General features: G+C 41.3%; 13 protein-coding genes across 28 annotated transcripts; 10 read left to right on the top strand and 3 right to left on the bottom strand.

The window, feature by feature from the left end:
- The first annotated feature begins 18626 nt into the window (after nucleotides 1–18626).
- On the top strand, nucleotides 18627–21072 carry LOC135680049 (protein TOO MANY MOUTHS-like). The gene is made up of 2 exons (XM_065194039.1): nucleotides 18627–20668; nucleotides 20699–21072. The coding sequence occupies exon 1, from the start codon at nucleotides 19185–19187 to the stop codon at nucleotides 20664–20666; it is 1482 nt and encodes a 493-aa protein (XP_065050111.1). The 5' UTR covers nucleotides 18627–19184; the 3' UTR covers nucleotides 20667–20668; nucleotides 20699–21072.
- Nucleotides 21073–21427: 355 nt separating this feature from the next.
- On the top strand, nucleotides 21428–24607 carry LOC135585418 (probable protein ABIL1). Of its 2 annotated transcripts, none has more exons than XM_065193336.1 (9): nucleotides 21428–21733; nucleotides 22208–22290; nucleotides 22959–23109; nucleotides 23183–23282; nucleotides 23376–23468; nucleotides 23566–23644; nucleotides 23715–23767; nucleotides 23839–23945; nucleotides 24241–24607. In XM_065193336.1, exons 1-9 carry the CDS (start codon nucleotides 21647–21649, stop codon nucleotides 24394–24396), a joined length of 909 nt encoding a protein of 302 aa, XP_065049408.1. In that variant the 5' UTR covers nucleotides 21428–21646; the 3' UTR covers nucleotides 24397–24607. The 2 variants fall into 2 exon arrangements, with proteins under 2 accessions (XP_065049408.1, XP_065049409.1); XM_065193337.1 differs by having other exon boundaries at nucleotides 21429–21733; nucleotides 23851–23945.
- A 1520-nt stretch (nucleotides 24608–26127) lies between these two features.
- LOC135679503 (plastidial pyruvate kinase 2-like) lies at nucleotides 26128–33365 on the top strand. The gene is made up of 12 exons (XM_065193335.1): nucleotides 26128–26570; nucleotides 26959–27246; nucleotides 27605–27770; nucleotides 28568–28702; nucleotides 28815–28925; nucleotides 29020–29108; nucleotides 30596–30658; nucleotides 31509–31684; nucleotides 32091–32193; nucleotides 32423–32571; nucleotides 32710–32818; nucleotides 32951–33365. Exons 1-12 carry the CDS (start codon nucleotides 26319–26321, stop codon nucleotides 33056–33058), a joined length of 1749 nt encoding a protein of 582 aa, XP_065049407.1. The 5' UTR covers nucleotides 26128–26318; the 3' UTR covers nucleotides 33059–33365.
- A 1940-nt stretch (nucleotides 33366–35305) lies between these two features.
- LOC135679502 (BTB/POZ domain-containing protein POB1-like) lies at nucleotides 35306–40106 on the top strand. 2 transcript variants are annotated; one of them, XM_065193334.1, is made up of 7 exons: nucleotides 35313–35467; nucleotides 35542–35672; nucleotides 37060–37176; nucleotides 37468–37589; nucleotides 37662–37725; nucleotides 38720–38999; nucleotides 39091–40106. In XM_065193334.1, the coding sequence occupies exons 3-7, from the start codon at nucleotides 37155–37157 to the stop codon at nucleotides 39920–39922; spliced, it is 1320 nt and encodes a 439-aa protein (XP_065049406.1). In that variant the 5' UTR covers nucleotides 35313–35467; nucleotides 35542–35672; nucleotides 37060–37154; the 3' UTR covers nucleotides 39923–40106. The 2 variants fall into 2 exon arrangements, with proteins under 2 accessions (XP_065049405.1, XP_065049406.1); XM_065193333.1 differs by having other exon boundaries at nucleotides 35306–35672.
- Nucleotides 40107–44434: 4328 nt separating this feature from the next.
- LOC135679501 (sphinganine C4-monooxygenase 2-like) lies at nucleotides 44435–46877 on the bottom strand. The gene is made up of 2 exons (XM_065193332.1): nucleotides 46556–46877; nucleotides 44435–45124 (listed from the first exon to the last, which is right to left on the bottom strand). Exons 1-2 carry the CDS (start codon nucleotides 46775–46777, stop codon nucleotides 44582–44584), a joined length of 765 nt encoding a protein of 254 aa, XP_065049404.1. The 5' UTR covers nucleotides 46778–46877; the 3' UTR covers nucleotides 44435–44581.
- Nucleotides 46878–49692: 2815 nt separating this feature from the next.
- Nucleotides 49693–52898, top strand: LOC135679500 (ubiquitin-conjugating enzyme E2 28-like). Its single transcript, XM_065193331.1, has 5 exons — nucleotides 49693–49816; nucleotides 49943–50047; nucleotides 51541–51668; nucleotides 51988–52092; nucleotides 52568–52898. Exons 2-5 carry the CDS (start codon nucleotides 49978–49980, stop codon nucleotides 52709–52711), a joined length of 447 nt encoding a protein of 148 aa, XP_065049403.1. The 5' UTR covers nucleotides 49693–49816; nucleotides 49943–49977; the 3' UTR covers nucleotides 52712–52898.
- A 3121-nt stretch (nucleotides 52899–56019) lies between these two features.
- LOC135680048 (cucumber peeling cupredoxin-like) lies at nucleotides 56020–56918 on the bottom strand. The gene is made up of 2 exons (XM_065194038.1): nucleotides 56655–56918; nucleotides 56020–56432 (listed from the first exon to the last, which is right to left on the bottom strand). Exons 1-2 carry the CDS (start codon nucleotides 56836–56838, stop codon nucleotides 56212–56214), a joined length of 405 nt encoding a protein of 134 aa, XP_065050110.1. The 5' UTR covers nucleotides 56839–56918; the 3' UTR covers nucleotides 56020–56211.
- A 4919-nt stretch (nucleotides 56919–61837) lies between these two features.
- Nucleotides 61838–64974, top strand: LOC135680047 (uncharacterized). The gene is made up of 3 exons (XM_065194037.1): nucleotides 61838–62069; nucleotides 62471–64420; nucleotides 64533–64974. The coding sequence occupies exons 2-3, from the start codon at nucleotides 62521–62523 to the stop codon at nucleotides 64682–64684; spliced, it is 2052 nt and encodes a 683-aa protein (XP_065050109.1). The 5' UTR covers nucleotides 61838–62069; nucleotides 62471–62520; the 3' UTR covers nucleotides 64685–64974.
- Nucleotides 64975–66521: 1547 nt separating this feature from the next.
- LOC135585409 (COP1-interactive protein 1-like) lies at nucleotides 66522–75024 on the top strand. Of its 2 annotated transcripts, none has more exons than XM_065193329.1 (4): nucleotides 66522–66661; nucleotides 66748–66840; nucleotides 71289–71418; nucleotides 71802–75024. In XM_065193329.1, exons 3-4 carry the CDS (start codon nucleotides 71328–71330, stop codon nucleotides 74852–74854), a joined length of 3144 nt encoding a protein of 1047 aa, XP_065049401.1. In that variant the 5' UTR covers nucleotides 66522–66661; nucleotides 66748–66840; nucleotides 71289–71327; the 3' UTR covers nucleotides 74855–75024. The 2 variants fall into 2 exon arrangements, with proteins under 2 accessions (XP_065049401.1, XP_009410855.2); XM_009412580.3 differs by having other exon boundaries at nucleotides 66528–66661; nucleotides 66758–66840.
- A 161-nt stretch (nucleotides 75025–75185) lies between these two features.
- On the bottom strand, nucleotides 75186–84334 carry LOC103992745 (mitochondrial adenine nucleotide transporter ADNT1). Of its 2 annotated transcripts, XM_065193330.1 has the most exons (9): nucleotides 83983–84072; nucleotides 82190–82238; nucleotides 79862–80025; nucleotides 78987–79024; nucleotides 76902–76995; nucleotides 76677–76789; nucleotides 76466–76579; nucleotides 75558–75902; nucleotides 75186–75456 (listed from the first exon to the last, which is right to left on the bottom strand). In XM_065193330.1, exons 3-9 carry the CDS (start codon nucleotides 79995–79997, stop codon nucleotides 75373–75375), a joined length of 924 nt encoding a protein of 307 aa, XP_065049402.1. In that variant the 5' UTR covers nucleotides 79998–80025; nucleotides 82190–82238; nucleotides 83983–84072; the 3' UTR covers nucleotides 75186–75372. The 2 variants fall into 2 exon arrangements, with proteins under 2 accessions (XP_065049402.1, XP_009410854.2); XM_009412579.3 differs by lacking the exon at nucleotides 76902–76995 and having other exon boundaries at nucleotides 83983–84334.
- A 4955-nt stretch (nucleotides 84335–89289) lies between these two features.
- On the top strand, nucleotides 89290–93474 carry LOC135585404 (jasmonoyl--L-amino acid synthetase GH3.5-like). Of its 5 annotated transcripts, none has more exons than XM_065193324.1 (5): nucleotides 89290–89447; nucleotides 90279–90620; nucleotides 90714–90815; nucleotides 90980–91800; nucleotides 92842–93474. In XM_065193324.1, the coding sequence occupies exons 2-5, from the start codon at nucleotides 90340–90342 to the stop codon at nucleotides 93384–93386; spliced, it is 1749 nt and encodes a 582-aa protein (XP_065049396.1). In that variant the 5' UTR covers nucleotides 89290–89447; nucleotides 90279–90339; the 3' UTR covers nucleotides 93387–93474. The 5 variants fall into 5 exon arrangements, with proteins under 5 accessions (XP_065049396.1, XP_065049397.1, XP_065049398.1 ...); XM_065193325.1 differs by having other exon boundaries at nucleotides 89293–89447; nucleotides 90282–90620; XM_065193326.1 differs by lacking the exon at nucleotides 89290–89447 and adding an exon at nucleotides 89562–89672.
- Nucleotides 93475–99526: 6052 nt separating this feature from the next.
- On the top strand, nucleotides 99527–103520 carry LOC135679499 (RNA polymerase sigma factor sigE, chloroplastic/mitochondrial-like). Its single transcript, XM_065193323.1, has 5 exons — nucleotides 99527–100469; nucleotides 100952–101098; nucleotides 101897–102133; nucleotides 102586–102846; nucleotides 103127–103520. The coding sequence occupies exons 1-5, from the start codon at nucleotides 99792–99794 to the stop codon at nucleotides 103319–103321; spliced, it is 1518 nt and encodes a 505-aa protein (XP_065049395.1). The 5' UTR covers nucleotides 99527–99791; the 3' UTR covers nucleotides 103322–103520.
- A 736-nt stretch (nucleotides 103521–104256) lies between these two features.
- Nucleotides 104257–112411, top strand: LOC135679498 (polypyrimidine tract-binding protein homolog 2-like). 8 transcript variants are annotated; one of them, XM_065193315.1, is made up of 12 exons: nucleotides 104257–104419; nucleotides 104813–105060; nucleotides 105148–105357; nucleotides 106838–106900; nucleotides 106985–107058; nucleotides 107143–107238; nucleotides 107573–107630; nucleotides 107790–107879; nucleotides 107959–108040; nucleotides 109175–109287; nucleotides 111514–111959; nucleotides 112060–112411. In XM_065193315.1, the coding sequence occupies exons 2-11, from the start codon at nucleotides 104875–104877 to the stop codon at nucleotides 111943–111945; spliced, it is 1404 nt and encodes a 467-aa protein (XP_065049387.1). In that variant the 5' UTR covers nucleotides 104257–104419; nucleotides 104813–104874; the 3' UTR covers nucleotides 111946–111959; nucleotides 112060–112411. The 8 variants fall into 8 exon arrangements, with proteins under 8 accessions (XP_065049387.1, XP_065049388.1, XP_065049390.1 ...); XM_065193316.1 differs by having other exon boundaries at nucleotides 104810–105060; XM_065193319.1 differs by lacking the exons at nucleotides 104257–104419; nucleotides 104813–105060 and adding exons at nucleotides 105504–105558; nucleotides 106138–106229 and having other exon boundaries at nucleotides 105281–105357.
- Nucleotides 112412–115239: the final 2828 nt, after the last annotated feature.

The raw sequence follows: 115239 nt of genomic DNA, 5'->3' as shown, positions 1-115239 counted from the left end.
ATCTCTGGGATATTAGATGGATGAGGGACTATAGGTACATGGTAACTGAGGACAGACAGGTCCAATGGATTGGATTCCCCTGTATCGTCTGGGGACTACGGCGTAGTGGCCTAGTACTTCCGTAGTCGATGAGTCGAGTGAATTATTACAGAGATAATAATTCACTGAGTTAGAAGGAGTTCTGACAGGTATGACTCACGGCCAGCTCGATATTGGGCCTAGAGGGTCACACACATATGGTAGGCATTGCGATGAGTAGAGGTTCGGATATGAGATATCCGACGGAGCCCTTGTCTTATTGGATGCAGATCCAATACCCACTAGGGAAAGGACCCATTAGGGTTATGACACGGGATCTCTATAAATAGGAGGGATTCACAGCCTCATAGGCTAGAGTCTTTGCTTGCCCTTCCTATTTTCCTCTCCCTCTCCCCCTCAGAGTAGGCCTGGAGTTTTGAGGAGCGTCGTCGCAACCCTGCTGTGTGGATCACCGCTAGAGAGGAGGACGCTTGACCTCCTTCACCCTCTCCTAAGGATCTGCAAGGAAACAGGGATATACGATCTCCCTAGGTAACACAATCAATATACGCAGTTTTATGTTTTGCGGATTTTTGCGCACCAATCTTCGCACGACGATGAACACCTTTTTGGGAATCGGGGATTTTTGTTTTCTTGTTCTTCCGCTGCGCATATGATGTCGCCCCCTATGATTTCCCAAAAGTGGTATCAGAGCCAGGTTGTTCGTGCGAATGATTGGTTTTGAACTGCGTGTATTGTGTTTAGGAAGAATTTTGACGTCAAAATCGTTGACGCAAAAGCAAGGAAGGGCAGCAACAGTTGCTGCCCTCGATCTGCATGCCTGCAGCCACCTGCGGCTGCCGCTGCAGCCGCAGCCAGGCAGCACAGCGCCGGCGCATGCGCAAGCGCTGTGTCTGCAGCAGCCGGCCGGCGGCCTGTTTGCAGCAGGCTTGCTGCCGGCGGGGCTGGCAGCCCGCGGGTAGAGGCGCCTGCGGCCGCTGAGCCCGCGGGTAGAGGCGCCGCGGGGCAGCAGCGCGGGCTGAGGCACCACAGGGCAGCGGCGCCTGTAGCCGCTGCTCCCACGGGCAAACACCCCGCAGGGGCGGCCGCCAGCGAGGCAGCACCGCCTGCGGGCGCTGCCTCGCCGGCAGAACTGCCCGCGGAGGCGGCGACGCCCGCGGGGGCGCCCACCTGCAGCGGCAGCGCTGCCAGCGGGCGTGCCACCCGCAGGCGAGGGCAGCGCCCCGCCCCTCGCCGCACAGGCCGCCGCCAGCAGGGTGGCGGCGGCAACGGCAGCAGTAAAGGGCAGTAGGAAATTAGGGTTTTCTGGGCAAAAGACAGTTTTACCCCTTGGAATTTGAGAAATTCCAGTTTCTGTCTTTTGTCCAAATTACGAAAATACCCTTAGGAATTGAGAAATTCCCTATATATCCCTGATTTCAGAAAATATTAATTAATTAAAAGGTTTAGTTGATTATTATTTTTATTATTATCTAGTAGTCCTACATGATGATGATTATTTATACATGTGATGTATGATGTGTGGACGGATGATCATGAACCGTGTGATGTGTGTACTTGTGATTATTATTATTGAGGTCTGCGAACCTCCATTATATTTCTCGTTTATTGTCGGGCCTGCGTGCCTATGATTAAGTTGTAATCACATGAGGAGGCGCAGCGGGAGCGTGGATGCCATAGCGGGACCCACGAGACGGACGATCGTGATGCATGGAGATGCATCAAGATGTCGACGGAATCGACGAGGACGAGATGGACGATCACAAGGCATGGAGATGCACCGTTGCACACATAGATCTTGATGTGAGTGATTAGGCCTACTGGCTCGGGCCTAATCATATTAGGTTGTGGTCCATGATCATCTGGTGTGATTGCTTATACACATACTAGATATGTATATATATTTGCATGCGATGTAGATATATATTAAATATGCATATGTGTGACATGTCATATTAGGAGACCAAATCATAGAAACATCTCTCGATAATATTAAGTCGGTAAACGTGAGGCAATTAGATTGACCCACGTGGCCTTCCATCGTTATGAGTAGGAACCGAATCCCGGTGTAGGTTGAGTTGGTCGAGTCCCTCGAGACTCACCTATATCGCGATTCGCTATCTTGCTTACGACATAGAGATGTCACCGGTGACCTGAGGACATGATATGCTTGGTCGAGTCCCTCGAGGGTATATCATCAAATCAGACTTATCTTGTAACGAAGGTGTTGACTTAACCGAGCATCATGGTTGGTCGAGTCCCTCGAGGCCATCATGGTGATTCGGAGGCCGAACAGGACGGGAATCACAAGGAGTTGTGATCGGCAAGAGTTGTCTACCTTTTAGGCTTAGTGTGATTGGTCGAGTCCCTCGAGGTTACACTAAGACGCTGATTGGATCCTGATCCCCACTAGAAGTCTGCCGGAGACTTCCGTTTCACGTGCTGAGGGTGTCGCGTGACTCGTTAGTAAAATAGTGGGAGCATATTAAGATAGAAGTCCATATCTTGATAGTTTATTTCTTGCAAAATCTGCATGTTATTCATTTTTGCTACATCTTTATTTTCAGAAAATGTCGCTTTCAAATCCCTTACGTGGCATACTTGATGTCAACCACCTCACTGGTCCAAATTATACGGATTGGCTCCGTAACTTGAGAATTGTTCTCACAGCGGAGAAAATCGTGTACGTCCTTGATACAGTGATGCCTACGCCCGAAGAAGGGGCAAGCGAGGATGAGATCGCTCGCTACGTGAAGTACATTGATGACTCCACTCTTGCTCAGTGCTATATGTTGGGCTCTATGACTCCAGAGTTACAGAGACAACATGAAAAGATGGATGCCATATCCATTCTCCTACATGTCCGTAAATTGTTTGAGGAACAGGGAAGGACTCAACGATATGAGATATCCAAGAGCCTTTTCCGCGCTAGGATGACTGAGGGGACACCGGTTCAGAACCATGTCCTAAAGATGATTGAGTGGATAGAGAAACTCACAGGTCTAGGAATGGTCCTAGAGGATAACTTGTGTGTGGACATTGTGCTTCAGTCCCTACCAGATTCCTTTTCACAGTTCATAATGAATTTTAATATGAACAAGCTTGAGGTGACTCTCCCAGAGCTCCTCAATATGTTGAGGGAGGCAGAGAGTACTATTAAGAAAGAGAAGCCAGTTCTCTACACTGGTGAGACCAGAAAGAAAAGGAAAGCAGAAAGGTCCCTTAAGAAGGGAAAGGGCAAGGGCAAACAAGGTAAAGCAAAGGTTGCTAAGAAAGACCCAACAAAGGACAAAGGCCAGTGCTTCCACTGTGGTAAAGATGGGCACTGGAAGAGAAACTGCAAAGAGTACCTTGCAGAAAGGGCGAAACAAAAGCTTGATGAAGCTTCAGGTACATTCATGATCAGTCTCCATTTGTCAGACTCTTATGATAACACATGGGTATTAGATACCGGTAGTGCTTATCATATATGCAATTCGTTGCAGGTTCTGGCAAGGCCTAGGAGACTAGAGAGAGGCGAGATGGACCTCAAGATGGGTAATGGAGCAAAAGTTGCTGTATTAGCTGTTGGCGAGGTCGCCCTACATCTGCCTAGTGGAGTTTTTATTGCATTAGATGCATGTTATTTTGTTCCTTCTATTATCAAAAACATTATCTTCATTTCATGTTTAACAGTTAGTGGATATAAATTTGTTTTTGAGAACAATGGTTGTTCGATATTATTAGATGATAAGATCATCACGAAAGGAACATTGCATAATGATTTATTTATGTTAGACACCACTCCACATATCATGAATATAAATGTGTCCAAAAGGAAACGAGATGAGTTGAACAGTGCATACCTGTGGCATTGTAGGCTAGGTCACATCCATGAAAGAAGGATTCAAAAGTTGCTAAATGATGGATATCTAGATCCATTCGACTATGTGTCATATGCAACTTGTGAGCCTTGCATTCGTGGAAAACTGACCAACTCTCCATTTAGTGGAACTGGAGAGAGAGCCACTGAGTTGTTGGAACTCATACATAGTGATGTATGTGGACCCATGTCAACTCATGCCATTGGAGGTTACTCCTACTTCATTACATTTACTGATAATTTCTCAAGGTATGGATATGTGTACTTAATGAAGTACAAGTCCGAGGCCTTTGAGAAATTCAGAGAGTATAAGAATGAGGTGGAGAACCAGACTGGAAAGAGTATCAAAACTCTTCGATCAGATCGAGGAGGTGAGTACTTAAGTACAGAGTTTACTCACTTCCTCAAGGACCATGGGATATTATCCCAATGGACACCTCCTTATACACCTCAGCTCAATGGTGTCTCTGAAAGGAGAAATCGTACATTATTAGATATGGTACGGTCCATGATGAGTTTCGCTGACCTATCCATCTCATTCTGGGGATATGCCCTAGAAACCGCAGCTTACCTTCTGAACAGAGTTCCAACTAAGTCGGTGGTGTCTACACCATATGAGATATGGAAAGGGAAGAAGCCTGATCTTAAAGTAGTTAAGATTTGGGGCTGCTCTGCCCATGTTAAAAGACACAACCCCGATAAGTTAGAATCAAGGACAGGGCGATGTAAATTTGTGGGATACCCCAAGGAAACTTGTGGGTATTACTTCTATCATCTCGAGGACCAAAAGGTCTTTGTAGCTAAGAGAGTAGTGTTCCTTGAGAAGGAACACATTCTTGACGGAGACAGTGGGAGAATGATAGAATTGAGCGAGGTTGGAGAACCAAGCTCAAGCACCACTCTACAGCCCGAGTCTGTTCAGGTAACTAATACACAAGTTTCAACTTTACGCAGGTCTGATAGAGTATCCCATCCTCCTGAGAGATATGTGGGACATATTAGAGCAGAGGATGTAGAGGATATTGATCCTCAGACCTACGAGGAGGCTATTATGAGTATAGACTCCGGGAAGTGGAAAGAAGCCATGAATTCTGAGATGGATTCTATGTACTCCAATAAGGTTTGGAACCTAGTTGATGCACCCGAAGGTATTGTACCCATCGGTTGCAAGTGGATCTTTAAGAAAAAGATCGGAGTAGATGGAAAGGTAGAGACCTATAAAGCAAGGCTAGTGGCTAAGGGGTATCGTCAAAGGCAAGGTGTTGACTACGACGAAACTTTCTCACCCGTAGCAATGCTAAAATCCATCAGAATTCTATTGGCTATTGCAGCACACTATGATTATGAGATCTGGCAGATGGATGTGAAAACCGCATTCCTCAACGGGAACCTGGAGGAGGAGGTGTATATGATGAAAACTGAGGGATTCGTGTCCAAGAACTGCCCAGATAAGGTGTGTAGGTTGCTTAGATCCATTTATGGACTAAAGCAAGCTTCCCGAAGTTGGAACATAAGATTTGATGAGGCAATCAGATCTTATGACTTCGTTAAGAACGAAGATGAGCCTTGTGTATACAGAAAGGTAAGTGGGAGCGCTATTACCTTTTTGGTGATATATGTGGATGATATCCTCATCATTGGGAATGACGTAGGAATGCTATCCACTGTAAAGACTTGGTTATCTAGACACTTCTCCATTAAGGACTTAGGGGAAGCATCCTATATCTTGGGGATTAGAATCTATAGAGATAGATCCAAAAGGATGCTTGGCTTGTCCCAGTCCAGGTACATAGAAACTATTGTCAAAAGGTTTGGCATGGAAAATTCCAAAGGGCAAACATGAATATGATACCTTATGCCTCAGCAATAGGGTCTATCATGTATGTCATGCTATGTACTAGGCCTGATATAGCGCATGCTCTGAGTGTCACGAGCAGGTATCAGGCGAATCCAGGCTTGGAGCACTGGAAAGCAGTAAAGTGTATCCTTAAGTACTTGAGAAGGACTAAGGATCTTTTACTAGTATATGGAGGTAATAGCCTTAAGGTTGAAGGCTACACTGACTCAAGTTTTCAGTCTGATGTCGATGATAGCAAGTCGAATTCAGGGTATGTGTACACCTTGAATGGAGGAGCAGTGTGCTGGAAGAGTTCCAAGCAAGATACCACTGCTGACTCGACCACAGAGGCGGAGTACATTGCTGCATCAGATGCAGCAAAGGAGGGAGTCTGGGTGAAGAAGTTCATCACAGATTTGGGAGTCGATACAGATAGCGACAAGTCGACTTCCTTATATTGCGACAACTATGGGGTGATTACTCAAATAAGGGAACCCAGGTCTTATCAGAAGTGTTCTGAGGAGGTTCCAGCTTATAAGAGAGATCGTAACCCGAGGAGATGTAGCAGTGGAAAGAGTTCCATCCGAAGATAACATTGCAGATCCACTGACAAAGCCGTTGTCTCATTTTGTCTTTGAGCGTCACAGGGGTCTGATGGGGATCAGACACATAGGTGATTGGCTTTAGGTCAAGTGGGAGATTGCTAGTCATAAGTGCCCAGCAAGCCAATCACGTGAGTGATGGCACGTGTGACTTGATATAGAATCTTTTTGCTTATTATATTTTGGCGTATATCACTTTATAACTATTGCATAAATGCATATATATTGTGATGTCCTTGGATTTGTGCAATGGGAATCGGATCGTGATGAGATCACGATAATGAGATCGATTCACCTTTAAACACATATCCTAAATAATCCCGGTCATAGGTTACTCGAGAGGGACATCGTGATAACCGGATAGACTGGTGTGCTGTATACTCGTCCATATGATGGATGCAGCTGGTCTCATAGCTGCTCGTGTAGGGACACTAGGGATACAGTACAGGTGCTCATTGGAGAATGAGTTCACTGATTGATCCGATTACGGAATGCTGGATGGTTGATGATGCCTTATTGTCAGACAACGATTCCGTAGTCCTAGTGGTGTATCTGGTTCTTAGACTTGAGACACCAAGGATGTCCTGTATGAGTGCTCCACTCTTTGATACCAGACTTATAGGTTTGGCTGTTCCCAGATCTAGTACAGTTGGTCATTGGGAGTGGTAGTCGACCTTACGAGGGCTATTGAGTGTCGATAGAGGATCATCCACTCTCGGTATCATGAGAGGAATATCCCATGTGTTCTTGCTCAGACAAATCCCTGGCCAGGGTCATTCGGGTTGAGAGAGAAAGAGTTCTCCGGGAGAATCCGATTAGAGCGAGACTCGAGTAGAAACCGTATGGGTCTGACAGCACCATGCTCGATATACGGTCTCTGGGATATTAGATGGATGAGGGACTATAGGTACATGGTAACTGAGGACAGACAGGTCCAATGGATTGGATTCCCCTGTATCGTCTGGGGACTACGGCGTAGTGGCCTAGTACTTCCGTAGTCGATGAGTCGAGTGAATTATTACAGAGATAATAATTCACTGAGTTAGAAGGAGTTCTGACAGGTATGACTCACGGCCAGCTCGATATTGGGCCTAGAGGGTCACACACATATGGTAGGCATTGCGATGAGTAGAGGTTCGGATATGAGATATCCGACGGAGCCCTTGTCTTATTGGATGCAGATCCAATACCCACTAGGGAAAGGACCCATTAGGGTTATGACACGGGATCTCTATAAATAGGAGGGATTCACAGCCTCATAGGCTAGAGTCTTTGCTTGCCCTTCCTATTTTCCTCTCCCTCTCCCCCTCAGAGTAGGCCTGGAGTTTTGAGGAGCGTCGTCGCAACCCTGCTGTGTGGATCACCGCTAGAGAGGAGGACGCTTGACCTCCTTCACCCTCTCCTAAGGATCTGCAAGGAAACAGGGATATACGATCTCCCTAGGTAACACAATCAATATACGCAGTTTTATGTTTTGCGGATTTTTGCGCACCAATCTTCGCACGATGATGAACACCTTTTTGGGAATCGGGGATTTTTGTTTTCTTGTTCTTCCGCTGCGCATATGATGTCGCCCCCTATGATTTCCCAACATTAACGCCCGGACTGGATCCCGTCCGTCACCACAACACCCTCACCCCTCGTCCAACGAGCCCAGCCCTGCGCCTTCCAGGGCTCGGTCAAAGGTAAGGAACACGCCAATCAAGACGCGCCATACCCTGCAGCAGCCCGGCCCCCAACACAGCCCCAATGGGCGTGTCAGACGCAGCGCGAGGTACTTACCCAGGCCCATCTATAAATACTAGAGGGTTCCAGACGAGGTAAAGGGGGAGACACTCGGACACCACACTTGTACGGAGGCATTCCGTCCTCCAAAACCTCCTCCACATCTCTCCCTAACTTGATCGTCGGAGGGGTCGGGCCGAGCTTCCGACCCGACCTGTGTGCAGGAGCGAAGACGAGGTGACCTCTTCCCGGCGCCGCTGCGGGGTTGCCGACCCGATCTACTGCCCGCAGCCACCATCCCGACCGGGAGACTCCGAGGGAGCTGCGCCCGAGATCCTCGACATTCCGAGCCCCAGAACCGAGCCGCGTCGGCCCCGAGGCCACGGCTTAAAAAGTTACTTACCGTAACAAGTTCGATGATAAAATGACTAATTTTTCCTATGGAGGAATAAGGTGGTCTCGGCCATGACGCTTGGCTTGGTGGGGGCGATGGCCGAGCTCATTAACTACTATCTACTCACCTTATTATGTCGCTACCTCATCATATTCCTTTAATCCAACGCAACCACCTCGATCAACATGTGATCTTCGTTCTATGATTTATGTGGTGCTTTCTTTTGTAGGTCCCCATCGCATGTTCCATGGTAAATGATAAGGAATATTTTAACACCAGTCACAGGTTGCTAGTTGGCAGTCGTCATGGAGTCAGTTTGAAAGATAGTTCGACTCCCGTTTGATGTATAAAAAGGCTGAGATGGCGGGTGATTGGCACACAGGACTGCGCAGATTGGCATTGCACTACAGGAGCCTGGATAAACCGACTTATGGTATAGGGAGTGTATGGGTCAGTCGCTCGCCATATCGATTACCCTCCTAAACCGAACAAAGGCCTTGTAGTCAATGATCGCCACCTCTCGATACCTCAGTATCATACTTTGCTCAACCTCCAACATCTCCTTCAAACCTAGAACCTACTCAATCATACTTATGGCCTGCTCATTGGCCATGATAATTTGCTCAATAAGCTTCGAATTGTACATCCTTATTGATTCCAGCTCTTGGGTTAAGTCACAACAGCTTATCCTCCATGTTCTAATTGTTGCTCTGAACCACTTTCAACTATTCAACGTGGTTAATAAGATGTCACTATATCTGTCTCACTACCCCAACCCCCTAAGCCTTTGCCTCGATAATAAGCATTGGGTCTCCCCTCTCCATCTTTAGCCCTTCAATCTCCTCATGAAGATTGTTAATCGTAAGGGACTACTGGTGAATGACAAAGCCGACATTTCATATGCAATCAATAAGAGTCATGACGTGATCCTACAAATCAAAGATAAAGGGGTAAGCAACAAGGAACTGAAGGGGTCATCCATGACTTAACTTATTAGTATTTTATTATGACAGTCTATGTTGATCGAGGAATGATAAATCTACTTTGTCATCCCCGAGCATAAGGACCTCCAGTAGTATTGTTTCATAACTCTGCCATCGCCCCATAATCTTTGCCCCTCTTGTAGACCTTCCCATCTTGGCTGCAACGTTACATCTGGAATTGGATTTGACAGGTTGGATCTCTCCAATGTTGCGAAGGGTAATGACTTGCCCTTATATAGGTCAAGTATTGACATATGCCTCTCTCCTCTTTTTCCTAAGGAGGACCTTTGAGCTTTGGGGGCCTTTTGAAAACATCGAGACCTTGGAGGCAAGAGGCACTTCGTTTGATTCATTTTTTAGAATCTCCTTTGCTCAAGTTCCTTGTCCCGCCAAGGGTGGGGCACCTTCCTCATGATCTTCTTCTTTAACTTATGGTACTAAAAGGATAACTGAATCAAGTTGGGCCTAACGCCTTGATTAATGGCTCTCGAATAGTAGCCAAAGGAGCCAAAGAGGCCACCATCGTGCCCATAGAGGAACTATTTCTTTTTTTCTTCAATGCTCAAAGATCCATACCTCTAAGAGATCAAAGTTACAAGACTACATAGGTTAATTTTTTTAAGTTAAAAAAGAAGTGAGAAGACGTGGTGTTTAAGTTATATCTTAAGGAGCCAAGTTGAGACTGATAAGCAGATAAGATTTCCTCAAGGCAGTTGAGGAAATCTCTCAGCAGTTGAGAAAAATCCTCCATGCTGAATGTGTATAACCTCCCTACTGAGTGTGTATAAATGGCTGTCAAGAACTCACTATCAAAATGTATTAGGCAATTATATCTTATACATTTCATAGTTTCTTCTACAATTTCTATCTTTCTATCTTCTTCGCTTAATTTCTATCATGGTATCAGAGCAGTTTGCCTAGAGCAAGCCCTCTTCTCCGGAGTCCAACCATCCCTCTCGTGGCGACGCCTCCGCCCCTCAGCCGTAGCCATTCGCTGCAGCCTACTGCAGCACTTGCGGCTACTAATATCAGATCCTAAAGGAAGCACAGTCACGACCTTTGTTTCTACCGCCGGCTGCTACTCCCTTGCCAACCGAAGTCTTCCGCTGAAAACTCCGCTGCTCTTCCGGCCACCAAACTCCAATACTGCATTACTGCAACTATCTCCAACCTTGCAGATTTCTCCAGCATCGCTGCAGAAATCGCTGCAAGCTGCAGAGATTTCTTCCACATCGCTGCCTTTCTTGCTGCAGATTGCTCGCCCATCACTGCAGTTCATCACGCTGCAGCCTTCTCTGCAGTTCATCGCGCTGCAGCCTACCCTGCAGCGCATCGATCTGCTTTTCTCCTCCTCCCTTCCTCCTATATCTTTACATCTTCTATAAAGATCACTTGACCCGCCACAAAATATCTAAGATGTCTTCATTTACCTCTTCCGATATTCCTGTCCCTATTTCTGCAGGGACTCTGAGCACTTCTCAAAGTCTTATCACCATCAATGCTGCAGCACTCATTCCCTTCAAATTATCCAAAGGCGGCAATTACGCATCTTGGCGGGCACAACTTTCTAATCTTTTATTTGGCTATGATCTCTTAGGTTACGTTGATGGCTCTCTCCAGTGTCCACCTGAAATGATCAACATCCCAAGCGAACCCAATCCAGTGCCAAATCCAGCCCACCAACTATGGTTACGTCAAGATCGCCTCATCCTCCAAGCTATTCAAGCTTCCGTTGCTGGATCCATTGCCCCGCTGATATCCTCATGTACGACTGCTGCAGAAGCATGGTGCAAATTACAAACAACTTTGGCAAATCGCTCGCGTACTCGCATGCTCGGACTTCTCTCCAATCTGATGAAAATGAAACAAGAGGGAAGTACTATTGCTGATTATCTACAAAATATCAAAGTTATTATCGATGATTTAGCTTTGATAGGTCATTCTCTCAGCGATGAAGAAGTCCTAATCCATACCCTCAATGGCTTAGGAGGCGAGTACAAAGAACTGACAGCAGCACTTCGGGCACGTGACTCACCAATATCATTCGAAGAACTTTATGATAAGTTGATCGACTATGAGACGTACTTGAAGCGTGATGATAAGTTGCCCGGACCACCTATTACAGCTCAGGTCAATCAAAAATCCAAGAGGAAGAGCAACCAGTACAATAAGCACGTCAACAACGATTTGGCTAAGCTGCCTCCTAGCCTTATGGGGCCCAGACCAAACCCTCCTTACCCATATCAAGGTGGTAACTTTCATAATACTCAGTCGTCGCGTCCTGACTTCACAGGCCGCCAACGAGTTGTTTGCCAACTATGTGATAAAGTTGGACACTCCGCGAAAGTCTGTCGGTCTCGTCCCAGACTCCCTACTCCATCACAGTGGCCTCAGGCGAATTTCATGGCTACTCCAACTCCTACTCAACCTAATTGGATTGTGGATTCGGGCGCCTCTCATCACATCACCTCTGATATTCAAAACTTGTCCATCCACAACAACTATGACGGAAATGAAGATATCATCATCGGTGACGGTAAAAGAATTCCTATTACTCATTCTGGTTCCTCAACGCTTGGTTCACTTACCACAACCTTTACACTCGATGATGTTTTGTGTGCACCTAACATTAAAAGAAACCTCATTTCCGTTTCTCAATTCTGTAAACAAAATAATACATCAATTGAATTCTTTCCTAACTTTTTTATTGTCAAGGATTTGAGCACGGGGGCATCCTTGGTCCAGGGCCAGAACAAAGACAACATTTATGAGTGGCCATCCACTTCACAAATTACCCTTCCTACTGCTCACTCCTCAATCGCAGCTCCGGTTGATGTATGGCATCGTCGTCTTGGTCATCCCTCCCCTTTTATTCAGCAAAAATTACTTTCTCGTTATTCTCTTCCTACCTTGAAAATCAATAGCACTATTAATCATTGTGATGCTTGTCTTTGCAATAAAAGGCATAAACTGCCTTTTGGGACAACCTCCATTTCTTGCTCTAAACCGTTTGAAATCATTTATACCGACATGTGGGGCCCTGCCCCAATTCCTTCTTTTGACAAGTTTCGTTTTTATGTCATTTTTGTAGATTATTTTACTAAGTACACATGGTTATATCCTCTCCATCATAAGTCTGATGTTTCTACTGTATTTACCAACTTTCCAACTTTCGAAAGTTGGTCGAGAATTTTTTTCAATCTTCCATTAAAACAGTTTACTCTGATGGTGGAGGCGAATATCAAGCCCTCACATCCTGTCTCTCTGCTTGTGGTATACAACACCTCAAGTCACCCCCACATACTCCCCAATTGGTTGGTTCTGTCGAACGCAAACATCGGCATATCGTTGAAACTGGTCTCTCCCTTCTACATCAAGCATCCATGCCACCATCTTTTTAGTCAGTAGCTTTTCAAACTGCAGTTTATCTCATTAATCGTATGCTCACTCCAGTCTTACAATACCAGTCACCATTTGAAAAATTATTCCACAAACTTCCAAACCTTCATAAACTTAGAGTTTTTGGCTGTTTATGTTATCCATGGCTCCGTCCCTATGCGTCACATAAGCTAACACCACGATCTAAGCCTTGCACTTTTATAGGCTACTCTCTTGAACATAATGCTTTTCGATGCTATGAACCCCAAACTAAAAAGGTCTTTATATCACATCATGTTATCTTTGAGGAGTCTGTCTTTCCTTTTCAAAATAATCCTACCATGCAAACTACTCCGATAAACATACATCACTGGAATATCCCTCCGATCTCATCACACGAACCTCCAATGACACCGTCCAGTCCTTACTCTCAAGATTCACATACTACTATTACTCCAGTTCAACAGCTTCTCACTCCCTCTATTCCTCCACTCCCTTCCTCACAAGTTTCTCCTATTAATGAAGTCATACCCTCGGCAACATTGCCACTGGCTTTACCTTCTCCTAGATCTAGTGACATTATTGTGCCGACGGTTGACCCGGTCCATGACAGTGACTCGCCCTTGGCTATACCACCAACACAATCTACCACTTCCACCCCCCCTAGACATCCAATGACAACACGCTCCAAAAGTGGTATTTTCAAACCACGTCAAGTCCTTGACTTACATGCTATAACAAATTCCTCCACTGAGGCCAGTGAACCCACTACAATCACTCAAGCTCAAAAATCTTCTCACTGGCGTAAAGCCATGTGTGACGAATATGATGCTCTCCTCCATAACTCTACATGGACCTTAGTACTCTTTCATCACACACAAAATATCATCGGGTGTAAATGGGTCTTTCGAATTAAGCGGAACCCAGACGGATCCATTGCCAGATACAAAGCACGTCTAGTCGCCAAAGGGTTTCATCAACGACCTGGTGTCGACTTCACAGAGACATTTAGTCCCGTTGTTAAACCCACAACAATCCGTCTTATCCTGAGTTTGGCTATCTCAAAGGGCTGGCACATACGACAATTGGATGTTAACAATGCCTTTTTACAGGGGTCACTTACTGAAGATGTCTTTATGCAACAACCTCCTGGTTTTGTTCATCCTCAATATCCGAGGCATGTCTGCAAACTTCAAAAAGCTATTTATGGACTTCGTCAAGCTCCAAGGGCTTGGTATAATGAGCTTGGCTCGTTTTTGACTTCAATTGGCTTCATCAATTCAAAGTCTGATACCTCGTTATTCATTTGCCAGCACAATGGAAGCATAATATATCTTTTAGTATATGTGGATGATATTATTGTCACAGGAAATGATCCTTTGAAGACTCAGGCATTTCTAAAGCACTTGGCCGATCGATTCTCCCTCAAAGATCTAGGAACTTTAAGCTACTTTCTGGGAGTGGAAGCAACATTTACATCTTCAGGTCTCTTCCTATCACAAAGAAAGTATATTCAAGATTTATTATCAAAGACAAACATGCAGGATGCGAAAGAGGTTACAACTCCTCTCTCTACCAGTGAATCACTTAAATTATGTGATGGAAGTCCTGCTACAGATTCGACTCAGTATCGACAAGTCCTTGGCTCCTTACAGTACTTGGCTCTCACCCGTCCAGATATTTCATTTGCCGTCAATAAGTTATCGCAATTCATGCATCGACCATCTACTACGCATTGGTCTGCGGTCAAACGAATTTTGCGGTATCTTAAAGGGACTCTTAATTATGGCATTTTTTTTCGCAAAAATACTTCACTCCATCTCCATGCCTTTGCTGATGCTGATTGGGCAGGGAACTTTGATGATAGAACATCTACGTCCGGATACATTGTCTTCCTTGGAGCTACTCCAATCAGTTGGAGTTCTAAAAAACAAAAGACGGTTGCACGATCTACAACTGAAGCTGAATACCGTGCCGTCGCCACCGCCGCTGCTGAACTCAATTGGGTCACAAATTTGCTCAAGGAACTCAACGTCAACTCCACGGTTATTCCTACAATATATTGTGATAATATTGGAGCTACTTATTTATGTGCCAATCCAGTGTTCCATTCCCGCATGAAACACATAGCCATCGACTTCCATTTTGTGCGAGATCAAGTTGCCAGACATCAACTCCGAGTTTCTCATGTACATACAGTAGATCAACTAGCCGACTCACTCACAAAGCCTCTCGCCCGTAAACTATTTTCATCTCATCGGTCCAAGATCGGCATCCTTGATGGAAGCTCAATCTTACGGGGGCATGATAAGCAGATAAGATTTCCTCAAGGCAGTTGAGGAAATCTCTCAGCAGTTGAGAAAAATCCTCCATGCTGAATGTGTATAACCTCCCTACTGAGTGTGTATAAATGGCTGTCAAGAACTCACTATCATAATGTATTAGGCAATTATATCTTATACATTTCATAGTTTCTTCTACAATTTCTATCTTTCTATCTTCTTCGCTTAATTTCTATCAGAGACCCACGTTAATAAGCTAGTCCTCATCTATCCCCAAGTTAAGAAGGGAGTATATCTTTTAATTGAAGTACTTGATCCACCTCTCAAACCGATAATAAGGGAAGTATGTTATCTCTAAAGTGTGTTGACCAAGCAAAACTAATCAAGTAGTAGCTGCTTTTCCCTTGCATAGCCAAAAGCATGCAACAAAGGATTTGCAGATCAGGATAATACTAATGCGCTAGCATTCCTTAATAAACACTACTAAGTAGCACCACAAGTTGGGCACTATCTATGAGAGTGATATTCTCCAACATTAGAGGTAAGACACAATCATCATATGGAGGGAAAAATGAAGTCCCACCTCTAAAGAATCAAAAGACAAGGAAAAAAACCTGAACATGGTGTCAAATGGGCAATGATTGGGTCGAGAGGTTTGTAGATCAAACTCGACCGGGATAGTGTACGTGGTTCGCAAGTGGTTCAGGATTGTGTATTTACTACTAAGCCTTTATTGTACATATTTTTCATGGACTCTTAAGTCTAAAAAATTCTTAGGGTTCATAGGAACTAACTCCCCTAACGAGGAAGAGCTTGGAACTTTCTCCACTCTTAGGCTATCCAAGGATGGAGCATCAACCTCCTTGATCAGTCACTGACCATGAGATTGGGAGGAGCTTGTGTGAAAAAGAAAAGACGTCTTGACCTATGGAGATAGAAGCATGGGATACCGAAAGGTCGAGGTGTCACAGAGCTGAAGTGCCAAGAAGATGAAGCACCCAAGAACTAACCTACATAGTAGAAAAGAATCAAGGCTTTGTGAAGAGGGCTCCTAAGGAGGGCTATGGAGGTTCAAATGGGGGAATGAGTCTCACCGCCATGGTTAAAGGAGATTTTTAAGAAGGGGGTTGATCTCTCTTCTCTCACATCGAAAACAAATGTCTTTTTTTGGGTCAAATCTAAAAAGGACATTAATTGATGAAGGGGCATCTCATAAGAGTGTAAAAATGACTGATGTGCGAATAACACCTTGAAGAGTGCAAAAATGATCGATGTGCGAAGATCACACCGGAGAATGCAAAAGTAACCAATCAATATATGAAGATTACCTCAAAGAGTGCAAAAATGATTGATATGTGAAAAACCCAACCTACGTTAAAAGAATCTCATAATAATAGGATACACAAGATAAAATATGCTCGAGACAAATGAGTTAAGAAAACTCAACCTGCATCAGAAGAAATCTATCATGGTGGGAGACACAAGATAAAATATGCATAAGATATATGAGTTGGAAAAACTGACCCACGTTAGAAGAAATTTGTCATAGCATAAGGTATAAGACAAAATGTGTCTGAGGCGTGTGAGGTAGGAAAACTCGACCCATATCACTCGAAATCCACTATGGCGGGAAGCACAAAACAAAATATGCCTAAGGCACATGAATCAAGAAAACCTAATCTGCATCAGAAGAAACCTGCCATGGCAGGAGACACAAGACAAAATGTGCCTATAGCTTGTGAAGCAAAGAGGTTGGGAAACCTGACCCTCACCTTAGCATGAGACTCAATCTTGTCCGACCAAGGTACATCCCTCGATGATATAAGGGACAAGTTAATGATAGTTCACCACCAATAGTGCTCATGCATAATGAAGTAGAAGTGTCGAATGAATTAGACATGCCACCATATTGGCAATGGATTGAAAAGCCATAAGCTTGACATGTCAAATGAACTAGACGTTGTACTTCAGATCCCTCTTATGAGAGCCCTAGAGCATGCTGGGGGGGGGGCGCAAATAATAAGGAGTACATCGTGAGCAAATCGTCATTCGATACAAGTTCATCATGTGGTGTCCAGAGTAGAAGGAGAAGACGCAGGCCACTATCTGGTCATCTGCCCACATTACCAACGGTTCAAGGCAAATGTTTATAGGTTGTCATTCTTATAGGTTGTCATTCTCTTATTGCCCGCATGGATAAAAGGCAAATTTTGTATAGGTTGTTAGAGGATGCATTCTCGTAGAATATTTCATAAAATATTTTATTATTTTTATAACCAAATATAAAAATTCATCTTTAACACAATGAAAAGATAATCACATTTTTATCATTCACGTTCATACTCATATATCTTGGGTTATTAACCTAAGTGACGAAGGAACCAGATCGGAAAGCCTCTATCGACCTTAGTGTTTGTATAAGTTGTATCTTTAGAGCTTGACATTTTCACCTCAAAGACACATTAGATAACTCTACGAATGCGGGTCTGAACCACGTTGAACTAATAAGGATATCAACAACTCATTTCGATAACATGTTTCATATGAATTTTCTAAAGACACTATAATTATCTAGTTTATCTATGACGTAAGATTACTTAACCTGGGACAATGATCACCGTGATCCTACATCGATTTCATTACAAATTGTTTTGGCAGTTAATGCAATTTTTCTCTTGTATATTGAGATGCCGATATATTTTGTTTTTTTCGTACAGTCAACATAATGTATCATTGACAACAATTTCAAGTGTCACATAGATCTTGTAGTTTTTTATATACATGTTATGAGACAATAACATATATTACTAGATTTCTCTCTGCTATATATGTATCAAATATTAATACTTGCTAGCATCATCCGATGCTTTTGACAGTGACCGTATGAAATCCATATCCATAGGTGATTCTTCATCATTGTAATTGATGAGGGAAATAATGGCAACAAGACTGGGACTGACGTCACCTGTCCCAGATGTCACATCACGCCTCAGTCTTGATCAAACGAATTGGAATGCCGATCGAGGCACATTAATATTCTGCAAAAAAACCAAATCCAACACGCTGAGCAAGACACATTAATATCCTGCAAAGACCGAGTCCAACACGTTGACCGAGGCACATTAATACCAGCCTGCTCCCTGCAAGCGGGCAGCTCAGGAAGCAGAATGCTTCCCTATAAATACCCTCTCGTTCATTAGAAGAAGAGGGGACTGACACAGAAACACTCCCTCTTCCACCACCCTCTCGTTCGTTAGAAGTGAAGGGGGGACACAAAGCACAACATACTTGGAGACATCTTTTCCTCCAAAACCCTCTCCACATCGCTAACTTGGCCGTCAGAGGCGTCGGGCCGAGCGCCTCGGCCCGACCTTTGTGCAGGTGCCAAACGGGGTCGACTCTTCCAGGTGCTGCGACGGAGCTTCCTGCCGACCCGACCTGTCGACCCGACATCCGGACCCCTGAACTGAGCCGCGTCAGCCCCGAGGCCACAGCTTAAACAGATGCCCCCCGCATCCAGTAACGATGGTGATTATGCATGAAACTGGAAAGCTGAAACAACAGCAACAACAGATGCAAGACCCTCCCTGATAATTGATAGCACTCACCAAGCAACATAAAGCAGAGAGGTGATTGTGATCGCGCTGTTCAAGCAGCAAAAGCATCGATACCAATGTTTCAGGTCTAAAGGCCGTGTGTTTTGGCAATTTCTTCTTCTTTGCAGTCACCACAACTTTCAGATGCTCTGCTGCATCAACACTTGCATTGGGCTCTCACTAACAGCTGCAAGTTGCACTGTTCACAATGCGATGAATTGTCCAGAAAGGAACAGTGATGAGTAGGCCCCACAACGCCACATCATATATCATCAATTGCTGCTGACGAGTCGTAGTAATGCTTTGTCGACATTCCCGTGAAACCTATTCAATGCTCCCGAATCCGCACTTCATTAACTCGTCACCCTTCCCCTCCTCGTGACCGCACTAAATTCCCAGGCTTACGTGGCCCAACTCCCCTGCCAGCCCAAATCGTATATATCCACGACGTTCGCATGTCCCTTCCCTGCCATACACCGATCAACCATGGCTCCCATCGTGCTTCTTCTTCTTCTTCTTCTTCTGATGGCGCCTCTCCCGCCCTCCTCGTCCGAATTCACCGTCGTGATGCCGGACTCGTCGGCCCTCGTCGACGCGCCGCAGACGGGATTCTCCGACAGCGCCAGGACCGACCCGGCCGAGCAGCGGGCGGTGTACGAGATCATGGAGGCGACGGGCAACGGCTGGGCCACGTCCATCCCCGACGTGTGCCGCGGCCGCTGGCACGGCATCGAGTGCATGCCCGACACCAACGACGTCTATCACGTCGTCTCCCTCTCCTTCGGCGCCCTCTCCGACGACACCGCCTTCCCCACCTGCGACCCCGCCCGGTCCTCCCTCTCCCCCGCCGTCCTCGCCCTCCCGCACCTCCGCTCCCTCTTCTTCTACCGCTGCTTCACCGGCAGCCCTCAGCCCGTCCCCGCCTTCCTCGGCCGCCTCGGCCCCACCCTCCGCTCCCTCGTCCTCCGCGAGAACGCCCACACGGGCCCCATCCCGGCCGAGCTCGGCAACCTCACTTCCCTTCGGGTGCTCGATCTCCACGGGAACCATCTCAGCTCTTCTGTTCCCCCGTCGCTTCAACTCCTGAGGAATCTCCAGTTACTGGATTTGAGTCACAACCAGCTCTACGGCCCAGTTCCTGAACTCAACCTTCCCTCCTTGACCGTCATGGACCTCAGCCGTAACCTCCTCCATGGCCGGATTCCAACTTCTTTCGGGCGGTGGGATTCCCTCGTCAAGATGGACCTGAGTCGAAATCGCTTCTCTGGTTCGATTCCAGACTCTCTCTGCGACCTACAGAACCTGGTTTTACTCGATCTGAGTCACAATCGCCTCGCCGGCCCTCTCCCACGCTCTCTCGGTGGGTTGAGGTCGCTAACAGCGTTGATTCTCACCGGCAATCCGATGAGCTCAGCGATGATTCCCAAGGACGCATTTGCAGGGCTCGCAGCGTTGAACACACTCATTCTATCCAACATGGGGCTACAAGGATCCATACCCGAGTCCATCGGAGAACTGGGAAGCCTTCGGGTACTTCATCTCGACGGGAACAAGCTGAACGGTTCCATACCTAAAAGCTTTCAGAAGCTACAGAAGCTGACCGAGTTGAGGGTGAACGACAACCAGCTCATGGGGCCCATCCCCATCGGCAGGGAGATGCTGTGGAAGATGGGGAAGAAGCTGAGGCTCTACAACAACTCGGGACTGTGTTACGACATGAGCTATGGAAGATACGAGGGGATCGAGTCGATGTCGGGCATCAGTTACTGCGAGACGGAGAGCAAAGATGCTGCGAGTGCGAGGAGTCATACGACGAAGCATTACTTGTCGTCCACGTCGAGGGACGGCGGTCATGGCCGGCCCTCCAGTTTAAGCTCTTCCGGCGCGGCCCGTAAACTCCACCTCGCCCAAGAAGAGCTTGTCGATCTGATCGCACCGCTTCTCGTCTCTCTTCTTGTGTTCTTGTAGCCGTCGCTGTGGCAAAAGTCCTGCACGCAAAGACTGCTTCTTCGCTTGCGGAGAGGAATCAACCAACCGCTGTAAATTTCCCAGTCAAAGGAACGCGGTGGGGGCTGCACGCAGTTGGATTCTCTTTCAAGCCAAGATTCTGAAGCCAACGAGAAGGGTTATAGCTCGGTGGGGGGACTGCGACAGCACAGCGGCTTGTTCTACCCCTGCGTCGACAAGCTGGCCAGAGCCCTCTCTTCTGCTCACCCATCGATTAACCCTCCTCTGCAGGAACACACGGCCGGTCTCTGTTTCCTCCAGAGGAAGAAGAAAACTGTACTTTCTCCATAGGAGCATATGATTCTTCGATTGCGAACGAAGAACTATGTGGTTCTGTGGCTTCCGTCACTCATAATGCATGTCATGTGTTGCGTGCTTATTACCTCAGTTAGGTCTTCGATTCGTACAATGCTGTCGATTCAGGAGCCAAATCTGGTGGCTTAGCACCACTATCAATGTGCTTGCCGTCGTCTTGCCTCCACCACACGCCCAACGATTGATTTGGTACTTTGCCACCACGGAGAGCACTCAAGTCAAACAAAGTAAATGGAGTGCCAAATACTCCAACCAATAATAAATCTAACCCGACTTATCGAGACGCGGAAGTGAGACATTTGGTCCGCATCATCATCAATCCATCATCCTATTATTAACGACATCAGCACCGTCTATTATTGCCATCATCATTTTATTTTTCGAAATAAAGCAAAAATACAGCACGCCGTTTCCCGGTATTGCTTCGGCCTCACACCCTCTCTTCTTCATCGCTATTAGTGGAAGAAGAGGAAGAAGAAAGAGACGACGCGGAAAAGCGAAGGAAACTAAATCTAATCTTAACTCCTCTTCCTCCTCCACTTCTTTCTCTTTGTCCTCGCAACGCGGCGGCGGTGGTGGAGGCGTGTGATTCGGTGGCAGAGTGCGTGTAAGATATAGGAAGAAGAATGCAGCAAGGGAGGCCGGAGTTCGGTGCCATGACCTTCGACGAGGTCTCCCTCGAGAGGAGCAAGGGCTTCGTCCAGGCCTTGCAGGTGAGCCCGGCTCCTCCTCTTAACCCGGATCCTTCCTTTCCTTTGTTGCTTCCGCGCCTCCGGATCTGATGGACTGCCTTTCTGTGCGATCGCTTCTTTCTTGCTCTTTGTTTTTTATTCGTACTTAGGGTTTCTTATTCTGGTAGCTTCAAATATCGAGATTGGGTCCGTTGATTCGTACTTACAGCCGGTTCTTGATTTCAGATACTTACGTTTGTTGGCGGACCCGATTTTTCTGGTACTTCTCTGAGTCTGATCCGCATCGATCTCCGAGTTAATGGTCTCTGTTTTCTTCTACTTCCACTTCTTAAACGATTTGTGTTCTTTGAATCGAACGATAAGCTTTTCTATTCTGGATTCCGTATTATTTCAGAAGCATCGCTTTTGTTCATGGAAATATTTGTACGAATCTGTCGTCTGTAATGCTTGTCGCCAAATTTTGAACTGATAGTTATGTGTGCTAATGATGTTTAGGAGCTCAAGAATCTGAGACCTCAGCTTTACTCTGCTGCCGAGTACTGCGAAAAATCTTACCTTCGCAGTGAGCAGAAACAGATGTAAGATCTATCCTCCTATGTGTTCTTAGGAATCGCTGGTTCTGGTCCTTCCTCTACTTTCTTCTTGAAAAGTCCATTTTTTTATATCCGAATAACATGTGTATGCAAACCCCGAAAGGCATGCTGAAATTTTCTTGTGCATATGGTTCTTTTGGTTATGAAAAAGCTGCAGAATATATGTGAATAATCAGATCATGGACTGAAATGCATCCTACAATTTGATCACTGATGGTCACATTAATTTGAGAAACCGTGATTTTATTTAGCCTCATAGTATGATTTTGTTGGCATTTACGAGATCTTGTTGACAACAACAAAACATTTACGAGATCTTGTTGACAATAAGGTCCTTTTTTTTGTAGGCTTCGGTGAAAATAAAGATGTAGTCGATCCCAAATAATTGAGACTTACGATTTTATTATTGTTGTTGTTGGTTGAGTGTGCTTCTCAGTGCAATGATAGCTAGTTTATTATTGTTGTTGGTTGAGCTGCTTTATTTCTAGTCTAATGATAGTTACAATCATTCACTCGTTGAGATTTGTGAAGCCGCAAGTTCATATGTATGGATCATCTTGTTTTGTGAAATCCCAAACTCAAAACTTTGAAGCAATCAAATCCAGAATGGCTATTTGCTTCAGTTGGAAAATGTAACCACATCTTCCTTTCAGGGTGGTGGATAATCTGAAAGAGTACGGTGTCCAAGCCCTTGTCAATGTTGTTGATCATCTTGGTACTGTTGCTTACAAATTAACAGACCTTTTTGAGCAGCAATCATCAGACATGGCAACCGTAGAGCAAAAGATTTCATGTCTCTGTCAGGTTAATGTTTTGTGAAATAGAGCACCATTTTGGAATTCTTAGAATTGACCTCATGTTCCTTTCTCATTTTCAGCAAATTCTCGCTTGTCAAGCTTTCACTGGTGAGGAGTGTCTTAGGCAGCACCAACTGTTTGCAGCAACCCCAAGGCATCTCAAACATTACACTCTACCAAGTAAGAACAATTAGAAAGTGATTCTCTCTTCTTTTGCAGGACAAGGAATGAGGTGGCGTGTTAATTGTTTTGGTTTGATAACATTCTATCTAGAATTTGTCGGCACAAGTGTGGAGAGCAGTTCGATGCTACAAAACCATATCAATCCGAGTCATGTTGAAGCAAAACCTCTTCCTCATACTTGGGGTGTGTTCTTTTTGCATTATGTTCATATTTCCAATGCAGCTTGGTCTTAAACTATGTCGATTCTGAATTCCATGCTTCTTTTTCCGATGATCTGCAGCTCCAAAAACTTTATCTTGGCACCTAGCCTCCGGGAGCAACTCTTCACCAAACAGAGATCCTCCTCACACAGCATTCCGGCAAGCTTCTATTCATACTGATTTGGTCTTTCACTGCGACTCAAAAGTTTATGTTTTTCTCTTCTTTCAGGGTTGATGATTCTAAAGCTTTCGGAATGACTGCTGATTCTTGCCGTGTTCTTGGTATTTTGCATCTCAATGCCCTTAGTGTTCTTTCTTTGAATATTAGCGCTCAGTTGTTGATTCATGTTAAGTTTCGGGTGCAGAGGAGACTACAGCCCCACTGCCCCTATCAAGTTACCTTCAGGCTGCCAAGAGACGTCCAACTATTAATGTTGCTTCTCGTACATTTGCTGTCAAGGTAAATAAGAGTAACATCTATTCGCTAGTTTCATGGAGCCATACAATTCTGCATGCACAAAGAAACTTGTTGCTACTGCATTTACTAAAAAAATACGACTAACATGCAGAAGCTGTACATATCTATAGGTATTTCTTCATTAACAAAAAGAAAAATTCTATTTTAGAAAGTGCATTATGCATCTAAAAGATAATATAATCATCACTACATGCTATGTGCATTTGTACCATTCCTCTGGCGAAACTTTTACTTGATCTTATGTGATTACATTGTCATTTGAGTTGTTCATTGGCAGGATCCATTGGAAGGCACAAAAACTGTAGCAGGATTCGAGTCCTCTAGAGATTCTGGACAGCGTGAAATCTGCCAGCCTCCTCGCAACAAGAGCATTCTTTCGGCACTCTTTCCCAGGAACAAGACCTTGAAACCCAAGAGACTTGTGGTATCCTGATGCTTTCGCTGACACCCGCTTGTCTCGTCCCATTGGGCTCTCTCGGTGGAATGTTATGGAGCTGGGCATCATCAGTCCCCATGTCTCTCGACCCAGTAAGCATCTATCTACATTGCTCCGTGTTTGTCATTGACGTACGGTATCTATCTGCTATTGGTATCTTTTCGTGACTGCTTCCTCAGCAGTGTTTGAGAGGATTCGTGTTACTTCTTCGGCTGTTGCCTGTGTTTGGTTCATCAAAAAGTTGAGCTCTTGCTCAGATCGTTGTTAACCAAATCAGCCAAATCCATCTCAATCGTGGCTTGTGATGAAAACACGAGGAGTTAAACTGGTCATGTTGAGTAAAATGTTGATGCAGGACGTGTCGACATTGACGTTTTCCATGTTTGAAATGTGTCCGTAAAACCAACGTTGGCTCACCCTATACAAACATCTCGCTTTTACCGGGTCGAGTCAAGTGGGGTTCGTCTTCGATGGCAATGTCGCGCGTGTCGGCTTCAAAGTAGGCTCCACTTGGACTATAATGGTGTGTTTTAATGGTCTTATGAGTGAGGTAGACAGCTGACTTCCTCGTCTCTTACTTCTACTTTTACCTTTATCGATCACTTTCGTGGCTTTCGTGTTAATGGATTGTATCTTTACTCGTTTTTACTTGCTTGTTATTACTCGCGTCCCTTACTCTTTATTATTTCCTTTTACTTTTGCTAATCATACAGAGATAATAACAGTAGCTTATGCGAAGCATGAGGGAAGGCGACGAACAACAAGGTATTAGTCGAAGATAATATTATTTTTTAGATAAATAAGAGATATTATATGAAAATAAAATTAAAAGGGGTGCTACGTAGAAGAAAATTAAATTTTTTTTTTGAGAATTCATCCTTGAATCAAAATATTTATTAATCGGATTTGACAGGTCACAGGTGGTAGCGGTGGATTTGAATACTGAAGTAGTTATTTGGATTCCGAAACGGAACGGAAGAGATAGTTTTGGAAGTTACGAGTCAATATATAGTTTTGCAAGCTATTTAAATCCGGAGAGTATCCAGGAATATTCCGTGAACGTGATGAAACGACACTCGGTACGCAGGCCGTTCATCCGTCTCACACGGCACACGATCCAGCCGTCCATGTAGCGTCATTTTATCGACCGAACGGCGCGTCCAACGGCTCGTGCGGAAGGCCCCCCGCTAGCTGGGAATCCTCCGATGTTTATCCCACCCGAGATCAACGTACCCGTTCCATCTACCTGGATTTTGCTCTTCCTGTTGGGTCCCACGATGCGGCATCTCCTGTGGGAACCATCTTTCAGGCCACTCACAGGGGAGTACCGCAAACGAGTAAGTCGTATTTCTGTGGTATTAGTACTTTTACTTATTAACCCTGCTCTTCCGTTGCTAGATTTACCCGGCCTTGTGACGTGGGTCCCATCTACGATAACAAAGCAGTTGGCAATCGCGTACGAATTTAACAGGTGGAAGTGTTTTGTGCTCTTTTTAAGCACCTACGGATGCCACGATATCCACGTAGAGCCATCTTTTTCTCCTCCGGCGCATCGAACACTCCGCCGGGGGGCATTTCCGTAAAAACAATCACAACGTTACGTCTTGTTAATGCGAACGCATGCGATCGCGTGTGACAAGGGAAGTGGCAGGTAGGCCGCGATCTAATAAACGCCGTCCGTCCAGCCTCGCATCGATGCGACCAAGACACAGCATTTTGTTTGATGAGGTAAAAGAGGGAGAAGGGCAGTTCAACGCTCCGATACAACCTAAGTGTGCTCTCTCCACATCCAGCTTTTAAAACCCCTCCTGGGCTTTGGCGGCGATCTCGCCAACCAAGAAGAGCTCGGCACTTGCCGTAGAAGTTCGATCTCTCTCTCTCTCGGTGCTAGCGCGGTGATAGTCTTGGAGGTGGAAGACATGGCGCAGGTGGTGGCGACGCGAACCATCCAAAGCTCATGCCTTTCTCACCCGGGCTCCAGATCCTGGGCCCGGGGAAGCCACCTGCAGGAGCTGAAGCCCTCGCTGCTCCCGGCAAGGTTCCACCACCAGGAGAAGGAGAGGAGGAGGGGGATGGGCAGCTGTTGCCGCTCCCCGGTGGTTGCCGTGGCGAGCCCGCTTTCTCGCCCCGACTCCGGTGTTCGTGCTGCGTCTCCGGATGACTTATCAAAGGTCTTCAGTTTCCAGATCCCGGCCTCTTAGTGCCTCTCTCTGGATTTGAAGTGTCTCAGTTAAAAAGTCCAAAATTTGGGGCTTGTCTCGTATTTTTCTTGTCGAATTAACTCGAAAAGTGCAAAATATGCTTGCATTTTCTGTCGTTATAATGGATCGAATGGCGGGCGTAGTAGCTGAAGTTTTCTTTAATTTGGTCATCATTTACCTGCGAAATTTTTAGAAACTCGTGTTACATAGCTTAGTTTTAATTAGGTAATGAACATATTCGGTAGATCTGCGTGCACAATGGTTGAAAGTAATCGACTTGTTTTGTAAGCTCTTCCTGCTTTACACGTTTTCATAATTTTTCAAAAGATTTTCAGGAATTGGAGATTTTTGGCTGTAGGAAGAAGAGCAATTTCAGCATCTGAAGAGCATTCAGCAAGTGGGAGAAGTTCCAAATGGATTGTGGCCTAAGCCAAACGTGATGAGGAAGACGAAGATAGTCTGCACCATCGGCCCATCAACTAACACTAGGGAGATGATATGGAAGTTAGCTGAGGCTGGCATGAATGTCGCTCGGATGAACATGTCTCATGGAGACCATGCATCTCATCAGAAAGTTATCGATCTCGTGAAAGAGTACAATGAGCAAAACAAGGACAACGTACTTGCAATTATGCTTGACACCAAGGCAGGTTTCTTCTGACTGCTATTTCATTCATCTAGCTTTTTGGATTTTGAGGATGGCATTTTAAAGCTTCAAGAAGCGAGCAATTTCAAAGTCACTAAAGTGCTGCAGTGCATACGTGTTTTTTTTTTTACCTTTCTGTTGTATAATACAAGCACAGACAACTTTGTGTCTTTTAAGTTTATATAATCCGTGATCAATATACTGGACAATTGCTTGATCTTAACTCGGATGTATATGGTTACCAATCTTTCTCCTGTACGTATTAATGGAAATATTCGTTAATTCCTTCATCATACATATATCTTACTCACCCTGGTAAATTAGTATCATTTTCTTACCTCTGCATATTCTGTCTCAGGGCCCTGAGGTTAGGAGTGGTGACTTACCACAGCCAATTACCTTATCAAGTGGTCAAGAGTTCACTTTTACAATAAAAAGAGGAGTTGGCTCAGAGACATGTGTTAGCGTAAACTATGATGACTTTGTCAATGATGTAGAAGTTGGCGACATGCTTCTTGTGGATGGTATGTAAAAAGTGCCCAATCCTTATGCAAATTCTCTTTGGAGATGTAGATACATGACATTTATTTTCACAGCCTCTGATAGTTGACACTGTCCAATAGATGATTTTTTTGATAAATTTTATTCCACATCTCTCTACTTTTTGCAACTTATATCATATCTCCTTTACATCACTAATGAAGTATTTCAAAATATAAATAGGAGTGAACTTTTAGCCAGTTCTGTACTGTTGGCAAGCATATAAGAAAAGCTGACATGAATTAAGCATAAGCAACAGAGCTTGAGATCAACGTTTAAGACTTTGAAGAGATGAAAGATTTAGAAGATATTTAGAAAAGCTGGCATGAATGTAGAATAAGTAACGGAGTAAAGATTTTTTATAGAAAAATATGTAGAGCTTTAACATGAGCTGTGAATGAAAGATCTGTCACTATTTCAGGTACTCTGATGTTCCTCCTATTTTGTAGCATTGCATAATCAACACGAGTTGTGATAAAAGATTTGTGACTATGACTGCTGCATTTGGTAATAGCTGATTTGTTTTGTGCCATCATATTTTTTATGCCATCATATTCTGCAGCTATAATTATTTGGAAGCAAATTCCTCTCCATCTTTTCCATCTTTTGGCTGATTTCCTTTCTCCAAACCTGTGTCTAATTCCATGGAGAAACAAAGAAAACAAAAAGATAATGTTTCGAATAATGACTGGTGAAAACACAGGAAAAACCTTAATACTTTCCAACTTTACGTCTGTCTTACATTGGACAACCAATGAGATGATCTATGTTTAATTTTCAGGTGGAATGATGTCCCTAGTGGTTAAGTCGAAAACTGAGGATTCTGTCAAATGTGAAGTCGTTGATGGAGGTGAACTCAAGTCCAGGAGGCATCTGAATGTCAGAGGAAAGAGTGCAACCTTGCCATCCATCACAGGTGAGTTAGGAATTTTATGTTTGGTCTTATGCTTGTAAGTTGGCCTTTTTGTCTCATAAATATTTGATTTTTGCATTTTTGGTGTAATAAACATTCTTGTATCCCTTTACAGAGAAAGATTGGGATGATATCAAATTTGGAGTTGAGAACAAAGTGGACTTTTATGCAGTTTCCTTCGTTAAAGATGCAGAAGTTGTCCATGAATTGAAGGATTACCTGAAAAGTAGATGTTCAATCCTGGTTTTGGTTAAATATTTTTTTGAAGTGCCTCATAAAATAAAAAATGTTGACACTAATATTCAAATTAATTTTGTCAGGTTGCAATGCAGATATACATGTAACTGTCAAAATTGAAAGTGCAGATTCAATTCCGAATCTGCATTCCATAATCGCTGCATCTGATGGGGTAAGCATCTTAATGTCATACATTCAACATAATACTGGTAAGCTCAGAAGTGTATAGTAAATTCTAATGATAAGAACTCTTGTACCGTATGACATGTAATATAGTGCATCATCATTCATGAAGCTTAACTTATATATTCAGTGCTATGGGTATGTCACATAGTGAAAGGTAGTTTGGGAAGCACGAACACGGTGATTTGGGTGACACACCTGTGTCCGACATGTGTTGGACATGGATTCTTCTCTGACACATGTCAGATACGGATTCGTCTTTGACATGTCTTTTTTTATTTTTTTAATTTGTTGGATGCATCGCTCCCGTGTTGGACTCGATGGATGGTCGTGTATGGAGGTATTGGTGAGCCTTTGGAATCCGACTTAGTCGTTGCGTGCGGAAGCATTGGGAACCTTCGAAATCCTTCTTCCTCACGGATTCAGGGAGGATTTTGGAATTAAATACCAATTGTCCCAATCGAACCCTAGCACATCACGGGCTTCCCTTCTTCCTCAATGGCTTGGCTTCCCTTCATTGTCGTCGTGCACTGTCGGACCGTTCGCCCTGAGCGCCCCTCTGTAGAGTCGTGCATCATCGTTGCGCGCTATGGGACCATTCGCCCCAAGCGACCCTACGCAGAGGTGGAGTTGCGCGTTGCTATTAGACCATCCACCTCGAGCACCCCTCTATAGAGTGGAGTCATGTGCTACCATCAGACCATTCGCCTCGAGCGCCCATCTGTAGAGAGGTGGAGCCGTGCATTGCCGTCATGCCTCTACAAAGATTCTTCCTCATTCATGTGGCCTCCCAAGCCAAAGGTATTATTAACATATTATAGGCATGTTTAGCTTTTTTTTTACTGCTAAAAACATTATTAACATATTATTATTATTTATTATTTTTGTTTTATTAATCTGGGTTTTTTATTGCATCTGATTAAACTGTTAACATATTATTAACCTATTTCATTTTTTAGTTTTTTAATTTGAGTTTTTTTTACTGCTTCTGAATCCCTGATTAAATTGCTATAATAATTTGAATAATTGTACAATTTAATAATTTGAGTAATATGTAAAACTCATGTGTATATATATATATATATATATATATATATATATATATATATATATATATATAATGTGCCCTTGCTGTGTCCATATACTATGTTTTTTAAAAATGCCATGTCCTTTGTCTGTGTCTGCGCTTCTTAGAAAGTAGTTGATGTTTATGTTACTTTGATCAGACTTCATAAATACAATGCTTTATATCAGCATGCCTGCATAGAAAAATGTTTGTGTGTTTGATGGGCCAAACTTGTTTTATTTCAAAGATGCTTACGAGTTTCGTTTAGCTGACCTCACATTTGCTCGATGCTGATTTGACTCAATCCCCTTTAGATATTGCTTTTCTTTTGACACAGTATATTCGGTTGGCTTTTCCTATTTGCTAGTGACCTTGATCTTATTCTCTAATTTCTTCTGTGTTCTTTGTAGGCTATGGTAGCTAGAGGTGACCTTGGAGCTGAACTCCCTATTGAGGAGGTTCCACTGCTGCAGGTATCTGCCATTCATTGACAATCAACATCCACAATGAAAATGCTTGTTTAAGTTTTATATTGTCTGAAGCTCTGATGCCTAAGGGTATTTTTTCTCATCAAGCACAGTAACTTGTCAATCACACGGGGACAGGCTGTGGCACTTAATTACTATTGAGTGCCATGGGTTGATCCAGTGTGAGCCCTGTGGATATGGGGGTAAGGCTGCATTGATCTTGCCTTTACATACCCCAGTGCAGGAACTTTGTTTACTGGCATGTATGTTGCTATTCATTGACATTATTGTGTTCCTGATTGCAGCTTTCTCAGTCATTTGGGTCAAAGAGTTCTGTTCCTTTGTCATTTTTTTATATATTTTGGTCATTTGCCTTGATAAGTTAAGTCAAATTTAGATCATACCCTTTTTCCTTTTGAATGAACACTTTTTTACATATACTTTTGAGCCATCTCATAGACAATGGATAATTATGTGTTTAACTACTTGATGTTATACATTTCATGTTCCACCGACATTATTTTGGAAGGGCTTTCCATACCCCAGTACTGAGGAGCTTTGTTTACTGGGCTACCCTTTGTATGTTGCTATTCATCAATGTTAGTGTTCCTGGTTGGAGCTTTGACATTCATTGTGTTGAACTGCTAGTTCCTTTGTCATTCTTTATATATGTCCTTTCTACTTGCTATAATAGCTGTTTAATTTATATCTTACTCTTGTTTTCCGTTGAATGGATATTTCTTATAATATAAAGCCATCTCATATACAATAGATAATTATTTTGTGCTTTAATACTTGATATTATATATCTCGTGTTTGATAATTGTTGTGTGTTATTGATTTCTTAATTGTGCAGGAGGAAATTATTAGAATATGCAGGAGCATGGGAAAAGCTGTTATTGTAGCAACGAACATGCTGGAAAGCATGATTGTTCATCCGACACCAACCCGTGCAGAGGTCTCAGACATTGCCATTGCAGTTCGTGAGGGTTCTGATGCAATAATGCTCTCTGGGGAAACTGCTCATGGGAAGTATGAACTCCCTTTTCCTTTCTCTCTCCCCTTCTCTGTTTTTCTTTGCACTATATTCTTCAACTTTAGGCATGTGATTCAGTTCATGAGGGTTCTGATGCATTATTGGAAGCTTGCAGTGTCAGTTTCTTTTTTTTTGTTCTACTGTTTGTTGCCTTTTGTTTTCTTTGAGTTAGTTACCTATCTGAATTAAATTACCCTGGAAAAAATCTGTCAGGGTTCTTTTCCTTTATATTGGTTAAATGTACAATGTCTGCCAAGATACAAAACTGGATTATTTGTGTTCACATGTAATAATGCCACATCTAACTGATGAACCTTTCAAGGGTTTAGATATTAGATTATACACAATTTAGTTTGTGCCTAAATTGGCTAATTAATAGCAACCTCGTTGGTTTTCATGCAGATACCCACTTAAAGCTGTTAAAGTCATGCACTCTGTAGCTCTGAGGACTGAAGCAACTATGAATGGAGGAGAAAGGCCAGCTAATCTTGGTCAGGCATTCAAGGTAAAAAGTGTAATATAGTCATTACATATCGTAATAATGTCATTCCAATTTTGCTCAAATAAGGTAACTACAAGAAGCCATTGGCTCATAATGTTGGTGTTGGGACTTCATGGATTCTTTCCTGCCATTTAGAAATTTTGCTGGCATATATACTAGATTTCTACATATTCTCTTATGCTTGTAGAATCCCCTTTTCTCACTAAACAACTTTGTGTTTTCATTTTTGTAGACTCATATGAGTGAAATGTTTGCGTATCATGCAACAATGATGTCGAATACCCTTGGCACGTCGATTGTAGTCTTCACCAGAAGTGGATTTATGGCTATCCTACTTAGCCATTATAGGCCTGCTGGCACGATATTTGCATTCACTGATGAGTACGTCACCTGTTCCTCTTATCTTTCGAGTCGTTTTTTGTTGATTCTACTGTAATTGTATAATGCAGCATGGTGCATCATGTTGTCTTGAATCTGTTGATAAGGATTCAAATCTAAAGATGATGGGTGGTTGTGCAGGGAAAGAGTGAAGCAAAGGTTGGCTTTATACCAGGGTGTGTGTCCAATATATATGAAATTTTCAGATGATGCTGAGAGGACATTTGCCGATGCCTTGTCTTACCTGCAGGTAACTCCACCTGGCTTTTTCTCATCTGTTTTCTTCTATTTGTCCATGAACTGTTGTATCGAAAAAATCCTTGATTTATTTGTGCAAAATTAACTTCATTCTTGGATTAACATATGGCCTTTCATGATTCAGGAACTAGGCATGGTCAAGGAAGGAGAGCAGATAGCTCTGGTTCAGAGTGGGCGGCAACCCATTTGGCGGTCGCAGTCCACACACAACATCCAGGTTAGAAAGGTTTAAGCATCGGGACATCTGTTGTTGAAGTCACCAATTCTATGCTGCATTGTCTGACGAAACAACACCAAGCTCTAGCTGGATGTTACTTTTGTGGTAGAACTAGTATCAAGCTTTCGGTTGTAATTCCCGTTTCTTGGTTTCTTTTGATTGCGGTGTTGAATTGTTCTCTTAAGCTTGCTTCAGTTCGATATATTCTTTCATGTCCAAGCAGAATAATTTATAGTTTTGATGCTTAGAAAAAGGAGTTTGATGCTTGTGCTCTTATTACTCTATTAATAATTAAATAGTGTGGCATGCTTCGACTCTGCAAGTGTGACAGCAAGAAAATACAGAGCATTATATGTTTCTTCTAAGAAGTTGTCATTGGTTCTTATGGTGTATACGAAGAGCAATGGATGTTCTAAGACACCATATGGTCATCAGAACATCATTTTTCATGTAATCTGGCGATAGATCACTGTGATGTTTTTATCTTGTAACACAAACATTGACATCAGTACTCTCCCAAAATCATGTATTTTTGGGATTAATCCTCTCTTAATATATACCATTTTAGCATGAAGTTTAGGTAGTTTGAATTGAATTGATAATGTAAAAAAATAAAGATTATATATTATTGGATGTCGGCTAAAGTCTTTGAGGTGATGGAAGCAATCGAGAATGGCTACATGAAGAACACGGCAAGAAATAGTTTCTCTTCGACTGCTCGAGTGGTGTGGCCTAAATGTAAACTAATGATTGTGTTTTCTAATCCTTCCTTTGTATTTTTTATTTATCAAATACAAATAAATTTATTTGTCTTTGAGAATGTATATTCGTTCCAAAAATCTGCTGGTGACTAATATGATCGTGCAAACTGCCCTTAAACTTGAATCTTCTTTTCATTTGGGTAAAGAATTCTAACTGTTTCTTTAAACAGCTGAGTTCAGAGGAAACAATATAGGGTAAAGATTTTTATTTTATTAAAAAAACAAACCCTTATTTTCATGAATTCTCAATTAGCAATCAATTTTTATTTATTCCCACAGTGGCCTTCGCTTTTTTTCTATCCATTGTTGCTTTCATCTCTTGTCATTGTTTTCGTCTCATTACTCCCGCATCATATCCCTTTTTTCTTTGATCATTTTCTTTTTGTAACCATTCTCGCCTCCTCTATCGCTCTCACTTCACATCCTTTGTTTCTTCGATTATTTTTTTACGGAGGCACAAGAGCAATGAAAGACATATGGGTGACATCATAACAAGAACATATGTTAGGGACAACTGATGGAGATTTTATAAAAATAAAAAAAATATTGAATAATTATGTACACGACATTGATATTCTCAACGGATATATACTAAATATTAAATTTTGGAATGGTGTAAAGCCCCTTAAATAAATAGGGGATAGGCCAACTCCTACAATAACATATATTCCAAATTAATCAGAATTATCATTTAAAATTTTAATTTTTAGAATTATAACTATAAAAACCTAAATATCTTTAATAGGGTAGTTATCTATGATATTTCACTTGATAATTATTAGTGAGTATTAACATGAATTGGATCATCAAATACTATCAACTAATATAAATTAATGGTAAGATCATATATATATATATATATATATATATATATATATATATAATCTTATAATTAATTTATATGATAAACTTAAGAGGGGATAAGTACGAAACTATTCACGGCTCCATGGTGAGAAAGACAAGACTCCATCAATATCTAAGCCACACAAACATCAATCCAAAATAATAATTTGTAGAATATTTTACTTATTCCATGGAAACGATAAGATTGAGAAACATTTCATCCATACCACAAGCTACTTGGAAAATAATAATCGAGGTCAATTATTATATATTAAAATTAGTTCACTTCTATCGATTATTGACTTAAGCATTGACGAGATCAGAAACATCTATCCAACCTTGATCTTCGTATCGATCGCAAAGCAAGCGACTAATCCATCCCTCTTCGACTACTAAGTGAGTGTCTAAGTCCTTTTGTGATCATATAATGAATCGAGTCGGATTAATCCAAATATCACATGTATCATCGCTATCAATACTAAAATCCCGTTATCAATCCAAATAATTAACATAATATGATAAAATTAACCGCTATTTGCAGATAAGCAACCTTATTAATTATATATCGTAAGGTTAATTAACAGAGAATCGTGTCGCCACCGTGTATCGTTTTGACAACCTTTGCAGGTAATTATAGCGTTGCGCTCTTTGCTGTCACCGCCGAGATAGTTTGCTATTTACCATTCATTTATTCTGCTTCGGTCTCGCCTTCTCCTCTCACCATCCGAGAAGAAGGGAGGGAGTGTTAGGGCTTCGCCGGGAATCTGCGTCCCGGCCCGGCCTCAAGGGACGCCTGCGGCCGCGGTGTGCTATCTGGCAGGTGATCGCAATGGAACCCGTCTTCTCCTTCTCCGGGAGCGCCGACCAGAACTTTGAGTTTGCCTTCAATTCCAGCAATTTCTCCGACCGGGTGCTCCGGATCGAGATCGTCCCCGACTCGCCGGAGGACACGACGGGTGGCGTTGGCACCTCCGGGTTGGCCAGGCACCGGAAGCGCCGGAGGGGCGATGTCAAGAAGGAGAGAGGTTAGCGCAGCTAAAGCCCTACCTACTCTTTTTACACCCCCTTTCCCTACTTTTTTTTTTTTTTTTATGTATAATCTGTGACTCTTTAATTGTCCTTCTTATGGCCTGTTGGTTGTTTGTTAGGTGGTGCTTTTCTCCTTGGTCGATGAACTCTGCTTTTTTGTGGAGGTCTTGATATTCTTGGAAGTTGAGGCTCTTGCATTTGCAGTTATGGCTATTGATTTTGATTTGGTTGGGCCTCAGCAGCTAAAATTTTAGGAGGAACTTGAAATGACCATAAACAAAAGGACCACACTTGTGCAATTTGTATATAAACAACAAAAAGTAGAATTCAAATTCATATTTTGTTATATCTTGAAAAAGCATCGGCGGACGTTCTGTGATTTTTACCACTGAGAAGCAAAGCTTGATAAGTTTGTTGTTCTGAGTAAAGACATGAAATGAACCGAGCCCCAAAACCACAGGGGCCAAGCCGCAAAAAGGGGGTAATCAGAAGTTTCTGTTTGAGATGATGGGTTGTAGGTAATAATACCTCAGAATAGTCACATATTGGCTGTGGAGGAGGACGCCGGTATTTAACTGGGGAATTCCAATACTAGTTATTTTGAAGATCATATTTTTTTGTCCAATGAGAGTTTGGTTTAGGAAGGAATTTTTTTGTCGAAAGAGAGGCATCTCATGCCACTGATTCAGATCCAACTCTGATCTCATGCACCTAGATGTTACTGATACTAGTTCTTGGCACTGTGAAACAGTTGGAGACTTTATGTTACGATGTCTGCTGCTTAGGTTTCAAATGTCTTCCCTTTTCTGGGTACCATTTGGTCTTCTAGTTTATATTTCTAGCTAGCATAAAAATATTGCCATGATGTTATTATAAAGTATCATGGCATAAACTAATTTGTCTTACTTTGCCACCATTCCTCTCTTTGTTCCAGTGGCTAACATGCTGAACTCATGAGACGATTCCATCCCATAGAAATAGCAAAAGCTATCAATTAAACTCACCCAAGCAGGAGTTACTATGTAAAAATGTTGCCATTGCCTGCCAGTGTTGGTGTTACCTGAAGCATTTCATTAGTTCCTGCACTATAACGTTGCAACTCAGATATGGCATCTATTTTAAGCGTTGTTGCTATTATTTTGATTCAGTACTATCAACTATGAGGTGGATTTTTATCTATCCTCTCTCTTATTTTGGTTCAGTACTAGCTGCTTTTGTATTTAAAACTTATGCTGAATATGCTTTTTGTCTCTTTTATTTTTCTTGGTTGTCCTTGTTTAATCCTGAAATCTTGTCATGGAACCTATAGAAAGGCATAACTTTTCATGCCAACTGATGATTCTTTGTTTACCCAAAATAAGTAACAATCTTTTGCTTTCCCAGCTGTGGAGTTCAATTTGGTGAGTTTTCCCCACAGCAACCAGATTGATGATGACGATGGTTTGACAGGTGCAAACAACGAGGGTGAAGCTGTAGCAATGATCGAAGAGTTTTCATCAGGTCTTGGTCTAGTCTGTATGATTAACTGATTTTTTATCTTTAATTCTTTTCTGCAGTCTTAAGCTGTAGATGAAATCTTTTCACACATCAGAAAGCAAAACATGGCACTGTTTCCAGCCTTTTGGTTGATTACCCTGTGAAGTTATATATCTGAACTCATATATGGATTATAGTGGAATATTTGATAAATTTGTGCCAATTATTATGGTGTCTCTTACTAATTCTTAATACCAAGTGATTAGCATTTTCTCTTTTATGTATATGAACAGAATGCTATCTGTGTTTTTGTAGGTGATGAGCTTTCACAATGCAGTGATGCTTCTTGGAGTATGGAGTGTTCTCCATCCATTAGAATAAAATCTTTATTCATTAGTTCTGCGATACTGGCTGCAAAAAGCCGTTTTTTCTACAAGGTTAGCATAAAAATGCACATATATGGCTCGGCTTACCGTGTTTTCCTGACTAATAAATCATTCCCTTTTTAGCTTTTCTCAAATGGAATGCGTGAATCTGACCAGGGGCATGCTACGCTGCGAATAAGTGCCTCAGGTAATCTAGAAACTGTTTTATTATATCTTGTAATATATATTGAGGTTGAAAATGTGATAATTGAGCTTATTCGTTTTTTTAAGCAAAAATATGTTTGCTTAGTTGCCAACATAGCAGCAGAATGGAATATTTGATTGGGTATGCTTATGTTGGACTATATGTTCTTAAATATTGAAAAAGACATGGGATGAGAAATAGAGTCCGGATTGAGGTGATGATCAGGTTTTATCAGAGTCAAGTGTCAGCTTCTTTTTCTATTGTCTTTTCCTATCATTCAAAAAGATAAGTAAAAAAGAAAAGGGTTGCGAAAGGAATTGCACCAAATAGACTAGCCTGCTCAGGCTGAGACTATTTTTTCTAGGTTCTGGGACCTACAAGATTTGGAACAGTAGTGCTGCCACATGCAATTCAGCTGAAATACCTGGTACGTAGTATCTTAAGGAGGACATGTCCGAGAAGACATGTTCAACTTGCATGGAGACAAATGTTCCTGTTGCAACCTTGTGGTGTGGGTGTCCTTGGGCAAGATATGTAGTTCTGCAAGGAACTGAACAAGTTTGGTTGCCTCCTGTGTGGAATAGAATAAAAATGAGAAGGAAAATAATGGAGGAGGTACAGAGGATACACCCTATGACTCTCGATTTGTTTAACTTTTAGGATGTTGTTTTACATTTCTTGACCTGCCCATCCTCCAAGAGATTTTAATGCCCCAGTGCGTCAAGCCCGTAATCATTTTGAAAAAGAGCTTCTACAAACTTGTTATCCCTTATTATTTTGATCTAGTTCAGCAGGCCTACAAACTTGGTTTAGTCTTCATATCTTGGTCCAGTTAAAGGTTCCTCTCTGTGTGGTATTAGTAAATTGGACATTGCTTTAATACACATTTGCAATTTTCTTAAATCAAATTAAATCAAGAAAGTCGTTCATGGTAATGCTTCTTACTAATTTGCTGGATATATGGATGATCTGAAATTATACCTCTTTTTTGGAACAGAAGAAGCTGCCCTAATGGAACTCCTCAGCTTTATGTACAGTGGGAAGTTGTCAACCAATTCACCAATGCTCCTGCTGGATATTCTTATGGCTGCTGACAAGTTTGAGGTGGCTTCTTGCGTGAAGCATTGTAGTCAGTTGCTAAGGAGCTTGCCCATGTCTACTGACACTGCCCTACTCTACTTGGAGCTCACTTCCAGCATTGCAATGAGTTCAGCAATCCAGCCGCTAACTAATGCAGCTAAGGAGTTCCTTGCTAAGAGTTTCAAGGACTTAACCAAGTAAGTAATTATGTTTGATTAATCCAAGCTGCAATTGCATTTGGGACAAAAAAGTGAGAAGAAGGAATCTAAATTATTGTTCTTCCTTCAGGCACCAAGATGGCCTAATCGAGCTGCCTCTTGTTGGCGTCGAGGCAGTCCTCTCCAGTGATGAACTTCAAGTTGCATCAGAGGATGCGGTTTATGACTTTGTGCTCAAGTGGGCGCGTCATCATTACCCGGACTTAGAAGAACGGCGGGAGATACTAAGCTCCCACTTGAGCCATCTCATAAGGTTCCCCTACATGTCCTGCAGGAAGCTTAGAAAGGTCGTCACACAGAATGATCTGGACCAGGAAATCTTCTCGAAAGTAGTCCTCGAGGCACTCTTCTTCAAGGCTGAGACGCCACATCGACAGCGTGCCCTCGCATCAGAACAGTCATCAAACCGGCGCTATGCAGAGCGAGCTTACAAGTACCGGCCAGTGAAGGCGATCGAGTTTGAACTGCCACACCCACAGTGCATCGTGTATTTGGACCTAAAGCAGGAGGAGTGTGCACATCTGTTCCCATCTGGCCGAGTCTACTCCCAAGCATTCCACCTTGGTGGGCAGGGTTTCTTCCTCTCAGCTCACTGCAACATGGACCAGCAGAGCTCCTTCCACTGCTTCGGCCTCTTCTTGGGAATGCAAGAAAAGGGTTCGGTAAGTTTCACGGTGGACTACGAATTCGCTGCGAGGGCAAAGCCATCAGGGGAGTTCATCAGCAAATACAAGGGATACTACACCTTTACCGGTGGCAAGGCAGTTGGATACAGGAACCTATTTGCCATCCCATGGACTTCATTCATGGCTGATGACAGTCTCTACTTCATAAATGGTGTTCTTCATTTGAGAGCCGAATTGACCATCAAACAACCGCAGCAGCAGCAGCAGCTGCCGTAATTTTTTTTTTTTTTTCTCGGATGTAACCAAGTTCTATTTTCACGTAGCTCGAATAAAACTTGCCTCGCTCTTTCTATGGATTCTCTGTATTTACATATTACTAGTTTGAGCATGAGGAACTTATTTCGAGTGAAATGATAAATTGCTTACAACATGGAAATCAGCATAGTTCTTTTTGTGTGTTTCAACCTCTTCTAGCAATCATAGAAGCAAAATCCAGATAGCGTGATGTGTTGTTTCAGAAATTTCCAACTACAACAATCTATTTGAAGCCAATTTCGCTAGAAATTAGACAATAATGTGCCGAAGTAATCATTAGAACGAGAATGTGCGTACAACATTTGCCTTCCAATGCATCACGACAGTCTACTGTTTGCTGGATTCACCTCATCTGAAAACCCTTCCAATGCGCCTTCAGTTCATGGCTTCATCAAATCCCCAATCCGATACTCGCGTGTGGCGGCCTTCCATTCGGTATCAATCTTTAGAACTCGACCGATGTCGTTGTAGCATTGCCATTCGTTCATCGATCCAAACATGCAGTAGTTTCTAACTGCAGGTTGTGCACATAAATTTGACGTACTGCGCCAGTAGCTGATTAAGAAGCAATGTGATTTATAATATACTACGAAGACATATTCTAAGAAGATGATGAAAAGAATACTAGATTTTGAAACAAATACTAATTAGAAGTTTCGTGATGTTCGAATCCAACAATCACCGCACACACTCATCCGTACTGTACGTCTGAGGTTGTTTTACTTTTAAGTGACTATAGAATACAGGAAGATAGAGATCAATGGATTCGACGAATTCTAGAAATAGTGCACAGATGAATGGAGCGTGAACAGAAAGAGAGTATCAAGATTTTCTAGATCAAGAAGCTTAGTCCAGAAATGTCACGGACGACTATCACATGCCTATAATACTTTCTTTAACCGATCGTTGATCGCTTATACTTATTTATACAATTTATTTAATACTATTTTTTATCTTATTATATATTTTTTCTTGATTTTTAACCTTAGACGGTTCATAAGATTGCACAATAATGGTTTACTAAATCAGGCAAAACTAAGTCAAAATCATCTCATTTTATGTGTCACGGTCTGATTTCTCAAGCTTGTGATGTAACGCAAAACGTTAATCATCTTAGACCCTGAAACGTTGGGTGGCGTGGAATCAGATAATGCTTTGGGGCTAGTATTAGATCTCATTTGGATTCATAAGTTTCTATGTAAAATATGTGTGGACTTGTCTAATACTATGACACCCAATTGAGCAGTTGTTTATGGACTTGTTATCAAAGATTTAGTCGATTTTACTAAAATTGTATAGCACCTTTGTGTATCTATTCGTAAGAGTCAATCTTCCCGAAACCTCTTATGATCCCGTAAAAACCTAAAAGAAAAGACGAGTTAGAGGAAACATTTAAATTATAAATTATAAACAGAGACTCTACAGGCTATAATCGGTCACATGATAAAGGGTCCCAGATGACCCGCGATAAAAAATTCCCATAAGAACCAACATGACATTACTACAAAACAAGAAAGTGAACCAGCCCTAGATATACTACCCCAAAGGTCCATCCAGCCACATGCCACCCGGGTAGCTCTTGGGTGTTGTACTGGCTAACACTTTGCACTACTTTAAGAAACTAGAAAACCCCCTAGAATAACCGCTTAGATGGCCTATTTCTGGACAATTTTATCTTTGCGCGATAGCTACACACAACCTACATTTAGAAGCTTAAAATGACTATAAGAGTTAACTAAAATGGGACTACAAAGCCTATTATATGCCATTTACAAACTATGCAAAGCATTACATCTCCGAAAGATATGAATATACATAAGCATTACATCAAATACCATATTTATAGTTTTGTATATGACATTCTCCCTCACTTATTACTTTTATATTCTCGTTTAAGCCTTTGCGGATGCTGCATCTTCTTACCTTTATTAAATCTTCAATCTTTTGCTCCAGTTACAAGACACCTTTTGGCTCCAAATGACTATCCACTACTATTGTTAAGCAGTCGAACTTTAATCCACCATACTGCTTTAACTAGCCAATGACTTTGTGTGGGGTTGGTCAAGTTATACTGATTTTTATTGGTTCCTACATATTCTTCAAATAAAAGAAAAGACTATTATTATATGCAAGTCTTTTAAATGTCTCATGTCACTTGAACTGGATGGATACCTATTGGAGTTTTAACGAGTATCGCCTCATATATTTTAAATTTTTTGAAGTTTTTCCTTTGTAAAATTTATCCATTGATTCATCTTTTATTTAGTTGTCACCTCCAAATAGGTTCACATCACTTTCAATTTCAATTGGTATTCTATTGGAAAATAAAGCGAATAGTCTACTCTCGATAGAATTAATCACTATTAATGAGGACTTGACCCTGTTATTTTTCATTCAGTTTCTTCAAAAGGTCTTTGAAAATATACTAAGCTATTCTATTTTGCTCATTCTCTTAAAAGTTAAGAAGATAAAAGTTATTCGACTTCGCTCGCCTCCTCAAGATTTGTACTCCATATATTGAACTAGTTATTAACCTTCACTTACCCTTTGCTCACACTTCTAAAATACTCAAAGTGTTTGCACTCGTATTGAGTTAAATACTTTAATTCACATTCTCATGACTATTGAACTTCTAGAATGTAAGAAGTTTTACCCAAAAAGAGAAAAATTTTACCCCGACTTAGAGCAAGTCTTTAATAGTTTTGTTCACCTCTGGGATTGTACTATCTTCTTCATCATTTATGTTGTATATTCCTCTGAGTAGAAAAGATATAACATCGCATATGACTTATTTCGTCCCTTAGTCGAGCGCTTCTATATATATTTGAAGCCTCCCACTTTTAATTATTTTGATGAGAGGCCCAATAACATCAGTCTTACAAAGTTCTCTAGCCTTTGCCCTTCAGCCATAACTCGATACATGGAGTTTACCTTTGCATGCTTTATCTCCTTGGCCCTTTTCATAACCAGGCGCTCTCCTTCTAATGAGAATAAGAGATCAATAACTCCATAAAAGTTCTCTCTACAGTACCATGGTGCTGTTATACCCATGGCCCTACTATCTGTTGCTTTGCATCTATGTCTCTTTTCGTGATTGGTAGATCTGCGTCTATTGCACTGTGGCACTCCTCCAAGTCCATTTCTAGCTAATGCTTCATGTCATTCTATTCTCCTTTGTTTTCTTAGTAGTAACATTTATTTACTTGATATTATTCTCTGACTTACCTAACCCTCTTAAGCGAATATAAGCTCTGGAGTATTCTAACTCTATAATTGCTCTGAGTATACCTTAATATTATCAAGTCCTCTTCATAAGACTCATTGATATTTGTTGTTGAATTTTTTCCTCGGTGTTACATAACCCTCATATGCTAATAAATAAGGCTTTCATCCGATGCATGCACAGAAGACCTGTCTTTGTGGTACCATGGCATTCACTCCTTGAATGTATAACCCTTCTTTTTATCATATTGTTCACTAAAATGAAGCTCTTAGTAACTCCTTATCATACCTCCAGTTGATTATGTCCCTCGCGTGACTCCTTTTGTATGCACCGTATTGTATGAAATTATTTATTAATACCCTTCGCTCACAAAGAGGTATTATTTGATTTTGATTTACGATGTTTAAACTTATTAATGTACTTTTCTATATAGTCTATCTTATCGCTTGCTTATAGGTGATGCGAGATTCCTCGTATTTGATCAACGAACTATCATCGATAACTTATTATCGATGAAAGCATTGTTGAGGTTGATGCCCTCTAGTGGTCACTGGCCCAATCGTAGGCAACGATTGTGTATAGGTGCTACTATTTACAGCCAAAGCGCGATAGGGTATGATAGCTAACGGTGGTTGCATGCACACCTACGATGACTATAACACTGCCTTTGACTAGTTGCTGCAATAACGTCACTATGACATTTGTTGGTCGCAACCAGTGTCTATTGAACATTTAAGGTCATGGTTCCCAATGACTGTACAACAAACTTGTGAGCATAGCTACATGCCGTGGCGATCCTGGTGGTCACCAATCGATGCACAACCGTGCGTGGGTGTGGTAGCACAGCACAATGATGATGAGGTCACCAGTCGATCGCATCAGAACAACTTTGCCATTACAAATGGCACACAAGCGGTAGACGAGCGATGAGGATCCACGCACATGAGTGCAGTGTAACACAACGACAACTACAAGATTGCAAGGGAATCTTAAGGTTTTACTATTAAATATATAGTTTTACCCCTTTAAATCCTTTAATTCTTGTTTATTTCCTTTTGAAAATTTTATCTTTCATAAATTATATATTTTTATTATATGTCCGAAAGAGAAGACAAGTTTTGTTTTCTTTGCATCTCAGCATTGGCGAGTCTAGTTCTCCTTTTAAATTGATATCGACTGTAGCTATCAAATTCAACGACAGTGCACCTAGATATTAGATAAAGACTTCTTGAATGATATCAAAAGGTACGTATTGATGTATCGTTATTTGATTGAAGTCTTTAATAATAAAAATTTTCGTATAATAATAACATAATTATGAGTTTTTCTTTCTTACATACTCAATTTATTCGGTCTGACTAATTTAATTCTAAAACACATAGAAGAAAAGGACAGCATCAGTGTTTTGCTACGCGGGCTTCGAATCCACCATTCTCCCTCTTCACCACAGCGTAAGGCACGTAAGTCCCCATTATCTTATCCCATGTCACGAAGAAGGGTTGCGCGAAGTTGCGCTTGTTGCCGGCGAGCTGGTGATGGATGTCATGGTACGCCGTGTTGTTCCCGAACAGGATGTGGAAAGGGTTCCACGGAAGCATCAGCCCGCAGTGGTCGTCGATCCCCTTGACGGTGGCGAAGGAGAAGAAGAGAGCGGCCGTCGTCTTCGACATCCCTGACACGAAGTAAGCCAGCGCGCCGGCGACGGTCTCGGTGATGATGCCGTCCACCGGGTGGTTGTACTGCGCAGCAAACGCGTAGGGGGCGACGATCCGGTGATGCCACGAGTGGAACTTGCGGTAGAGGAACTTGTTGTGGTGCATGTATCTGTGCACGAAGTATTGCCATGTGTCGAAGACGATCATGGCCACCATGAACTGGCTTGCCGCCGCAAACCACGACGTGTTTGTGCTGGTCTCCGGCTTGGCGTCCTCGTGTGTCAGCTGCAGAGGTATGGCAGTCGTCAGCATTCAGATTCACTGTTATACGATCCAACATTGACGACATGTTAGAGCTCTCGATCGAATGATGTGTGCGCCTTTATTAGCTCGAGGGAGCAACAGGTCATTCTCAATAGCTGGGAATTCTGTGGCCCACAACGAGAGGACTTTTAATGAGTCCAACATTGCATGTCACCTTTTTCAACGGTACGCAAAGCGATCATAAATGTCAAGTATATCTCTCGTAAATGCTCTCGGAAAGTGTCACATCCGTTGCCGTCAATGCAGACAAGAATGGCGCCATAAGTCACCTTGAGAAGACATCTGCGAACGGATCTGATTCCACTGGTCAAAAGTCAAAAAAAATTACTAGGAATTTTTCTCGTGTGTTTTGTTCTATCGTCATAAACATCAACTAATTGAAGGGGTTGACTAGCGTTATCTCTTGCATATTTTGTTTCAATCACAATAAATATCAACTAATTGAAGTTGTTGAGTAGCGTATGCGTTTTGGTCTTCTAATCACAATAAATATCAACTAATATCTCTGGTGTGTTTTGTTCTGATTATAATAAATATCAACTTTTATTTCGATCATAATAAATATTAACTATCTTAGTTGATAAAGATCTCGATAGTTTGTCGTAAGATTTAAAGTTTGAATCATGTCTTCGCTTTGTAAAAAAAAAATAATTAACATGGACCCAATCAATAAATTGACTAGTATTTGACCCCAATCAATCGAACAAGATTCTCATGATCCCATTGTATCTTGGACTATATGCTTTTAAGTGTGGAAGAACATGGAAGTCGGCACAACCTGAGTAGAGAAGGAAGTGTCAAACTAGGGATGGTTGGTATGTTTGCCTGTTCAGAAGAACAATGATGAGTGAAGAAGGATTACATGGGCGATGAGAATCCGGGGGGGATGCCTCGACTCCAATGTGTTTAACGTTTAAGTGAAGAAGAGGTCGTCTAATCAATGAATGCTCTAAGAGAGAGAGAGAGAGAGAGAGAGAGGTGGTGATGGCAACTGCTGAGTTGGGCATTTACGTCTACACGGACTCAACTGCTACGAAGAAGACATGTCAAGACAAGAATCCACAAATTTATAGCCATCAGTGCAAAATTTGACGTGTGGTCCAGAAGAGATGGACGACTAAATTGGCTCTTATGATGCTAACGAGCTTCTCTTCGTCAAAAATAATCAACTGATGTAGTTTATTAAACTAGAATTCTTATTATAGAATCAAAATGCTTGCACTCGATCATGCTATGTAACGTGCGGAAGCTGTAATGCTTTGTTTTTGAAGGAGATAAACATCGCCATGAAGAAAGCTTCGGAGTGAAGTAAATGTTAGAATCATGATGCAAACTAGGAGAAGATGATCACTTGGCCAGAAAGAAGAGGAATGAGAAGAGAAGAGAAGGGACCTTTGTGACAACCACAGTGATGGTTGCCTGAAGCGCCTGCTGGAAGAGGACCCCTTTCACCACATCTCTCTTGGAAGCCAAGTTCTTGGTCTCCTCATCTCTCCTGGAGTGCAACCTGTACTTCTCCGAGGAACCCAGCACCTCGTAGATCCCTGAGTAAACCCAATACACCACTATGGGTATGATCATCAGCAAGAAATCATCATATGCTATGAACTCCATCTATAAGTTCTGTGGAAAATGAGAGAGAGAGGGAGAGAGAGAGAGAGAGAGAGAGAGCTGTGGCAGGATTTGGGGAGTTTGATATGGTTGGGACTTGGATGCTGTTGCATGTTATATAGAGCAGGCTTCGACAGGGAAGCTTTGATGAAGCTAACCACATCTTTGTTTTGGTCTAAGAAACCTACGCAGATGAATCGACAACCATAGAAGGAAAATAAATGAGAAAAGAAATATAAAAAATGCGGATATGTCGTCAACTCGTGGACGGCAATGCTAATATGCCTTCCTTAGCTACAAACTACACGTAAAAAATACACCGAATTGTTGACTTGAAATATAGCTACTGTTGTAGATAAAACCTGCATGCTAATCAATGCATGTGATCGTTTTTCCACCATTTTCGTCTTATTTTATTCTTGCCACAAAATATTTCTTCACGTTGCTCGTCACTAGGTCAATACCTAGTTGCCCATACACGTAATGTGAGGAGGCCAAACCTAGTTAAAGCTGCAAGTTAAGTGTTGTTTCAACTATTGATGACGTAACGTGAATTAAATGGATCGAATTCACTAGTTACTTGCCACCTACCCACCCAAGATGTTGATGATCGTCTTCTTTGGACCTGGCAACTCGCAAGCATAGTTGGACCGGTTCGCCATAGACGTGGCGTGGCTGTTAATGTGAAAGCCGTGGCTTTCACATGAGACGATCGGAGGAGAGGGAAGTATTAATTGGTCAAGCAAATGACGAGGAGATGGCATCGAAGATTGGACGGCTACTGGCTCGGTGGTTGGTTTTGGAATGCTGTTGTTTTAGGGGTTCGGGAGGGAAGTATCGACCGATGGAGCAACTCCGACCGTGAGTGGATTAATGAACATGGCATGAAGGATTGCCGGGGTCGGCCACCGCTCACCGGTTTACTTGGACTTTTTGTTCTGGAAGGTTGACTCGGAGGAAGTGGTCAACCAATCTCTTCTCTCTTCCTGGTTTTGTTTGTATGTACTCCCGAGTTAATACTTCATAACAATTCGACTCGAATGCAACAGCGTTCTGCTGCATCGAGACTTGATCATGTTGAGGGTCGTTGAATGGATCAATCCGGAACGCCCAAAGACTGCGGCTGCTATCGTTTAGAGACCAAAGAACATTGGACTCGGTCATCGTATGTTCTTTACAGTTCGATTGTTGCATGCGGGTGGTTGTTCGTTAACTTTCACGAAATCCATGCCAAAGTCAACGACGCAATCAAATCGGAAATATCAAAGGATTTTCGTAGACACACCCATAAACAAAATAAAACAGATATCGTTTTTCTTCCCGGTCAACGGTCGTCATCAACTAGAATGTTTGCAGTCCTTTGGGTTTATGTCGATCGAAAGGGAGAAGCCATTCATGGTTCTTTGTTTCAAGAATGAGAAGAAGAACCTGTCATGAACATGAGCTACTCAACTTGCAAGATGAACACAAATGGACTTCAAAGTATGTCGAGCCAGACTTTGAATAGATGCCTGTGACGTGGTAAACCTTTGGAGTTGACAAGATGGACCGAAACGACTAGAAGAACAAGGAGAAAGACATTATATCAAGCAGGAAAGATGGTAACTAAAAGCTCTACACAGCAATGTCAATGCTTCTGCTGCTGCTGCTGCTGATCCTCCCAGTGGATGAACAGGTGAGGGATCTACAGTCAATCTGAAGGCTTCAAGGCATTAAATGTGATAGTTGGCTGGGAGCAGTACTTGACTAAACCAACCAACGTACTTGACAACCCTCGATCTTATAGTAGATAAATCTACTTCATTTGACTGCCTCGCTTGAGTCGAAAAGCTTCGGAATCCACATGGAGAGTTATCTCATGGAGATCAACGAGCAACGCGTGCACGGTTTCTGACAAAATGACCGCTGACTTGGCCTTCTCTTCTCATGGCACCACATAGGAATTCATCAAAGCATTCCTCCTCGTTACAGTAGCTAGAACTGATACCTCCCAGCATAAATGTCATCGCACGACACAGTAGAAAGAAACCCAAAGGAAGGCAGCTGACACGAGAAATATAGATCAATGGCCACTGCAAATACTGAGTTCCAGGGACAGTTGGTCTGGCAAGTGCTCATCAAGGCGAAGTAAATGCTGCACTGTCGGTGCAGAAAAATTTAGATCAGCGTAATGACATATCGAGCGCTCAATTAATGGAGACGATGTTCTTGGCAAACAGTAGATCCAAGTCGAAAAGGAAGAATATACGGTAAACCACACTGACGAAACTAGAAAGAACACAAAGACAAACTAATGATGTAGAAACTGGTGGTGGATCTTCCCACACGCAGACGTGGAAACATCTGCTTCAAGAATTCCAACCACATTACCTTCCAACCCAACTGTGGTTTCATGCTAACACCTTCTTCAACAAGATTTTAAGCACAAACAATAATTGAATCCATGAACGGCAATAAGTTATACATGTTTACGTAAGCAGATTGAGATCGAGGAAGCTGGAAAGAAGATACCGACAACACACAAAAGTTTAGGACCATAGTCAAGCAATCTTTCAAGCTTGTCCTTCGTAAATGTCATCCATATGCGTTAAATATAAACAAAAGAAGGGCTCGAAAGAAACCAAACAACAACCACCTCATTCGATCGTGAGGTCATGCACTCATCCGAGTCACCGTGTTCCACAATGGAAATAGGATTCATACTTGCCATAACAATTCAAGTGGAACAAAGTCAACATGGCCAGTTTGTAGTCAACCGCTCGATGGCGCTTGAACCGGGAAAACTAAGCGGGCCGGCCCAAAGTCCATTCACGTATCGACTACCGACACCGGCCCGAAAGCAATCATTAGGGTCACGCGCGTAGCACGTGACCAACACGTCACAATCACAACCGTCCTTATCGCGTACCGTCTCGCGAATAAACCAATCGGTAAATAGAAGTCGGCCGGTCGATCGCCTCCCTCCTTTCGATTTCCTTTGGTCCAACGGCGCGACGACGGAAAGAGAGAAAGGAAGAGGAATCCGAGCGACCCTCGTCAAAGGTAGCGATCCTCCCTTTCTCGCTCTAGCATTTTGCGGGCTCCGATTTTTCCCTCGTTTCTTTTGGATCAAAGTCTTCTGCCAACCTGATAGCTTTGTTCTTCCGATGGATCTCTGATCCTTTCTAGATTTTGGACGGATTAGGATCGGGTAACCGTCGGCCATGGCTTCCAAGCGGATCCTCAAGGAGCTCAAGGATCTCCAGAAGGATCCCCCCACGTCTTGCAGCGCAGGTATCTCGGATTCCTATGTCTCCCGTCTCTTATCCCTTGAGAGTTTTTCTTTTCCCTATATTACGAGGTTGATTTTGGCTGTAGATCTCCATCTGCTTGCTAAGCATTGTTTTTAGGCCCTGCTGTTGTTGATGCTTCTCTTATTGATGAGAATAGTTATCGTCTTACTGGTTTTTGGTGTTCGGATTTTAGCTGATATTAATCTCGTGACTCGAATTCCTTGGATCCTCCTTTCTTCTACCTTCTGTCTTGGTTTAGGAGATTGGACGTCTGGTTGTACCTTTAAATTTTCGACGTTTATAGACGCATTGCGATCATGGTATAGGATGAGATGATTTGAAAAGATTGTTCTTTTAATGGACAATTGCATCTCGAAGAGTTGTTTAGGTATTCTAGTTGCTTAGCAAATACCATACGGGAAGTATAGAAGCTATTAAATGTAGACTAGCTGGAAAATTGTTACATCAGAACTTTTATGAGCGAGGGTGAACCTGGCGTCATGATTTTCTCAGATATAAGATATTCGATGTGTGTTTCTCTCTCTTGAGTTTTTTTCCCCCCTGAATTTTCTTATGATGTGGGAAGATGGATTATCTGCGGCGTCCTTTCTTGAGAGAAGAACGCTGAGTGAGTTTGCTTTTCAAGGTCAGAGGGTGCACACCGGTTCCCCAAGGCTTCAAATCGATAATAAGTGATGGACTGATGTGAAGAGGGAAATAAGAAGAAAAGAGAAATAGGATTTAGAAAGTAGCCATGTTAAGCTAAAGGTTAAGGTTCTACTTGTGGCATATATGTATGCAGAAGCATATGTGGTTCAATTAAAATATATAAATAATATAATTAAGTATAAATGGAGAAACAAACAATCAAATCCAAGATTTTGATAGGTGGACATAGTCAAAGGCCAACTAGATGAAAATTACAGGATGCTGTTTGTACTCATTTGAGAATGTAATTAATAGGTAAGTAAAAAAAATTGGGTGAACATGTCAGGAATATTATATTATCATAGAACAGAACATAATTATAGTATTAAGACAATAATAGTTGAAACAACATACTAAGTTAATAGTAGTAATTAATACAATACTAATATTAATACGAATGAAACATAAACAAGCTGGCAGAACTATTCTGCAAGAATGCCATTTTCTCGTCACATCTGTCACATATGTACAAGTTAGAACATTGCTTGATGAATTTATAATTATATTTTCGTTTGTCTCTTTTAATGTGTGTGTACTATCTTCAACTTCCATCATCTTCATCCTTTAATTTATAAATACCAGTAATTTCTAGATTTTAAGTGCATAAAGCATGTGATACATGGAACACATTATGGCACACTACTGTACTCTGTAAATCTGGTTGGTTGTTGAGCTTATTTATTTTTCAAGTTGTGCCATTGTGGTAAGCCTAACTTGTATTTTGAATTTTAGATGATGATCTCTTATGTCATAGCAAAATTTTTTGCATGTATTGGCATTTGACAGGTCCAGTGGCTGAAGATATGTTTCATTGGCAAGCAACCATAATGGGTCCACCTGACAGTCCATATACAGGAGGAGTCTTTCTGGTTACCATACACTTTCCTCCAGATTATCCATTCAAACCACCTAAGGTATTGCTAACACTAAATTTCTAGGATTCGAGCAGCTTTTTTTCATTTGTCAAGTCTGCTATCAGTTTTTCTTTTGGCATATGTTCTGTCATTTCACTGTGTCAAGCACTTCCCTATTACTAACCTAATAAATGTGAGCATATTCATAGAAACTGGCCACCTATCTACTTTATATATTGATCATCACCACCAATATTTTAGTCCAGAAGCATCGGTTTTGAACAACCTGACTTTCAAAAAATTGATTGTATTGGTTATTTGACAAACATGGGTGATTCATTATACCATTTTTCCAGCTTATCATGTTTGTGTTCTGCAGGTTGCTTTCAGGACTAAGGTTTTCCATCCAAACATCAATAGCAATGGAAGCATTTGCCTTGACATCTTGAAAGAGCAATGGAGTCCGGCTTTAACCATTTCCAAGGTTATTTTTGTCTCTTTCTTTGCATTGATTGTCATTTATTAAGTTGGATTCCCAGAATGTGTTATTCATTGAAGATTTACTGCAAGTAGTCGGATTAAGGAAAAGATAGCATATGGACAATTTAGGAAAAGCCTATATTCCTATTTTGCAACTTTGCTATTATCATAGGAGAGCCCGGATTGGTGAACGAAGGGTGGGCTTGACCTGAAACAAGGAACCTTCGGGTGTAACCCAATTGTTGATACCTGGCTGCGTCTAAGCAAAGTGCGAATGTTGCTGCAAACCCATTTAGTTGATCTGTAGCCATTTGCCTGCTTGAATGCCCAACATGATGAGTGATCTTCTTGTTGCAATTGCCAAGTTGTCAAGTTGTCTCATCAATACATTTGAGCCAGCAAAGAACCATCTTTCTTCCTTTCCTAGCCTTTCTTTTGTTTAAGCAAGTCTAAGGGCATTCGGTGATGACATTTGGCAGGTGCTGCTATCAATCTGCTCCCTGTTGACGGATCCAAACCCAGATGATCCATTGGTACCGGAGATTGCCCATATGTACAAAACAGACAGAACCAAGTATGAGGCCACTGCAAGGAGCTGGACCCAGAAGTATGCAATGGGCTAACGCTCAAGAGAGAGAGAGAGAGAGAGAGAGAGGGTGGTTCTAGTGGACCTATCAATCCTTAACTGTGTATGGACGTCGTGTCGTCCTCTCGTCTCGTGTTTGTAAGAATGAAGTAGCCCTACTGTTGTGTCATTGACCTAATGCTTCATGAAACTTTTCAGAAGAATGATCCAAGTTTGTTATATTAGATTGTTTGCATGGGCATTTATATTTGAACCACAATACTCACCCTTTCCTTGGTTCTGAATGATTTTTTTTATGGGTTTTGAGATAAAAAGATTGTTGCAGCCACGTACATGAATCTGGTGCAACTTGCAGGTACTACTGCTACATCAGCCTTGCAGCATTCAAGTTATCTCAGGTTTATAGGCCTAGAAGATTACATGCGTCTGTTCCTCATTTGGAGAATTCTTCTAGGTTTGGCATCTCAATCTATTGGTTCCTAGATATGTCCCCTCCTACAATACTTTCTTTTTCTGCTTTAAACGATTTCTTTTGTAGGATGGTGCTTATTTTCTAAGATTCATCTTCTTGTCGATGTTGTTGTTATTGACATAAGTTCCCAGAGAATTTTTCTTAACTAATTTGCGTTCATTGTAGTAAATGCCGTATTAAAGTGTTTTAAGAGAAAATTATCAAAGTTTCTTATTAAGGAAATTTCTCATTTATTTATGTTTTCCTAACGGTGCTCTTTTATCGAGAATTTACACGGAGAGATCGAACGTTCGCACAATGCTTCCACTTAAAACTCCAAACCAAAGAAATAATAGGAACCAACGATCGATCCGATGGAAGTCGAGAAACCCACACGTCGCTACCGAGTGGGAAGGTGACTTTGGCCCTCACCTTCTCAGGCTTTCCCAATTCGGGTATCTCATATATATTAGGTTAGTGCCTTCTATCATAGCGGATTTGTCTCGGCGTGTATTGGATTTTTTGACTTACACGCATCGGGCATGTTTTACCGATGTCCTCGTCATAACGGATGTCTCGGCATGGGTCGGATTTTTTAACTCACACACCTTGGGCACATTTGTCTGATGTCTCCATTGTAATGAATATCTTAGCGTGGGTCGGATTTCCCGACTCATATGCTTTGAGCATATTTGGCCCGATGTCTCCGTTGTGGCGGATGTCTTAGCGCAGATCGGATTTCTTGACTCACATGCCTTGGGCACATTTGCCCGATCTCTATCATAGTGAATATCTTGGCACAAGTCGGATTTCCTGATTTATGCCTCGGGAACATTTGCCCAATGTCTCTGTCGTAACGAATACCTTGGCATGAGTCAGATTTTTCAATTCACACACCTCGGGCACATTTTGGCATGATGTCTCCGCCATGGCGAATGTCTTGGCGTGAGTCAAATTTCTCGACTCACGCCTCAGGCACATTTACTTGATGTCTTCATCGTAGCGGATACCTTACTGTAGGTCAGATTTCCTAACTCGTATACCTCGGGCACATTTGGCTTGATATCTCTATCGTGGCAGATGTCTTAGCGCAAGTCTGAGTTCTCGAGTCACATACCTCAGGCACATTTGTCTGATATCTCTACTATAGCGGATGTCTTGGCACAGGTCAGATTTATCGACTCACATGCATCGGGCACATTTTCCTTATGTCTCCATCGTAGCAGATATCTTGGATGGGTTGAATTTTCTAACTCACACACCTCAAGCACATTTGGCCCGATATCTTTGTCATGACGAATGTCTTGGTGTGGGTCAGATTTCTCGGCTCACATGCCTTAGACACATTTGCCTAATGTCTCCGCCATAGTGGATATATTGGTGCGGGTTAGATTTTTTTACTCACAATTCCCAAGCATATTTTGTCTGATGTCTTCGCCATGGCGAATGTCTTGGCATAGGTTGGATTTTTTGACTCATACATCTCGAGCACATTTGTTCTGATAACAGAGTTTAATAGATTTCTTTCCTTTCCGCCCTAGCGGATCTCGGGCTTTTGACGTGGCAAGCTATTGTCCCTTCTCTATCGTAGTGGGTTTGGAGTTTCGATCATAGTGGACCTTTGTCCCTTCTCTTTTATAGTGGATCTCGAGCTTCCACTATAGCAGGCCTTCGTCCCTTCTCTACTGTAGCGAATCTTGAGCTTTCGTCATTATGGACCTTCGTACCTTCTCCACTGTAGCGGATCTTAGGTTTCCGCTGTAACAGGCCTTCTCAGGGTTTGTGTCTATTCCCCTTTGGTGGATGATGAAATTGAGAAATTTCCTCAAAGTAACTCCGAAGGCACACTTGGATGGGTTACGATGCATGTTAAACCTTTTCAGATCTGGAATGCCTCGGTTAAGTCCACCAAGTGTATATCGGATGTTCTACTTTTGACCATCATATCGTCCACATATACTTTCATGTTCTTCTTGATCTGGTGGTGTTTGAATATTTTGTTCATCATTCTTTAGTATGACACTCCTATATGCTTTAACCCGAAGGGCATGGCCTCGAAGCGGTATACACGACGATCAGTAATAAAGGAGGTGTGCTTTCGATCATAGGGTGTCATTGTTGGTATCGTCGTTATCAAAGTAAGTTGTCGAATATGGTTGTCCTTATTGTTAGTGAACTCAAAGTTTTGGATAATGTTGGAACTCCAAAGCGAAGACATGGTCGGTGGTGTTAGCGATGTCGGACTAGTTCACGAGGCATGATGGTGAAGGCAAGGTCGTGGTTGCCGAGCTTGGAGCACTCAATGACGATGGCGAAGGTAGTAGAGAAAGAGAAGGTAGAGCCCATCGGTGGCGTTTTGGAATCGGAGGGCCTCCGTATAAGAGGCATGGAGTCAGTTTGGAATGGTGATCAAGTCCCCATACACTCAACGAGATCCTTCCAAATCTAAAATAGAGGGACAAGGCCTCTTCTCTTACCCATCCCCTCAACGATGATCCTCCCAAATCATCCATGTCACCGATAACTCCATCCCTTCGTATGTCTTCATTCATAATTTACTAAACGATCGAACTCCTTTTGTATTCTTTACGCCCCATAATGAATGGATACCAAATCATCTCAGGATCTTGCCGAATGTAATATATATATATATATATATATATATATATATATATATATATATATATATATATATATATATATATATATATATTATGGCCTTAAAACGAACTTAATTTCCCTCTCGTTGATATTACAATTCAATGTTGCTTCTGTTACTATACCACTCTCAGTCCTCCTGATGTTCAAAGTTATTTGTTTATTTTCCTTGTAAATACAAGAAGAAGAAGAAGAAGAAGAAGAAGAAGAAGAAGGAGGTTCATCTATGAAGAACATGAACAAACAAATCTGACGAGAGATTCAACTATGAAGACCTCAACACGCACACACGCACACACACAAGAAGACGACTCCCCCTTCTCATCTCCTGGGAAGAAGAAGAAGAGGGAACGAAAAGAAACAACGTGGATGCAGGAAGCAGCAACACAAATCTTCGTGCTGCACTCAGCACGAGTTACGATCGCAGATCACGTGGTGGCTTCATCGGTGACGTTGATGCGGAGCTTCTGGCCGCCCTCGCAGTGCAGGCCAACGCTGCAGTAGAAGTAGTGGACACCGGCCTTCGTCAGCTCCAGGATGGTGGGTCCCACGAACTGCACGTCCTCCACGTTGGTCTGCTTGCAGTAGACGAACTCCTCCTCCTCGGACGCCTCTATCACGTTCTGCAACCCCGTCGTGTACAAGAACACTGCCGCCCCCAACGCCAATCCATGTAGTCCCATAGAACGGAGAGAGAAAACAAAAGAAAATAGTGATTGATCATTCATTTCTTTTCTTTTTTGTTTTTATTGGATATTAAACTAAATAAGATGAGCATTTTAAGCTAATTAAGATAGTGAAATGGATGTCTTCGTATTATGTTCGATGTAATGAGAATATCTTCTAATTAAAAGAGTATATTGATACGAACCGAGCTTATCCCCCACGAAGAAGCTCTGTTTATTAGCCCATTCCTCGTAGAACGTCTTGTTGGGTGGGATCTTCCACCCGTAGCTGCCTCCGACGATGTGGATCTTTTGGTGGGCTTGTGACACGATCACAAGGCAACTCATGGCGACCACCAAGAGCAAGAGGGTGCGGTGCGCTTCTGCCATCCCCCTTGTTCTTTCCCTTCCCCTTATTCTGGCTCTCGATCGTTTCTCACCTCAATGGCGGATTGGGAGCAAGGAACAAGTACGAAGCAAAGGAAGACTTATATAGATCCATTCCTTAATCTCTATCTAAATTTAGCTCACACCCCACAGATGGAGCAAACACATCCACAACTTTTTTAGGTTGAGGCAGCAAATTTAGCTCTCTCTCTCTCTCTCTCTCATGCTCATCCTAACAATCAATCCACACACATTCTTCTGCCATCGCCCTAATTGACATTTGTGTAGTCATCCTAGTCTCAATGCATTATTTACTTGGTCAAAAAGATCGAGGTTTCGGTGAATCATCATATCGATGATACACAGAATTATCATAGCATTATATATATATATATATATATATATATATATATATATATATATATATATATATATATATATATATATATATATATATATATATATATATATAATCTTCCAATATGCATCTTCCAATATACATGTTATGATTATTGAGGGCATCACGTAAATGAAAATAATATGGTAGCTTACTTTGATAAGGAATCAGGCTATATTGTGAATCCTGGAATCATAATGTCTGATGAGGAGTTTCTTGGGGTGCATCATTCATAGTTCATCTTAAGTGTCATGTCTTGAGTTCAGACGCTTTGTTGTCACAGCCAGAGTCATTTAAAAAACAAGGGAAGACAATGTCCATCATGATATCATACTATTTGGTCAAGGAAAACTCCAATGAAAAAGATGAAACAACTTGACACAGAAGAAAGAGGAAGATAAGGATTCATCAGAACTTTCCTTTCTCTTCATCTGCACAGCACATGGTGTAGAGCACAAGGTTTTTTCCTGTACAGATGCCTCTCTTGACCCCCCCCTACAAACCCGTGTGCAGCATGAGGAGGCTAAACAATTGCAGAGAGAGAAAGATGTAGACAAAGTTGAAGGTGATAGGACATCTTACAGCCACAGGCTTGCCATTTACTAGCATGAAGAAGACATGCACACACAGGTTAATAATGCATCCCTGAAGAGACGATGGTGATGATTGTACAATGGCCATGTGAGACACTCATCTTTGTGGGATTCCATATGCCTTGAGCTCATCTTTGTACAGCATCCCAACAGCTGTATTTATTCATGCCATAAAGTTCTAATCTTCAAACTTTTTCTTCCAATCACACACACACACTCTGATTTGGCACCATTTGGTTCAGATATAGTGATTATAAGGCTTGCAATGAGGTTATGATGGCTTGAAGATAGGAAACAAATGTAGTCAGGTCTCTTCATATATCTATCAAAAGAATTATGAGTAGAAAATGCAGTATAAGTAATGAGAAGAAAGTTCATTCACCAGACTTATGCCTACTAAGTTCTAAGCATTTACTTTTCTCATCCTTTTCACTATATAACTAGTCAACCATTTACCATGTAACTCAAAAATTTAGATATGCCATTACAAATTCGATTGGCGACAACATAATATGTATACTCATAAAATGTCTTAAACTTATCCTTTGTTGTTATTGAATGCGATCAAAATGTATTGCACTGATGTTTAGGAAACTCAGTCAATGTGAATGCCAAATAATCATAAATAATGATCAAATCAAAGCTCAATAATCAGAAATTTGTCTTACAATTGCATTTCATGTCATCCACTGAGCAAACCAGAAGCAAGGAAGGACAAAGGAAAGACCATTAATTTCTGTAGCAGCTGTTGTGAACTGCAGTACTAAGTGCAGAATGATTCGTTTTTGTTGACATTACAGGAAACAATCACCATCACTCATTTGTGTTTGCAGGTCCCCTCAGGACCCATCAAAGTTAACAGACCCTAATTGCGCCTCATAATTCAAAGGAGACATGACACTACAGATTTCTGAAGCACAAGGACACCAACATTTGCAGAGAAAGAACCAGGCCAACAGATGAAGATGATACCTGTAGAGACATAGAGGTGGGCTTGCCATTTATTAGCATGAAAACATACACTCAGTGGTGCATCCTGTGTGCACTGTACCTAAATGCATTCATGTCCATGTGAGGCTCATCTTCTGAGGTTCCATAAACCATGTACTGTCAGCCACTCATCTTGAAGTCTTCCTTCCTTAGTTTTTGTCTAAATTTTTCCCTCCTCCAACTTTTCTTTCAGTGAATGGCAATGATAGATGATTCATGTTCATCGACATACAAAAAGAATCAGACAAAATAGACATTATACTAAACCATCATCATCATCATCATCATCATCATGCAGTAATGCACGCTTGTAGATCCCCCCTCGGCACCTCTAATTTAACAAGATCTTGATTACTCAAATATAATCCAAAAATGATGTGGCACTACAGACTTCAAATGGTAGCCAAGACTTGAGACCTCAAGATCAAATCTGCCTTGCCTCCTCAAAATGGTTCGGCACACAATCTCGGTTGCGGTAACTGTGCTATCTAAAAATTACGCCTCCTAATGTCATAATTTTTGAACCATGCAGAATGCAACACATAAACAAAAGCATTAACAGAACATTTGGGATAAACAAACATAATGATTCTATTTAAGGAGTGCAAATCTCACAAGACTACACATCAACATGCACCCAAATAACAATAATTCCCTCACAAACATAAACGCACTCCCGACAGGCTTAGAACAGCTTGTAAAGGGAGGAGGCATCCAAGGGGTGGATAAGGTAGGTCAGGACCAGGGCCACCAGCATCAGGAGATAGGCAATGCCCTGGTCGATTGACGTCCCTGCCCAAAAGAATAACCAAGAGAACATATATCAATCCTCCAATCCTTAACACTTGAACATAAAGATCTAACATTACTTGATACTCTCATCGAGATCATGCTGGCTCAGCTAAACTACTGTTGAGATCGCAGTTTGTAGTAGATCAGATAATTCAGTTCCTACAAATAATAATGAACTAGAAGAAGGAAGAAACCAGAGAGTATTATTAGTCATGCACCAGGCAACCAATCAGCAGCATTTAAACATCTTTTAAGGAGAAGGAAAGTATTTTGGCAATGTTATGACCATTACAAAAAGTAAAACCTATTAATGCTCCCTGAAAGATTTTGAACATCATCCCCAAACTAAAACCGCGTTATGATTCATACAAACAACACCGATCCGACACGCAGCATTCAACCAAAATTTGGGACAAAAGATACCTTCTGAGACGATTATGACCGGTAAAAGATTCAGAGGCTTCAAAAAAATTGACCCATCAAAAACTGAGCTATGATCCAACAAAAGAACAATACCAACTCTTCTACTCTAACGATGGCAAAATTTTAGATCTAAAGCCGGTTGACTGCACGAAGAATTAGCAGAAACCTGTGCGGAAGACCATCACATTGTGCCTAAACCAGGCCGTAGCCATTAAAAACCAAAAAAAAAAAAAAAGAGAACCGAGGAAGAGCCGAAAATCCAAAAGAAGAAGGAAAAAAAAAAAGGAGCAGGAGAAAGATCAGATCTTTAGCATCTAAAACAAGCAGACACAAAATAGAAGGAAGGGAAAGATCAAATGCACCGTCGCTTGTAGGCGCGGGAGCGGGGGCCTGGGCCTGCACGGCCGGCATGAGGATCGCCAAGGCGAGCACCAAGATGGTCACCAAGCCAAGCGAAGCCCTAGGAATCCCCGCCATCTCCTCCGATCTCTCACTCTCTCTCTTCCTTCCGCAGGAGTAGCAGGGAGGAGGAGCAGCAGAGGGCAATGTGAGGAGACTTGATTCGCTTTTGATTGCTTTCTGGCTTCAGTGAGACTTTTTGAGTTTTATGGCGGTTTCGAATGGCTCAAAATATAAAAACAAAAGTCGCATCAATATATTCCTTCTTTAGTTATTTATCTCTTTAAATTTACCTCATATTTATTTATTTTAACAATTAAATATATATTTTGATACCGTCATATATATATATATATACACGAGAAAACGGTAAGGGATGCGACGAATCTAGCGTGCCGTTGTTTGTGGTCCCCGTGATGGGCGCTCCTTGGGCAGGGCCCCACGCATGTGAGAACAGGATCAAGCCCAGCCTGGCTTGGGTCGAGCCCGCAGTGCGCCACGTCACGGTAGGGCCGCGGTTTTGGTCGTCTTCCTGCTCGGCGGAACCTGCAACACATTGAGATTCGCGCGTGATTTATGATATGTAATGATGAGGAGTAAATGATGTGTTTGATTGCTGAATGGACTGCGGAGCCGAACGCTTAATCGTGAGCACTCGTATCCCTTTAAGAACCATACCAGCGAACCTTCTCGGCTGTCGCACATTAAAATGTCCATAGAAGCAGGCCGTCGACAGTTGGAAGAATACAATTATATAATAGATATATGAGTCCTTTGGACCGATTAATTAAACCACCACTATGGCATCGATGAACTTAATATCCTTTGACCTGTTTTATCTCTCCTTTCACTGTGATTCTACTACAGTACATTTTTTTCGTTTATTACGAAATACCATATCATATTATATATTTGTAGGGAAAAAGAAAGTGGTTCGGTGGACGTGCGACAGGCCGTCACGCGCATGGGAGTGCGACCGATTCAACGCCGGCCACGTGTCCCTCGCACGCGCTTTTTCCACTCTTGGCGGTTACTCTGGCCTCCGCGCTGTAACTGAAGGGCGAATCATAACAGCCTGCCTCCGCGCCATAACGGCCAGCCGAGAATTCATAGATCCCGTTTGATTGACGGCCTTCGATGAATCGCTAGAGTAGAAATTAATTAACGAATTAATGCTCGATTTATTTCCTTGATAGCATTCTGCTTATTATATGCGTAATTAACCATAGAAGGATTGCTAGAATTGGAGGTGTCAGTCCACTACATGGAACTCTCATTGCTTAGATTTTTTTGTTGATGAAACACCGTCAGTTATAAACAGTCATGTTCTCAATATTTACATATAAAAATAGAATTTATGATGTAGTGAGGGTTGCGACGTCTCCTAAACATAGCAGCCAGGTGTTTAGACACGACCGTATCTTAATAACACGATTATTCGTCTCCCCCATCGATCCCCTTAGCCTTCTTTCTTTGCCCTTTTGATGCCTGCCTTTCTTCCTCCTCCCTCGGAAACACCATCCCCTCTTTTGGTTGTGTCTCCAGGTTTCGCCTACTCCGCCACCCGTAGCACATTCTTCTCGGGTTCGTCGGAGGATTCGACATCGTCTGTCGGAATTTGCACGGCATCATCCATTCCGGTAAGGCAATAGTAACATAATCCGTGTCCGTCGCTCCTTACGTCGATCGATATGTTTTCGCCGATGGGAGAGGATTTGCTGGAATTTTCTTTTGCATGTTCGATTTAGATGCAGGTGTTCGAAGCTGATCATGCATACCTAACCATCTACGATCATTTGTTGTGGTTCCTGTTTCATTCATTTAGGACGATCGGTAACATCAAATGGTAGAAGGCCTACCGATCAAATTGGGAGTGCTCTGCTTTGATGTCTTTCTTGATTATTCCCTGGTTTGTGAGAGAATCTTTCGTTTAGCTTCCCTTCAGGACTTTGATGCTTGTTTTCGGTAGTGTTTGGAGGCATTTCATCGAATAGAATTTTCGATAAACAAGAAAAACCTTCAATCGTTTTCTTTTGATCAGCCGAGGAGAGTCCCCGGCGGAGTTGCGGTCGGGAAGAGATTGCAAGGGTGATGGAGCAATTCCGGCAGATCGGTGAAGCTCTAGGAAGCATCAAGGCTCTGATGGTGTTCCGCGACGAGTTGCGCGTCAACCAGCGCCAGTGTTGCTTGCTCGTGGATGCCTTCGACCTCGCCTATCACGGCATAGCGGAGGAGATGAGAAGCCACCTAAGGTTCGACGAGAAGCTCATCAAGTGGAAAGCCCTCGAGCCGCCTCTCAAGGAGCTCCACCGGATATTCCGAGAGGGGGAGCAATACATCAAACAGTGCTTGGAGGCCAGGGACTGGTGGGGGAAAGCCGTAGCCCTCGGCCAGAACGCCGACTGCGTCGAGTTCCACATCCACGACCTGCTATGGTGCATCCCCGTCGTGGTAGAGGCGATCGAGAACGTCGGGGAGATCACGGGAACCGACCAAGAAGAGATATACAGGAAAAAGTTTGTCTTCTCCAAGAAGTATGAGAAGGACTGGTTGGAGCCCAAGCTGTTTCAGCTCAAGCTGGGAAAGCCGTACTTGGTCTCGCAAGAACTGTGCAGCAGGATGGACACGGCATGGAAGGAAGATCGATGGATCCTATCGGAGAGGATAGCCGAGAAGCGAAGCCCTGGATCGAAGCCCCTGACGAAGCAAGAGAACCGGCTCGCTGAGCTCCTGGTGTCTCCCAACGGGAAACTCTTCCCCTGCTCGCTTCTCACCGGATCCAGCGACTACCAGGTCAGAAGAAGATTTGGGTCTGGAAACAACTACAAGGAAGTGCAGTGGTTGGGCGAGAGCTTCTCCGTGAAGCATGTCATCGGTGAGATTGAGCCACTGATGAGTGAGATATCTCTCCTCTCGTCCATCACGCACCCGAACGTCGTGCGCTACATGTACTCGTTTGTCGACGAAGAGAAGAAAGAGAGCTTCATGGTGATGGAGTTGATGAGCAAGGATCTCTGCAGCTACATCAACGAGATCTCTTCCACGAGGAGAAAGGTCCCCTTCCCTCTGCTGGTGGCGGTGGACACGATGCACCAAATCGCGAGGGGAATGGAGTATCTTCACGGTAAGAACATATACCACGGCGACTTGAATCCTTCGAACATATTGGTCAAGACAAGACACTCTTCGCCGGATGGGTATCTGCACGTAAAAGTGACCGGCTTTGGTCTGTCGCCGGTGAAGAACTCCAAACCTTCGGCAAACCAAGCACCTGCCACCAACCCATGCATCTGGTATGCCCCGGAAGTGCTCCTGGAGCAGGAGACGTCGGGGGAGAGCGGTAGCGCATCGAAGTGCACGGAGAAGGCAGACGTCTACAGCTTTTCGATGTTATGCTTCGAGCTGTTGACGGGGAAAATCCCCTTCGAGGACGATCATCTCCAAGGGGATAAGATGAGCAAGAACATAAGAGCCGGTGCAAGGCCGCTGTTCCCGTTTCACTCTCCCAAGTTCCTCACCAACCTCACAAAGAGATGTTGGCACGCCGATCCCTCTCAGCGACCCAGCTTCTCTTCCATCTGCAGAGTGCTTCGGTACATCAAAAGGTTCCTAGTCATGAACCCAGATCACAGCCAGCCTGATGCACCGATGCCACCAGTGGATTACTTCGACCTCGAAACCAGTCTGTCCAAGAAATTCGCAAGCTGGGCAAGGAAGGACACTCCCCGCGTCTCAGAAATCCCCTTTCAAATGTATGCCTACAGGGTCGTGGAAAGGGAGAAGACGAGTGCCAACGTCAAGGACAAGTGCTCGGATTCGGGGAGCGAAGTAGCGTCGCTTTGCGGCGATGAGAACGTGTTTAGCATAACTCCCCCAGATGACGCGGTGTCTACCTCTGTGAACACCGCAAAGTCGTCGTCTCAGAATTCTGCTGATGCCAAGAACAAGTCCTCCGCCAAGAAAGCAAATGGCAAGTCCAACAAGCAAACAGGTACATGTCGCTACTTCCTACCTACCTCGCTTTGGCTTCCCATATTTGAGCGCACAGACTTCTTCTCGTCGTTAATGCCATGACACAATCCCTCGTCTTCGATTCTCTCCAGGGCAACATCAAAAACTAGGAAGCACGAGACCACCGCACCTTTCAATGTTTGGGCGCAACCTCAGGACGAACCCTGGGAGCCGAATTCAACCAATCATGATGAGTCCAAGGAGGAGGGCAACAGGGCATGCCTCGGATTCCGAGCTGACATAGATCTGAAACCCTCGTATTACGATCAACAACTACATTTCCAAGGAAGACCAACTCGAGGTGGTAGTTCGCAAGAACAGATCCACAGAGCTCATGCACAAAATGTCGGACAGTAACATTAGTGTCCTGCTTAATCTTGACCTTGTGATGGTCCTTCCGGAAGCAATGGAGTCAAAATCACCTGCATGCTCTAGTGACACGGTCAATGCACTTTGCAGCTCCTTGTAAAGAACACCACTATGTACTGCGTCTTTCTTGTTAGTTCGATTAAATGTGAATCTATTTCTTTTTTAGAGCTGTGCTAGTTGTCTCCTGCATGTATCTGATGATGCCTTCTGCCGGTGGTCTTGCTGATCCCATAAACCACCACCACCACCACCCTGCTTCACCCAGTATCTTCATGGTCAAGTCAAAAGACGAATGCTGAAAAGGAAGAATGCGGCAACATAAAGGAGATGATTGCCTTGTACCCCTGAGCAGGTTCAAGTTACCTTTTTCATCCGTTCTCTATTTCCCAGCCGTTGAATTCTCTGATGCTTCCAACTCCCACCAAATTATATGTAATTTAGAGAAGAGAGTAATAACATTTCTCTGAGCAGCGGATTTCTCCACTTGTCTCCATGTCTTTTCTCTTTCGAGTGATCAAGCAAACTTGCTACCCCATGCAGGTTAAGCTGCATTGTCTGATGGTTGTTGGCAACACACAGAGGAAGTCACCAAGTGTCATGGCATCCCAAAGATACACAACACTTGGCAGTGTTGATAAGTACTCCTTTTTTCGTTTGATGCTTTGGCCTTGTTCCTTTTTGCATCTCGTTTTCAAAGATGCTGCACGATGCACGAGTCACCCAATCGACTTAAGTCACGAGGCCGCGCACGTCCGACCTCGCTTTAGACGTGTGGCTCAAGTGGCGACTTAACTGATCATCATGAGGCACTGATGCAAGCACCTGCGAGAGAAAGGGAAGCGTGAAGCAGGGAGACCAGCACTTCCCTCAACCTAGTATTCTGCCATGCGAGGATGGCCCGACCTCCGAAGGTTAGGTGCAATATTGATTCCCAAGAAGGCCAATCTCGACGCCAAACGTGAGCATCCCATCCCCTCACATGCAACCTCCATGCACTGCGATCCTGCTCGACTTGGACACTGCTCTAAACAAAGCCACGTTCGTATGTTGGACGCTGTACTGCTTTTGTCTTAACTCACCACCCTCCTCATCAATCACCGAACGAGATTCCTACACCGTATAAAGGGCCCACCAACCACATGCTCCGATGGCAGTCAACGTGTAGCCCACTCGATTAGATCTGAGTCTTAACACTTTCTATATCGGATTCCCTGCCCTCTTTCTACATATCCTTGCTTGCCGGTCTCATGGTTTAGTCTTATCGTCGTCATCTGTGGATGGTTGGAACGACAGCAATCCCTCGACCGCTCTACGCGCGTCCCATATCTATGGCGGGAGGCAACGCTGGCGTCGCACGTGGCCCTCGTGGCCCCCGGCATTGGCGGGAAACACAGAGCGAGGGAGGACAGCCTGGAGGGGGCAAGCGGTGCGATAACCCTCGTCCGTGTAAGACAATGGAGCGCCGCCCCCTCTCTATTGGTCCACGTGGGTCAAACGCACCCATTATGCGAAGGTAACCTCACTCGCCGTTCGCATTACCTTCCTTCCCCGGAGAAAAAAAAGAATCAACGAATCAGACGGCAGTGGAAGGATCTGCCACGTTTCGACGGTCACGGACAAATCTGCCGGCCCCCCGCAAACTGGACCCACTTGTGGTACCCGCCGTAAATAGAAATAAATAGCCAGGGTATAATGAAATGGGTAGGTTCCAAAATTACTATCCCTTCTCCGCCCCACTCCTCCCATTTCATTCCACACACACCACCGCCACCACCATCACCGCAGTAGTCGTCTTCCATCCTCCCTCTCTCCCTCCCTCTGTCTCCGATTCTTGCAGTTATTAACGCTTCAGGTTGTCTCCAAACCATCCTCTTCTTCTTTTATATTTCTTGTTCTTCGATTTCTCCTTCACTAGAATCTTGAAACGAACTCGTTTAGTTTGATGTAGGTTGAGAGGGGCTATGTCGGATTCGCTTCGTTCCCTTTACCACTTCTTTGGAGAATTCTGTTGAGGGTAGCTTCCGGTTCCAGGTGCGTTACCTTTTCTTGTTTCCGCTTCCTATTCGGTTTCCGTGGAGTTTTCTGTGGCATGTATTTGTTCCCTTGGAATTTTCTTCCTCGGTTGATCTCGTAACGACCTTGCTCCGCCGATTCTTGAAGTATTTGGGAACCGGACAACAGATTCCAGGTGTGTTCCCATTCCTTGATTTTGGTTTCTTGATTGGTGTTGGAGATTTAAGAAACGGAGTAAGATTGTTAGAATGCTTGTCGTGAGATCGGATGGGGTTTTGGTTCAACCGATGATAGTGTCGTATCCGGAAGTCTATGTATGATCTTTAGAGGAAGAAATTAGATTGGCAACTGATTTAGAAACAGCAGTGTTCGTGGATCCATGATTTGGTTTAGTGCTTGATCTCTTCTTGTGGACACGAATTTTGCTTTTATCGCGCGGTTTTACTTGATTATATGTCGGTGGTAGACATAAGCATGTTTCGGTGAGCGGTCAATGGGAAGAACAATACTTGCAATGCATATGTGATGCCGATACATTCAGGAAAACTCCATATAAAGCCAGTGGTCAATCAAGATTCTGGAAAACGTTTCAACATAAACAAGCTACTCGGGCACTCTTCATTGATACAAAATTGATTGCCAAGGCTCGAGTGTACATGGCACGAACATTCAGTCTCAACCAAATTTGATCAGAATTCATCTCCAACCTCTCTCATTCTTCTCATGCGCCACTAACTTATGCTTTCTTCCCCATGTAAACACTTCTTTTGGCTGTATCTATAACATAAATAGAGCTTCTCGCCCTCCTTTTTGCATATTTCCTGCTCCTCCCTTTCAAAGGACCATGCGCCTGACTCGGTACCAAGTGGCTCGATCCGTTCCATCGTGCACAGGAGGTGTTATTCAGTCACGATCTGTTGTTGGGTATAGTTGGCTGCAGGCCCATGAGCTTATCGCAGTCACACAATCCCTCTTCTGCCAGTGACACTATCGGAGCTGTTGCCGCCGAGGGGAATGGGATGCCACAATGCTCGACGTTTCACATCTGGAACAGCCACCTGCTGGTGGCATAGTTTCCCCAGCCATCGCTGGTATCTGCTACAATGGATGTGACCCATGGCAGCAGATACATGTCTATGGCTGTGATATGCGTGGGTCTGAAGTAGGTGTAAATCTACTCATCAGCGATCTGTTATGGTGCTCCTTCCTAAGAGCTTCGGCCAAACTCTGCTACCGGTATATATTGGTGTTCTCCCATGTCAGACAAACCTCTTTATCTTCTCATGATTATGTGCTTCGAATCATCTCCTTTACCAAACAATTTATGCATAAACAAACTTCTAAATGGGGAGTTTACTTTTGAAAGGTCTACAAAGTTGCAAACTTCATAGTTTTTGCAATTATTGAAAGACAGTTTGTTTTGCTAAGATCATTACCTCTGTTCTTTCTCTCAAGGATGGATGCATCTGACTATTCAGATAAATATTCTTGACAACCTCTTGACTCATGCAGTTCAAATTTATACAGGATATTAATTTTTTATTTTTCAAGATTATGAATGTGACCCTTGGGATGAAATAAATAGAAACATTGCTTCCAAGCCTAGTGAAGATACCAATGCTTGCATCATCATTCATGTTAGAGTCAGACATAGAACTCTGTTTCGATCTGCTGCTTCAGAATACTCCCTGGCTTTATTAATTTCATAATCATAAAGATCTAGTAGCCATTATAGGTGCCTGATTTAATGATGCAGATCATCATGCTAAAATCCAAAGTAGCAATGAGAAAGGAAGAGAGGTTTTCATTTTAGGAGATTGCTACCTCGATCTGTTTCCTACAAAGTCTTCCATTTGTGTCTCCTCCCCTTCTCTTCCATTCTGGGCATCTACATCCTCCTGTGATGTTGCTCTTGCCTTGGAGGAGAGAAGGGAGACGGCGAAGATCCCCAGATTATCAAAATAAACTCAATTACCAAAATGCCTGGCGTCATGAGATAATCGACCTATTAAATTGATAGATTTGAAACCATGTGAGTAGAGATGACTAAGCCCTAGTTAAGCCATCTAATCCTTTAAACCCACTTTTTTTTTTTCACTACCTATCTGGGACCATTCGGCTGTGTCACATGAACTTCTTTTGCTAATATTCCTCAAGCAAATTTCTTGCATGTTTGTTTTCTTTCTAACTAGAAATATGAACGCATTTCATGCCACATCTTATTGTGAGCTTCATTTTACCGACATATATTTGATTCTAGGATAGCAATAGTTATATATGAGAAATTATTGGTTGACTAGATGCCTCTGTTAATTTTAATAAAAACACATTGTAATTAATGACATTTTTCACCTAATCATGACCTAATTAGTTGGTTTCCAAATTTTGTTGTCAGAGTTTAGGAAATGAATATTTCAGATTCCATGTTTGTTTAAGACATTTTAGTAAGGATATTAAAAATAATAAAAATAAATCAATTATGAAAAATTATATTTCTTACCTATTGGGGAGGACTCACCTCCTCCAATTTAAAGCGGGATTCCTCTCCCTCATTTTGCACCGAACCTAACAGTGGGAGGAACGAGACGTGGAATCTTGCTGAGAGGTTGGTTACACTGTTTATTTTGAAAATATAATTTTTTGATTCTTTTTAATTTTCTAATTTTTTATGTATTTAGATTGGATCTAAATAAACTTATGATGTGTTTAATTCAAAATTATTTTCGGTTTTCAATGCTATGATCTTTATTAATTCAAAAGCTCTAATATATATATATATATATATATATATATATATATATAATTGAAATGCTAATTTTTAATGTAATTTTATCATGTTACAATTGAATTCATATATTAACATTTAATCATCTTGCAATTTTGTTATGATTTAACCATTTGATGAAAGTTTTTATGTTTCATGTTAATTTAATAATGACGTAGTAAAAAAATTTGAAATCGAATTGCAAAAGAGGGTTGGTTGGGTCTGACCTAAGTCAAGCTTCTGATTCGACTCGATTAACCAAGTCGCATGTGCGTGGGTCTTGTCCAATCGAGGCTAGGTGTGGTCCAACCTGTAGGCCAAGCACAACCTAGCCCGTAGGATGGTTTTCGGCCTAGCCCACGTAGCCTACCCCTCAGACCAACCCATCGCCTCTCTCTCTAGCTGTTGGGACGAGCACTTGTGGCCTAGCCTAATTCTCTTTCCTTTGCTTGATTCGAGCCATATAATTGAATGAACCAGATCGGTTGATTGTTTCATGCCAATTTAGGGTGATGTTGAACCGATTTGATCGGTTCGAGTTCGTTTGATCCAAATTGAACCCAATTAAGCCTAAATTAAATTTGTCTAGGGTGGTTTCAAACTGATTAAATGAGGATTAGTGATCGGTTTTGTTAGGTTCTAGCTAAATTAAGTCTTGTTCAATTCAATTGGATAAATTTAAGTAGGTTTCATGCCAATTAAGGGCTAATTAATGTATGTTTTTTGACATTATTGATGTTTGGAGGGGAACTAACTTGAGATGCTTTGATGAGATTATTTCATCCTGAAATAAATATGACCTATCATGTTATGAGATGATTTTGTTTTCCTACCGAGGGTCGGTAAGGTGATTCCCTTCGGAATCGGGGATTAGTGGGTAGTCGGACCGATTTTCCTTCGGGGATTAGTGAGTCGTTAGATGTGATAGCTATATAGTTGCTTCATCCATTATTAGGAGGAACGTATTTCTACTTTGACAAGTGAGGGCATCACTCCATCTGTTGTTTGAAGTACGATATGGTTTTCTTCATCCACCATTAGAAGAACGTTAAACACATCCCATAGGATAAAATCTTTTTATCCACTATTGGGTGAGTGCATTATTGGGTGATTGACATACACAGGTGAGATGGCTATTGACTTGATTGTTGATTTCATTTGTGGATATTTTCTTTTTCTTATATATTTCAGAGTTGTTTTATAGGGTGACCTATTCAACCTGTTGTTCAATTGTTTTGTTTTGTCTTTCATTTTCAAAGCAGCTCTAGACTAGATTTCTATGGAGAACAGACTTTATTATACTATTAGGTAGAACAACTGGACTATAACGTCACTCATGTATAATAATACTAATAGATGGCTATTTGTTTGATTTCTATTTTGAATAATATGATGTTGACTATTGCTCTTGATATGGTTTGTGGAAAGAAGTTGCAATTCTGTGTAGGAAAAAATTATATATTACAAGATGTGACTCAGATATTTACTTTTTTGACTATCTGTGACAATTGATTACTTCTCTTTGCAAGTTTCATGTCTTCATATGTGTATGTATAATATTTTGGTGAGATTACACCTCTAATGTAAAAACAAAAGATCCTCTTTTATCATACTAATAAATTCTTCATTGATAATCTAAATAATAATTTACTTTGGCATCTTCATGGATGATTACTAATTAATGGGAATAAATTTTGCTCAGGAGATATCCAAGTTCTGAAGTAACTGCAAGGATTTGGAGATGACGCGGCACAACAAACTAAGCAAATTTATTTCTTCTATTAGGACCCATGTCCATCGAGGGAACACTGAGAAACTGGAGAACAAGAATGGTATGGCTATTGCAAGGGATCTTTCATTTGTGATCCTATGAAATTTAGTTTTTCTTATGAAGAATCATTGACACATGAGCTCTAGCAAAAAAAAAATTCAAAGTTCAATTCAAAGTGTCATTGGCCTCATAATTTTGTTCATGTAAACCGAATTGATGCATTCTTTATCTTTTCTTCCTTTGCACTAACTAGTGCTGGAAGTAAATAAAGGACTTCTGATCTTTGTGTCGTAGGAAACTAAATTATCCAACTCTAGTTGCTGCTACTAGTATCTGGTCTCTCAATTTTTTTTTTTTCAAATACTTGTCACATTGTTATCAGTGATATATTGGTTCTTCTCATTTATGTAATCTGGTAAATAAGTTACACATTTCTTCTTGTAGACACTGAGAAGAATGTGGAGAGGATCCTCCAGCTCATAACTGCAGAAGAAAGTGATACAGCATCTTTTAATTCAGTAAACAAGTCTGAACTAACTTCTCTTATTAAGGATATTCATAAAGGTTATCAAGCTTTATATGGCCGCTACGATGAGTTGACAGAGAAACTAAAGAGGAAATTTCGCCAAAAGGAAGACAATGGCAACTTTTCAGTTAATTCTACGTCATACAGTTCGGACTCCTCAGACTCATCAGATTCAGAGTCAGAACTTTCCACGAAGAACTCAGGCAAGAATCATGAAGGGGAAGCCAAAGCAGACATCTCTTTGGAACATTACACTAACTTGCAGGAGCAGCTTGAAAGTGCAATTAGGAGAAACCATGAGCTTGAGGCTGAAGCTGCCTCAATGGTTGCAAAGATCACAAATCTTAAGGGTGTTGACGTGTTGGGAGAAACTGAAGACATGAACAGAATATTGGAAAATCAAATCCACATTATGGAAGAGAATATTAAGACATTACAATCTGAGAACAGAGATCTCGAGCAAAAGTTAGAGGCTTCTGTTAAGCAACACCATGAGTTGAATCAAAGCATATGTACCATGCATGAACAAATTGAAATTCTAATATCAGAAAAAATGGAAGCATTGAGCAAGCTACAAGAGTCGGAAAAATACTTCGAAGAACACATATCTGAAATCAGTCACTTGAAAGACAAGATAATGACAATGGAATCCGATAACATGAGTTTAAAGCAAGAGTCAGAAAAACAAGCTCAAGAATTGGCTTATCTAAACCAGAAGATTGATGATATAGATAAAGAAAAGGAAGCAATCATATCAGAGAATTTTGAACTTCTGAGCAAGATAAAGGGGACAGAGAAAGCTTTGGCTGACCAGAGAGATGAAGCTAACCTAAATCTGAAATCAGCAACTGATGAGTTATCATCCAAGATAACACAATTGTTGTCTGGAAACGAAATGTTGAAGCTTGAGCTGGAAGCTGCTGATAGAAATGGACATGAACTGACCAGCAGATTGAGAGATGCACAAGAAGAGAATGGAGCTTTGAATTCTGAGATTGATGATCTAAAAATGAAATCAGAACTGTTGAACAATGAAAATACCAGATTGCTGAATGCAATCCATGTTTTGAACAAACAACTAAAAGATAAAGAAGCCGAAAATAGTGATTTGGCATCACGACTTAAAGAGGCCATGCAATTGGCCGAAGAAGGACAGCAAAAAGTGGAGTTGCTTTCTCTGGAAATTGAGGAGGTGAAGAGGAAGAGCTCCCAGGCATATGAAGTCCTCAAGATGGAACTTCAAGCAAAAGAGCAGGAAGAGACTAAGTTGAAACAGATTTTGGAAGCAACAAGCGATGAGAAGCATGTGCTCATCTCAGAAAATGAAGAACTATCTGCCAAAGCTAAGTTATTTGAGGGGGAGGTCACTGATCTCAAATCTCAGGGAGATCAGCTAGAGATTGAGAAATCAGAGTTACGAGTGCGAGTAGAAAATCTGGATGCTGAATTGGAAGCAACCAAAGTCCAACTGACTAATGCAGAAAACAAACTTGAAGCTGCTGGTCAACAAATAGAAAAGTTGACAATGGAGAATTCAGAGCTATTTAGTAAGTCAGAGATAGAAGGGATTCAGATAAAAGATCTACAACATTTGTTGGAGCATTTGAAAGAGGAGAACTCAACCTTGAATGAAAACAAAAGGCTGCTACAGGAGTCTGAGAAGATTATTGATGATTTGACAGTTCAAATAGAGCAGTTAAAAACTGATAATGGTCAATTACAAAATCAGGTTAATGATTCAAGTCATGAAGTAGAACTGGCCAACCACAAACTGAGTGAACTTACCAAACAAATTGGAGTTCTTGAGGAAGAAATATGTACATTGATCTCAAAATTGGAGGAGGCAGAGGCTTCCATCAGGAAGCAAGCAGATAAGCTGGAAGCGCTCACCGAAGAGAACTCTACTCTACTGCAAAAAAATATGGACATGCATGAGAGGAACTCTGATCTGGATTCAAAACTGGAAGATCAGATGAAAGCAGTAAGAGACGGATGCTTGGAAATTTTGAATTTGGCGAACAACTTTGACGATGAGGTGACACAAAAAGTTACCGTACAGGAAAGGTTGCTGCTATTTCTGAAAAGTAGCTTGAATGATTTGCATGAGGAGTGTAAGCAACTTAAGTATCGGTTTCATGAGTCGTGTCAGAAGCTAGAGGTTGCCGAGGCTGTCGGCGAAGAGCGGATGAAAGAAATAAATAAGTTGGTGGAGAGTGTCAAAGAACTTCAGGTAAACCTTAACGTTTCGGAAGCAGAAAGAGCAGTAATTATCAAAGAGGTTGCCGGCCTTAAGGGCCAATTGGAAACCCAGTCTTGCTTATTTAAGCAGAATCTTAAAATTACAGAAACAGAATACAGAGAGAAAGAAGTGAAGCACATGAATATGATTGCAGAGCTGCAATGCAATGTTAAAAAGTTGGAAAATGAGACCCGGATAATGTCTGCAGAGCTCACGGGAACAATCGAAGCTGTTGGGTCCGGGGTTTCAGATTTCTGCCAGGGACTTGATGAGCTAGAATCGGAATTTAAACAGAAACATTGTGGGATAGAAAGGCAGCTAGCCTGGATCACAGTGGATGCGGAGATTATGAAGACAAGGTTACGCCAGAAGCTGAATGAAAAGCAAGAAATGAATGAGAAGTTACGAGACATGGCAGTGAGATTGAAGGAAAGCGAGGAGGGAATGGCAGCTCTGAAGCACAAGGCAGAGGGTCTGAGGGATCGGTTAGGTGAGAAGGAAAAGGAGATGGAGAAAGTGTCATGGAGGAGCATCGAAACCGACAGGAGGCTGGAAGAACTGGAGACGGCGGTGAGGGAAAAGGAAGAGGAGATAATGGCCAGGAACAAGGAGAAACTGGAGGCAATAAAGCAGCTGAGCCAGATGATTGATTACCAGCACGAGAAGTACAATCTACTTGGTGAGTACTTGGTGAGGCTTAAACCCAACAACAACAATAGGCGTCGCTTGTAGAGTTCCCTCCCCCCCCCCCCCCCCCTCCCCTCCGGCTCGGCTATTATGTTTTGGATAGATGGATTGTTCGATTTCTTACTCTTATCACTATGTACAGAGTGAAAGAGTACTACTGCTACTGGGGCGATTAACCCTAAAAAAAAAAAGAAAAGGAAACTAGTAGTAGTACACGGTTTATTTGTTAACTGTGACAGAGTGGCATTCATTCAATCTGCTGCCATTACACGTGTATTGATTGTAATGCTTTAGAACAGGCAGGCCATGTGCACCCCCTCATCTCCACGAATGAATGATCCATTTATTTGCCGAGGGTGTCACACACGGTCAAGCATTCAAAAGAAAATGCTTTATTTGGTTATTAGGGAGGAATGCTACATGTCCAGCAGTGTTATCAAAAGTATTAGCTGGATAACATCAACACGGGGTGAAGGTTGAATGTGGAATATATGTAGTATATATCCTACCTTTGAAGGAACCCTACAAAACCTACAAAAGAAAAACTGCATTTCAACCTTATTTCAGTCAGATATTCTCATTTCTACTCCGAGAATATCCTTCACAGCCTCATATGTCACAAAGGCAATCGCAATGGATGGTACCACCTGTAACCCAAAAAGACAGAACAATGTAATAATGATAATGAGAGAATTTTATGTTTTGATTCCTAATTCGTTATTTGACGAAACAATCAAAATTTACTAACCTTTACTGAATTGGGGACAAGACCCTTGTACAAGGCCCCAAAGCCCTCATGATGCACTGTTTTCCTGAATGCATCAATCATTCCGCCATATTCCAAAGGAGCTTTGCTCCTGCCTTCACCTGTCACGACTGAGGCAGCATCCTTCCAACCCACCATCTGCATTCTTCTGCGTATGACATCAAGAGGGTAGGCAACAGTCTGCCCAACGGTTCCAGCTACAGCGCCACATGCAAGCCTTGTGACAACACTCAACTCTGAGTCTTCAACAAGACCATATGGTTTAGATTTAACTAACCAATCCTTCAGTGATTCATAAACAGAAAAATTGAGGCCTACATAAGGAATCTGAAAACATAAACAGAATATTCGTGAGACAGCAATCGATTTCATGTTGACATATGATTCATCAAGGTCTCAGTTAGTTATTCTGAAATTTAACAGGCTGAAAAAGGATAGATAGGTGTTAACATTATCTTAGTTATTCTGACGCCAACAACAACAAGGAACTATGTCACAGAACATTAATACTCATCATGAGCTTTTATGTTTTGGAATTAAAATAGCATGCCTGTCCCACCAAAATTCCTAGTAAACTTAGATGTTTATGGTAGTTTGGCTCTTTTTATGCTAAAGTTGTACACGAGGTTTTTCCCAAAATTTGCACAAGGATGTCATAGCACCAGCAAAAATAACAATAATAAATGGGAGGGTAAAAACCATGAAAAATAAGCAAAAGGTAAATAAAAAAAAAAAAAAAAAAAAGTTGGCCTCTTTCTTAAACATTGTTAGATATGAATAGATACTTTTTCACTGGAAATTCAGTTTCTCCAATGCCCCAAAATCAAAGATCAAACTACACAACACCTGATTATACACAGTTATAATGATAGATGCTTCGAAATACTTACTACTCCTATGACAGATGGAAGCCACCCTTTGTACAAAGCACGAAAACCTTCTTCACGGTAAACAGTGCCCAATGCATTAAACATCCCTCTGTACTGGTAAGGTGACTTTTCAGTCTGCATAGAGAAAAGATGTTAAAGGAGCATGGGGAGGAGTTAGATAACCGAACCATAAAGGGACACATCTGGTGTCAGCAAAAATTAGAAAGGGTACCTGAACTGTAATTCTTCCACGGACCATGTCCATTGGATAAGTAGCAGACATAGCAATAATTCCAGCACATGCTCCAGCACCAAGACGTAGTACAGGAGTGATTTGAGCATCTTCTGCTTAAGTTAACACAAAGTTATATGTTACCAATTTAGAAATATAAAATGAAAGACATTTGACATATTACGAGAGACTTAAGATATTTCAAATGCATGGCCGATACATAACTAGTTCCAATGACCATCTGCTGTCCATCTGAAAATACCAAGTCAAATGATTTTGTCCACATGGAAAGCAGTTGTCCAATTACACAAAAAGCACACTGCATAAATTGAGATACCAAAAAAGAAAAACTAAGAGATGTTTTGTCATCAATTTTGCCATTTCAAGTTCACAAATTAAAGCCAATGAATTAGCTTATAATCTTTGGAAGATGTCCAACTTCTCATTATTACCTAAATGGTTCTAAATCAAACACATCAGATGCTGTTCCCAACAAATAAATCCTCTTCCTCCACACAACTATAAAACTTAATTTATTTAAACAGAAACAGCACTCCAGTTTTTCACTTTAAAACAACACGATAGATTAAAACAAAGGCGGACCCAAGGACCAAACTAGCTTGGTTTCAGAACATAAACAACTTTTTTCTTGCTTACTGAAAAAGAAGAGAACAAAGATGATATCAAACAAGTCTCTAAACATTCACCACATGATACACTATGCAATTTGATGATGAAACTGTTCAACATATTCCAAGTAACTAAGAAATATACAACAAAATTCAGGTTGTTCAAAGACCAGGTGTTCAAAACTGTTTGTCCTAGGTTCTAGTGAACCATTTGGTTTGATTATTGATGAATGATCATAGCAAGTATCCAAGAAAAAAAAAAAACATTTTGTGTTTGCACCTCTATCTGAAGAATATGCCCCCACTAGTAGTATTAATTCATTACCATAAAAAAATTTCAAATGTCAATATAACTATGCAAACAAAAATTAACTTTTACTAGTTTAATAGTTTCAGAAATAATCGAGCAGAAAGATGCTGCATGAATTATTTACAGCATGAATTTCACAGTTATTTGTACCAACAATTAAAGTTTTAGGCAGCATGTACATTTCCCCCAATACATCTCATGCTGGCGAGCAAACATAATGCTAGCCAAAAAGTGGTGGAGACCCATTCTATGTAATGCTCTTGTTTGGTTTGTTGGTCAGGCTTGGCAAGGATAGTGTCAACACAAGAACCAGAGGCCAGAGGAAAGACAACACAGCCAGTGGATAGGCCTTCCATGTCAAAACCAGTACAGCTGTTTTTTTCCTTCTTTTCCGGAATGAGAATGATTTTCCCCTTTTTTTCTCACTCCAAAAGCACAGAGACCAAGCTGCCTGACATGGCATCAAACAAATTGTTGTTGTTGCCATGAGAACCACTCATTTTTCCAAAACTCAAAGCCCTGAACCATGAAGCATGCTAAAAATTATGCTATCCGTAAAGAATATCGAAACAGATTCTCTGAAAGCTGTGTCCCTATAAACAAACATCTATATTAAAAAAAAGGGTAAGAATACCTAAGAGAAGTTATTTGCAAGACAAATTTGGTTGTACTTCTTAATGAACAGCTCCAATTTGGTGCAGAAGAAGACCAGAACAGTAAGGTTTCTCTTCAAGCAGGAAATGAGGACAGCAATTGCAAAAAAGAAACTGTAGACTCACCCATAAACAGAGGTCAAAGAACTAAATGGGAAGAAATAGTTGTTTTCAGCTGCTTTAATGTCTAATTGCCAGAAAAACCAAAATGTATGCAAGATGCTATTGCCAGAAAAACCAAAATGTATGCAAGATGCTATTGAGAATTGTTACCGTGCCAATATGTGATGGATAAGGTAGTGAATTCAGAACGTAGTAATCACATGTCACCTGGAATGTCTGATTGGCAGAGTGTTCCAATAAAATAGCAATACAGAAACCAATAAACAAAAGTATTGCATCAAATTCACTTTTTTTTGTGCCACCAATATACAGAAGTGCAAAAAAAGGAGTTTAAAAGAAGTGACTCTAGATAATTCTTGGGTGTTAGTATTTCTATTTCTTGAAGCTTCAACCACCTCATACATACATGTGTCATATGCAAGAATATTTATGGTACAGGAACTCAAGATTATTACATAGAGGCATTCGTCTGTAGCAAATTTCTTTCAAATGATATAACTGAAACTTAAGGGAAGACCTATGACTGCATCAGTTCGTAGCATCAAATAAAATACCTAAATCAAAGAAAAAAACAGAATATAAGGATAGGTCATACCATTGCCAGACTGCCGACGGTAAAGCCATAAAATTCCACTGCGACAAGGTTCATATCCAATCATCAGAAAGAATAGGGAAATGTCCAACATTAAATTGCAACAGTAAGAACAATGGAAGCAAACCTCAGATAATAGGATCTAAGTAGATGGATAGTTAGCAGTGATTTAGCACAATACCAAACCCGCATTTGAGAAATTCCATGGTTAGCTATATCATAATTTTGTAATTGTTTGATGCAGACTTGTCTATGGTATATAACACCATTTGGTGAAAAATGTTTTTCAATTGAGACTGCTAAAATAAAGGCACGGTTGACTGGTTTGTTAAAAAAGGATGGATAATTACATACGTCAAGGAAAGGTACACAATCTTGGAGAGACTCACAAAGATGATAAAATATGGAATTCCATCACTTAATTTCTATCGAGCATGCTTTCTGAGCCCCTATTGAAACAGAAATCTTTTTCATTAATCAGTTAGTTGAAAATTTAAAGTAGGAACACAAATAGGTAGTGAGACAATAAAATGAGTGGACCAGCAGGCTGCAGCAGACCCATTGGCTGATGCAGTGTACTGGTCCACAGGCTGCAGGCACACCAGCCAGCAGATGCAGCAGGACTGAAGCCTGCAATTATTAGCCTAGCTGGGATGCAGGCACCAGCCTGCAGGCCTGCAACCAACAGCTGCAGGAACAGTTTAAAAAGGGTCTTTACATCTGCATATTCTAAATGATAAAACTGCATTAGACAACTAACATAATGATACCAAAAGAAACGAAAATTGACATAGCAGAACATAAATTTCTTTTTTCCTTCTCTTTCATCAATATTCATCTAAGTGATAAAGAATCAACATGACAATCCAAGAGTTTACCTTGATGCTTGTTCATAGCTAAAGAACTTGACTGCTGAGTTGGGGACAATCCGTGCACAGTTGGTACCATTTCCTCTAAATAGTCCTCGAAAACCCTCAGACTTCCATATATACTTAAGGCCTTGGATAGTTCCATTATACTGAATGCTATGAGGATTTTGAACCTATATTTACAATCAAATCCAAATTATTAAAAGCTATAAAATCAAGAAAGTCATGTTGTTAAAACTTAAAAGACTTCATTATTCAAAGGTTCTACAAGGTATAAGTTGCGTAAACAAAGAAAGACATTAGTTGCATAGCAATGACACAAGTACCTCTATTTAGAGTTAATTTAGCTGTGTCCATATATGATAACAACCATCATACAAAATTTAAAATGGAGAAACACATTCAAAGAAATCTTTGAAATCTGATCAAATAGTGATGTATTAATTTGTAATCAATTATCCCTAAAGGACACGGAAACCATAAAAATTCAATATTAATTTTCAGATGATTCATCTTGTTTACCAAAAATGATGTTCAGTCCGTTGACTTCATTGACGTTTGTTAAAGAATGATATAACAAAGTAGATATACCAAATTCAAACATAAGCCACAACGTCAACTATCCATATGCCATAGCATGTCATTAATATCAAATCAGAAGATATGCCATGCCAGCCAAACCACCTGGTCAGGTCCATTCATAACGTTTTAAATTGAACCATGCTTTTACTATATGCATCAGATCCTCCACTTAATGCACTCATCTAGAATTAGCATGATGACTCATCCAAGAATATCCCATCATTAGCATGATGACAATCAGCATACGAGATAGGATAGACTAGCCACTGCAATGAAGTAGAATAATGATATGCAGGTTGTAAAATCTAGGTGGCGCTTGATGTTCATGCCAATGAGTATACAAATTTTGGCCTTTTTAAGCCATCAAAGTCAAGCTAATACAAAAAAGGCCAAATTGATAGGTCAGCACACCCATTCCATGCTATTTAACTACACTTTCGACATTATATACAAGATAGCCTCATTTTTAATACTTTGAGACACCCATCTGAAACAGCACAATGATTCCTCTTAGAGTACCACAAGTCACGACCAGAATTGGTACAGAAGAAGGTAGAGTAGGCACCTTGCAAAGAGGTACTATTGATCTTATTCTCCTTAAACTCTACCAGCCAACTAACTAGTAAGGGGAAAGAACATATTAGTTCTGGCATTAAAGTTATTGATCCATAATTAACAACGCTACATAATTGACGTAGATTGATAAAGACCTATTTGATAAAAATCGAATAGGCTAAACTCTGCTTCATATTGATAGAAATAAAAAAGATAGCCTGAATCAACCAACCTGGTCATGGATAAAAGAAATTAGCTGGTGTTTTCAATTCATATAATCTAATTCTAATATAATTGGTTGTCTCTAGTAGATTTCATTCCATTCCAACCAACACTGATTAGTCTCATATGGACTGGCTGTGACAACCATTCATAGCAAAGAAAAAAAAAAAACAAATCAGTATATCAGTCCTGTCCCAAATAAACCAGGAAACCGTGGAATACAAATTAGTTCATTGATGATCAGTCTAATAAGATGTTAAACATCAGGTCCATCTCAATACTCTTCAATCTAATGACCGCATGCTTATGATATGCATATACTTGAGAAGTGTTTTGTGTCAAGTGAAAAGAACATTATCTTACATAGTTTGATTGTCTGAGGTCTATGAGGTTAACATCGTGTGTTTTTGTGAGCACTAGCCATCACTTATATCCAAAAGATCTGAAGGCAAAAAGACATTGGAATCCAATATAAGTTTATATGCATTGTATTCTAACGCTTAGAATGATACATTCAAAAATTAAGCATGAAGTCTCATATTGCATGTTTATTCCATTGAAGATAATTTTCATATAAAAGAAAGACCACTCAAATTTCATTGTCAATATCAAACAAGATAAAGAGGACCAATTAAGAAAGCATGTCTTTCATCAACAGAAAAGCAAATGCAAAAAAGGTTCATGAGAGCTTGACCAGTTCGTTTCTTTGAAAAGGACACTGATATTAATGAGTTAATCAAAGCAAGCACTATGCACAGATATATTTTTCCTTGTCATTGTACGATGTACATGAACTGTACCATCAGATGCCATATTGAAAGAAACAACACCCTAAAACCCTAAAGGTGAAGTATAATGAGTCATCTCACCAGGTATAGAATAACCTAATAATCTCAACAACTACAAGGCAACAAAACAACAGATACATAAGTCAAATCAAAGTAACAAAAAAGAACAGTCATCAGTAAGGATCTATACCTGAAGCAAGATTTTTAACCTCTCAAGTGGAGCAACAGCTGTCCTTGATCTGCAAAAGCATTCATAAATAACACATATCACATGCGAAAGTTGTAATCTTACGCAATTATAAGATACCAAATTTTAATATGAATAAATAAAGAAAAAATTAACACCTCAGTAACATTACAACTAATAAAGTAATGCAAGAAGGACACTATTTATTATAGACATAGGAATCCATTGCTTGAGGTGGTGGCATATGATTAAAGGAACACAATTCTCCATTGTTTTGTCAAAGTAGCAGTCTTCCGTAAAAATATGTTTAACTGAAGATGCATAATATAAAAAACCAACAGGGAAAGTGGAAAATAAGACGAATGGATAAACAATCCAAAGTAAGCCTTTTAGTCCAAAAATTCCTCCACGAGTGAGAATAACACATATCTATGCTTAAAAAACACACAGCTTGTTTTATATATTTCAGTATTGAGCACTAATGTGTCATCAGTAAGAATCCTATGTTGCATAGCTATTTATGAACTTTTATGATCATATTGGTAACCAAACAATAAACAGTGTCCAAAAGTACCTTACAATATTTCAAATCAAAAAAAAATTTCATTCAACTACTTACACAAAAATATTTAGTCACCACGCTTCAAAAAAAGCAGTTGTCATTGAAGTCCCAATCCAACTAAAATTTAATCCTTATAGTCCAACATCCACTTATGCAAATCTTGTTTACAGTATTGAATAGTGGCTATTAATTCTGTATCCCTAATCTCAATAATAATAATGGAAATCATTAAGCACTGAAACAGAAGTCTACTAGACAACTTAAGTGAACTAAAATACATGTATTATTGAGTAAAAGAATGGAAGATGACCTAACCTTCATTATTTTTCCTGACCTGATTAACAATTCTTCACGATATTACTATAATATTTGAATCAATGACCTAATTTCTTGCAAAATACTAACCGGGAACTCATGATCACTAGACCCCCCCTAAAAACCATGATCTGCATATGACATTTAAGTGATAATATTTGCCTTTCAAATCACCGTAGTATATGATCCAGATCATTAAAATAGGAACTGTAATATAGGGAATTATGTCTTGCAATAGTAATTGCAATGATACTGCCGTTACCATACCATGACCACAATGTTCCACATTCTTGGTAATCATGGCTTGCAACAAAATCAACAAAAAATAAAAACTAATTTAGCATAACACCACCTAATTCTACTGAGCCGTCAGATCTAGCCTTCCAAATTCATCTATCAAGATTGTCAAATGACAGAGACTAGTACTGTATTTGTTACGTGTTGGTGTATGCAACCTGCATGCTAATGATGACCAGAATGTCATTCATCAAATCAAGCCCTACATTCTAACATTGTTATGGTTTTATCCGCATTTACAGAAAGATTAGGAAACTAATATGAAGTTTGACCAAATATAGGTAATGGCATCAAATGTCAAACATTACGAACATACCCCCATTTCCCTGATAATTCTACATCTTTAGCCAAAAGTCGGAAAGGTTGGTTTTCATGCTCGCTACAACAACTAGGATCTCAAGAATCAAGCAACCCATAAATAACTAACAACTAGTCGAGCAGGCATCGAGACCTAAGCGAGGATCAAAAACAACCCAAGCAGACAACCAAGATTTCAAGTTTTACCCAAAATGGGAAAAAAAGAAAAAAGAAAAAGAGAAGACGGCAATTCTCAAGAAGGAGAACAGGACGCGTGAATTTGATGAAGGAAGAGTCTCAAGAAACGGAGATCCGGAGGACTCACACTCCTCCCGCGACGCCTCCGGCGACGAGGGACTTGCAGATGCTGAGGATCGCGTGCCCGGGAGCCTTGACGCCCTCCCTCGCGAGCTTCGCCTCCTCGGCAAGGTTCACGATCGTCGTCACCGCCGAATCCCCCGTGCTCTTCCCCACCACATCCTCCGACGCCATCAAACCCTACAGCGAGATCGGATCGGCCGAAACCCTAACTAGGACCAAGGAGCTCTCAGCACGCGTCTTCCCAGGCGAGAGACGGGACGAGACGGATCAGGCGGCGGCAGCCGCGGCTTTAGGGCTCCGGGCGTTCGGTTTTGTATGGCGACAATTCACAAGCAGTGAGTGAGAGAGGAATCGTAAGACGAAGGCGATGCTTTAATTGGCTATGGGGAAAGAACACGTCTTATCGTCTCCACCTACCCGTCGAGTTAGCCTCGAAGAAAAACGATAGATCGACATGTGGTTTCTCCGGGGCCCACTATTTATTCAATAACAATGCGGGTAGATGATGCCAGAACGGCAAATGAGTGTCCGTGGTAATTGCCGGGACTCATGCAGACCCGTACTTGCGGATGGCCAAAAGCCGACCGGCGGATCGCCTGATGAAGATCAAATTACGGAATTAGCCCTAAAGAATCTGGATGAGTACGTGGTGACGAAATCGCATCGTGTTCGTTCCGAAGGCAAAAAACAAAAAACAAAATAAAAATGTTTTTGTTTTCCTCTGTTTCTTGCGTTCTGTGAATATACAGGCAGTCATCCGAAAACACATGCCATATGTTTCTTCTCAAAACAAAACCGGAAGAAAAAAACAAGTTTTCTTCTCGTATCGTCTGTGAGTAAGGAAAAATAAATAATTCCTATGGAAGCAAATTGACGTGCGAGTACTTTTTGTCCACATCGAGCTTCCTCACACTGTAAACAATCACTTTCACGTTATCGCTTGCGGTCGAAGGTGGCAGAACGGCTGGTGACATTACAGGACAAGTGGAAGCACGTATCTGGTTCTCATGTCAACAGTGCCCACCAATTCCTTGGTTGCTCCGGAAGCATCTGTTCTCCAACTCTCCTTGGCCTTACGTTACTCATAATTATTGGAGGTTGAGTTTTCAGATTGTGACAAGTATTTTATTTATTTATTTATTTGATGATGGGCCAAATTGGGCCTCGATTGAGGAAGTGGGCCTCGATTGAGTAGGCTTACACCACGTAAATGCTTGAGATGTTATTAGCCAATGCATGTACAGGACCAAGTCCAATCATTTTACGTGGTGTTCTTGTTGTCAGGCATGCAGACACGTCTCACCACGTATTGCCAGTGGATGGTCGAGAAACGCCAACGCCGATCAAATGGCCAGTCCACATTGCTTGCACCGTGTAGTCCTTTTTCTTTTCTGTGACTTGGAAGCCAGAGATAATGTCTCAAGAAGGAAATGTTGATACAGAGAGAGAGAGAGAGATGATGAAGACGTGAACTCCTTCGTGGAAGCAGGAGTGGATAAGTTTAGAGAAAGCTTGGCCGCCACAGTTGCAACTGAGTCAAGTGGGAAATATAGAAACAAAGATGTAGAAGAAGAAGAGTTGTAGGCGTTTAGAATGCCTATACGTGCCATAAAGGCGTCGTCTTCTCCTTCCAAGAAGATACACGGCAGTACTGCAAACCATTATCGAGTACGCTTGCGGCCGCACATGGACAACGAGCAGCCTCGATGGATGAACTCTAGATTAGTCACTCGGAAGAAGACAAGCTCGTGCATGCAGTTGGATGACGACGATGCTTGTTTTCTTTAGTGAGAGCTGCCCTTTCCGTTCACAGAACACAGTAGTCGGCTCTTTCTTCGCTGTCCGCCTTGTTGTGATCAGAAGCGTATAGTTCCAACCGGTGGATCATATAAACTATCATACGGTAGCGGGAGAAAAGGACAAGCAAATGATTGGGAAATGTGAACTGGTCTCCGAGCAACACGAAGATATGAACACACGATACAAGGAGTAACATGTCATGCGGGAAACTATCCTATCACTGCCTGGCTAGAAGTGGATTTGGGTATCAAGTGGGATCAAGTGATGCATGTTGATCACCAAAAAGTGCAGCTTTTTCTGTTCTTTCTTCACCACTGATATCTCAGAAGAAATTTTGCAGACAGACTGTCTGATTTCACAAGTTTCTTTCAACGACAAATAAGAAAAATGTTTCATTGATATTAACCACTGAAGCATGTTTCTTTCACGATTTCCAGGATCTACAAAATGATCACTGTGGAGCAAAACTCTGCAGCTTAAGTGTGGCCTGCCACTGCCCACACCTTTGATTTCTTCCTTGCAACTTTAATGTTGGAGATGCTGATCAGTAGTAGCCCACTTTAGAGGCCAAATCTTTGTCTTTGCTTTTGCAAGTGATAATGCCCTCCACACAGGCGTTGGAACCTCGATGACATATCCCCCACACTTGGGTGATGATTCTTTCAGTGTCGTTTCAATGGTCTTCAGACTATACTTCCACTAGGACTAAGTGCTTCCATGCTTCTGAAGTATGGCAATTTCCTTGGACCACCTCACCAAAAGCTTGTAGGCCACCAATCTAACAAAGGTTTAGCAAGCTAAAACAGTTCAATCTATTATGCTTTATGAGTCATGCTATTTGTTTGGCATTCTCTTTGATATCAAAACCACCATCAGAGACCAAAAGAAAAATGGAGGACAGCTACTGGATTTGGTAGATAGCATCAATAATCAATCAAAAACATTCTTGACTCCAAGCTCACACCACAGTGAAGATTTGTGCAATGTAGCAGTCAAGAGTCAACAATAAGAATTGATGAGGTTTTTTTTGTCTTTGACAAGGCATCATTCTCCACCAGTTGTAATCCTCTCTCTCTCTCTCTCTCTCTCTCTCTCTCTCTATATATATATATATATATATATATATATATGTGTGTGTGTGTGTGTCTTTTGATTAGTTGAACTCAGAATCAAATACCAGAACAAAAAAAAATCAAGATAATGAGAGAGAGATAGAGAGAGAGAGAGAAGGAATCTTCCTAATGCCCAACATACTTAGAGGGTCTCCTCATCACAAGTCAATTCCGACAAAAAAGACATGAGAAAAGCAAAACATATTAGTCATTTCAGCATTCACAATTTGTGTTTGGTCCCATTTGGATTTCATGGCTCTCTCTCTCTCTCTCTCTCTCTCTCTCTCTCTTAAACCTACTTCAACTACACTCTTTGGCAAAATCTCATATTTAAAGATATTTTGCATCATTTTGTTTGTGGTTGGAGTAGGGTAATCGACAACAGAGAGCATTAATAAAAGGAGCAAGTAGGGAAAACATGTGCACTTTGGTAGGGGAAACTTTCAATTACCAGTGAGAAGTCGTCAACTCTTATCTAATAATTAACTCGACTAATGATAGCCTGGTCACAGAGGTCTTTGCAGATTCCTAGTTCATTTTCTCTCTCTTATTCTTAAGACAAAGATTAGTAATACGTACAAGGAAAGATATCTTCCCTTGAGATCTCCAAACTTCCGCATCAGACACTGTTCCCATAACAAGACAGATAGCAATGCTACAAGACATTAAACGCGAAGACTAAACACTTATCTAAACCTGAGTTTAATGGCAGTGTCACTGCTGACGGTAGATTACTTGTCCTCTCCACCCGAATAAGAAAAACGTACACGCCGTGTCTTCTGCAAAGGCTGTATCCTTTCCGTATGGCAACACCCACTGTTCACCATCAAACAAAAGTATACATAAAGCTCGTGCTGTGGACTGAGCCAATAAGATAATAGCACGTCAAGGATCTCACAGTGGAACGGAGCCTTGACCGATTCCGGCCAAGGCTTCTGGAACCTTACTTGGACACAGTCAATGCTGCTTGCGGCAGAACAGTGTCTTGGTTTTTGTGTTTTTGGGGAACTGCGTAGAAGCTCTGTAAATGATAAATATTGGTGTCCATACTCGATCTACTATTGACCGAAATGATCGGAGTTGACTTTGCATCATCTTTTTTTTTTTGCAATTTTTAGCTATTATTTTGGTGATAATATGTGCCCATTTACTTACATTTATAGTTCAAGATTTTATTTTATGATTTTATTATACATAAAATATTACCAAATCACTTATTTTAGAATTTAAAAATAATTTAATAAAATATTTGATACTAAAATATTGATCTCATAGTGATAATTATGTACCTAATTTATTTATCCAGGCTTTGAAACATTATCATATAGATCTCAAACATAAAATATAACACTAATAATTTTACATAAAAAATATTTATTTAATTAGTTAATCATATATTTTTCTCACACCTAAGTTGATTTACTTGACTCACTTACTTTATAATTCAAAACCTTTGGATCTCTTTTATCTTTTTTATTCTTGTTGGATGACTTTTGGGTCATCGAGGACTCACTAACATCTTTCATTGCTATAATTTTATGGGTCTTATGAGGCTTGTAATAATACTATTAATAATTTAATATCTTATATTTTTAGTTTATTTTTAAAAAAAATTTATATATTTATGTTATAACGAAGTCCATTGAACCTACCACAAATGTTAGTCACTGTCTTTATCACATTAAGTGAGAAAAATCAACTCTTGGTTAGTCAAATTAAATTATGATGGTTCTTGAAATCATGACAATGATAATTATGATGATATTTTTATTTTTTTAGTTATAAGTATATTTAGAAACGAAGAAACCAGACGGTAATAATTAAGATGCTTGACTTACTAGAATAGTCTGATGCATATATAAGTAAATAAACTCCATAAGGGAGAATTTTTTATGATTTATATTTTTTGATTTGCTCTAAGGTGGATGGGATTGTTTCCTCAGTAATAAAGTATTTTATTTTTTAGAAAACCTTATTTAGTAAGCATTATGCCTAAAATATTGGTTTGACTAATTTTGCCCTATATTGAAAACTTCATCATATAAATTTTGCACGAATCTTACAGTAATTGTCTCACTTGAAAAAAGAGACCATCATATAAAAAATTCACTAACCCATTTTTCTTTTTTTTTCTTTTCATTAACCAGTAAATCTATATCGGATCTTCTAAGCAATAATTATTACAAAGATACTAACATTAGTAGGAATTGGTAGTATTAATAATAATACTTTTCTCAAAATGGAAGTGATTTTTGTGTGTGTCAGCTGACAAAATAGAAGTAATAATAATAATAATAATAATAATGGAAGAGATCGTAGCGCTGATGTCCGGTTGTGCTGACACGATGAGGTCTTTCCCCAACAGTATCCTTTACAGCCCCGAATGATTCGATCTCCATTCAGCTCAGTAAGTGAGCGACGCGGCGTGGTCTTCGTGTGGGCTGTGGGATGTGCTTCCCCATCCTCGCGCTATAAATACGTAAGCTCCCTTGCGTCGATGGAAGCAGGCCGTGAGGCGCAAAGCAGCATAAGAAAGCCATCCTTGTTGGAGATAAAGGTGAGAGCTTGGTGGTGCTCGTAAAATATTCCTTTTGGCTTCGTTTCTTTCCGTTGGCCTTTCTTTCGTGAGGAATCGAGCTTGGCTGTCGAGGTGGCGGAAGATTCCTTTGTATGTTATTGTTTAGTGTAGAGGCGACGGATAGGGTGGGGAACAGGGTAGGGGGGCGGCTCTTGGCGGGGGGGGGGATTCTTCTTGGAACGACTGGTTTTGGTGGGGCTGATGGTAAGGTTCCAAAGGCGATTTCTTTGATGGTTATGATGCCTGCGGTCTCAAGTCTGCGGTTTTTTTTGGCTTCTCTCCATACTTGCTGCTTGAGATTAGGTTGGATTCGTGTGGCTTTTCTTGGTGTCTCTTTCTTCCATCCGTTCTTGTTCCAACTTACCTTTCGGTACCAAAAGATTGTGGGAATCTTCGGGTTGCCTTTTTCTGATCTGCTGGCTGTCAAGTTCTCCTTTCCCATCCTATCTTCTTGTCAGGATGGATTAAAGAAGCGGTCTTTCCACTTTTAGATCTTTAGTTTCTTCTCCTTTTTTTTTTTTGTTTCTTCTTGCATTTCTTCCTCTCTTCCTTGATAGAAATTTATTATCTTTGCTTCTTTCAGCTGCTCTTCCTCTGCCGCCACGTTTTGCAGTTAATATAATTCACCTGGGAAAGAAACCTTTCGCTCTCCTACTTGGAATTTGTTACTTCGAACATCTAGTTGCTTTTCTGCCGTCTAAATCTTTTATTTCGAATTGGGTTCTTAGTTCGCTTAAAGATTCAGATGCTTCGCTCGCTACTAAAATGGCCTTGTTTTCTGCTCTCCACATGAGCTTTCCTCGTTTCCAGCAGTGACTTTGTAGGTTTCCTCTGCAACTTCTGCGAGGCTTTGGCGGTACTACCCGAAAAGATGAGAGTTTTTAGCCTCGAGAACGTGATAGACGAATTCGAAGCGCTCACGAAGGACGCTGGTCGGCTCCAGAGAGCAACCCTCCGAAAGATTCTCGAACAAAATGCTGAAGCAGAGTACTTGCAGAACTTAGGCCTCGGAGGAAGAACCGACCCCGAGAGCTTCAAGGTCTGTATCCCTTTGGTCACTCACAGCGACTTGGAGCCTTACATCCGGCGGATTGTCGATGGGGACACTTCTCCCATTCTCACGGGGAAGCCTATAACTTCGATTTCGCTCAGGTGACGGCCTCCCACATGTGCCTCTCTTTTCTATGTCGCTTTTATGGTGTCTGGTCTTGCTAACTTCCGAGAATCTCGTTCGACTTGCCGCAGTTCTGGGACGACGCAAGGGAAACCCAAGTATTTGGCGTTCAACGACGAGCTCGTTCATTCCACGATGCAGATATATCGGACTTCATTCGCGTTCAGAAACAAGTATGGATCTTGAACCTCACTGCTGCTAATGCAAGTTTGTTGGTTCCGGAGTGGTCTATTTGGTGTTCATCTTCTTCTTTGGCTCACTTAGTGGGAAAGCTGAGCTCTGTCTAATGATCGTTTTGGTACTCCATGTCTCCTCATGACCGAACGTTTGTTTGCAGAGAGTATCCAGTCGGCAATGGAAAAGCTCTGCAGTTCATTTACAGCAGCAAGCAGGTAAAAACCAAAGGCGGACTCATTGCCACAACAGCTACGACCAATGTCTACCGAAGCGAACAGTTCAAGCGCACGATGAAGGACATCCAATCTCAATGTTGCAGTCCCGACGAAGTCATATTTGGTCCAGACTTCCAGCAGTCCTTGTATTGCCACCTCCTGTGTGGGCTGATCTACTCGGACGACGTGCAGATCATATCCTCCACCTTTGCGCACAGCATAGTTCATGCTTTTCGAACATTTGAGCAGGTGTGGGAGGAACTATGCACGGACATTAAAGGAGGAGTTCTGTCGAGCAGAATCACTGTTCCATCCATACGTGCAGCTGTTTCTAAGCTTTTAAGCCCCAATCCTGCCCTGGCAGACTCCATACACAGCAAGTGTTTGAGATTAAGCAGCTGGTATGGTGTGATCCCAGAGCTTTGGCCAAATGCCAAGTATGTCTATGGAATTATGACCGGATCTATGGAGCCATACTTGAAGAAGCTTAGGCATTATGCAGGAAGCCTACCCCTCATGAGTGCTGACTATGGGTCCTCAGAAGGATGGATTGGTGCTAATGTCAATCCTAGTCTACCTCCCGAGTCGGCTACCTTCGCAGTACTTCCCAACATCGGCTACTTCGAGTTCATCCCTTTGCAGAAACCTGAGGGGCAAGAGCTGGAGCACTGTGTCTCGACCATTCACTATATTGAAGCTGAACCAGTTGGCCTGACCGAAGTTGAAGTTGGCAAAGAGTATGAGATTGTTGTTACCAATTTTGCAGGTATCCGCGCTCCATTATCCTCATTTATCTATTTTCTTACAGTTCTATAGCCAGTTCTAAATTCTAGTGATGGAAAATCTAAGGACAATAAAATAACTTTTTTAATCAGCAGAAAAGACTACTGTGATTGCTTGACATCAGCAATTTAGATTTTGAAGTAGCTCAACTTACACTGGTCATTCTACCTGCAAGAAGATCAGTGGGAGTTTGAAAAAAGCTGCTGAACTTTTTTTATTTTAGACTATGACAGAATATAACAAATGAAAGATGAACTGTTTCTTGGAGCCAGTTGGTCAAATGCTCTTCCTCAAGGCAATGAGCATGCACTGCAGAGTCAATCCCCTGGCATTTCTACTCTCTTGTCCCTTGTAGACCATTCTCTATTCTAGCGAGTGGAGAATATGCATAGTACTCATTGATTGATAGTTTGGTATGCCAGGCCAAATTGACTGATTGATTGATGATGTAGTCTCATAAACTATGTTCTGCCTGTTCTGGCCAGTCTGTTAGCTTTGTCTGAGACCTAATGGATGTAATGGTGTTCATCCTATTAGTCAAAACTTGAATTTATATTGCATCAAGTTATAAAGCTAAATTTTGGATGGCTTGATAGTGTTTGAAGGTTGAATGAAGTAGTAGATTCATTGTTTGCTCATTCTACCACTGCCTTATTAAACTCTTCTATTGGCTACTAATTGTCCATCTCTGAGCTGTTTCAGCTCACCAAACGGACAGAATCTGTCTCCTAAGACATGCTAAACAATTAGGAGTAAAAAAAAAACTATAATTTAGATTAAATAACTCTTCCACTTATCGTACAGCTTTCAATCATGATGGTGACTTGTATGAGTGATGAGTTTAGTTGTTGTAATGCTCAGAATGGATGAGGACAAAGATAGATGATGGGTTGATATAAAGCAAGCAATCTTGGTTTACTCTCCTCGTTCTCTGTCTTACGGTCTTGATGTTCATGTTGCAATGAATGTTCTACCAAGGCCTCAAAAAGAAACTTGCTTTGTTGATGCAATCAATCCATGGCAGGTTTATATCGGTACAGATTGGGAGACATAGTAAGGATCGCCGGGTTTCACAACTCCACACCAGAGCTTCAATTCGTGTGCAGAAGAAGCCTAGTGCTGAGCATCAACATCGACAAGAACACCGAGAAAGATCTGCAGTTGGCGGTGGAAGCAGCAGCCAAGCTGTTGGCCGAAGAAAAGCTGGAGGTGGTGGACTTCACCAGCCGTGTGGACACCACGACGGAGCCCGGACACTACGTGATCTTCTGGGAGTTGTGCTCGGACGCCACCGACGAGGTTCTCCGCAGCTGCTGCAGCTGCTTGGACCTGTCCTTCCTCGACGCCGGCTACGTCGGATCCCGAAAGGTGGGTGCCATCGGACCTCTTGAGCTTCGTGTGGTGCGCAAGGGAACGTTCCAAAAGATCTTAGACCATTACCTCGGCCTTGGGGCTGCCGTGAGCCAGTTCAAGACGCCGCGCTGTGTCGGCGTATCGAACAGCATGGTCTTGCAGATCCTGTGCAGGAATGTCACAGGGTGTTACTTTAGTACTGCTTATGGCACGTAGAACTCTAATTCCCATCCTGTAATGCGAATTATGTTTCTGTAATCCCGTTGGCTTCCTTAACATAGATCTACTGCTTATGTTGATGTAATTCTTATCCGACTGGCTTCCTTTAATCCTCCTGATGTAGTCAACACTTCACCAGCACCTCGTCGATTCTTCGCAATCACACGATCGATATGGTTGATGTGCACTCGATACTTACATGTCCAACACTTGGGTATCATGTAGGATGATGACATGATCATTATTGTATCATCACACTTGAAGTGACATGATCATAATCAGACAAACACATTATTGCTCCTCATAACTGAGATTGATTACTTGAGTAATGATCCTACCACCAAGGTGCATTCCTCGCACATTAGAATGCATTGTATTTTCCCAATCTCTATATGAGGGTCAACAAGAGAGTGATTTGCTAAGGTACCTCCAAAACGAATCTTCTCATTCGGATAGTTAGCTAAGGAGTTTGAATTTAGTTTTATTGACTAGAAACTCCCAAATAAGTCTATGTCTTCTCTAGCCATCCAACAAGAAGATAAAGGAGATATTGGCAACCTATACAAAGTGAGGATGGTGTCGGACCCAAGTTTGTCCGTCCTCATCAATGCTTACATCAACCGTCTCCAATCGTTTAGGTTCTTTTGGTCACTTATTCGGAGTTGCTATAACAAGTTAAATGGCACATTGTGGCCGAATTACTTATTGTTGGGAAGAAAAAAGTTGAGTCAAAGAAGCTTAGTAAAGGAATAAAGGACTCTATGGTTGTATCATGTTGACCGACCCTTGAATGAAAGGCTAAGAGGAGATTGAATCTCTCAACAATTGGAGTTTACTCTTATGAATACCTCCCATATGTAAGTGTTAATGTAAATAAAGGAAAAAAAAAAAAAAAAAGGCTCTCATACCATATGACTTTTGAGAGCCTCGCCGATGAATAGAAATTGATCCAAGTTCTATCGGTTCCACTAGGATCATGGATACGACATGGAAATCTATAAGACATTCCTAAGATTGTGAGAGCTTATTAAGCGATAAGTCATTAGAATTGTCAATAGCTTGGCATTAGGAGGAACCCATGCTTCGAGCCAAAAGATTTATGCAATAGAATCTCAAACTAAGATATTTTCAGGTCAACGATGATCCACCCATTATGTTTAAGGAATAGGAAGCTAAGCATCTCGATCCCAAACATAATGATATCCTAGTCATCTCCTTAAGGATCGTTAACGTGTTGGTAAAGAGGATCCTAATTGATATTCTCTACTTTGATGTCATCTAAAAGTTCAACTTAACTACAAAGTGTTAGGAAATCTGGGGCGACATCATATGCGTAACAGAAGAATAGTAAATAAAATCATAAATTTTTTTTTAGAAAATAATGTCTCATTATCGTGTAAAGATTAATGTGCAAAAATCTGTGAAATAAAAAAACTAAACGTATAAGAAAGATTGTATTACCTAAGGAGATCGTATATCCTTGAATTCTTCTAGATCTATTAGAGAGAATGAATGAGGTCAACTGTCATCTTCTCTTGCGGTGATCTACACAGCAAGAGCTGTGAAAACGCTCCTCAAATCACCGTCCAAATCTCCCATTTTCGCGCACCACACAATCAAGATTATTGGGTCTCTATCTAATAATTTTTTATTTGCTCTTATTTGATCTCATCCATAAGATCTAATAATTCACGAGCTTATTGGATATCTAATAAGATAGGAGCTCCAACGAATATCTCATATCCGAAACTCTACTCATCGTAATACCTACTATATGTGTATGACCCTCTAGGCCCAATATTGAGCTGATTATGAGTCATACCTGTTAGAACTCATTATGGCTCAATGTTAAGTCATCAACTATGAATGTATTATGTCATTACGTCGTAGTCCCCAAATGATATAGAAAATCCAATCCATTTGACCTATCCATCCTTAGTTACTAAGTATCTAAAGTCTCTCATCTATCTAATATCCAAGAGATTGTATACCGGGTATGGTGTCGTTAGGCCCATACGATTTTTACTCGAGTCTCATTCTAATCAGATTCTTCTAGAGAACTCTTTCTCTCTCGATCTAAATGATCTTGACCAGAGATTTGCTTGAGCAAGAACACATGAGATATTCCTCTCATGTCACAAAGAGTGGACGATCCTATATTGACACTCAATAGCTATTGTAAGGTTGGATGCCACTCCCGATGACCGGTTGTGGTAGATATGAAACTTCCAGGTCTATAAGTCCGATAGCAAAGAGTAGAATACTCATATAGGACATCCTTGATATCTCAAGTCTAAGGATCAGATATATCATTAGGATGATGGAACCATTGTTTGACAATGAGGTATCATCAATCATCAAGCATTTTATAAATGGATCAATTAGTGAACTCATTCTCCAATGAGCACGTACATTGTATCCCTAGTGTCTCTACACAAGTAGCTATGAGATTAATCGTCTCCATCACATGGACGGATATACAGTATATCAGTCTGTTCGGTTATCTCAATGTCTCTCTTGAATAACTTATGACCGAAATTATTTAGGGTATATGTTTAAAGGTAAATCGATCTCATTATAGTGATCTCATCACAATTCAATTCTCATTGCATAAATCCATATATGTTATTATTATTATTATTATTATTATTATTATTATTATTATTATTATTATATATATATATATAATATCATAATATCATAATAATAAGAAAAAAAAGAAAAGTGTGTACAGTACCTATGACCAGCACAAAACTCTATTACGCCACTAGAAATGATCGATCTATATGTTACATTTCGGTCAGACAACTATTTAAAGATGATAAAAACTAGATAACTAATGGTATAGATGTTCCATCCACATATAACTCTATTGTTGGATGCCCAACTCTCAATCGACTTTGGACGATCATCTCTCTGGACTACCTTGTACTATAATTCATAAGCTGAACTAAGTGCTGAAAAATTTGAAGTTCTATAATGGTCGAATGATCTGAATCATCCGAAAACTATATAAAGTGCCTCGAAAGCATGAATAGAACGAATGAAAAGGCCCCACTATTTATAGTGGTCGAATAACCCTTTGGTACTCGGCCACCTAACTACCCATCGCCTGACGGTTGGTTCGAGTAATAAGTGTTATGGTAACACACCATTACTAAGGGCAATACATGTTTCGAAATCTCAACGGTTCATTGAATCACCACATGGATGCCTTCTTATGATAGGTGACATGATCGTGATGTCCGACCATCATAATGGGACTTCCAAAAATCAAATCCAGCTAGATTCGATGAACTACAGAAATGTCATGCCCATTGGAGTTTGGGACAGAAACGACGACGCACACATACATACAGGGAGACTATCGCTCAAGACCGAGTTGACCTACGAGCCAACCCTATGAGTCAACCCTCGAAAGAAACTTCCAATTCAAATAATAAAAGTTATGTCCCGTAGGACTCTAATTCCCATAATCCTGTCGGCTTCTCGAATCTATTTTGTGTCTCCGTGAAACTTCTTCACGACTGAACAACGATGCAGAATCTTCTGGCCTTCTTATCCTTGATGAAAACATTGCTTAGTACGTACGTCTTGTGTTGGTGTTCTACCCGTGTCTCATCAGTTACACTATTGTTTTCGAGAGACTGGGAGATGGTTCACCTTTGTTTGCAGTACGTCTGGCTCTTTTTGGTTCTTCTGCATGGACGAAACAGTGTCAATAGATTCTCTTTGTTCCTTTGTCTGCCCCGGTTTTACTCTCAGCAACGACACAGGATGAATCTCACAGCAAATATTATTAGTTCCAAATCCACCTCACCCAATGCTCACGATCGAGAACGAGTAAGTCATAGTTAGGTGCAGGAGACCAGGGGATCGAAGCAACGCACCATTGATCCACGGTTGCCGACCCTACAAGGAGACAACTCCACGCGACATGAGCCGGAAAGATGCCATCGACGTGTTCGGCTGCATGGCCGGCCGTCCCCGTCGTGCAAACTTGTGTGGCAACGATCGCATGGAATTGTCTGCACCGGACTCCTCAACAGCGCCGTGATGGCGACGATGTCCATGATTTGACGTTGGCCACTGTTTTCTCTACCCAATTTTCCGCCTTCATCATCGGCATTTAAGACTATCGAGATAAATTCCTGAGAATTATTCGGTTTAACTCGTTATAATTATCGATAACTCCTTTACGATTCAAACGATCAGTCTAAAACCGAGTAAATCTAGCATTTGACTGGAAAGATGAAACGAGTACTACTCTCGGTGAGCAATAAATTTTGAATTCATTGCACGTAGCTCTGAAGGCGATTGTGGGCTCCCGCAAGAGGTCAGGCCTCATAAGAACCGGAGCCGTTGACTTGGTGTCATTAACGCAGAAGCTTTCATGACTGTACCAAATTAAAACGACATGAAACAGAAGAGAGAGAGAGAGAGAGAGCATTGATTGGTCTATCACGTTTGCTGTCCCTGCAAAATCTTTTCCTCGTATGGTGGAAACTAGACACATCGGTGCGGTTTACCCCAATTAGATCACGTTTGACCGGTTTCAGTAGTAGAATTAGGCAGCACCAGCACATACTTCTCGATTAATACTCGATCATAGAGCAATGTTTTTAGTGTCTCATTGTCCTTTCACAGTCATCTATCAGTCATTTATGATCATCCAAAACAATTCTCATAGTTACTTAAAAGATCGTCATCTCTATTATCATCGCGGATCATTCTTTGATCTCTCGGTGAATTATAATAGGTTCTAATTTTCTATCTTACTGCTATTGCCTAAGCATCGTGTATAATTCAAGCCTAAGCTACTACAAAGAGGACGCAGAACAGCATCTATCAAATGTCTAATTTCAAACAATTCTAACTATCTGATATAGGAACTGAGGAGAAAAGATTCACCAATACGCGTCAACTCCTAATGTTCGGAGGAGGGGGAGCAATTGACCATGCTGGAGGCTACTAGAATGAGGGGCTCAGTGGATTCATTATGATGTATATGGAGTAATAGATATGACACCATTACACCATTCTCTATTTGGATTAAAGCTCTTCTGTTATTTCTGATCATGATAAAAAATATTGTCCAATTCCGAGAGGGTAAGAGACACGAGATAAAATACGATTCAATATTTTGGAAAATTCAGAATTAAGGTTTTCTCAAAGTGAAAATTTGACCAAATCAAGATGGTCAAAATTTAAATATGATTAATAAAAATTATGACTAAGTCAAAATTAGTCAAAGTGTCAAAATTTGAGTTGATCGAGTCTAAATCGATTAAAAAATCAGATTTAATCAAACTACATGTACCCTAATTTGATCAACATCTAATTTTAGCTAAATTAGGTAAAAAATGCTTCTACGAAAATCCTAAGCCATCGCGCGGCTTCCTCATCGCCATCATTCATCGTGCCATCACACAGCCCCCGCCACGTCGTGTATGAACATCTGTTGTCATAACACTGCAGAAACAAAGGTAATCCATCACTTGTACTCCAGTCCGTAGATTAATTCCCTAATGCGAGATTAATAAGCTTTTTTTCCTTCAAAAAACAAAAAAAAATTGACATTCCTTCAAAAGAGACGAGTGGGCTTAAATTGGGCCTGATGATGAATTGAATGTGCAGGTCAAGTATGGGTCGGGCTGAGACGCTAGAGTGACCAGATGGAGAATGATTTGAATCCGATCCAACAAAAGGTCAAGATTGATCGACACACGGACGGCCAAGATTACCATAAGAAGACTACGGATGAATCTTAAAGTGCCCGTAACATTTCTTCATGCACGTCAAAGTATGCAATGCACGAGTTGGAATTGCTTGATACTGTACAACGTACGTCGTTCCCTTTCTTTTCCGGAGGCCAGGAGAGATGGAGAGGAGACGACTCCCCTCTGCGATAATTGGATCCAATTGATCCACATGGAAACTTTAACGTGCCACGAAAATTCCTCGATTCCGAGTGGTCGCCGAGCCCTCTACGTGGTCCGATGGGCCCCGCTGGCACTAGATACGCCGGAAATATCCGTTCGCTTATGAGCGTCGGCCACGTGTATCCGATGCCATCCACGGGTCCTCCCTGCATCCCCAAACATATCTGGCCGCCAGCCCCGCCCCGCCCCGCCCCGCCCACTCCCTAGTGCTGCTTCCCCACCCTCCACGTCTCGCCCCCCTCGATCACCACCTTCTCTCCGTCCGATCCCCTTCTTCGGCCGATCATGGCCGTTGGATTGCTTCCCCGGTCTACCAGCGTGTGGTAGCCATTTTCCCTCGCTATATAACTGCTACTTTTTCCCTGCTCCATTCACCGTCTCGAAATCCCACCGGAAGTCGAACTCCGCACGCTTACCGCCGTCATCACCGGTCGTCGTGCATCGAGATTCGGGTCTCGGCATGGGAGTCGTCGCTGTGCCCAGCTCCGCCTCCCGATCGCCCTTCGGCAGCGGCCTCGCCGTCCGCCGGTCGTCGCCGCTCCGCCGACCCTTCTTCTTCTTGGCCTTCAAGGGCGGCCCCGGCCCCAAGTGCTCGGCCTTGGTCACGCCGCCGGAGGCCGTCACGCAGGAGGCCGTGAAGGAGCCGAAGAAAAGCCCAGCGAGAGCCGCCAAGCGGTCCAAGAGAGGGAAGGCCGTCGCCGTCGTCGCGGCCCCCACGACCGCCGATCCCTCCGATGCTTGCCCTCGCGATCCGGACTACAGCGAGGTTGCCGCCGCCCTCGAGAACATCTACAAGCTCAGCCCGGCCGATGTCTCGGACGGGGAGGAGAGCGGCCGCCAGACCGTGGTGAAAGATGGGAGTTTGGGGGTGGACAATGTGGTCAGGAACCGGAAGAAGAGGGTGAAAAGGTTGGGTCTCGAGGAAAGGATATCCATGAGGGGCAGGCTGAAGGAGGAGGCGGGGACGGAAGCAAGGAGAGGCGAAGGAAGGGAGTTTGATGAGGATGTGGAGATATTAGTCAGGGAGTACTCCGGCTCCACCCATTTGGACAGTTTGGACTGGAAGAGGATGAAGATACCGCCAGTTCTCAGCTCGGCCGAGCATACTTGGCTTTTCAAGCTGATGCAACCCATGAAGGTAAGAATTTTCTTCTTCTTTAAATTGTTGTGTAATTATCAATATATCTTGGTTCTTCGAATTATTTCAGCAAGATTCTACTAGAATTCCTTTGATGTTGCTGTCTGTGATTGTGTGGTTGGTTCTTCCCAGACCTTCCTGTTCCTGACTGAAGACTGAGACGTATAGAAAGGATACTATTCAGATCTAGTTGTAATTGGATCTAAGCATCATCATTTTTGCAATTATACCTCTGATTGATCTACTCAAGTCATCATTGGATCACAGGCAGAGATGTAGATGAAATGGAAATCAGGCTGTTGATGTCCAACACTACATTTGGCATTCTTTACTCTTTTACTGAAATAGTTCATAATAATTTTTTTTACCAAAATGTTGGTACAATAGTTTGTGTCTCACAGCAGGATAAAAAGGTTGGCTTGATTCATGCTTTACTTCCACTTTTCCAATATTGACAAGGACCTGTTCTTCTTGAACTATAGGCAATACTTCAAGTGAAGGAGGGCATGTACAAGGATCTGAACAGGGAGCCGACCGACGGTGAGCTGGCAGATGCAGTTAACATGAGTGTTCCACAATTGAGAAGACATATAGAAGTTGCTCGGGCAGCAAGAGACAAGCTAATCAAGGTATCCGATTAGATCAGAGAACCTTCAGCCCATACATAAATTTTTCGAATGATTTATCCAGACAGTGTTCTTACTATACAGTTCCTTTTATATTTTTTCCTTTTCTTGTAGGCACACACTTTACCAAAAGTATTTTGATTCCATCCTACAATTGTAATGTTGATTGATATGTCACATCTGAGATCATAGCGTAATGGAATTTGTAGCAATCATGAATTTAGAAGGCAATACCTGGCAGTTGATGCTACTAACTTCTTGCACAATTACATTTAGAGATGTCTTCTCATCTTCTAACCTAATAATGCTGTACAGAATGCAAACGACACCTAAGATCATCTGTTTACATGTATATATGGATGCTTAATAGGTTTCCCTGGTCTCGTGTCGTGTATTCACCATGTTTTGATACATTAATGTTGCTTCTTAGTTGTGGTGGACTTCTTTTCCAGAACCAGTCGGAAGTTCCCAGATAAAATGAGTGACAGTTATATCGTCTTAGTTGGATGTCTAATTAATCATGATTACTGCATATTGCGAATTTGCTTCCATAATATGCCATTTTGTAACCTTGTCTCACAACTTGCAATCATCATTAAGCCACTGTACAGTTACCAAGAAAGTAAAACTTAAAAAAGGAAGGAATCTCAGAACCCTGTTTCCTTGCTATATATGTATTCTTCTGTTTGATGGATAGCATTCTAACTTTGGTTGACCCATCAGGAACTTTTATCTTAGTTGATATTTAGCAAAATGTTATTTCCCCAGAAGAGAATTAATGTGTTCCTCAATTTGCTACAGCACAACCTTCGGCTAGTTTTGTTTGTAATAAATAAGTATTATCCAGAGATTGCAAGCGGCCAGAAGTTCCAAGAATTTTGTCAAGCGGGAGCAAAGGGTCTCATTACTGCCATTGATCGGTTTGAACCAAAGCGTGGTTTCCGTCTATCCACATACAGCCTCTTTTGGATTCGGCATTCTATTATTCGATCAATGACACTCTCAAGCTTCACAAAAGTTCCTTTTGGGATTGAATCGGTATGTTCTATATTCTATTAAATTACTTGTAAAGTTGCCATCAATTTTGCTTCCTTTGAAAACAAAATGTTCATGATCTCCTTAAAGAAAAACCTCTTTCATTTGAAATAATTTGAGTGGTTATAAATATGAGTACCATGTAAGGTTTTGTCCTCTCAGATGAATTTAATCTCATAAAGAGTTTTAAGGCAGCTTCTTCTAAGGTTTGAATCATGATTGTCCATGGAACTAATTATTGGTAAACCTTATGTCCAGTGTTAGTTTCGTGTGACTGAGTATTTACATATGCTAGCTGAGAACCTATTATTGGGAAGTGAAACAATAAATAATCTTTCACCTTCTCCTTTGCAAATTGTTGCATCAGATTTGCAAGAATCATGCTGTAATGGTAACTCATCCAGCTCTATAATTTTGTGAGCCTATACTCATTGACTAATCTACTGGTGATGCAGGTCAGGCAAGAAATTAAAAAAGCCAAACTAGAGCTATCATTTGAGCTGGGAAGATTGCCTACCGAAGAAGAGATCGTGGACAGGGTTGGAATATCCTTGGAAAGATATAATGAAGTTATGAAGGCATCAAAACCAGTACTCTCACTCAATGCACGGCATGTGGTAACACAAGAAGAGTTTATCAACGGCATCACTGATATTGATGTAGGAGGTGATAAACGTAGACAGCCTGCAGTCCTACGACTTGCTCTTGATGATGTGGTAAGTGTACTTCAACATCTTTTGAAACTCTTCCAGCTCATGGATGAGAGTCCTCGTGCTCAACACCAGTTCAAATTCATCGACTACTTCCATAAAATTTTGCATTATAGGGCCATTATTTGTAGATCAAAAGGTTGAATCTCTGATCTCATTTAAATTTAATAACTTATTAACAGTCAAGAAGGGAAAAGAAAATCAGAAACAGATCAAGTACTGAGTTGATCTTACATTTGACATTCATTACTCGTTGCAAAATGATTTCAATGATTTCTTTCTGTAGCTGGATTCACTAAGGCCGAAGGAGAGCTTGGTAATCAGACAGAGGTATGGGCTTGACGGCAAAGGTGATAGGACTTTGGGAGAGATTGCGGGAAACCTCAATATCTCCAGAGAGATGGTGCGGAAGCATGAACTGAAGGCTCTCCTGAAGCTGAAACATCCGACTCGGGTTGACTATCTCCGAAGATATGTTTGACTCATGAGTTGATGCATTTGTACCATGTATACGTGTATATATGGTAGTCATTGTACCGATATCGAACTTCCACCTCATATACTTGTTATGGTCAAAGAGAAATCTTTGTATCGTAGCCACACTATCAGAAATACAGTGGAATTGTTTATATACAGTCATTCTGGTTGAGTACACATGAAACTAAAGCTATTCTGTGATACATTATTGACTTTTGGTTCCAAACCATGCATACTCCTAAAAACACAGATCAATCTCCTACATCTTGCTGTGTTTTTACGAGAATTGACTTGAGAAAACATCCTGCTTCAAGTTGCATTCAACCAAATATTGTGCTTCTGCTCGGTTACGACTTAGTTTATCAGATTTCAGTTTTCGGATAGCGATAATTATTTATAATTTTGCAGGTCTTTGAGTTGTATCACATTTCAGAAATACATTCAACCGAACTATCAGATAATTTGTTTTTCTCTTAGCCAAGATTTATAGGAATTTTAGAAATTTAGCTTTTATGACCCTAATATTTCTCCACCACTAGATTGAAACATACATAAAAGGAACAAGACAATCAAAATAGGTTGATCAGATTTTTTTATGCATTGTCATGTTATGAGATTGCAAGCTACGATCCAATCTATTAACCTACTGTATCTAAAACATTCGTCCAAAACATTTAAGCCCGAGCTAATGTTCGTTTGAATTATTTAAAGCTTCAAAAGCATTGTAAGTTCTATCAGACTTTTAGATTGCAGAATTCAGAGTTGTTCTTTCCAACTATGTAATGACTCAAACTTGGTTCTTAAAGAGACACGGTCGTGCATGCGAGTAGTTTGCCATAAATTTCTGGCTCAGCTGGGCCGGACCGAGTTATATTGGACCGTTGGCGAATCCCGGTCCGACGTCACCGACGAGATACACTGCGAAACGTCGCCTTTACGGCATCGCCAACCCAATTAAGAAACCCTAACTCTGTATTCCAATAACGATCGTCGGAAGGAGAAGCGAAGAGGGTGGTGATCGCGGTGGGTTATTTCTTCCAAGGCATTTCATCTCTGTCGATTACTTTCGTCTCTTGTGGAATCTCCTCAGGCTCCGCTCCAGGTAGCTCTAAAATGCTCTTCTTTGCGTGGTTTTCGCTGGATCCCTTTTTCGTCGTTCGGATTTGGCTTGGGATTGCTATGAGAATTATGTCTTCTTGACAAGTTCTGTTCGTTTCTTTCTGTCCCCCGTCTTCCCTCCTAATCACAACATCATGGCCTCATTTGGGATATTTTCACGTGCCAGTTGATCTAATTTCCATAGAGTTTGGATTTCAATGTGATGCTCCTTTGGACACCTTGAATCCGAATCGATGTCACAGCACTTTGTGATTATTGGGAACAAAACTGCAAGTTGATCTTTTTACCCTAATATTACGTCGCAGCACACTTCGTAATGCTCGTGCAATCTTTCGCACGGTCGATCCTGTCATTAAAATAGTTTTTTGTGTAGCAGTGATCTTGTTTGCCGAACCGTGATACGTAAGCTTCCATTAGACCTCTTGTCGCCGCAGCACAATGTCATCTATCTCTGGTCAACCGCAGTTCCGATACACCCAGCCACCATCGAAAGTAATTCATCTAAGAAATCTGCCATGGGAGTGCACGGACGAGGAACTTATTGAATTAGGAAAGCCGTTTGGTACGATTGTCAAAACAAAGTGCAATGTTGGAGCAAATCGGAACCAGGCATTCATCGAGTTTGTGAGTACTCACAATTGTTTAGCATTTAGCACTTTAATGATGTCCGAGTGACTTTCTTCTGTGCTCTGTTGGAATTACTTAATGCAGGCAGATCTAAATCAAGCCATAGCGATGATCTCATACTATGCCTCGTCAGCAGAGCCTGCACAAATACGAGGAAAGACTGTATATCTTCAGTACTCCAACAGGCAGGAAATAGTTAATAATAAGGTGACGGCAGATGCTGCAAGCAATGTTTTGTTAGTAACTGTTGAGGGTGTTGAAGCTGGTGATGTCAGCATAGATGTTTTACACCTGGTAAGAGATATCGAACTATCACTGTGTGCAAGCATTCAGTTGATTGTCTACATGGGCACATTTTTTATTATGGAAGAATTTGATGTGATAGAATTCTCTGTTTGTACTTATGATTGTTATTTGACATGATCTAAATGGATCAGCAGGCCCTGTTTCGGAATCTTCTTCGATGGCAGCCTTTGGCATCGGGAGAAAGCGCATGTGTGTTTGTCCTCTCTCCCTCTCCCTTTCCCCCTCTTTCTCCATCTCCCCTCTTTCTCCATTTCCTCCTTGCTTTCAACTGTTACTTATCCCTTCCCTCCCTCCCTTTAACTTCGATGCCTTTAGGCCTGAGCACTTTCTCGCCTCTCTCCACTGGACCCTGTCTTTTCTTTAGGTTCTCTTTTTAAGGCATACCTTTTCTGTGAGACATCTGTTTGCGAATTTCTTTTACATGGTACAATTTCTTTAATCTACATTAGTAATTAGTTAGTATTTAATTTGTGCTATCGGTGTTATGAATGTATGTTGATTCTTCCTTGGGTCATAAGTTTTGTGGCATAATTTAAGTATGGACACTGATCTTATAATGTGCAAAATTAGCTTTTTGAAACTTTATCTACTTGCAAAAGCAGATAACTAAGATAATGACACTATTTATTGCCACCTCTTGCTTCCTCTGACTTGGCAATTGATTGCATAATTCTTGTGATCTCCAGAAGTTCTTTCTGGGTATTGTCATTAGAAATTTCACTTCTGACTTAGATCTGGTATCTTTCTCCACTTTTTTATGTTGTAAAGTTGCCAGAATCAAATTCTGAATTTGAGAGGCCCAAGGATGGATGGAAAAAGGTGGAGGAAGTCATCCAAATGTTTCTCCCGGCAGTAAAGTGGTATGAAACTTAGTCCGACATGGAGTTTCCAGTATGTGCTGGTACCTAAATCCTTGTGGGTAGTGATTGTAATTGTTCTTGAGTTAGAACTTTTCTACATGCGTCTGATAAGAGAGATGCTTTCCAGCCATTAGTTCACTGAGTCCTATTCAAATAATAAATTTTTGATCATATCTATTGGAACTTCTAATTACTTCCACATGTTGCTTGACTTTGATGGCTCTTAATAAACATTGTCAACCTACGTTGAATATTTACTGAAATATCTAATGACAAGTTTATTGATACTTGTCTTAGACTTGTCATGTTTCAATAACAATCCAACCTACGCTTTTTTCCTCTCTTGCTTCCTTTAGGCTAGCCTTTGACCCTAGAGGATACTCTTTCATACTTTTATAGTTGTAGCATTACAAATCATGGTATATTCGTTCCATTCTGAGGTTGTGGAACTTCATATAATCCCTTATCTTGTATGCTATTGGTTTCTTGTTTCTAAGGGAGTATTTTGCACTGGTCTTGTTTTAGGAGGTGTAACTTTGTTACCATTTGACATTCTCATGCTCGTTCAATCAATCATTTTCAACAAACTAAGAGTCATGGTATTTTAGGTATTCTCTGCTTTTGGATTTGTTCATAAGATTGCTACCTTTGAGAAAACAGCCGGTTTCCAGGTGATACTATCCTCCTTTTTAACTTTTGTGGTTTTTTTTAATAAAAAATTCTGTCTTTATCATTATCCACTCTCTTGTCCATAGGCACTGGTTCAATTTTCTGATTCTGAAATTGCATCTTCTGCAAAAAATGCTCTTGATGGAAGAAGTATTCCAAGGTGTGGTGGTCATTTGTGATTCATTTTTTAGATACACTGGTGTTGCAATTTGGAAATTAATATCTTTTATTTTCCTGGCTACAGATACTTGCTTCAAGAACATGTTGGTCCTTGTACGCTCAAGATAAATTTTTCTGCACATACAGATCTAAATGTGAAGTTCCAAAGCCACAGAAGCAGGTAAACACCCTAGTAATGTTGTTAGATTAAGTGTTATGTGTAAGCAAAGTCTGGAACAGTCCATTTTTGACAATCAGCCTGAACAGTTGTCACCAAAAGTGAAAATTTGTTCTGGAGCATATGCACATGTTTGCTCTTTGTGCATGAAGTTTAAGAGTTTTTTTCTTGTTGAGTACCCAAATGTATCCTCTATTATAATATACTATATGTACTTGCACAATTGCACAAAGGCAAACATTTATTTTGCAACTGTAAATCTGCCTTTTGAAAATTTGAAATTAGGTCCGTTGCCCTTTTTTCTGATTCATATGCATGTTTATTTGCATTCATCCAGGGACTACACTAATCCTTACCTTCCAGTTGCCCCATCAGCTATAGACATTGCTGGGCAGGTAATAGAAATAGATGAATTTTAGTGTATTTATGATTTGATTGTCAAGCTGATTATGTTGTGGGTGACGTCACAAGAGAAGCAAAATCAAGTCTAATGTGGTATAGTGTTGTATCATTATTATTCTTTTGATTTATCTGTAAAATTTGGTATTGATCAGGATGGCATGAAGCAAGAACCAGAGAGTAACGTTCTTCTGGCATCAATTGAAAATATGCAATATACTGTTACCATTGATGTTCTTCATGAGGTAATTTATTGTAGTTTCTTAACATAATGAGGAATGCTAAACTGCAACTATGGCTGACTCTTCTATTTTTCATTCTTAGGTATTTTCTGCTTTTGGTTTTGTTCAGAAGATTGCTCTTTTTGAGAAGAATGCTGGATTCCAGGCTTTAATTCAATATCCTGGTAATTATTCTGATGCACTTCTTGAAAATTCTGTGACATTGTTGTTTGATTGGATTTCACTCTTTAATTTAATATCCTAGTAATCATCTTGAAGCACTACCTGAATATGCTGTGACATTGTTGCTGGAGCTGTTTGGTTGCTAAGTTATTGTTCCTTTGTTCATTGGGCATAGTTGTTTTAGCCTTAAGGTCCACTAGGTCCCAAAGACTCTCGGCATATCTGTGAGGCAGGGCACATGATTTAGCAGAATGAACCATACCTAGCAGGGTTTACATGAACATGAAGGCTTTGAAGATGAAATGATACAAGATTAAGATGCACTTAACATTTATCTCAACTAATTAACTCGTGCATCAAAAGAATGTGTGGCACTAAAATTCTAGGCATAAAAACTTCACAAGTTGTAACATCATATCTATGAACTTCAAGAGATTTTTAACATTCAAAGTTTAGTCCTGATCCTATACAATGGGTGAAGACTCGAGCCTGAACTTGGCTTGAAGCAGCTTATTGGTAAGTGGAGGAATGGTTCATGTTCTTCTAGGTGGCCTTTAGTCCAGGTTTGTATCTCTTGAATCAAAATGGGAAGGAGCAATTTAGATTTCTAGACTTTGTTGTTTGGTTAGATTTGGTTTTTAGCAGGATGGCTTTGAAATCTTGACTAAATAAATGGAATACTCATTCACAATGGATTGATGTTTTTTTTCAATGAAATTTCCTGTATTAGATTATGCATACGTAGACATATTGTTATTTGTCTAAATATATCATAGTCATGTACATTCTTATGCTATGTGTTAGTATTCTCTCGTAACTTTCTGCCTCCAGAGAGATGATATTTGATTATTGGCTTTAAAGGAGATCAAACTTACCGTAGCCTCTTTTCTAAAGTATGTTAGTTAATTTGAACTAGGTTGTAGTGCTGCTTTGCTTGATCCTGAGGTGGGAAGTACTGATTAGCTGCTTAATCTTGTCTGCTCTTGTGATTTTTATGCACTCTTCATGTTTTTACCTGTATATACTATTCCTCCATTTACATTTCTCTGGGTTGTGAAAACTGAGTTTTCTATCAATTCTCTTATAAATACATGGACTTATGTGGTTCTTTGATTGGTTTTATACTTGCATTATAGATATTCAGACTGCAAATATCGCCAAACAGGCCCTTGAAGGACACTGTATTTATGAAGGAGGATTTTGCAAGCTTCATCTGACTTATTCACGCCACACTGATCTTAATGTGAAGGTAATATTAGATCACCAGGAAATTAAGTCTTGTTGGGGTGACTGTTTCGATAACCTGCTACCCACTTGCTTGAGGACATCAGTAGTTTTATTTACCTTCTTGCTAATTAAGTCTTGTTCTATTATGATAGGATGAGTAGTAATACTTGGGTTTTCTTTCCGCTGACAACTTGGCGATTTGTGTTCTAAAAATAAGAAACAAAATCAGTGATTTCAATAGGCGCTCGGGCGAGGCGAGGCGAGGCCCGAGCGCCTCGCTTCAACGAGGCGCCGCCTAGGCGCTCGCCCGAGCTTAGGCGCCGGGCGCTTCGGGCGAGCGCCCAGGTTAAACCAGGCGACCGAACAAGTGTTTTACGTCTGGTTCGATCTCCGGTGCTTTAGTTGGTTCAATCAAACCAACTAAATCACCGATAGGCTCCCTCTCACGATTTCCCCGACTTCCCCAACCCTAACACTCGCGATTTTGTCGTCGAGATTTCTTTTCCGTTGTCGTTGCTCTCTGCTGCCGCTGTCGCTGTCATTGTCGCTACTCGCCGCTACAACAATCGTCGCTCATCGCTGTTGTCGTCGCTCGCAGCTCCCACTCCCACTCCCGCTGTCGCTCGCAACTCCCGCTCCCACTCCCACTCCTGCTATCGCTCGCCGCTCCCACTACCGTTGTCGTTGCCTTAGCAGCCTTGGTCTTCTCACACTCTTCTCACTATACTGTTAACAGTATATTAACAGTATACTGCTAACTGTATATTAATAATAGTATTTTTATTTATTAGATTAATAATATATTATTTTGATTTTAATACTATTAATTTTTATTTATTTAAAATTATTGTTAGGTTTCAAAATAAATGGCAAGTGTACAAAGCAACTCAATAGATTTGATGTAAAATTTTATTGTTTTGATTTTTGAGACTTTTTATTAATATGACATTGTGATTTTGTACTCGATTTTCTTAATTTAATAGCATATTTTTTATTTAAATAATTATATTAATTATATTATATATTTTTATATTTTAGCGTCTCGCTTCACTCGGGCGAGCGCCTAGACGAGCGCTTAGCGCCTCGGGCGTTTTTGGACCTTAGCGCCTTTTGGCACCTAGCGCTTTTTAAATCACTGAACAGAATAGTATTCATTTCTTTATTCTGAGGATATAAAAATGGGTATTGTTTTCAAGCAAGCTCTTGAAGAGTGGTGTATCTATTGAGGATTTTGCGAGCTTCATCTAACATGAAGAGCAGTGTATCGATTAATGAATGCAATCTCGTACCGGAGCCAAAAAGGAAGTTGAGGAGGTGGTGGAGGAAGAGGAGGGAGGAGGATAAATGTTGTGATAAATGATTAATGCAACTTGCACTTCTCTACTACACATGTAATAAAGATTAATTGTAAACAATGCCAGAGGATGCTTGATATAGGGTGAGGAACAAGAATAGTATTTTGGTAATTATTTTTTTTAAAGGAGCGGATCTTAGCTAAATTTATCAGAAAACCCCATATTATATTGTCATTTTAGTGTGAACCTTGTTGTTAACATTTTGCTGAATAGCTGTGATCTTGCAGAATGCAGTAAGAGGAATAGCATTAGTCTCTTGTGGAAGTGCCAAAAGTAGTCCAGGGCCTGACCAAGAAAATCAACTTTTTTTAATGTCTTGATCATTTTGTGGCCTTCAAACGACCTTCTCTATTGCCTTTGGATTTAGAACCTAATCAGATCATGCTGAATTTGCTGCCCAGATTTGCTTAATATACATGACTTCTTATAGTCCAAGTATAAGGGGTGCCATAAATCTGTGGTACTTATCCTTATTTCCAGAAAATTGAGTTCCTGATAAGAATGCCATTTGAAATATAATTATCTTAGTTATGATAAAACAAGAATTGCTTGTATTTAACATCTTGAAATATAATTAAGGTAGGTGTGGCGTGTTTTAGTTATGATTGAATAGCGAATTGCTTGTATTTAACATCTTGAAATATAATTATCTTATATATAAACAATATATGGACAAAACAATCATCTTACATCTATAACAAAGTTCAGGTGTTACTCAGAACCTGAATATGTTTTGAAGCATCCAATATATTTAGAGTATTTAATTTGTATTGCTTTGTAGATTGCTGTGGTTACTTGTATTACTATATTGTTGGTAGCTTAGTTTTTATAGGAAACCTTGTGTTGCCATGTGGTGGTTCTTTCTGTGTAAATATTGCCTCCTTTTATTTCAGATCAACAATGACCGAGGCAGAGACTACACTGGAGGAAACATTGCTACCGTGAACAATCAACCATCACTTCTTGGTCCTCAGCCAGTTCCCATGCCTGGTGCCACAGTTCATTCATATAACAGCATTCCATATCCGGCAATCTCCAATGGAGTCTCACTTCCTCAGGTACCTCAAGCTGCTGCTAGTTGGGACATACGATCTGGTGCAATGGCACCATTACCTGTACAGCTGCACAACCAATCATTGCCTCCACAGCTGCATAATCAACCTTTACCTCCACATCTGCACAATCAACCTTTACCTCCACATCTGCACAATCAGATTCATATTCAACATGTAGCTCCTCCAGGTGTTGCTCCACACATGATGCTGTTGCCCGGTCAGCGGAGACAGCAACTTCTGTTTCGGCCCCCGCAACCATATGGTCATTGAGTGACCTTTGCAAGGTTTAATATCGCAAGAAAACCAATCTTGTATTATTACTTTATGCTGTTATCCTTTTTCTTTCTTTAACTGTGGTAATAGTTGTGCTTCACATTATCTCAGGTTACCGTTTGGTTTGGATTCAGTTGCACCGGACGCATTGTACATGTAATGAGCGACAACATGAGACTTATTATGCTTGAATGATATCCGTCATCAACCGATTACTTGTCCTTATTTTTCTTGTATGTCAGCTAGTTTTGTATTATGGATACTTTAAAGTGGAGTCAAGGTATCATGGAAACATAAGTTGTAAGTCTGTTGTTGCAGTAGCAGCTTTGATACTTGCCCATGTCTAGCCTCTATTCTACTTTTATGTGTTGGGGCTTTTCATGTACTGTATCTTGAGAAATGTTCAAGCCTTGGCGCTTGTTTTTGCGTGCTATGCGTGAGCTTCGTGCTGCTTTTTCTTTCATTATCGGTGTTCGGTGATGGTTTATCTGTATACATTTTAGATCACAACTAGATTTTTGACATGCCTATGGCTTTTAAACCTACATTCATCAATGTGGATTGCATGCATGAGTTTTATTTCTGATCAGAAATGACCCTCGGGTAAATTGAATGAAAATTTTGGTCCTTTGCTAGCTGAGTTGGTTTCAAAAATAGATTTGGCAAGCATGCATTGCTATTGAATCTACGCCCCCTACCCTCCTTCCCACATTGTGGTGGTGTAGAGGCTGCAGAGGTGGGTTGGCTTATATTGAATATTGATGGAGCTTTTTGTAAGGATTCCCACCTTAGGAGCTTTTGCACAAAGATGTTTGCGGTGCGCGACGGCCTTCGGCTTGCTGCTGATGAAGGTATGCAATCAATTGTTATGGAAACTAATTCAATGATCGTTATCAAAATCCTTGTTAGTGCGATATATTTTTGGAGTCGTTTTGTTCCATATTGTTAGAGGTGCCTAGGAAAGATAACTAACAGAGAGTACGTTGTCAATTAATCATCATTCACATGATGTTCAACATGATGTTCAAAAGATTATCTTTTTTGACCATTTACGTTTGCACTTGTAACTAGATATAAGTTCTTTATAACTAGATATAAAAATTTATTTTCAATAGAATGAGAAAAATGATTATCTTTTTTGACCATTTACGTCTGCACTTATATATCTCAGGCTATTAACTTGGGTGCAAAGGGATCAGATCGGAAAACCTCTTCCGACATTGATCTTCATGTAGGTGACACCTCGGGAGCTCGACGTTTTCACTTTGGAGGCTCCTTAAATAACCCTACACATTCGGGTCCAGACCATGTCAAGTTGACCAGGACGTCAATGATTTCTTCCCTTAATATTTTTGACGCTAGAAAGTGGATCCGATGTTGTAGGAACTCTCGATCATTGACTCTCTTAATGAATGCTCGAGCGAGGATGATTTGATCTTAACCCACAGTATTTTCACTCAAGAGAGCAATAGCCACCCATTCCACGTATGGACGCATCCACCTCAATACAAATATTAATGAGGTATTGACATCTATTTAATGACTTGGGCTTTTTACTTCTTATGAGTCCAACTACGACATATGGACTGACGTTTGGAGGAGATGCGATGATAGTTCTAACAATCCAAAGGGGAAGTGCTAGTTGACCCCACATTGGGTTAGTCACCGTTCACTTAGAAAATCTAAGAGGAATCGATTCCAGTGAACTTCCACCTCCTATCATTGGAGACATTCGATTGCAATGGTGACCTGATGGAGTATATTATAGTTTTCCATGCCCAAATGTCATTGTATGATACTTCGGACACTTTGATGTATTGTACCTTCTCGATCATGTTAAGAGGCCTAACACAAGAATAATATGCCCGCCTGAAGTTACTTTCCATCATTTTTTTTCCTAACTTACGAGGGAGTTCAAACTTCACTTCCTTGAGAATGTGCACTCGAGGCCATTAGGGGCAATGCTTCTTGGACTTAAGCAAGAGGAGGAAGAAACTCTGACAGACTTTGTCACTCGGTTCACTAATAAAATCCGAGGCATGAAAGATGCCCATCCATTGCTCATAATACATACATTCACGATGAGGCTCAAACTCTCCTATCTCTTCTAGTTGTTGGTAGATAGACCATCGACGATAATACCATAGGTACTTCGAAAGGCCAATTAATATATTGCCACCGAGACAATGGCCTTCGATAAGCATAAGGAATAATGCAAGAGGCTGAAGCAAGAGTGACCACAATCCATCCTGACCTCGAGATCATTGTAGTGAAAGAGGAATGAATAATCAAAGTTACTTCACCCAACGTCTAAGCTGTCCCCCTTGAATATATTTAGAATCAAAGTTTTTCTACATATTAAAGGAGAAGGGACTTTTAAAAGATCCTCACCTGATGAAGACTCAATGAAAAGAGATGGGTCCAAATATTATTAGTTATACTAGGATTACAACTATGACATAGAGGATTGTCGTGACTTGAAAGAGTAGATTGAAAAACTTATACGTCGAGGACCCTTGAGCAGTTCATCCAAAAACATCGAGAACCCTCACCTCGACCTCAGGGGCTAGTAGGGAGATATATTAACGTCATCACTAGTAGACTTGCCTTAGGGGGAGACAACTCCACGAGTTGTAAAACTTATGCCCGAGTTATTATTGAAAGCTCCCAAGGATAGAGGGTGACTTGGAGATAACTTTCAAGGATAAAGGGTGACTTGGAGATAACTTTGACTCAAGGATAGAGGGTGACTTGGAGATAAGGGTGACTTGGAGATAACTTTGACTCAATGCTTTGATAGTTTCTATAAAGATGATTAATACTTGGGTGAAAAGGGTCATAATTGACACAGGTAGCTTTGTTGATATCTTCTACTTTGATGCTTTCCAAAAACTCGAGCTTTTGACTAACAACCTTGCCCCTATGACTTCTTCACTAACGGGGTTCACTAGCGACTCTATCTCCCCTCTTAGGATTATGAATTTACACATCACATTCAGAGATGAGTTATGCTCCAAAATAATACTAAGTAGATTTATGGTGGTAGATAACCTCTCGACATATAATGTAATTATAAGTCGACCTACACTTAATAGATAAAGGGTGATGGCATCCACCTACTATATGGTGGTAAAGTTTCCGACGAGAACTGGTATTAGAAAGTTAATAAGCAACTTAAGGGAGTCGCACTAATGCTAGTTAACGATAATAATCATATTAAAAAAAAAAAGCTTGGTTCGAGGTGCCATCTATAGACCCCTAAGACTTCACTAAGTTCGTTCCACATCTTGA

This window comes from Musa acuminata, chromosome BXJ1-7 (genome assembly GCF_036884655.1).
Source record: "Musa acuminata AAA Group cultivar baxijiao chromosome BXJ1-7, Cavendish_Baxijiao_AAA, whole genome shotgun sequence".
In the NCBI taxonomy this organism is placed as follows: domain Eukaryota; kingdom Viridiplantae; phylum Streptophyta; class Magnoliopsida; order Zingiberales; family Musaceae; genus Musa; species Musa acuminata.
This window is presented reverse-complemented; position numbering and strand designations above follow the sequence as displayed.

Coding starts and splice junctions, on each gene's coding strand:
- LOC135679502 (XM_065193333.1), top strand. CDS start 35,477: ATGGAACCCGTCTTCTCCTTCTCCGGGAGCGCCGACCAGAACTTTGAG. Junction 37,590..37,661: donor AAAGCCGTTTTTTCTACAAG/GTTAGCATAAAA, acceptor TTCCCTTTTTAG/CTTTTCTCAAATGGAATGCG. Junction 37,726..38,719: donor GCTGCGAATAAGTGCCTCAG/GTAATCTAGAAA, acceptor TTTTTGGAACAG/AAGAAGCTGCCCTAATGGAA.
- LOC135679501 (XM_065193332.1), bottom strand. CDS start 46,777: ATGGAGTTCATAGCATATGATGATTTCTTGCTGATGATCATACCCATA. Junction 45,125..46,555: donor TCACTGTGGTTGTCACAAAG/GTCCCTTCTCTT, acceptor ATACCTCTGCAG/CTGACACACGAGGACGCCAA.
- LOC103992745 (XM_009412579.3), bottom strand. CDS start 84,149: ATGGCGTCGGAGGATGTGGTGGGGAAGAGCACGGGGGATTCGGCGGTG. Junction 76,790..78,986: donor CCGTCGGCAGTCTGGCAATG/GTATGACCTATC, acceptor TAACTTAAGCAG/AAGATGCTCAAATCACTCCT. Junction 75,457..75,557: donor TTGTCCCCAATTCAGTAAAG/GTTAGTAAATTT, acceptor TTTGGGTTACAG/GTGGTACCATCCATTGCGAT.
- LOC135680049 (XM_065194039.1), top strand. CDS start 19,185: ATGGCTCCCATCGTGCTTCTTCTTCTTCTTCTTCTTCTGATGGCGCCT.
- LOC135679500 (XM_065193331.1), top strand. CDS start 49,978: ATGGCTTCCAAGCGGATCCTCAAGGAGCTCAAGGATCTCCAGAAGGAT. Junction 50,048..51,540: donor CCCCACGTCTTGCAGCGCAG/GTATCTCGGATT, acceptor GGCATTTGACAG/GTCCAGTGGCTGAAGATATG. Junction 51,669..51,987: donor ATCCATTCAAACCACCTAAG/GTATTGCTAACA, acceptor TGTGTTCTGCAG/GTTGCTTTCAGGACTAAGGT.
- LOC135585404 (XM_065193324.1), top strand. CDS start 90,340: ATGAGAGTTTTTAGCCTCGAGAACGTGATAGACGAATTCGAAGCGCTC. Junction 90,621..90,713: donor ATAACTTCGATTTCGCTCAG/GTGACGGCCTCC, acceptor GACTTGCCGCAG/TTCTGGGACGACGCAAGGGA. Junction 90,816..90,979: donor TCATTCGCGTTCAGAAACAA/GTATGGATCTTG, acceptor GTTTGTTTGCAG/AGAGTATCCAGTCGGCAATG.
- LOC135679499 (XM_065193323.1), top strand. CDS start 99,792: ATGGGAGTCGTCGCTGTGCCCAGCTCCGCCTCCCGATCGCCCTTCGGC. Junction 100,470..100,951: donor AGCTGATGCAACCCATGAAG/GTAAGAATTTTC, acceptor CTTGAACTATAG/GCAATACTTCAAGTGAAGGA. Junction 101,099..101,896: donor CAAGAGACAAGCTAATCAAG/GTATCCGATTAG, acceptor AATTTGCTACAG/CACAACCTTCGGCTAGTTTT.
- LOC135585418 (XM_065193336.1), top strand. CDS start 21,647: ATGCAGCAAGGGAGGCCGGAGTTCGGTGCCATGACCTTCGACGAGGTC. Junction 23,110..23,182: donor AGATTTCATGTCTCTGTCAG/GTTAATGTTTTG, acceptor TCTCATTTTCAG/CAAATTCTCGCTTGTCAAGC. Junction 23,946..24,240: donor CTCGTACATTTGCTGTCAAG/GTAAATAAGAGT, acceptor GTTCATTGGCAG/GATCCATTGGAAGGCACAAA.
- LOC135679498 (XM_065193315.1), top strand. CDS start 104,875: ATGTCATCTATCTCTGGTCAACCGCAGTTCCGATACACCCAGCCACCA. Junction 106,901..106,984: donor AGAAAACAGCCGGTTTCCAG/GTGATACTATCC, acceptor TCTTGTCCATAG/GCACTGGTTCAATTTTCTGA. Junction 108,041..109,174: donor GGCTTTAATTCAATATCCTG/GTAATTATTCTG, acceptor CTTGCATTATAG/ATATTCAGACTGCAAATATC.
- LOC135680048 (XM_065194038.1), bottom strand. CDS start 56,838: ATGGCAGAAGCGCACCGCACCCTCTTGCTCTTGGTGGTCGCCATGAGT. Junction 56,433..56,654: donor CTTCGTGGGGGATAAGCTCG/GTTCGTATCAAT, acceptor TGGGGGCGGCAG/TGTTCTTGTACACGACGGGG.
- LOC135679503 (XM_065193335.1), top strand. CDS start 26,319: ATGGCGCAGGTGGTGGCGACGCGAACCATCCAAAGCTCATGCCTTTCT. Junction 28,703..28,814: donor AACCTTGCCATCCATCACAG/GTGAGTTAGGAA, acceptor ATCCCTTTACAG/AGAAAGATTGGGATGATATC. Junction 32,194..32,422: donor ATCTTGGTCAGGCATTCAAG/GTAAAAAGTGTA, acceptor TCATTTTTGTAG/ACTCATATGAGTGAAATGTT.
- LOC135585409 (XM_065193329.1), top strand. CDS start 71,328: ATGACGCGGCACAACAAACTAAGCAAATTTATTTCTTCTATTAGGACC. Junction 71,419..71,801: donor GAAACTGGAGAACAAGAATG/GTATGGCTATTG, acceptor TTCTTCTTGTAG/ACACTGAGAAGAATGTGGAG.
- LOC135680047 (XM_065194037.1), top strand. CDS start 62,521: ATGGAGCAATTCCGGCAGATCGGTGAAGCTCTAGGAAGCATCAAGGCT. Junction 64,421..64,532: donor CAAGTCCAACAAGCAAACAG/GTACATGTCGCT, acceptor GATTCTCTCCAG/GGCAACATCAAAAACTAGGA.